Below are 144,179 nucleotides of genomic sequence, written 5' to 3'. Positions count from 1 at the left end.
ATTTTTATTTAATCATTTGCATGCATCTATGTGTTTGTCCATCTTTAATAACCTGATATTGTCTGAGCATATTCTGAAATTCTCTTTTTTTATCCAAAAATTTTCAGTGAGGTATAATAATAAAAAGCAGAACAGTAAATCTAGCAATTCTGTTCTTCAAATCCTAAAAGAGAAATTACAGGCAATTGAATGTCAGCAGATATTAAGATCCTTACCTATTTTCACAGGGGAACCCTGAAGTTCATGAAATAATATGAAGTAATAATGAACTTCAGCCAAGAAGCAGGTGATCTGGCATATGTATTTACTAAAGTGGGGTTTCAGAAATTCAAGGATAAAAACTCAAGTCTGAGGTGGTACAGGAGCAAAGTAGGAAAGAATCTGGGTTTCTAGAACAGGGTAAAATCCTCAAAAAGATAATTTCAGTGTCATCTCCCTCTACCAGAATACACTTCTATTTATTTGATTGGCTCTCTTGTATATCGTTTACAAACTTTCCTTAGAAGAGTCTTCCAGGACTCTACAAGCTAATTTGGGTCTCTCTCCCATGTTTTACTAGCTCTTTATTCACAACAGAATACTACAAACTAAGGATTTTAAATAAGAATCATTTGTTACACTCATAGTCTTGTGAGTTCCTATTTTATGTGAGGCTCAGCTGCGATTTTCTTATGTTTGTCTCCACAAGGATCCCTCTCATCTCATCTCTGCAATCAGTTATTATTCTTTTACCAGCTGGTGCTACGTTGTGATCCTGATTATTTCCGAACATTTACATATCTGAGAGTTGACTTTTGCAAGTTGAGTACTTTCAAGTCCCTTTCATAGTCTCCCATTCTTCAGGAAGTAATCTAGTGGTCTCCATGTTTTTTTCTGGGAGTTTCAATTTCATGGCAGCCTCATGTATAAATAATTTTAAACTTCTTGCATTGTATTTTTAAATATTTATTGACCAAAGGGCATATCATTTACCTAACTTACATCCCATCTATCAGTAAGATAATTTGCAGTATCATATTTCAAGATTATGAATAGAATCCGAGAAAATATTGTCTATATTTTTACAACATAGTAAGGATCTTCTAAACATCCTAGAATTTCTTTTCGTGACATGTAATATTTATATCATCTACTTGTTTCCTTAGCTTTAAACTCCATTATTTCCACATATAAGACCACAAATATTCTACAAATACAAACTTATTTATGGCTCTTGCCTTCCACTTTAGTTGCTAAGGTCAGTGTTTGCCTGACCTTATTTGCCCTTCATTATTAGTTATTGAGACACAAATGCATGAATCAGAATGAGAACATAAAATAAAAAGCCCAATAATACACATTATATGGCCCCTTTGAAACTATTGTTAAAGATGTGTGTGGAATACTTTGGCTTGTAATATGGATGCTGCAAGCTGAACACTAGCCCTCATGACTGTCTTGGAGTTCACTCTGTAGACCAGGCTGGCCTTAATCTCACTAACGTCTCTGCCTGCCAAGTGTAAGGATTGAAGGTATGTGATATCCAACTTGACTATATTTTTAATGTTCAGATATAAAACTTAAGTTACCAATGCCTTCTTCAGATATCTGTGGACTATAATACAGTCAACTTTTAACAGCCTTAAAAAAGGTATGCATTTAAAATATTTTCAGTAATTTTAATCTTGTCTTCTCCTTTTTAAGTTTACTTTAAAAAAATATTTCCTGCTTCTAGACTAACCTGTCCAACTTGCAAATTTTAATTATTTCATTCTTATATGTAAATATGATTTGTTTTTCCAACTGTGAAAGATATTTTTGGAAGGTAAAACAGAAATTTCAATCTCCCCAAAATGAAACAACCTGAAAATACAAATTATTTTCTTTATGATTTAGTTCATATGTATTCCACTAGATGATAGCACGTTTCAGATGCATAAGTTATTATTAAATACTGTTATTGCATTATTTTCAAAGAAAATTTAATACGTTTTATTGAACATGAACTATGATGATAAATGCTCAAAATATGTTTTTTCTTGGCTTTCAATTAACCAGACAATACGATTGTGTAGTATGGAAGGGATGCATGTTCAGCATTAAATCTTCATAAGTTTTAGTAATTCAAATCCAATAAAAGTCCAAAATCTCTGTGCTGGCCTTAAGGAAACAGTGCTCAATGTAGCTGTTTTTCAAGAGGACAAAAGCACTCTTCTAAATTCTCAATTCACGTTCCCTTCTTTCATATAAAATTGTGTCTTTATAAGTTGATGGCTATTAGATGGGACTTTTCCCCTCAAAGCATCTTTCCTATTATTCCAGTGTCAAGAGTCAAGTTTCTTTTTAATGCTATTGGTATTCATCAATAGTTCTGGTTGCTGGCATCTGTATTACAAAATTCAAGGTTGATCACATACCTTTCATCTGCTAAAATATTAATCCATTATATTTAAATTCAATATGACTAAAGTTCTCAGGATACAGGTAAAATGAAGACAGATTTTGGTTTTGGTCAAAATATCATATCAGTGCCTGTAGGTTAGTTCTTTAGAGGGCTCTTACACCCCTCTGGAAGGGAAGGGTCATACAATGCCCTCCACTCTCTACAGCTCCCTTGTCATCCCCGTCTTCTATGCTCCCACCTCAATGGCCCATTAAGTTCTGATTATATAATTCAAGGACTTTTTGAAGCGAAAAATTACAAGCACCACCACAACCCTTTGAACAATAATTTTAAAGGCCTAAAAACCAAAAGGTCAGGTTTGCGATTGAAATTGCCCTACATCTTAGTACCTTATTTGTCTTAGTTTTGTTTTGTCCTTGTTGTTCTGATAAAGAGCTCTGACAAAAGCAGCTTAAGGGAACAAAGGTTCGCTATGTCTCAGTTCCAGAGTACATTCCATCATGGTAAGGAAGCTAAAAACAGAAGCAACTTGGTCACATTTTCAATCAGGAATTTAAAAACCATAAATATTGGTTGCTGCTCAGCCCTCTTAGTTTAATTGTAAAGTAGGATTATAGCAAGGGAGTGACATCACTCATGTTGAATGAGGTTTCCCACATCAATTAATGTAATCAATATAATTCCTATAGGCAATTATGCCCAGGGTCCCATCTTTCCAGTGATTCTAGATTCTACCAAGCTGACAATTACCACTACCCATCATAAATGGATTTGAATAAAAGGAGAAGAGAAAAAATAATATGCCCAATTTGCCTGACAACAACAGGAACAAAAATTCTTTAAAAAAAAAAAAAGAATATGTCACTATTTTTTTTTTCTGAATGAACCAAGGGAGTATTAATCCTTTTGCATTCAGGAGGTAAGATTATGAAGAAATGCTGTCTTTTCTCATCAAGAGTGAGCCAAAGCAAGTGTGACAATTGTGTTCTTGGTATGTGTTCAATGATTAAGAACTAGAGGAAGCACAAGGGCTCAGGTTGAGTTTAGAGAGGAAATGAACATAAGATTTTGCTGGGCTTTTGGAATTTTTAGTTCTCTCATATATTATATGCTGAACATAGTTTCTCCTCCCTCTACTTTTCCTAGGCCTTCTCCTAACCACCTTCTCCCCCAGATCCACTTCTCCAATTTTTTAAAAAAGAAAAAAACAAAAAAAACAAAAAACCAGAAAACAAAAAACAGGCCTCCCAGGTATATCCACCGAACATGCTAACAAGTTGCAATAAGAATAGATACAAACCTTGATATCAAGGCTGAATGAGGAGACCCCGTAGGACAAAAAGATTTTAAAGCAAAGGCAAAAGAGTCAGAAATGCCCCAACTCCCACTGTTGGAAATTTCACAAGAACAGCAAGTTACACAACTATATAGTATATGCCGAGGACCTAACTCAGACTGTCACTTTAGCCCCTATGGGTACAGCTTAGGTGACTTTGTGGATTTGGATATCCTACAATCTTTCATTTCCCTATTTTTCATGGTTCCCCTAGTTCCACTTAGTGTTTGGCTGTGCGTCTCTAATCGAATCCTATCGGTTGCTAGATTACACTGTCTGATGATAACTGAGCTAGGCACTAACCTATAGGTGTAGAGTATAGCAGAATTTATTAGGAATCATTTTATTGACCCCTGCACCAAGTTTTATTATGTCCTGCATCTGGTCATCCAGGCAGTGTCAGGTGTGGGTTCCCTAGTGTGGTGTAGTTCTCAAGTTGGACCAGCCATTGGTTGGCCATTCCCTTAAGTTCTCTGCCACCATTACCCCATAACATTTTGCAAGCAGAAGAGACTGTGAGATCAAGGTTTGTCGAATGGACTGATGTTCCAGGCCAATTGCTAGGAACATTGCCTTGTTATAGAAGATGAACAGCTTTGGAGCCAAAAGTACATGTATTGAAAACAAATTGAGAGGAACATGACTAAATAAAGAACAAGATTTGACAAATACCAGTTACGATTCTACCTTAATAATCATTTTTGAAATTTTTTATTAATTAAATTTGTTTTTACACTCTATATTTTATCCTCACCATCCATCCACCTTCCAATGGTTCCACATCCCATACCTCCTTCCCACCTCCCTGTCTCCACATGATGTCCCCACACCACCCCTCACCCCACCTGATCTCTAAATTCCCTGGGGCCCCCATTCTCTTGAGGGTTAGGTGTATCATGTCTAAATGAAGACAAACCTGGCAGTATTCTACTTGATGTGTGTGGGGGCCTGATAGCAGCTGGTGTATGCTGAGGTTTTGATCTTAGCTGTTCTAATTGGTGTAAGATGGAATCTCAGGGTCATTTTGATTTGCATTTCTCTGATCACTAAGGATTTTGAACATTTCTTTAGGTGCTTCGCAGCCATTCAGGATTCCTCAGTTGTGAATTCTCTGTTTAGTTCTGTACTGCATTTTTGATTGGGTTGTTTAGTTTTTTTTTTGGTGATTAACTTCATGAGTTCTTTATATATTTTGGATATTAGCCCTTATAATCCCAGATGTGAGGTTAGTAAAGTTTTTTTTCCCAGTCTGTAGGTTGCTGATTTGTTTTGTTGACTATGTCCTTTGCCTTACAGAAGCTTTCCAGTTTCATGAGGTCCTATTTATCATTTCTTGATCTTAGAGCATGAGCCATTGGAGTTCTACTTAGGAAATTTTCCTCTGTGCAAATGAGTTCAAGGATATTTCCCATTTTCTCTCCTATTTGATTCAGTATATCTAGTTTAATGTGGACATTTTTGATCCACTTGGACTTGAGCTTTGTACAAGATGACAAATATGTGTCTATTTTCATTCTTTTCCATACAGTCAGTTAGACCAGCACCAGTTATTGAAGATGCTTTCTTTGTTCCATCGTATATTTCTGGTGTCTTTGTCAAAGATCAAGTGACCATAAGTGTGTCGTTTTAATTCTGAGTCTTCAATTCTATTCCATTGATCATCAATCAACATGTCTGTTTCTGTACCAATACCATGCAGTTTTTATCACTATTGCTCTATAGTAAAGCTTGAGGTCAGGGATGGTGATTCCTCCAGCATTTCTTTTATTGTTAAGAATTGTTTTTGCTATTCTGGGATCTTTGCCATTCCAGATGAATTTGAGAATTGCTCTTTCCATGTCCTTAAAGAATTGTCTTGAGATTTTGATGGGGATTTCATTGACTCTATAGATTGCCTTTGATAGGATGGCCATTTTTATTATGTTAATTCTTCCAATCCATGAGCCTGGAAGATCTCTCCATTTTCTGAGATCTTCGATTTCTTTCTTGAGAGACTTGTGTTTATTGTCATACAGGTCTTTCACTTGTTTGGTTAGAGTTACTCCAAGATATTTTATACTATTTGTGGCCATTGTGGAGTTGTTTCCCTAATTTCTTTCTCAGCAAGTTTTTAATTTATATAAAGGAAGGCTACTGATTTATTTGTGTTAACTTTATATCTGGCCACTTTGCTGAAGTTGTTTATCACCTGGAGAAGTTCTTGTTAGAATTTTTTTGGGTCACTTATGTATACTAACATATCATCTTCAAATAGTGATACTTTTATTTCTTCTTTACCAACTTGTATCCGCTTGATCTCTTTTTGTTGTCTTATTGATCTAGCTAACACTTTGAGTACTATATTGAATAAATATGGGACATTAGGCATCCTTGTCTTGTCTCTGATTTCCGTGGGATTAGTTCAAATGTGTCTCCATTTAATTTGATATTGCCTGTTAGTTTTCAGTAAATTGCATTTATTATGTTTACCTATGGGCCTTGAATTGCTGATCTCTCTAATACTTTTAACATGAAGGCATGTGTTATTTTGTCAAATGATTTTTCTGCATCTAAGGAGATGATCATGTAATTCTTCTCTTTGTGTTTGCTTATATAGTGGCTTATATTAATGGATCTTCATATGTTAAACCAACCTTGTATCCCTGGGATGAAGCTTACTTGATCATGATGGATGATTGTTTTGATGTGTTCTTGGATTCTGTTTGTGAGAATTTAATTATTTTTGCATCAATATTCATAAGGGATATTGGTCATAAGTTCTCTTTCTTTGCTGTGTCTTTATGTGGTTTAGGTATCAGAGTAATTGTGGCTTCATAGAATGAGTTAGGTAGTGTTACTTCTGTTTCTATTTTATGGAAGAGTTTGAAGAAAATTGATAACAGGTCTTTTTTGAAGGAGTGGTAGAATTCTGTAGGAAATCTAACTGGCCCTGGGCTTTGTTGTTGTTGTTGTTGGAAGGTTTTTAATGACTTCTATTTCCTTGTGTGATATGGCCTGTTTAGATAGTTTACCTGCTCTCAATTAACTTTGGTATGTGGTATCTGTCTAGAAAACCATCCATTTCATTTAGATTTTCCAATTTTGTTGAGTATAGGTTTTATAGTAGGATCTGATGATTTTTTGAATTTTCACCATTTCTGTTCTTATATCTCCCTTTTCATTTCTGATTTTGATAATTTGGATATTGTCTCTAGGCCCTTTAGTTAGTTTGTCTAGGGGCTTATCTATTTTCTTGATTCTCTCAAAAAACAGCTTCAGATTTTGTTGATTCTTCGTATTATTTTCTTTGTTTAGTTTTGGTTGATTTCTGCCCTGAGTTTGACAATTTCCTACCTTCTATTTCTCTTGGGTGTATTTGCTTCTTTTGGTTCTAGAGCTCTCAGGTGTGCTGTTAAGCTGTTGTGCAAGATCTCTCCAGTTTCTTTACCAGAACACTTAGTGCTTTGAACTTTTTTTCTTAGCACTGCTTTCATTGTGTACCATAAGTATGGGTATGATTTGTCAATATTTTCATTAAATTCCAGGAAGTCTTTATTTCTTTTATTTCTTCCCTGGCCAAGTTATCATTAAGTAAAGAGTTTTTTTTTTCTTTTTCTTTTTTCAGTTTCCCTTTGTACATGGGTTTTCTGTAGTTTTTGCTGTTATTGAAGAGCAGCCTTTGACCATGGCATTCTGATAGGATGCATGGTACTATTTCAATCTCCTTGTATTAGTTGAGAGTTGTTTTGTGACCAATTATATAGGTGATTTTGGAGAAGGTATCATGAGGTATTGAGAAGAAAGTGGTTTTGTTGTTGTTGTTGTTGTTGCTGTTTTTGTTTTAGGGTGAAATGTTCTGTAGATATCTGTTCAGTTCATTTGGTTTATAACCTCTTTTAGTTTCACTTGTCTCTGTTTAGTTTCTGTTTCAGTGATCTGTCCATTGGTGAGAGTAAGGTGTTGTAATCTCCCACTATTATTGTGTGGAATTCAATGTGTGCTTTGAGCTTTAGTTAAGTTTCTTTTGTGAACTTGTGTGCTCTTGCATTTGGGACATAGGTGTTCAGAATTGAGACTTTCTCTTGGTGGATTTTCCCCTTGATTAATATTAAGTGTCTTTCTTCATCACGCTTGATAACTTTTGGTTGAAAGTATATTTTATTGGATATCAAGATGGCAATGCCTGCTTGTTTTCTGGGACCATTTGATTAGAAGATCTTTTTTCCATTCTTTTACTTTGAGATAGTACATGTCTTTGTTGTTGAGGAGTGTTTCCTGTATGCAGAAAAATGCTGGATCTTGTTTGCATATCCAGTCTTATGTCTTTTTATAGATAGGTGAGCTGAGTCCATTAATATTGAGAGATGTTAAAGAGAGATGACTGTTGGTTCCTGATATATTTGTTTTTGTAGGTGGTTTTCTGTGTTTATGGCTCTCTGTTTTTGGCTTTGTTGTGAGATTGCTTAATATCTTGTCCTTCCTTTGGTGCAACCTTCCTTGTGTTGAAGTTTTCCTTCCAGGATCCTCTGTAAGGCTGGGTTGGTAGATACTGTTTGAATTCAGTTTTGTCATGGAATATTTTGGTTTCTCTATTTCTGTTGATTGTTTTGCTGGGTATAGTAGCCTGGGCTGGCATTTTTATTCTCTTAGAGTCTGCATGTCCTCTGACCAGGCTCTTCTGGCTTTCGCAGTCTCTGTTGAGAAGTCTGGTGTAATTCTGATAGGTCTACTTTTGTGTGTTACTTGGCCTTTTTCCCATTAATCTTTTAACATCCTTTCTTTGCTCTGTGCATTTAGTGTTTTGATAATTATGTGACAAGAAGATTTTCTTTTGTGGTCCCATTTGTCCAGTATTCTATAGGCTTCTTGTACCTTTATGGTTATTTCTTTCTTTATGTTGGGGAAGTTTTCTTCTATGATTTTGTTGAAGAAATTTTCAGATCCTTGAAGTTGGGAATCTTCGTTCTCCTCTACTTGGATTATTCTTAGATTTGATCTTTTCATTGTGTCCTGAAATTTCTGAATACTTTGTTTAAGAATTTTATGTTTTGAATTTTCTTTGATAGTTGTGTCAATCTCTTCTCCTGTATCTTCTACACCTGATATTCTCTCTTCTATTTCTTGTATTCTATTGATAATACTTACATCTGTATTTCCTGACCTCTTTCATAGATTTTCCATTTGCGTGTTTCCCTCTATTTTTGTTTTCTTTCTTGTTTCTACTTCCACTTTTAGGTCTTAGATTGCTTTATTAAATTCCTTCACCTTTTTACCTGTGTTTTCTTGTATTTCTTTCAATGAGTTATTTATATCCTCCTAAAAGGACTCTATTATCTTCATGAGATAGGATTTTAGGACAGATTCCTGATTTTCAGGTATGTTGGTGTATTTGGCATTTGTTGTGGTGGGACAACTGGTTTCTGATGATGCACACAAATTTTGGTTTCTGTTGCTTATGGTCTTGTACTTGCTTTTCACCATCTGGATATCCTTGGTGTTAGTTGGTCTGGGTGACTGTCTGGAGTCTGCCTCTTTTGTCCCTGGGTTGCTTCAGATCTCCCAGTAGGCTTGTGGCCCAGGCTTCATGAGACTACCTGTGAGGCCTTTCAATTTGGGGCTCTTCACAGGGGCAGAAAAGATGCTTATCTGTTGCACTGGCAGCAGTAGATCTCTGGGAGGTCTTCAGACTGTTGGGTCTTCAGTGGAGCAGTCAAGCTGTTGTCCAACTGCTCCAAGTGCAGCTTATTCTCAATTTCCCTGAGTGCAACAGATCCTCAACTGCTCTGAGTGCAGAGGGTCTTCAACTGCTCAACTGCTCTGAGTGCTGTGGGTCAAACTGCTCTGAGTATCTTGGGTCCTCTATGATGTATCAGAATATAGTATCTTTACAGGAGCAGAGTAACTAGGAGTCTGCTCCAGCAGCAAGGACCAGACAGAAGGAATGGAAGGGACTAAAGGGGAGTGATGCAGGGTTTATGGTGGGTGATGGGTCCCAAGTCCATCAGGCTCCCAGCAGCAGCTTCAGAACTGGGGTGGAATGGGGTGGGAGGGGATTCTTAACAACTGCTCTGACTGCAGCTGGTCCTCTAGGATAGATGAGGGTATGGGGTCTTCATGGGAGCACACCAACTAGGAGTCTGCCCCAGCAGCAAGGACTAGGCAGAAGCCTTAATAATAATCATTGAAATGTGTGTGACAAAATTTTATTTAATACAATTAGCAAGTCTTTTTTATTCTTAATACTATGAAGAATACCACATCTCTGCAAAGAGAAAGTGGTCAATAGAAAGAAAAGTGAAACCATCTATGTCATATAATAAGACGTATCAAAAATCCAAATGAATATCCTTGAGCAGAAAATTATCTATTGTTTACTATTATGATGGTTTTAATCAGACCATATTTTCTCAGTTTCTAATTCAGAAGGTACAAAAGGCAATTTCGTATAAAATTATATTTACCTATTATATAGCCACAGCCTAAGACTTCTGCATATATATCCCCCTTTCCTAGTAAAAAATAAAGAAAAATATGTTATTAACCTTTCAAATTTTGAAGTAGATGATTATTAAAGAAAATGTTTTGTGACTTTAAAATCATAGATACAAATCCAAATTTCTTTTTAAAATCTTTTTGGCTGTTGTAAATTGTTCAAGCCTACTAATTATGTGTTCATTCATTTATGAAATTGCCTATATGCCCAAGAGTAGTATAGCTGGATCTTGAGAAAAAATTGATTCCCATATTTTTGAGGAACCACCAGATTGATTTGATAGTAGCTTTACAAGTTCGTACTCACACTAGCAATGGAGGAGTCTTCTTCACCAACATGAACTGTCATTTGTGTTAGCAATTTTTCCAGGTATAAGATGGAATATCAAAGTAGTTTTAATTTTCACTCCCCTGATGGTTAAGGATGTTGAACATATCTTAGGTGTTTCTCAGCCACTTGAGTTTCCTATATTGAGAATTCTTTGTTTAGATCAGTATCCTATGCTTGATTGCATTTTTGATGTCTAGTTTCATGAGTTCATTTTATATTTTACATATTAGTTATTTATTAGTTGGAGAGTTGATAAAAATATTTTCAAATTCTATAGGCTGACAAATTGTCTGAATAATTGTGTCCTCTGTCTTGCATAAGCTTTTCAGTTTCATGCGATAACATTTATTAATGGTTGATCTTTGTGTTTGTGTTAACAGTGTTATGTTCAGAAAGCCTTTTCTCATGCTAGTGAGTTCAAGGTTATCTCCCACTTACTTTTTTTCCAGTTTCAATGTATCTTGCTTTCTATTGAGTCCCTTGATCCATTTGGTGTTGAGGGCAGAGTGATAAGTATGGATCTGTATTCCTCTGCTTGCAGACATGTAGATTGACCATCACCATTTGTTGAAGATGCTGTCCTTTTCAATGTGTGTTTCTGGATTCTTTATCAAAAAATAAAGTGTCCATAGGTGTGTGGATTTGTATTTCAGACATCAGTTCAATTCCATTGATCAGCTTATACCATGTTTTTTTTTTCACTTCATTTTTGTAGTACAGCTTGATGTCATGAACAATGATACCTACAGCAGTCCTTTCATTGCTTAGAATTCTTTTGAGTAGCAGGGATGTGTGTGTGTGTGTGTGTGTGTGTGTGTGTGTGTGTGTGTGTGTATCCTAAGGTTATTTCAATATCTATAAAGAATTGTGTTAGAATTTTGAGGGAGATTGTACTGAATCTGTAAATTGCTTTGGGTAATGAACATCTTTACTATGTTAATCAAACTGATCCATGAAACTGGGAGATTTTTCTATCATCTGATATCTTTTTCAATTACTTGATTCAAAGACATGTATTTTGTATCATATTAGTCTTTCACTTGTTTATCTAGGGTTACTCCAAGATATTTTATGTTATTAGGGGCTATTGTGAAAATTCTTGTTTCTTTGGCTTTTTTTCTCAGCCTCTGGGTTGTTTATAAATAGGAGTGCTACTACATTTTGCATTCAGCGACTTTGCTGCTAGTTTTTATCAGCTGTACAAGTTCCCAAGTAAAATTTTCAGGTCAATTATATATACTCTCTTATCATCTGCAAGTAAATATATTCTGACTTCTTCCATTACAATTTGTATCCACTTTATTTCCTTCAGTTGTCTCATTGCTCTAGCTAGAACTTCAAGTACTTTATTGATAATGAATGAAGAGAGTAGTGCAATTGCTTTTAGAGTTTCTTCAGTCAAGTTGGTTTTGGCCCTGGGCTTGCTCTAAACTTTTTTCATGGTGAACTATATCTTTAGTATCCTTAAAATCTCCAGGAATTTTATCATGAATGGGTATGATCATATCACTTTTGCCTTTTTGTTTGTTTTTATGGTAGATTACATTTATTGATTTCTGTATATTGTTTATCCTCTCAGGTAACGAAGTTCCTTGATCATGCATCATTTTGGTGCAGTTTTGGATTAAGTTTCCAAGTACTCTATGGAGTATTTTTTTCAACTATGTTCATTGGAAAAATTCTTCTGGAATATTTTTTTTCCTTACATCTTTATGTGGTTTTGGAACCAGGGTAACTATGGCCTCATAAAATGAAGTAGGTAGTATTTTTTTTTCTGTTTTTTCCTCAAATGTGATAATTTGAGGGGTGTTGATACTAACTGTTCTTTAAAGTCTGGTAGAATCCTGTGCTAAGCCATCTGTTCCTGTATTGTCATTGTTTGAGTGACTTTTGTTTTGTTTGTTTAACTTTTAATTGATTCTTCATGAGTTTCGCAGCCTGTACCACAGTTTTACTCATCTCCCTGTACTCTCATAGCTCTTTGCTCTTGCAACCTTTCCATAAAGTGAAAAACCACATAAACAACCAAAGCATGGGTAAACTTCTCATTGTGGAAGCTCTAATACATTACAGTATGTTTCACAGCATATCCCTCTGTCTATACATCTTCATTTGCAGATGCTCATTGCAATGAGTCATTTGTCTGGTTAAAGGTAGGGACCTGGGTTCTGTGATAACATCAATATGAGATTCTCACTGGGACTCCATGAGTTATTTTCTTGTTGCCCTGTGTTATGGAGATCGTGCAGCTTCAAATCAGCAAAATTGTCCCTTTCACATGTCCCCGACTCCTTTTGTGTGGGTTAACTCAGAGGCCTGGATCTGAGTCTGGGTGATAACTGAGCTGTCCTCCCCTTAGCACCACTAGGGTGAGCTCTCAAGAACTGGTCTGTCTAGATCACACAATGCTGCCAACTACAGGAGTCTTGTGTCTCCTACACTCTGGCCCTCAGCACCGAGGATGTTTAATGACTGCTTCTATCTTCTATTTTGTTAAGGGTTATGGGTCAGATTAAAGTGCTAATCTTATCTTAGTTTAATTTTGGTAAGTGGTATCTATCTAGAAAATTATCCACCCATTTTTCCAATGTGGTGAAGTACAGGTTTTAAAAGTATGTCCTTAAACCAGACAGTGGTGGTGCATGCCTTTAATCCCAGCACTTAGAGGTCAGAGGCAGGAGAATTTCTGAGTTCGAGGCCACCCTGGTCTGCAGAGTTGATTTCCAGGACAGCAAGAGCTATACAGAGAAATCCTATCTCGAAAAAACAAACAAACAAACAAAAAGAACCAAAACAAACAAACAAAACAAAAAACAACCAAACATCCAATTAAACAGAAAGTAGATCCTTGTGATTTTCTGTATTTCCTTGCTGCCTGTGGTTAGGCTGCACTTTTCATTTCTGACTTGGTTAATTTGGACATTCTCTTTTTAGTTAATGTATAAAAGGGCTTGTCAGTTATATTTATCTCCTCAAAGAACCAGCTTTGTTTCATTGATTCTTTGTACTGTTCTCTTCCTTTCTATCTTATTATTATTATATTATCTTATTTTCTATCTTATTCAGTCCGAATTTGATAATTTCTTGCCACCTACTCATTTTGCTGGTGACTTATTCTTTTGGTTGTAGGGATTTTAGGCGTGGACTTCAGTAGCTACTATGAAATATCTTGAGGATATATATATATATGTATATATATATACATATATATATAAGCTCTAAGTGCTATGAACTCATGTCTTAGAGCAACATTCTTTGTCATAAGGTTGTGTATTCTGTGTGTTCATTTTCATTCAGTTTTAGAAAGCATTTAATTTAGTTCTTTATTTCTTTTTTTAAAAATTAGGTATTTATTTCATTTACATTTCCAAAGCTATCCCAAAAGTCCCGCACATGCTTCCCCATCCACTCCCCCACCCACCCACTCCTACTTCTTGGCCCTGGTGTTCCCCTGTACTGAGGCATATAAAGTTTGCACAACCAATGGGCTTCTCTTTCCACTGATAGCTGACTAGGCCATCTTCTGATACATATGCAGCTAGAGACATGAGCTCCAGGGGGTACTGGTTAGTTCATATTGTTGTTCCACCTATAAGGTTGCAGATCCCTTTAGCTCCTTGGTTATTTTCTCTAGCTCCTCCATTGGGGGCCCTGAGATCCATCCAGTAGCTGACTGTGAGCATCCACTTCTCTGTTTTCTAGGCCCCAGCATAGCCTCACAAGAGACAGCTATATCTGGGTCCTTTCAGCAAAATCTTGCTAGTGTATGCAATGGTGTCAGGGTTTGGAGGCTGATTATGGGATGGATCCCCGGGTATGGCAGTCTCTAGATGGTCCATCCTTTCATCTCAGCTCCAAACATTGCCTCTGTAACTCCTTCCATGGGTGTTTTGTTCCCAATTCTAAGAAGGGGCAAAGTGTCCACACTTTGGTCTTCGTTCTTCTTGAGTTTCCTGTGTTTTCCATAGAACATCGACACAACAATCAAAGAAAATGCAAAATGCAAAAAGATCCTAACTCAAAACATCCAGGAAATCCAGGACACAATGAGAAGACACACTTCTTTATTTCTATGTTGACTCATTTCTTCAGTACATTGTTTTTCTGTTTTCATGAATTTTTAAACTTTCTATGGTTTCTCTTTTTGATATCCACTTTAAATCTATGGCAGTATTATAGAATGTAGGAAGTTCTCTTAAATTTCTTGTATCTGTTGCTAGTTGTATTTTATACAAACACATAGTCAATTTTAAAAAGAGTTCTATGAGGTATAAAGAACAAGGTATACTCTTTTGTGTTTGAGGGAAATACTCTTTAAATATATATTTCATTCATTTGGTTTATAAATTCAGTGATTAATCTGTATATTTTTTTCTAGATGACCTGCCTATTAGTGAGGGTGAGGTAGTGAAATTTCCCACTATCGATATGTAAAAGTTTATATGTGATTTAAGCCTTACTAATATTTATTTTACAAACTTGGGTATTTTGTGTTTGATGAATAAATATTAAGACTTAAAAGGTTAGCTATGTGAACTTTTCCTTTGATGAGTATGTAGTGTTCCCCCTTATCTCTTATTAGTTTTGGTCTGAAGTCTATTTTTTAATAGATACTAAAATGTCTAAACCAGCTTGGTTTTATGCCAGTTTATGTGAAATGTCTTTGTGTGTGTGTGTGTGTGTGTGTGTGTGTGTGTGATATAGTGTCTGTCCTTAATGTTGAGCTATATTTCCTGGACCTCAGAAAGATGGATCCCATTTTCCCCAACTATTTATTCTGTTAGTCTGTTTTGTTTTACTGGGAAATTGAGTCCATTGATTTTGAGAGCTATCAACAATCAATGATTGTTGTTTCCTGGTATTTTTGTATTGTTGGTGGTAATGGTGATGATGGTAGTGGTGGTAGAAGCATGTGTGTTCAGGTGTGTGTGTGTGTGTGTGTGTGTGTGTGTGTGTGTGTGTGTGTGCATATGTATATATGTATGAGTGTGTTTCAACTTTCTTAATTTTTCTAGTTGAAGATTACCTATTTCTTGTTTTTTATGTCTGTTGTTAACCTCTTTTGGTTGTAGTCTTCTTTCTAGAACCTTTTCAGGGGTCTATTTTTATATAAATATTGGTTACATTTGGATTTATTTTGGAATATCTTACTTTTGACAATCAATGAATATCGAAACTTTTGCTTGGAATGATACTCTGGGATGGCATATGTAGTTTCTTAGAGTCTGTTGATCATCTATCTATTCCCTTTTGGAGTGTCCACTGAGAATTGGGGTGTATTTCTTATAGGTCTACCTTTATAAGTTACTTGTCTTCCTTTGCTCTTTCAGCTCTTAGTAGTCTTTCTTTTTTCTGTATGCTTAGTGTTTTGATTATTATGTAACCAGGTATTTTGCCTTTTGGTACAATCTATTTGGTGTTCTGCATGTTTTTGCTCCTTTATAATTATATCCTTTAGGCTTAGAAATATTTCTTCTAAATACAGTTGAAAATGTTTTCTGAAAAATTCGACCATTTTTTTTTCTACTTCTTGTATTTTTGCTATTCTTAGTTTTGCTTTTCGTAGAAAATGTTGGGTTTTGTCTTAGAAACTGTATATTCAGATACTGAGTTCTATGCCCCAAGATCAGGTTACAATCTGTACACGGGCCATTATGCTGAAGAGAATGTTTTTCAAAAATGACAACTCCTCCATTGCACATGGGAATGCAAACTGGTACAACTACTCTGGAAATTAATCAGGTTTCCTCAGCAAATGGGAAATAGATCTACCTGAAGACCCAGCTATACCACTCTTTGGAATATACCCCAAAAATGCCCCACTATGCCACCGGAGCATGTGTTCTACTATGTTCACAGTGGCTTCATTTGTAATATTCAGAAGCTGAAAGCAACTCACATATCTCCCAATGTAAGAGATGGATACAGAAAATGTATTTCATTTACAGGGACCTGGGTGGGAGAGGGGACAGGGAGAGGAAAAGGGGAACATGGTCAGGTATTGTTTATGAGTGTGTGTCTTAGTCAGGGTTTCTATTTCTGCACAAACATCATGACCAAGAAGCAAGTTGGGGAGGAAAGGGGTTATTTGGCTTGTAATTCCATACTGCTGTTTATCACCAAGGAAGTCAGGACTGGAACTCAAACAGGTCAGGAAGCAGGAGCTGATGCAGAGGCCATGGAGGGATGTTCTTTACTGGCTTGCTTCCCCTGCCTTACTCAGCCTGCTCTCTCTCTCTCTCTCTTTTTATTTTTATTTTTTATTACATATTTTCCTCAATTACATTTCCAATGCTATCCCAAAAGTCCCCCATACCCTCCCCCCTACTTCCCTACCCACTCATTCCCATTTTTTTCAGCCTGCTCTCTTATAGAACCTAGATTACCAGCCCAGAGATGGTCCCACCCACAAGGGGTCTTTCCCCCTTGATCACTAATTGAGAAAATGCCTTACAGTTGGATCTCATGGAGGCATTTCCTCAACTGAAGCTCCTTTTTCTGTGATAACTCCAGCTGTGTCAAGTTGATACAAAACTAGCCAGTACAATTGCCCCCTTGTCAACTTGACACATAAACACATCACTAGCAAGCCTCAACCCTTAATTTCTTATTCATCCCCAAGATCTAAACAACTTTAAAATTCCCACAGTCTTTACATATTAAAAGTCAATTCCTTTAAAATGTCCAAAACTTTTAAAATCCAATGTCTTTTTACAATTAAAAGTCTCTTAACTGTGGGCTCCACTAAAATAGTTTCTTTCTTCCAGAGGGAAAATATCAGGGCACAGTCACAATCAAAAGCAAAAATCAGTCTCTAACCATCCAATGTCTGGAATCCAACTCATGATCTTCTGGGCTCCTCCAAGGGCTTGGGTCACTTCTCCAGCCATGCCCTTTGTAGCACACATGTCGTCCTCTAGGCTCCAGATGCCTGTACTCCACTGCTGCTGCTGCTCTTGGTGGTCACCTCATGGTACTGGCATCTCCAAAACACTGCATGACCCCTTCAGTCCTGGGCCGTCAACTGCAACTGAGACTGCACCTTCACCAATGGCCTTCCATGGCCTCTCACAGTGCCGAGACTCAGCTGCTCTGCATGACCCCTTAATGCCTTCAAAATCAGTACCAGCTGGGTGACCCTTACACATTGCCAAGTCCTGCTGCAGCAGAAGTACAACCTTGGCTATCTCTGGAGCACAGCCTCTTTGTGCTTTCAGAAAACACTTCCCAGAAGTCGCCTCAACAATGCTGGTCTCTTATTAATCACTGCTAATTTTCTTAGCTCCAGCTAACCAGCATCAATAGTCCCAGTAATGCAAAGTTTTTGCTTTAGTAGTTCTGGTATCTTGTTAATCACAGCTGATTTTTCAGCCCCAGCTAACCAGAACTACAGAATCTTCACAATCAAAACAGCAATGGCCCTGAAAAGAGTCTTTAATTTTCCCTCTGAAATTTCACAAGCCAGACCTCTACCTTCTGCACAGTCCTCCCCAAAATACATGGTCAGGTTGTCACAGGAATACCCCACTATCCTGGTACCAATTTGTCTTAGTCAGGGTTTCTATTCCTGCACAATAATCTCTGATTGGTTAATAAAAAGATAGTGCCTGTGACAGGGCAGAATCAACTAAGGGTTCTCAGGTTAGGACCAGAGGAGGGAGGAGGAGAACTGAGGGTAGGAGAATGAGATTAGAACCATGAGGATGAACCATGAGCATGTGGCCAAGAAAACCTTGTGCTGAGGATTCAAGCAGAACATAACAAAGCTCAGCCAGCAAGTGGTAGGACATTTCTCTGACTATTAATAGACTAGTCGGGTTAGAATCTCTTGGAACCTGCCTAGCATAGTGTCGGCAGCTTGTTAATGAAAAATCTCTTGTCTCTGTACTGGACAGAATTTCTTATTTTTTGTCTGTGTTAGGAATTTTTTTAGCGTTAAATTTTTTTTTTCCTTTTTAACTGATTTCCCAATGTTTTCTATTGTGCTTAGTGTTTGAGATTCCCATTTCCATGTCTTGTATTCTGTTGGTGAAAGGTGCCTCTGGGGTTCTAGTTAGTTTCTGTATCTTTCATTTCCAGAATTCAGTTTGTGTTTTCTTTATGGATTCTATTTTCATTTTCAGGTTTTGAGCTGTTTTATTCATTTCCTCCTGGTGTCTATTGTGCTTTCTTCAATTTCTTCCAATGATTTATTCATTTCCTCTTTACGAGACTTTATCATCATCATACAGACTGTTTTAAGATCATTTCCTTGTGCTTCAGGTATGTTGGCATATTTAGGGCCTGCTGTAGTAGGACTGCTGGATTTTTGTAGAGAGATATTGTCCTGGCAGTTATTAGGATTTTATGCTAGCATCTATGCATCTGTGTTTGGAGAGATTATAGTTCTAGTTGCTGATATCTAGTTTTGTCTTTTTTGGGGGGTTTTGTTCCATGTTTCTGTTTCTTTTTGGATTTTAGGAGAGTTTGGTGGCTTAGAGTTGTCTGGTAGAAATTTTCTCTGGACTTGATAGGTGTGTTCACTGGGATTTTCAGGTAAAATGTGTTGCTGGTATTAGGATCAAATATCTAGGGATAAGGATATTCTAAGAGTCTTGTGGCATTCATTGAAGGGAAGAAAGAAAATTCTTCCTCCAAAATCTATTTATTTATTTATTTATTTTTTAGGTATTTTCTTCATTTGCATTTTATTTATTGATTTTTTTTTTTTTTGATGTAACAACAAGAGGTATTTTAATGGCGGAGCTCCGGGTCGAAACATATCTCACACAACAGGAGACAGTGGATTCGACCACGAGGCTTGGAAGCTAGGGTTTTTTTTTTTCCATTTTTTATTAGGTATTTAGCTCATTTACATTTCCAATGCTATATCAAAAGTCCCCCATACCCACCCACCCCCACTCCCCTACCCACCCACTCCCCCTTTTTGGCCCTGGCGTTCCCCTGTACTGGGGCATATAAAGTTTGCATGTCCAATGGGCCTCTCTTTCCAGTGATGGCCGACTAGGCCATCTTTTGATATATATGCAGCTAGAGTCAAGAGCTCTGGGGTACTGGTTAGTTCATAATGTTGTTCCACCTATAGGGTTGCAGTTCCCTTTAGCTCCTTTGGTACTTTCAATAGCTCCTCCATTGGGAGCCCTGTGATCCATCCATTAGCTAACTGTGAGCATCCACTTCTGTATTTGCTAGGCCCCAGCAAAGTCTCACAAGAGACAGCTACATCTGGGACCTTTCGACAAAATCTTGCTAGTATATGCAATGGTGTCAGCGTTTGGATGCTGATTATGGTGTAGATTCCTGGATATGGCAGTCTCTACATGGTCCATCCTTTCATCTCAGCTCCAAACTTTGTCTCTGTAACTCCTTCCATGGGTGTTTTGTTCCCAATTCTAAGGAGGGGCATAGTGTCCACACTTCAGTCTTCATTCTTCTTGAGTTTCATGTGTTTAGGAAATTGTATCTAATATCTTGGGTATCCTAGGATTGGGGCTAATATCCACTTATCAGTGAGTACATATTGTGTGAGTTCCTTTGTGAATGTGTTACCTCACTCAGGATGATGCCCTCCAGGTCCATCCATTTGCCTAGGAATTTCATAAATTCATTCTTTTTAATAGCTGAGTAGTACTCCATTGTGTAGATGTACCACATTTTCTGTATCCATTCCTCTGTTGAGGGGCATCTGGGTTCTTTCCAGCTTCTGGCTATTATAAATAAGGCTGCTATGAACATAGTGGAGCATGTGTCCTTCTTACCCGTTGGGGCATCTTCTGGATATATGCCCAGGAGAGGTATTGCTGGATCCTCCTGTAGTACTATGTCCAATTTTCTGAGGAACCGCCAGACTGATTTCCAGAGTGGTTGTACAAGCCTGCAATCCCACCAACAATGGAGGAGTGTTCCTCTTTCTCCACATCCACGCCAGCATCTGCTGTCACCTGAATTTTTGATCTTAGCCATTTTGACTGGTGTGAGGTGGAATCTCAGGGTTGTTTTGATTTGCATTTCCCTGATGATTAAGGATGTTGAACATTTTTTCAGGTGCTTCTCTGGCATTCGGTATTCCTCAGGTGAGAATTCTTTGTTCAGTTCTGAGCCCCATTTTTTAATGGGGTTATTTGATTTTCTGAAGTCCACCTTCTTGAGTTCTTTATATATGTTGGATAACTAAAAAGGGAAGTAGACACAATAAAGAAAACCCAAAGCGAGGCAACGCTGGAGATAGAAACCCTAAGAAAGAGATCTGGAACCATAGATGCGAGCATCAGCAACAGAATACAAGAAATGGAAGAGAGAATCTCAGGTGCAGAAGATTCCATAGAGAACATAGACACAACAGTCAAAGAAAATACAAAATGCAAAAGGATCCTAACTCAAAATATCCAGGTAATCCAGGACACAATGAGAAGACCAAACCTACGGATAATAGGAATTGATGAGAATGAAGATTTTCAACTTAAAGGGCCAGCTAATATCTTCAACAAAATAATAGAAGAAAACTTCACAAACATAAAGAAAGAGATGCCCATGATCATACAAGAAGCCTACAGAACTCCAAATAGACTGGACCAGAAAAGAAATTCCTCCCGACACATAATAATCAGAACAACAAATGCACTAAGTAAAGAGAGAATATTAAAAGCAGTAAGGGAGAAAGGTCAAGTAACATATAAAGGAAGGCCTATCAGAATTACACCAGACTTTTCACCAGAGACTATGAAAGCCAGAAGAGCCTGGACAGATGTTATACAGACACTAAGAGAACACAAATGCCAGCCCAGGCTACTGTACCTGGCCAAACTCTCAATTACCATAGATGGAGAAACCAAAGTATTCCATGACAAAACCAAATTCACACAATATCTTTCCACAAATCCAGCCCTTCAAAGGATAATAACAGAAAAGAAGCAATACAAGGACAGAAATCACGCCCTAGAACAAGCAAGAAAGTAATCATTCAACAAACCAAAAGGAAGACCGCCACAAAAACAGAACGCCAACTCTAACAACAAAAATAAAAGGCAGCAACAATTACTTTTCCTTAATATCTCTTAATATCAATGGACTCAATTCCCCAATAAAAAGACATAGACTAACAGACTGGCTACACAAACAGGACCCAACATTCTGCTGCTTACAGGGAACCCATCTCAGGGAAAAAGACAGACACTACCTCAGAGTGAAAGGCTGGAAAACAATTTTCCAAGCAAATGGACTAAAGAAACAAGCTGGAGTAGCCATTTTAACATCGGATAAAATCGACTTCCAACCCAAAGTTATCAAAAAAGACAAGGAGGGACACTTCATACTCATCAAAGGTAAATTCCTCCAAGAGGAACTCTCAATTCTGAATATCTACGCACCAAATGCAAGGGCAGCCACATTTATTAAAGACACTTTAGTAAAGCTCAAAGCACACATTGCACCTCACACAATAATAGTGGGAGACTTCAACACACCACTTTCATCAATGGACAGATCGTGGAAACAGAAACTAAACAGGGACACAGTGAAACTAACAGAAGTTATGAAACAAATGGACCTGACAGATATCTACAGAACATTTTATCCTAAAACAAAAGGATATACCTTCTTCTCAGCACCTCACAGGACCTTCTCCAAAATTGACCATATAACTGGTCACAAAACAGGCCTCAACAGATACAAAAATATTGAAATTGTCCCATGTATCCTATCAGACCACCATGGCCTAAGACTGATCTTCAATAACAACATAAATAATGGAAAGCCAACATTCACGTGGAAACTGAACAACACTCTTCTCAATGATACTTTGGTCAAGGAAGGAATAAAGAAAGAAATTAAAGACTTTTTAGAGTTTAATGAAAATGAAGCCACAACGTACCCAAACCTATGGGACACAATGAAAGCATTTCTAAGAGGGAAACTCATAGCTCTGAGTGCCTCCAAGAAGCAACGGGAGAGAGCACATACTAGCAGCTTGACAACACATCTAAAAGCTCTAGAAAAAAAGGAAGCAAATTCACCCAAGAGGAGTAGACGGCAGGAAATAATCAAACTCTGGTGAAATCAACCAAGTGGAAACAAGAACTATTCAAAGAATTAACCAAATGAGGAGTTGGTTCTTTGAGAAAATCAACAAGATAGATAAACCCTTAGCTAAACTCACTAAAGGGCACAGGGACAAAATACTAATTAACAAAATCAGAAATGAAAAGGGAGAAATAACAACAGATCCTGAAGAAATCCAAAACACCATCAGATCCTTCTACAAAAGGCTATACTCAACAAAACTGGAAAACCTGGACGAAATGGACAAATTTCTGGACAGATACCAGGTACCAAAGTTGAATCAGGATCAAGTTGACCATCTAAACAGTCCCATATCCCCTAAAGAAATAGAAGCAGTTATTAATAGTCTCCAAGCCAAAAAAAGCCCAGGACCAGACGGGTTTAGTGCAGAGTTCTATCAGACCTTCAAAGAAGATCTAATTCCAGTTCTGCACAAACTATTTCACAAAATAGAAGTAGAAGGTACTCTACCCAACTCATTTTATGAAGCCACTTTTACTCTGATACCTAAACCACAGAAAGACCCAACAAAGATAGAGAACTTCAGACCAATTTCTCTTATGAATATCGATGCAAAAATCCTCAATAAAATTCTCGCTAACCGAATCCAAGAACACATTAAAGCAATCATCCATCCTGACCAAGTAGGTTTTATTCCAGGGATGCAGAGATGGTTTAATATACGAAAATCCATCAATGTAATCCATTATATAAACATACTCAAAGACAAAATCTATTTATTTATACTCCTTGGGATAGGGGCAGAGAGTGAAGACAGGTTACCCCAGGAGCTCTGCAATAGTGGCTATTAGCTTTAGTGGCTGGGATAAAGCAATGAGTTGGTGTACAGGGGTTTAGGTGGTGAAGAGCTATTGGTCCATAGTAGATGTGGGCAAGAGGGGAAAGAAGACTCTAGTAGATGTTCAGTTGCAGAACTAGGGACTTGGAGATTGGATTTGGAGGAGAGGAGAGAAAGGTGAGACTTTAGTTAGCTCACTTATTTCCCTTTCCTGGTTGGCTTGTAACAGTGAGTGTCTGGTAAAGTTTGATAATAGGATGAAGTAGGAAAAGGAAGGTTGGAGGAGATTTTTATGATTACTTGTGGATGGGGTCAGAGAGGAAAGGTACACTACACCAGGTGTTCTGTTACAGAGTTGGGGATGATACTGAGTGATTGGATCTGGAGGAGCAGAAGAGGAGATGAAGATCTTCCCATGCTTTTTTTAATTAATTAAATTTATTTTTGCATATGAATAATTTTAATGAAAATGTTATGCATATGAATAATCCAAAGGATTGAGCTCATCCCCCACTTTCTATTGCCTCTCCAACCACCAACATTTCTAGCTTGTTCTCTATAAATATTGCAATATTTCTATTTGTTTTTATTTTGTGACACACTAAGTATAAAGAAGGTCCGCTATTTGTCCATAGGTTCAAAGCTGTCTATTGGATCTCAGAATCCTCAGCAGTAGGTGGTACACAAAAACTCGTGATAATGATTCTCCTTTGCCCAGACACTGTCAATAGCTAATGGTTGAACAATAATATGCCTTCATCATACTTTTTAGACTTTTGAAAGTTACCCAACAGAGGGAAAGTTTCCATCAGAGTTCTTGCTTACTTTCTCCAGTCGTGTGATTGAATATATGATGGTTTTGGCAGTAGTTTTGGAGTACAATGAAGAAGACTGATAAAAACCTGTATTGTTTTGAGGGGAACTTATGAGGTTTCCTTGATGAATGACTGCTGCATACCTAGCATTGGAAATTTTGTTCAGTAACCCACTGGGTTCTATATTGGGTACATCAGAATTAGCCCTTCATATCCCTGTGGGATTCTTCTATACTTTTCTTTTACCTATGTTCTACTGTTCCCTTTCAGAACTCTAATTTCATTTGGTCCAAAATATCAATTCAAGTCTTACTTAACAAAAGTTATACCTTTTATAATAGTTGTAATGTAAAACTTTAAGTGGAATTGATTAATATTTTTAGGAAATGCTACCAAAATTAGTTAGTTTGGTTTGATGTGAAATTGTAATTTTTTATGTTCTGAAATCATTTTGGATTACACACAATAAGGAAGTGACCAAAGCATAATGTCATTCCTGGCAAGATCTGGCTCAGTCAGCAAACTTGAGTAATAATGCAAAGTTTTTTGGTTTGCAGCTTAATGATTTTGCAATTGCTACTAGCCCAGGATCTGGCACCCCATGGTGATTTACATTCAGTGAGAAAGCCAAGTTGAATTTATTTGTTCATGCTGGCTATTGAAGACTTAATTATCCAAAGGCTTCGGTTGGACTGGGAAGCTCTGGGCAGCAAAGTTTCTTTGGCTGAATAGCATCTGTGGACACTTCTGAAAAAGAGATCCACTCACCAACAGAACTAGTATCTCTCAATTCCAGACTGTAGGGGACTGACCTGAAGATGGACTCTTCCATTTTCATATCCTATACAACTCTAAGATGCTCACTCCTGTGTGCATAGTCTCATTTTCTTCTAATTAAAGAATAATTCGGTTTCTGGTGATCCATTGCTGCTTTCTTTTATTTTCCAGATAGCCTCCATTAATCCTGACCTACAAAGATGATGTACCCATTTTAAATATGTTCTGAAATATTCATTTTCACAGTGTGCTGGCTGTATTTCTTATTCATCTATTCACACAAATATTCCACTTGGTTGATTTTTAAAGATGATCTGTTTAATAAGGCAATATTTAGCCATTTCTTTTCCACTGTTAAGTATGGGAGGAAGTGTATTTCTTGTATATACAGGTACACTTTTTATTCTGTGACTGTTTGCTTCAATAAAAACAATTTCAGAAATTCAAGTATCTTGAATTTCTCAACTAAATTTAGTTCTGGAAAAGCTGTAAGATTTTGTTCCCTATTTTCGTTCAAAAGAACTCTATTTTCCTATCAATCATTTCACTGTAATCTATCTTATGGAGGTGAAATGTTCCCAGAATAAAAGCTTTTTAATAAACAGCACAGGAAGGCTCACTGGAACTCTGTGGCTAATGAGGCCATATCCAAACAGACTAACCTTAAAGGTGCCATTGGAGAACCACAATTTCAACCTCCTTTCATTATCTGCTCTTTTCATTGCTTGGACAAAATAACTAATAAGAATAATTTTAAAAAAATGAAAGTTTTAATTTGGACATCAGTTCCAGGAGACACCATCCATCAGTGGTCATGTGTAGTGTGATCATTTAGGGTAAGTCTTCACATCTTGATTAACTGAGTCTAGATAATTCCCTACATGCAAGGCAGAGGCTTGTCATATTGAGAATTCTAGATTGTAGGCATGAAGGGAACAATTTAAATAAAGAATCATCTCTGATACAAACATTTATACAATAGTTTTCACTTATACTGCAAAGCATACATCTCAATTACATGGCTAGAAATGTAGACAGCACTGGGCCCTTGATGTAAAGCCTTTTCTGTTTTAGCTAACTGCATTAAAAAATGGTGTGAGCATATCCTTAAGAACCACAGTGAAGCGATTATGAATAAAATTTTAATTGTTCCCATATATTGTGACAACTTCTGCATATGATTACTTTTACTTTTCTTATCAAGTATTTTAACCTTTTCATATAGTTAACATCTGACAGCATCTGATGGTGTATCTGGATTGTAGGTATCATGATTCTTGCATTTTTTTTCATTTTTTATTAGGTATTTAGCTCATTTACATTTCCAATGCTATATCAAAAGTCCCCCATACCCACCCACTCCCACTCCCCTACCCACCCACTCCCACTTCTTGGCCCTGGCGTTCCCCTGTACTGGGGCATATAAAGTTTGCATGTCCAATGGGCCTCTCTTTCCAGTGATGGCCGACTAGGCCATCTTTTGATACATATGCAGCTAGAGTCAAGAGCTCCGGGGTACTGGTTAGTTCATAATGTTGTTCCACCTATAGGGTTGCAGATCCCTTTAGCTCCTTAGGTACTTTCTCTAGCTCCTCCATTGGGAGCCCTGTGATCCATCCATTAGCTGACTGTGAGCATCCACTTCTGTGTTTGCTAGGCCCCAGCATAGTCTCACAAGAGAGAGCTACATCTGGGTCCTTTCGATAAAATCTTGCTAGTGTATGCAATGGTGTCAGCGTTTGGATGCTGATTATGGGGTGGATCCCTGGATTCTTGCATTGGAGGACAGCTTTTTTATAAAATAATGAGTAACTTGGACACATGCATTTGTTACGAGGAGTACATGGCTGATCTGATAAGAAAAGGACAGCTAAGAGATGAGTGGCTAGTGCATCTAGGAGAATATGCTGAAAGAATGGTTGATTCAGACTCATACAGAGTAGGTTAGCCCCAAGTTTCATTGCAGTATTCAAAGTGGTAAACAATTCAAAATTATTTTTTAAATTTTCATTAATATGTTTAGATCAGGGCAATCATTAAAGGATAGCTGGAAGGATGTTATATTTTCCTTTTAAAGTATTTAATCATGTTATTTTGTTTCAATACTTCTGGTTTCAAACATAAAATTATTTTCAGTGCATGCCCCCAAGGTTCTCAGTGATCAGATATCTTATAAACACTACCATTTTTATCTTTTAATAAGTTTTTCAGGGTTCCTCTGGTAGCCATATTTTTTTTATATTAAGTAGCAAGAATAATACACTTGTTATTCTTGATGTAGTTCAGGCTGATCAACATATCCTCTCTTTTGATCACAATGATTATACTTTGTATGAATGCCTGCTTAATCTCATTTATACTATGTCACAAATTTACCTCCAAAAGAGAAAAAATTGTACTTCAGAATTAGGCTGTTCAAGTCCATTTGGGGTACCCTCCTGGAATGCCAAATACTGTGTGACTCATACAATAGTCTAATTGATTGTGTCTTTGGAAACTAGGAAGTCTGAAATTATGGTGGTTATATATTTGCTCTTTGGGATACTCTACTGAGTCCTTCACATAGCTAGAAAGAGAAAAGATTCTCTGGTCCCTGTTCCATATGCGCATTGCTATAGTTTGAATGTGAAGTGAGCAGGACTACTTGTCCTCAAAAGATGGTGTGGTTTTGGGAGGTTGTAGAACGTTATTGCTGGAAGAAGTGGGTCATTGAGACGTGCCTTGAAAGTGATATCTACTTCTGGTCCTGGTCCAAACTCTGCTTCCTGCTCTATGGGATGTGAGGACACTCTACCACACAACTCTGCCATTATGGACACAATGGCACAGCTGCCATGTGTTGCACAAAATTAGAATGTACTTTTCCTTGAATGAGACAGAACAAGTCCTTCCTCTTTTAATTTCTCTCTATTTATTTTCCAAGAAAAAATATTTAGTTCTATTTACTTACTTTGGGTGTGCTGTGTACATTTAAGATAAGTTTTAAGTGTTTACACCACACACACACACACACACACACACACAAATCTATGTGAGGTAATGAATATGCTAATTCGCATGGAATAGTCACAAAATATCCACATATAAAAACATCATATTATACCTCATAAATATATATAATTATTTTGCTAGTAGATTTTTTTAAACATTTTTGTTGATTATTTGGGAATTTCACATAATATATCCCAATTACACTCACTTCCCAATCCTACCAGGTCAAACCTCCAACCTTGTGACATACTCCCCAAGAAAGAAGAAGAAAATATACACTAAGTCCAATTTGTGTTGCCTGTACACAGACTGGAACATCTGAAACATTGTCAAACACCTAATGATCACCCCCTTAAAGAAGAGTGAATGTTCCCAACTCCCCTGGATGCCAGAATCCATCAACAATGGAGAGCTGCACTTCAGTTTTCCTATCACAATTTTTAGGAGTTCTCTTCAATAGCTTCCTATCTAGAATATTTCTTTTGGGGTGGTGGTTGGGGGAAGGTTGAAACAAAAGATTTTCATCTCTCATTCTCAACTGTGAGTATATAGTCATATATAGCACTGAAAAAGAAGTGTCCTTGCCCTTTATGTTTAGGGACACTATGGATTATGGCCTTCCATGTGGTTTCTTGCAATGGGAAAGACCAAGGAGATCAACATGGCCTCCAGCATCATCAAGGACCATGGAATCTGTATTGTCTTTGGTGCAGTACAGACCATGGACATCAACATGTTCTTTGGCCACAGCAGGGTCCACACACACAATCATGGTCTCCAGTGACAACCTGGGCCATACACATCAAATGGCTTTAGGTGTCAGCAAAGACCATGGGCATCAACATGGCCTTTGGTGATAACCTAGGCCACATATATCAACATAGTCACCAGCCACAGTAGGAGCATGAATGCCAACATGATCTCAGGCAACAGCACAGTCCAAAAACATCAACGTGGTCTCCACTGATAACATGGTCTACAGATGTTAATATGGCTTGCTGTGGCAACACAACACAGACCACGCACATCAACATGGCTTCCAGTGGTCTCATAGACTACAAACATCTACCTGGCCTCCAGAGGCAGCACATGGACCTTGGGCATCAACATGGCATTGGGCAAATCTGGGGACACCAGGACATCCCAAGCATTGACCATGGATACCAATATGGCCTCCAGGGAAAGCATGAACCATAAAACTTTTTCAAAAGTCCAAATCCAGAAAATGAACCATTCTCAATCTAGTACATTCTGTCCTTTCTCAGAGCCAGGGTGCCATTGTCCAACTGGCCAGATGTTAGGAGACAGAACCTTTACAAACTCTAGGCTACTGCACACTACTGGCTCTACTCAGAATAACATGCCCCTCCCTCCAATCCCCGGCATTCAAACTCAGGCTTCTCCCACACCTTTCATCTCCATCCTGTCTCTAGTTCCACCTTTCCCTGCTATTCATCACTTGTATCTCATTCCACCACTATTCCCACCTCTCCACCACATATTTGTTTATTGAAGTGGCATTGCAAACTGCAGTTTGGGGGAAAACACAGTATATTTTCCCCCAAAACAACAAAAACTCATTGCAAGGAGTCACTGGTCCGTTTCAAGGCTTCTGGTTTATGACACATCATAAATCCTAGTCCATTGCTTAGATTCATCTTGGGTATCATGTTGTTGCCCAGAGTCAGGGTGGTTTTGTGGCTAGGCAGGGCATCTGGTGGCAGAATCCAAGAGATCTCTAGGCTGCTGCACACCTTGCTGTCCTCAGTGCCAACTGCCTTGCCTTGCAGCCTCCAAGACCTACTGTCTCTTCCTGACAGGGAGAGCTGCAGTGGCAGCTCCAGGATGCCTGCAGCTTGAGGGCTATTGCACGCCCCATTCCTTTTCAGTAATTCTGTGTTCTTTGTCTACTGAGAGTTCCATACAAATTCTACATGGAGCTCTTCTCCATCCTTACTGCCCCTCGTGCTTTCCTGACTGGCAGCCAGCATAGAAACCCTGTCTCAAAAAAACAAAACAAAACAAACAAACAAACAAACAAAAAAATCAGTACAATAAAATTAAAAAAAAAGAAATGCCTAGTTAAAATTCTTAATTTGAACAAAATATACAGTGTTGTATGATAAGCAGTAAATATGTAGTTATTTAAATATATAGATGTAAGTCAGTGTTAGGTAACTTTGCACTTTTTAAAAACTAAATTTATTGAGACCCACAAAGAGGTCAAACTGGCTTACAGAGCCAAGGAGCAGAAGTGCTTCAGTGTTAATGGAGATGTTAAAAATGACTTGGAGAAATATTTATATAAGAATAAAATGTATTTAGATATGTCCATCCTTTATGCCTCCACCCAACATCCTCTGAGAATTGCTACTAAAAATCCAACTTCCTTTCTTCCAGTTTTTTTTTTTTTCATAATCAAATGAATGCACGTTGCATCACTGTAGGTGCTTGAGAGTTGAATGCCATTCCCCAGGGCTTGGACAACATCAATGAAGAAAAATGACTCTCCTTCACCCAGCAGCCATTGACTTCCAATATTTTCTCAACTAGAAATGAAAGACTATGCTCTCTTGTTTTTCCATTCTGATATTTTGTCTGGTTTGATATTTTGCAGTTCTTATGGAAGTGATAGCTGCTGTGAGTTCATAAATGCAATGGTCCTGTCATGTGTAGAAGTATTATTTATCAGCATTATCCATCAACCTTTGGCTCTAATAATCTTTCTAGCACCTATTCTGCAATGTTCCTTGAGCCATTAGCTAGGGTAGTGTATATAATATAAATGACTCATTTAAGGCTGAGTATTTTCCAAGCACTTATTCTCTGCAACTTGACCAATTGCATCTGTATTAGTTATTATGTTCTGCAATGAAATTTCTCTGATGAGATGTAAGAGTTGAACTAGTGTATTAGTCAAAGAATGTGGAAAGCAGTTTCCTAGTGTCTTCTGAGTAAAATAATAGTAGGTGTCATGACTTCACCAGCCTTGGGTCTCCAGAATCAGGCATAGGTTGCCTTCTGCAGAATGAAACAGAGGCAGATGAAGGAGAAGGTGAGGGATAAATAGCACTAAGTGTGTTTGAAGAAACAATATGAAGAACTGCTATTTCATAACCATCCTCAACCTCATGGTAAGTAGAGAATACTCCCTTTTAAGTTATTCATCAAGGGAAACCCCAGTGACCCCTGCCCAAACAACATGGATTATTCATACTGTTTACCACGTAGACAAAGATAACATATAGTATGATCAAAGGACATAGATAAACAAAGAAATTATTACAACAAAATAACAAGTAGGTAAACATGGCCTGAAACTCTACCCTGTGAGTATTCATTAAACTCTTGTTTGCTGAGAAGACAAAAAGAGTTAAACAGGCTATAAAGATAACACAAATGAGGATGAAATTGAAAATCTTGATGTAGTCAGTGATAACCAGAGTTAGAGGAATTGGCACTCCATATGTAAAAAATACAGTTGGACTACTTTTTCACACCTCAAACAAAACATAATAAATTCCAGATGGACTACAGATCTCATCGACTAAAAGTACCTTTCAAACTTTAAAAAGAATAAACATTGGCAACAGTGGAATAGCAAAACACTTCTCCAATCCAGCTTTATCCTCTCCTCCTCTTCCTTCTATTCTTCCACCCCCCCTTTTTTGATACAGAGCCTGGATAATCCCAAACTGTCATAGAACTGCAATCCTGCTCCCTCAGCCTCTTGATGATGCTGAAATAACAATAAAATGCACATAAAATTTATAGAAAATATAAAAATTTCATCAACATTGATCAAAGATAAAATTTTATGTGCCAATTATTATAAGAATATTTACAATGAAGACATAAAATTTGCTTATAATATTTTAAAAGATGATAAATTTTGATCACAACAAACCTGACAAACAGTAAGAAGGGAAAATTTTTAGAGAAACAAGAAAAAAACATAAGATGACTATTAAATAAATGGAATAATTCAGTGAATTAGACTTGCATGAAACACTAGGAGAAATAAAAATTACAGCATCCATTTCATGTACAGAAGTAGTTGCAAATGTATATATATATGTATATATTTGTATATAATTGTGTATATATTAATCTATGTATGTAGTATATATGTATGCATGTGGTTATGTGTATAGAACATAACATTAAATGTTATGCAATAGTATGGATTACAAAGATAGATGTACTCATAGTAGTTTTCTTCTGGGTAGAAGAAAAATACAAAAGAAATTTCAACTTTATTTGTAATTTTATATTTTTCCATAATCAAGACATCCTTTAAGGTCAATTTAAACAAGATAAGCATATTTATTGTTTCAATGTATGACTTTCTAAAATTAATTTTACTTTTGTAACAAAAATTGTATGTGCTCTAAAACTGCAAAGCTAGCAGGAAGGTAAACAAGAATTCCAAACAATTGTTGTCTTCCTTTTTAGGCTAATTGTTATAATATAACATTCTGTCTCAGACTAGAACTTTCTGACATTTTACATATATGTATTGGGGCTTTATTAAATATGAAACAGACTTTCTCCCACAGATTCACTTGAAATATGTTTTAGAATATAAAATCAAATGAAGGATGGAATTTATTTTAATTTCAATATAGAAACTACAACCATCTTTATTGCTTCTAGGACAAATGATAAACCAAAGTCTACGTCATATAATAGTTTAGCCTGTTATATAGGGTAATATTTTAATAAGTTTAACAGACTTACAGAGAATAGGTGAGTTGGTTAGTGACAGGAATGTGGGTGACTCAAAAGCAACCACATAGGATGGTCTTTGCCCTGTATTGAGGATGGTGGCTCCCCGTAAACTCCTTCCTCTAGTCTTTCAAGGCCTATATACTCTTGTGCCTCCATGGGAGTTTTTAGGCTATGTGCCATTATGGCAGAGCTCCAAACATTTAGCAGAAAGGACAGGCTGAATACACAGGTGAGAATCCAGGGACCTTCAAATTCCTTTCTTCTAGTACAGAAGGCCATGGTCTGTAAGGCCCAGCTGTGGTGATTGATTGTATGTAGACCCAACTGGTGTTATGAAGATGGCCAATGTTCTTCTGGGAGGGTGGAGCTTTTACAGCTCTATTATTTTTTTCATCTTTTATTTCCTAGGAACAATGATTATGTCTCCTTTTCTAGAAATAGACAAACCCTGAGTATTACAAATAGTGAAGATTACCCTCTCTCCCCTGCATTTCTCAATTCTGAACAATTTCCATGGAAGAGCATTTCTTGCTTAGTTTAGTGACTATTCTTTTGAGTCTCTGTGTCAGCAGGCCAGGCTCATCCTGTAATTCAGTTGAAATAATCAATATCAATGCTTTTGGGTCACAGACGAGTAACTAATATTCAGCAGAAAAACTACACATGATCAATAGGAGACACGGAATGGAGTGTAGAGTGGGACTTCTTTCTCAAGTCTGGCTCTTTGCATTTCCCTCCTAGGCAGGGAAAATCAGACTAAAAAACTAAATTACCCATGCAAACAGTAACATCTTTGTGAATGCTGATGAAAACAGAGCACATAGAAACATTTTTCTAGAAACCAATTTACTGCCATGTCTGGTGAATTTCTTCTGAGATTCACTTGATGAGGGAATTATAAAATATGCTTCAATATCAGTTTTCATGCTGAGCCTAATGAAAGGACAACATATGTCATCCTAGAGTCAACTTATGTTTTGCACATTTTTATTGTATATTTTCTTTATATACATCTCAAATTACAAATGCTATCCCAAAAGTTCCCCATAGACTCCCCCCGCCCTGCTACCCTACCCACCCACTCCTGCTTCTTGGCCCTGGCATTCCCCTGTACTGGGGCATATAAAGTTTGCAATACCAAGGGGCTTCTCTCACTCATCTATTGGATGGATCACAGGGCCCCCAATGGAGAAGCTTGAGAAAGTACCCAAGGAGCTGAAGGGATCTGCAACCCTATAGGTGGAACAACATTCTGAACTAACCAGTACCCCCAGAGCTCCTGTCTCTAGCTGCATATGTAGCAGAAAATGACCTAGTTGGCCATCAGTGGGGATAGAGTTAACTTATTAAAATATAACATTTGATCTCAGGTTTCAGAGCCACATGCATGGAAAACACTGCTAGTATATTGGAAAAAAAATCAATTTTGTTTTCTCTGTTTTTTAAAGAGGACAATGTCAGTCATGAGGGCATTGAGAGAGTTCACTCAATAATATACCAAAAATAATGTCTTAAAACATTTTCACTCAGAGAAAGAAATATAATTCATGGTAGCAAGAAGATGTATTTTTTTCTACCAAGCCCTGATTCACCACCAAGGCAGAAATTCTTTGTCTGGAAAGCACTTCATCTATTGTTGAGTAGATTAAAACAAACTATGTGAAACATTACATTCTATTTTTCTTCCTGCAACAATTGGAGACACTTAGCCCCTAAGTACTTCAGCTGGAGCTGATGACAAGTTCTATTGCAGATGTGCTCAGAGAAAATCAAACTGCCAAGAAGGCTAGTGTGGCACAGGAACTTGAATGAGAAGATTTTTCTTGCTCTAGGAACTGGTATCAATGGACAGAATACAAAATAAACAAGAAAACAAACAATGTTTTAAAAATACAGTTAAGAATATAAACTGACGCTTCTGTTTGCCAGGAAATGCGCTTACAAAGTTACAGAGTATGAGTCAAGATAATCATAGCTCTAAGTCTCTTGTGAAAAATCACTTCTGTTAGACTGCCTAGTCGGCCATCATTGGGAAGAGAGGCCCCTTGGTCTTGCAAACTTTATATACCCCAGTACAGGGGAACACCAGGGCTAAGAAGCAGGAGTGGGTGGGTAGGGGAGAAGGGTAGAGGGAGGGTATAGGGAACTTTCGAGATAGCATTTGAAATGTATATAAAGAAAATATTGAATAAAAATAAATAAAAACAATCACTTCTGTTTATAAATCACATTTATGAAATTGAAGTTATTTGAGAGTATGGGAACTCTGTGTCAGAGAATGAATTCATTGTGTTGTGTGTTTTCGCACCTTTCAAAGGTGTTTTTATGAGATGTCTTTTTGATGTTAAGAAGATTTTGATGTTAGGAATTAGGCTAGCAACTCTGATTAATAGCTATACTGAAATATACCTGACATTAAACTGGACTTTTATGAAATGTGAGATATGATATTAATGTGTACATACCTAGAAATTTATCAATACCATCAACACAGTAAATATTTTGATTGAGGGAAATATCTACCCTTAACTCTCTAGTGAACACCTACCTCTTTTTTATATCTCTAGGAAAACTACTGATATGTTTGTACCTATTTTAATTATTTTATATATTCCCTAATTAGTAATTAATAGTAGCTATAATTTAAGTTTTCTATTTTGTACAAGGTTAAAACTACCATGGTTGAATGGTTTTTGTTTTAGACCTGTGTTTTGACTCAGTCTAGAGTAACAATTTTTTTTTTATTTTTGAGATTTAAAAAGCTACCAAAATATATCCCAACATAGTCACCTAATTTTAAATTCTCACCATTTTTAATGGGAAGTATGACAGTCACCTCATCACAATATTTGCTACAAGTAGTACTAACACTGGGGAAGAACGCTTTGCTTTTTGACTGATTGGTTTTGTTTATGTGCACGTGGACCTCTCTCTCTCTCTCTCTCTCTCTCTCTCTCTCTCTCTCTCTCTCTCTCTCTCTCTGTGTGTGTGTGTGTGTGAGTGTGTGTGAGTGTATGTGTGTGAGAGTATGTATGTGTGTGTGTGTGTGTGTGTGTGTGTGTGTGTTTGACTGTGTGTGTGAGAGTGTGTGTGTGAGTGTGTGTGTGAGTGTGTGTGTGTGAGTGTGTATGTGTGTGAGTGTGTGTGTGTGTGTATGTGTGTATGTGTGTGTGTGTGTGTGTGTGTGTGTGTGTGTGTGTGTGTGTGTGTGTGAGACTGTGTGTAATATCTGCTCTTGGCCCCTGTATTTGCTCTCATATGCTGCTGGAAGAAGCTTTTCTGATGATGACTAGTTAAGTCACTGATCTAAAAGTATAGCAGATTATCATTAGGAGTAAATATATTATTATATTTAATTTTAGGCCATTATTATTTAGTTGTACACAGGCCCCTGAGCTATCTATTCTTATCTTCTTGGCTCCCCAAGAAGTGTTACAAATGTGTGAACATCATGGAGTGGGCCTTAAATTACATCAGATATTTGTTGGTTACTCATAAAAGCTGTGTTCCACCATTGGCTTAGCATATTTTACATGAAGGATGACATTCTGGATAAAAAGGTTAGTGTTTATGATTCTTTCATAAAGAGTATCTTCCAGTAAAAAATACTCTAGAACATAGGAATGAAGGCTCAATGAAGGTACCATCTCAAATTCTCCATGGTAAGTTAGTTGTATAAGCATGGTTTTCAGCACATAATTGTCTACATAAACTAAATAAACTGTCCGTTTATGTAGAACAACCTATAGTCCAGCAAACTTCCTGAGTTATTTCATGTGGGTGTTGTGGGGAGGGGGAGGACTTCTCATGGGACATCTTTCTCTGAACACTCAATTAAGTATTATAACCCAATTCTGGTACTGGAGGCTTCATTTTGGGGACAAGAAATAGCAAGTGTGGCTGTGCTTCCCCCATTACTTATCTATTCTTTTTCGATCCCAATATCTTAGTAGATTTTTCCTTTGATGGGTGTATAGCGTCCTTCCCCATTTCTTCCCATTAATTTTTATTTGAATAGAATTTTGTCATGTTAAAATAGCTACATCACATTGTTTTTTCAGTCCGTTAGCTTGAATATGTATTTTCATCCTTTTACCCTAAGGCATTTGAGAACCTTCATGTTAACATAGGTTTCCTGAGTATGGTAGAAGGATGGAACTCATTTTGTACCCACTGTTCATCTGTATATTTTTATTGAGACTACTGATATTGAGAAATATTAAAGAGAATTGTTTGCTGACTGCTATTTTGTTGTCTTCGTGTGGATATGCATGCGGGAGCATATGTGTGTGTGTGTTCTGACTCTTTTGTCTGGCATTGGGATTATTGATTCCTTGTGTTTTCTTAGGGGCAGCTAACACCTTTAGTTTGAAGTTTTCCTAGTAGACCCCTTTGTCAGGCTGGATTTATAGCAGATGTTGCTAAAATGTGGTCTTATTATGGAATGCCTCATTTTCTCCATCTATTGAGATTGATTTTTGCTGTACACAATAACCTGAACTGGCATCTATGGTCTCTTAGAGGTTGAACACACTTCTTGCCATGTTGGTTTTTAGAGTCTCCACTAAGAAATCGGGTGTTACTTTAATATGTCTTCCTTTTATATATCACTTTGTCTTTCCCCTTTAAGCTTTTAATACTCTTTCTCTTTTGGACAGTCAGTGTTTAATTATGATATACAGAAAAGACTTTCTTTTCCAGTCCACTCTATTTGGTGTTCCGTGCTTCTTGTACCTTGATAGACATACTTTATTAGGTTAGGAAAATTTTCTTCTATAATTTTGTTGAGAATATTTTTTGTGTCTTTGATGTGGCTTTCTTCTTCTCCCTCTAATCCTATTACTTTTCAGTTTGTTTTTTTTTTTCATTGTGTCCCAGATGTCTTGGATAATTTGAGGCAGGAAATTTTTAGATTTAAAGTATTTTAATCAAGGTATGCATTTCCTCTATCACATCTTGACTACCTGAAATTCTCTCTTCTATCTCTTGTATTCTATTGGTAAGGTTTGCCTCTGAGTTTCCTGTTCAAATTTTTGATGTTTTCATTTCCATATTTCTCTCAGTTTATGTTTTACTATTTCTATTTTTACTTTCAGGGCTTGGACAGTTCTATTCATTTCCTGTTTGTGTTTGTTTTTTACAGATTTTTTAATTAATTAATTAATTAATTAATTTACACTCCATAATTTATTCCCCACCACCATTGTCCACCCTCTGACTGTTCCACATCCCATACCTCCTCATCAAGCCCTTGTCTCCACGTGGATGACACCACGTCCCTACCCCAAACCCCACGCACTTGGGTCTACAGTCTCTTGAGGGTTAGGTGCATCATCTCTGAATGAACATAGACCCAGCAGGCCTCTGTTGTAGGTGTTTTGGGGGCCATATATTAGCTGGTGTATGCTGCTTGTTTGGTGTCCAGTGTTTGAAAGATCTCAGGGGTCCAGATTATTTGAGACTGCTGGTCCTTCAACAGGGTCACCCTTTTCCTCAACTTCTTTTAGCTAGAACGAATGGAAATCTGTAGCTGCCAGAAATGGTTGAATGGGGGAAAGTTTTAGGAAATCCCAGAGATCCTGGATGAGGAGGCTCCTAGTAGTCAAGGCAGGTGATCTTAACAGAGATGCCTAAGAGTGTGGACATGGAAACTGAAGAGGCTTATAGACAGGCAGAAACCAATGGAGTGATAAGGATACAAACCCATCTGCAAAACTTTTGAACCAAAATTTGTCCTGTCTAAATGAAATGCAAGGACAAAGATAGAACAGAGACTAAAGGGATGGGTAGCCAATAAGTGGTCCAACTTGAGACCAATCCCATGCACAAGCACCAATCTTTGTCACTATTAATGATACTCTGTTATGCTTGCAGGCAAGAGCCTAACATAAATGTCCTCTGAGAGGCTCTACACAGCACCTGTCTGAAGGACATAGAGATACCCACAGACAAACAGTGAGAAGTGCTTGGGGACCTTATGGAAGAGTTGCAGGAAGAATTGAAGGCCCTGAAGGGATTAGGTATCCTACAGGACAATCAGCAGTGTCAAATAACCTGGTCATCTGGTAGCTCTCAGAGGCTAGAACACCAGCCAAAGAGCATACACCGTCTAGGGTAAGGCCCAAGGCATATATGAAGCAGACATCCAGTTCAGTCTCCATTGTCTAGCCTTAGTGGGAGAGTATGCACCTAATTCTGCAGAGACTTGATGTTCAAGAGTTGGCAGTATACCCAGTGGGAGACCCAGCCTCTCAGAGGAGAAGGAGAGGGGGCATGGTAGAAGGGACTCTCTGGGGGGGGGATGGGAAGGCAGCAGCATTCAAGATGCAAATTAATTAATTAATTAAAATATATTAAGTAAAATTGAAAAACAATATAACAACAAACAAAACCAGGATTTAGTTTTGGAGGAAGGGATGAAGAAGTAAAGGTCTGCAGCTAGCTTACTTGCTTCCCAGGCTAGGGTAGCCTGTGGGTTCCCTGCTTTAATGATTCTTGATCTGCCTGTTAATGTTGGCAAGGGGCATGCGGTTACAGTAACTGGATACCACTTGATGTTCTGCATCTTATTTATGTTTTAATTTGGCAACTTAGAAGTATACACTTGGGAGTGATTTTCAACCAGTATGGAGACAAGACACCCCCGTGTAAAGGGTAAGAAGATATGAAAATTTCATTTGTTGTTTGTTTGTTTCTTTGTTTGTTTCTTTTCTTTAGTGTGACAGGTTGAGAAAGGAGCTTTTCTTGGCACAATAAACCAGCATTCCAATTTCATATTTCAATTGCTTCTTTCTCTGGTCTTGAGTAATTACTTCACATATAGTCAGCTAATATAATGCAGTTGAATATATAAAGAAAATCCTCTGTAAATTCCCAGCATTGTAGGGTCCATTGATGTCAATCTAAGCTGAAAGAATAAAGTTTTTATTAGAATGTATGGCATGTGATGCTGAATGTCTTATGGTTTTTTCAGAAAATATCAGCATATTTTCATTTTTTTAGACAGGGTTTCATGTTACCTATGTTGGCCTTGTACTTGCTATGTATTAGTATTCTTTTGGCAACATATTTAAACTTTGAAAAAGTTTGTGTTGCATATTTCTTTTGTTCATTTAACCTTTATTCCATAACTTAATATAGCATAGATAAAGCAATGTAAATTAAATTACCCAATTACAGCAGACAGATTAGATTTGTTCAGTCTCCTTTAGTATAACTGCATTGTGACTATTAGCATCAATCATTACTTAACTGATAATATATTTAAATGCCTAACCAATTTTAGCTTAGTTTTTATTTAATAAAAATGTCTTTTTTTTTCCATGGTTTTCAAGAGAACCTCGTTGATACATAAAAGAAAAGCATTCATTTTGTTTGACCTTGCAACATATGTGAGGTCCACACTAAGTGCCAAAATACTTTCCCAAAGGTTTCTATAGAAACACAGCATTGGCTGTAATTTCTGTGAGATGACAGAAATGACTCTGTGCATTGAGCCTTATATTAGAATCTAACGTTGAGTCTCTCTCTACCTAGGAGGATGAAAAATTGGTTTCAATCTCATTAAAGGTGGACTCCTGTTAGACCAATCTTCAGTTCTGACCAGGAAAGTAGAAAATTCATATTGAATGATTTGTGAGTACCTTAGCATGTCTATGATAGAAATTATTCAATAAAACAACTGTACAGAGCATAAGAGAGTGTGCTTTGGGGGACTTTTCTTGAGTTAATGCTGCAATCCAATAATGCCTATGTCACTGAGCCACTCTTCCTAAAAGAAGTGATGACAGGCTGTGGAAAAACCACAGGCAAGTCTTCAGACATATATCTTTTTGGAAAGAAAGTTAAAAGGAACACTTAGCAAGTATCAAAAAAAGGATCAGGTCTTATGGAGCTGGAGGAAAAGTTGGACAAATTTGCATGTTTTGTGTCTCAACTGGATGTGATTCAACTCAAGGTCTATATGATTCGGTAAAATACTTTCCATTGAGAAGACTGAATAAAATGCATGGTAATGGGTTTTTTATTTTTTCTGTGACTGATAAGTTTAGCACTGCATAATTCATCAAGAGAGCCACTTTTATAATCCTCATAAATGAGTTTTATGACGATAGCAGATCAGAGGTATGTGAGAATTATTATAATCTAAGTCAAAATAGTTTTTACCATTAATGTCTGGTTTAGTTTACTGATAACTCAGATTTACTGTCCTGCAGACTCATAGAGATTGAGAGCATATGCTAGTCAATAAGCATGAGGAGTAGAGGGAAAGCTTCGGGATCAGTGGAGAACAGTTCTTCATGGGCTTTCTTAGGATGGCATTTGGGAAGGGAAGTAAATGAGTATAACAGAACGGCTCTGTCTTCTGCCTTTGGGAGATCCAACATAAGATAATTCATGATAGCAAGGTTACTGTTGCTTTGAAAGCTTCTCCTTTAGAATGGGCAGAAAACACTGGCTTTTAAGGGCAAAGGTGATGAGATGCAGCCCAAGAAGTCAGAAGACTGATGATAATAATTGGATTGCTCTCATTGGCTTCAAAATCTTATTAAAATGACAATAATCATTTGAATTGCATTTTGAGATATTTGTGCTAGAAGTTATATCAGAGTCAAAAGGATAGAAAAACCATGTGGTTGAAATTAATAAAGATAGATTAAGGGTCAATGGCTTGGTATTCCTGTCTGTTATAAATGCATTTTCATTTATGCCTTAGTATTGACGTTCATGCCAGAGATTTAACTGGGCATAACTGACACTCATATCAGTTTCTTGAATAGTAAATCAAAACAAAAACAGATTGATCACTGGCCTTGATTTCTCTATTAAATATTTCAATAATGATTATTAAGATTAGAAGCCAAAACAATGTTACTGCTAATTATCTGAACTCACATAACAGCCTTGCCAGCATATGTCTTGATTTGTCAATTTGTTAAATAAAGCAATTCAGTAATTACCATATTTTCTTAATTTATCCAGCCTTGTAAATGGGTTTAAATGAACAAATCTTACTTCTGAATACTTTTCTGAGTAGTTAACTCTGACTCCCCTTGACACTTTTTCTGTTAAGCATGAAAAACTTTTGAGGTTCTGCCCTCTGAACATCTAAATGTGTCATATACACCATTAGATTAACATCACAAATACAGCTATTTGTTCTAAAATTTCCACATAAACAGTTATCATTAGACATTATTACTTAAACAATAATTTTAAACCATAAACATTAAGGCATTACCCTCCAAGGAACCTAAAAAGTACTTATTTTTTATATTTGTGTACTGCTCATATTTCTCACTGATGGGTGAGATGAACAGATTCATGGCTCTATCTTTTCATACCAACAGATTCCCATCCATATTCTCACGTCATCAGTGACATGTAAGCTTAAAGGAGAGTTTTTAACAGGGCTTTATTTGGGACCTAGAGAAACATAGAATAAAATATTTCACAATAAATATGGCATAAAAATAACATTGGTAAGGGCTAAATGTAGAGCACAAAGTTCTTGCCTAGCACACATGGGATGGTGAATTCAATACCCAGAACCAAAAAAAACAAAAACAAAAACAAAAAAAACAAAAAAACAAAAACAAAAACAAAAAGTAAACTAACCAAACAAGGAGCCTATCACTAATGCAACATAAAATTAAATGTGTATAAGTTCCTGTGAAAGGTAAAGTGGAAATTTCTGGTTATTTTGGAGTCTCAGTTGTGTCATGTGATGTTTTTCTGGAGACCGGCTTATAAAGAGGATGTTTTTGCTGAAGCAGACATGTGGGAGGATGTTTTGCTGAGAACAGACATGTGGTGTTTTTCTGGAAGAAGCCTGGGAAAAGGGCATGTGAGGTTTTGCCATAGCAGATGCTTAAGAGAACATGAAGGTGCTTTGAAAGAGTAAAACTATAACCAAACAGACATTGAACAATGCTCTGTGGTATTGATTCACTTTGTCATGCTTTACTGGTGATCACTGCTGAAGCTCATTGCTAATGACACTGTGTGATATTGCTTTGTCCTGCTGCTCTTTGCTGGTCATCCTTTGTCAGGACTTGATAAAAAGTTTCACACCAAAGAAATTCTAAGGGTGTTCTGGCAGTGTCTTTTTGCTTCTGAAGGCTAAGGCTTATTAGCAGAGCCTTGCAATTTCTTCTGGATCAAACTACAGTTGCTGATCTGTGAATGGTGTTTGCAAGTGGATTGAGCTGCCGCTGCTGATTCATGCAAACTGGACTGCAGATATCCTGACAGTGCAGATTGGATTCACTTCAAAGGACTATTTCTAAACAGATCAACATCTTTCTTTCCCCTATTAACCTTTTCTTTCCACTATCTCTGGTAGATCCTGGACTAAAAAGAGGTTAAAGCATCTAAATACTTACTTAAGAAGATTTCAAAAATATAAGCCTATAGTAGATAAGTAAGTCTGAACAATTATTCCATTAATGAGAACTTTGCATATGGTTTAATTTCCTTAGGGTATGATTCTATCCTCAAATATCTGTAAGTTACTCACCCATTCTTCATGCCTTATGTGGCCCAATGACCGATAGACTTTTACCACTTTAGCAAAAGGAATATCATATACATTTCCTTGCCATGATTGATAAACTTCACAGATCCCATTATCCTAGAACCTAGACTATCACCTCACATTCTGCAGCCACACAAAACAAAACACCCAGTAGGGAATAAAAAAAGAAAGGAAAGGAAATATAAGTGATATATATGTAGGTGTACATAAACAAAGAGAAGATAACATCTAAACTATCAACATATTATCAATACATTTATATTTTTAACCATTGATATGTCCTACCAGTGACAGTAAATAAAATTAAAAAAAAATACAGTGAAGAAAAGGCTGTCTTGGTCACCTATTGTTCTGTGGAAATATGAATTATACTTAGTAAAAAAGATAGATATTATTCGTGATTTAACACAAACCTGTTTTTGTTTTTGTTTTTATTTTTTTCGAGACAGGGTTTCTCTGTATAGCCCTGGCTGTCCTGGAACTCACTTTGTAGACCAGGCTGGCCTCGAACTCAGATATCTGCCTGCCTCTGCCTCCTGAGTGCTGGGATTAAAGGCATGTGCCACCATGCCCGGCTCAACACAAGCCTTTTATATTGCAAGCAATTACTTATACAGATGGAAAATAACATTGCCCCTTATTGGGCAGTATATGTTAACTGCTAACTGCATTACTTATGTTCATAAACAGATGCTTTGGAAGATGTGAGTAACTTAACACTTATCTAAGATGATAGAACAAATACAAGGAAAACAGTTTCCTGACTAGGGCATACATCATGGGCCTCCATCATTTGAATGTCGGTGTTAAGTCCTTAATTAAACTATTCAGGATTATTCACATTTTTCTAGACAAAGGGAATTTAGCAAAAAACAAAACCAAAAAAATGTAGTATCTGTCTTCATGGGTCTTATATTTGACTTTTAGGATATATATTGGAAAAAGTAAATAATAAAACACAAAACATTTGATGATGATAAATGCTAAGGAAAAAATTAAGTTAGGAGAAAAAAATAAATTGTTCATGTAGTTATGAAAGTTATATATCACATAAGATGTTCTACTAAAAGATGAATATATGCAAAAATATAGACATAAAATTAGATATGTACCTGAAATATAGGTATAAGGGAAGAATAGTCCAGGAAGAATAAAGAAATAATAGTAGAACTCTAAAGTAATAGTTTTCCTGATATGTTTTGGAGCAGAAATAAGGCCACTGAGATTAAAGCCACATAAAATGTAGAACCAGCAGTGAAGGGCATACTTTGGTAAGAAGAAAGATATCAACAAGTCACAGTCTTACAGGTCACTGTGCACTTACACCTTCATTGTGAATCACGTGGGAGGCAGAGGTGGGTTTTAGCATGTTCTGCCTCTTTTTTTTTTTTTGAGACAGGGTTTCTCTGTGTAGTCTTGGCTGTCCTGGAACTTACTCTGTAGACCAGGCTGGCTGGCCTGGAACTCAGAAATTCACCTGCCTCTACCTCCCAAGTACTAGGATTAAAGGCGTGAGCCACCACGCCTGGCTGTACTGCCTCGTTTTTAACCAAGCTAACTGTACATGATTGAAGTCACCTTGAATGAAGAACAATAGACTGAGGGATGGCAGAAAGCTGCAGTCAAACTGTTAACAACAGATATTACAGTTTTGCTTATCATACAGCAGAGTAATGATTTGAAAATGACTGGATGTTATATGAACTTCAAAGATAGAGTGAACACAGTTGACTGACGGACTGAACATGGAAAGTATGTAAAATAAGTCAGTCATGAATGGCATAACATAACTGTCTTCTGAATACTGTCTATGTCCATAGGTCAGTTCTGCTCTCAGCACTCCACACTTTCTCAATACAAGGAACATCTCTATAACCCACCAAGACTCAGCAAATATCATAGAAGAGGAAGAAGAAAGGATCTCAGAGCCAGAAGACTGAAATCCATGATTCAAAAAGTTGTCTTCTTATTGTGACACAGCCATTATACTCATGAAAGCACTGAACAGGACTAGAGCAGTTGGTATTTTATCATAGATGTGGAAATGATTCATGAGGCCAGAATTCTCCATGAGAGGTGTTTATGGTTGTTGGTAAGGGATGCTATTTTCATTAGCAGTGTAGCAAATTGATGAATCATCTAAGCTCTAATAAATAATTATCCAACTATATTCATATAAATTTTCACACATATTACATGATATACTACATGATCTTGTTGGGAAGAAAGGTATCAGATATAAATTCTGAAAATAACTAAGACATATGCATTTATCAAGGAAAAATAAACAATGTTTGAGAGAAGACTCAGTAATTAAGAATGCTCCCAAGGACTCCAGTTCAATTTCTATCATCCCCACAAAACACCTCACATCCCCCTCTAACTCCAGCTGCAGGAGATCCAATACCTTCTGCACATTTCTACAGACATCTGCACATATAAGTATGTCCATGCACAAACACATGAACATATAAATTATATAAATATTTAAATGATAATAATGAATAATATAAAATGGAGTAGCCTGCATATCAAGGAACAAAGGGGGTTCTTTCCCACTATGATCAGAAATGCTTAGAACAGATAAGAGTCAACAAAAATGATTTTAAGTGTTGAATAAGTTCAGAAGAATAAATGAAACAGTAGAATACTTCCTCATAAAGAGGAGAAAAGTCTGAAACTGCATGTGCAGGCAGGAAAGAAGGAGTCATTGCTATGTTAATGTATATGAGAAGTAAATTTATTGCAGACATCAAGTGGGCCAGTAGAGAGTTACATGTGTTTCAGGTAATGAATGATAAAGTGCTACAGCTGAATGTCCTAGACAACTATGTCTCATCTGTGAGAATAAAATTGCCATGGTATGTATTCAATACAATAATTTTATATGTAATATTTTATAATTATATACTGCCAATATTAGGTACTTTACCATAATTATAGTCAAAATTTCAACAAAATCGTGAGTAATATTAATATTCATTGAATAGGTAAGTGAGAAAATAAAATTAACATTGAATGTGGAAGAAATAAAAAATTTCATACAACTAAGTCCCCTGATAGCTTTGAAAAAGCAATTGTAGATTAAATAATTTTGAAAGATGAATAAAATGTTGTTGGATTTTTTTCTACTTTCTGCATTGAAAAGCATAAGTATTTGGATATAAAATTCATACTTGGGCTTTCAGGAGACGTCTGTCAGGTCAAACTGCACTGTGACAGAGCGAAAATATGAAACATCAGCATTTTAGTCCAAGTCATTTTATATTCGAACTACACACATATCCACCATGAGCTGAGGTCACTGCCCACTTGAGTTGTTATAGAAAGAGGTCAGTGGAGGCCAATTCTTCAATGTGTCTCTACAGTCACTTTGAGGAGATGTAAATAATGTTTCATATTGGCAGATAAGAACCACCTTCTAAAAATCCCTAACAGCTAATTGGTTACATTGGGAGAAACAGCTCTGTCATGAACCTCAGTAAGACAAAAATAATACTGAATGTATCAGTCTTAGATTATTTCAAAAGTTGTTTAAATTCCCTGCTAAATAAGACAATTTAGGATTTGTAACATTTAACAATGAGTTTATTACAGGTTGGAGCATCTTCTGGGTATATGCCTAGGAGTGGTATTGCTGGATCTCCTGGTAGTACTATGCCCAATTTTCTGAGGAACTGCCAAAATGATTTCCAGAGTGGTTGGACCAGTTTGCAATTCCAGCAGTGGAGGACTGTTCCTCTTTCTCCACATCCTCTCCAGCATCTGCTGTCACCTAGTTTTTGATCTTAGCCATTCTGAATGGTATGAGGTAGAATCTCGGGGGTGTTTGATTTGCATTTCTCTGATGATTGAGAATGTTGAATTTTTGTTTTTTTGTTTTTTTTCTTTCTTTCTTTCTTTCTTTTTTTTTTTTTTTTTTTTTTTTGGTGCTGCTGAGCCATTCAGTATTCCTAGGTTGAGTATTCTTTGTTTAGCACTGTAGCCCATTTTTAAATAGGGTTATTTGGTTTTCTGTAGTCCAACTTCTTGAGTTCTTTATATATATTGGTAAATATATTTTCCCAATCTGCTGGTTGGACACATGCTCCGCTATGTTCATAGCAGCATTATTTATAATAGCCAGAAGCTGGAAAGGACCAAGATGCCCCTCAATGGAAGAATGGATACAGAAAATGTGGTACATTCACACAATGGAATACTACATAGCTATTAAAGAATGAATTTAGGAAATACTTGGACAAATGGATGGATCTGGAGGATATCATCCCAAGTGAGGTAACCCAATCACAAAAGAACACACATGATAGACACTCAATGATAAGTGAATATTAGCCCAGAAATTCAGAATACCCAAGATACAACTTGAAAAACACATAAAACTCAAGAAGAAGGAAGAACAAAGTGTGGATACTTCATTCCTTCTTAGAATGGGAAACAAAATGCCCATGGAAGGAGTTACAGAGACTAAGTTCAGATCAGAGACTGAAGGAATGACCATCCAGAAATTGCCCCACCTGGGGATCCATCCCATAAACAACCACCAAACCCAGAAACTATTGCAGATGCCAACAAGATTTTTCTGATAGGAGCCTGATATAGCTGTCTCCTGAGAGGCTCTGCCAGTGCCTGGCAAATACAGAAGTGGATGCTCACAGTCATTCATTGGATGGAGCACAGGGTCCTCAGTGAAGGAGCTAGAGAAAGTACTCAAGGAGCTGAAGGGGTTTGCAGCCTCATAGGAGGAACAACAATATGAACTAACCAGTATCCCCTGAGCTCCCTGGGACTAAACCACCAATCAAAGAAAACACATGGTGAGACTCATAGCTCTAGCTGCATATGTAGCAGAGGATGGCCTATTGGTCATCATTGGGAGGTGAAGCCCTTGGTCCTGTGAAGATTCTATGCCCCAGTATAAGGGAATTCCAGGGCCAGGAAGCAGGTGTGGCTGGGTTGGGGAGCAGGTGAAAGGGGGAGGAAATAGGAGATTTTCAGAGCAGAAACTTGGAAAAGGGATAACATTTGAAATGTAAATAAATAAAATATCTAATAAAAAAGAAAATGACAAAAACAAAACCAAACCAAACAAAAAAACCAAACAAAAAAACAAACAAAAAACAATGAATTTACTCTGTAATGTACAACAATGTCCATATTCATATCATATAAAAGAATGCACATAGATGGTGGGGAGATGGCCCAGTTCCAAAATTGATCAATGAAGAATGTGAGGGCAGAAAGACAGACACAGCACTCAAATGAAAAAAATTGTAGCATCTGTGTCTGTAACCCCAGTATTTATACAGTTAGATGAGTTGCAGGCAGCAAGAGGTAATAATAGTTTTATGGCGGAAAAATATTCAAGAGAAGTTTAAAAAGGGTCAGAGAATATCATGGATTTTCGAACACAGCAGAGTTGGGTCATTTCCATATATAATCTGACGCCTACATGATACATGTATGATTGAGTTGGTTCTTTATTGCTGTGTGAAAGTATAATGCAAAGATTAACTATTTAAAAGAAAAATTACTTACTACTTCATAATTTAGGTGGATCAAGATTATTGAATGGCCTCCCCAAATTGAGTTAGGGATTCGGATAAGACTAGAGTCAAGGTGTTGGTTGAAAGTATTCACTTCAACGAAGACCCTACTGCTACATTCCAACACACAGATTTTTGATTTGATTCAGTTCCACAAGGTTACTGGATTTGAAGTCTCAGTTCTTCTATCAACATGAGCCAAAAATCCCATATGATTCTTTAACATAAAGATTTCATCATATTATATTCTCAAAGAAAGCCATGGGATGAGAGAGAGGGAGTTAGGGCTGGGGCTGTGGAGCTCAGTACTATTTAGCAGATTGATTATTAAGAGCATAGTAGAATGTTCAGAACAGACATGATCTAAAAGGACATAGACACCTAAAGATAGGAGCTATGAAGATTCAATTTAGAAGGCTCCCTCTAACACCAGAGCGGCTCACTGGGAGAACTTATACCTCAGCTTCTAGTCCTCATCACGATAAAGAGAAATATATGATGCTGCACACCACAGTGCTAAAAAAATTATTCAAGAACATTGCTATTAAAATCCTTAACCAGTTCAAAAGATCCAAGAGAGCAAGAGAGTGTAATAAACTTACCCTAAACAATTGCAGGTAAAAAGCCAGAAAAAGGTGTTAACAAGTGATTTTTTTAAACATTATTAAGTATATAAATGATTGAGTTGTTTCAGCTATTTATTTGACATCAAAAATAATTGCATTTCTATAAATCAAATTGTATATTCTAAAAGATGGCTTTAGATCAATGTCTTGTAGTAAACGTAAGTGGATCTTTTCAACATATTCTCATGCTGTGGTGCAACATTATGGTCTGCAAATACACAGCCATCCCAAGAAGCAAAACTATTCTGTGCTTCTCAGTCACCATGGTGTCATTTCTAATGATAATATAGTGTGAAAGGTCACATGAGGCAATAATAGGTTCTAGTGATTAGGTGAGTAAGAAATGGTTCAGTATGGTGCTGAAATGTTTTTAAATAACTATTCTCAGGATAATTTGTATATTTATTTATTTAGGAAACATTTTAGAAACATTTATGGAGGAGCAAGTTTCTTGCTTTATAACTATAAAGATAGCAAAACCAGGCCTCAACTAGTCATATACTGGTTTTTGCTGTTTTGTTTTTTTTGGTTTTGCTTTTGTTTTTTTGTTTGTTTGTTTGTTTGTTTGTTTTAGTATAAAATACATAAACTAAGGCCTTGAGAGGTAGATTGTGGTTAAGAACACTCACTGCCCTTCTAGAGGACTAAAGGTTGTTTCGCTATACCCTCACTGGGTGACTCACAACCACCCATATCTAGAGCTCCAGGATATCCAATGCCCTCTTCATACTCCCATGGGTACCTTCACACAGATGGTATAAATATACACACAACCACACACACACATGTACACACACACACATGTACACACATACATGTACACACACACACACACAAACACACACTACTTTTTCTAAAAATACAAAAATAGAAATTTAAAATAATAATAAAATATAGAAACAATGTTGATAAATTTGGATTCACATACTGAAACCTGAAGCTTTACTTCAATTTCTCACTTAATGGCAGAGTTAATATAGCCTAACTGGGTGATCAGAGCTTGTAGAAGCTAGACTCTAGAGTGTGCAGGAAAGGACATTGCCCAACTCAGCAGAATCCTCTGATCTATAGTTGTTTTCCATGATGGCATTTAATAGCAAAATCAAGTATTAGTATTTTATTAATAAAAATATATTTTCTTGGATGCTGGTGCTAACATTGATTATATTGCATTATTTCTTTGGTTAATCCCTGATTATTTAATTGAAATTAGGCAGAAGTGTACATGGAATGGTTGGTATTTTTCAAGGTTGATTATACCAAAGTTAAGACTGGGGCGTAAGCAGCACTGGTCGCCATCTTGGTTCCGGGACTCAGCAGAACTTAGGAAATTAGTCTGAACAGGTGAGAGGGTGCGCCAGAGAACCAGACAGCTTCTGGGACAGGCAGAAGCACAGAGCCGCTGAGGCAGCACCGTTGGTGGGCCGCAGACAGCCGGCCACCGTCAGGACCAGAGGACAGGTGTCCGTCTGGCTTGGGAGGCGGCCTCAGCCTCAGGAACAGCAGTCGCCATCTTGGTTCCTGGACTCCCTGGAACTTAGGAATTTAGTCTGCACAGGTGAGAGTCTGCACCACAGAAGCTGACAGCTTCTGGGAACTGCCAAAGCAACACAGCTTCTGAGAAAGGCCCTGTTTGGGCCTCCTTCTTTGGCACACCTTCCCTGTAAGAGAGCTTGCCAGCAGAGAGTGCTCTGAACACTGAAACTCAGAGGAGAGAATCTGTCTCCCAGGTCTGCTGATAGACGGTAACAGAATCACCAGAAGAACAATCTCTAAACAGAGTCAACTATAACTACTAACTCCAGAGATTACCAGATGGCGAAAGGTAAACGTAGGAATCTTACTAACAGGAACCAAGATCACTCACCATCATCAGAACCCAGCACTCCCACTTCGTCCAGTCCAGGACACCCCAACACACCCGAAAACCTAGACCTAGATTTAAAAGCATATCTCATGATGATGGTAGAGGACATCAAGAAGGACTTTAATAACTCATTTAAAGAAATACAGGAGAACACTGCAAAAGAGTTACAAGTCCTTAAAGAAAAACAGGAAAACACAAACAAACAGGTAGAAGTCCTTATTGAAAAACAGGAAAACACATCCAAACAGGTGATGGAAATGAACAAAACCATACTAGACCTAAAAAGGGAAGTAGACACAATAAAGAAAACCCAAAGTGAGGCAACGCTGGAGATAGAAACCCTAGGAAAGAAATCTGGAACCATAGATGCCAGCATCAGCAACAGAATACAAGAGATGGAAGAGAGAAATTCAGGTACAGAAGATTCCATAGAGAACATCGGCACAACAATCAAAGAAAATGGAAAATGCAAAAAGATCCTAACTCAAAATATCCAGGAAATCCAGGACACAATGAGAAGACCAAACCTACGGATAATAGGAGTGGATGAGAATGAAGATTTTCAACTCAAAGGACCAGCAAACATCTTCAACAAAATTATGAAAGAAAACTTCCCAAATCTAAAGAAAGAGATGCCCATGAACATACAAGAAGCCTACAGAACTCCAAAAAGACTGGACCAGAAAAGAAATTCCTCCCGACACATAATAATCAGAACATCAAATGCACTAAATAAAGATAGAATACTAAAAGCAGTAAGGGGAAAAGGTCAAGTAACATATAAAGGCAAGCCTATCAGAATTACACCAGATTTTTCACCAGAGACTATGAAAGCCAGAAGGGCCTGGACAGATGTTATACAGACACTAAGAGAACACAAATTCCAGCCCAGGCTACTATACCCAGCCAAACTCTCAATTACCATAGATGGAGAAACCAAAGTATTCCACGACAAAACTAAATTCACCCATTATCTCTCCACGAATCCAGTCCTTCAAAGGATAATAACAGAAAAAAACCAATACAAGGACGGGAACCACGCCCTAGAAAAAACAAGAAGATAATCCCTCAACACAACTAAAAGAAGACAGCCACAAGAACAGAATGCCAACTCTAACAACAAAAATAACAGGAAGCAACAATTACTTTTCCTTAATATCTCTTAATATCAATGGTCTCAACTCCCCAATAAAAAGATATAGACTAACAAACTGGCTACACAAACAAGACCCAACATTTTGCTGCTTACAGGAAACTCATCTCAGAGAAAAAGATAGACACTACCTCAGAATTAAAGGCTGGAAAACAATTTTCCAAGCAAATGGTATGAAGAAACAAGCTGGAGTAGCCATCCTAATATCTGATAAGATTGACTTCCAACCCAAAGTCATCAAAAAAGACAAGAAGGGACACTTCATACTCATCAAAGGTAAAATTTTCCAAGAGGAACTCTCAATTCTGAATATCTATGCTCCAAATACAAGGGCAGCCACATTCATTAAAGAAACTTTAGTAAAGCTCAAAGCACACATTGCACCTCACACAATAATAGTGGGAGACTTCAACACACCACTTTCACCAATGGACAGATCATGGAAACAGAAACTAAACAGGGACACAGTGAAACTAACAGAAGTCATGAAACAAATGGACTTAACAGATATCTACAGAACATTTTATCCTAAAACAAAAGGATATACCTTCTTCTCAGCACCTCATGATACCTTCTCTAAAATTGACCACATAATTGGTCACAAAACAAACCTCAACATATACAAAAATATTGAAATTGTCCCATGTATCCTATCACACCACCATGGTCTAAGGCTGATCTTCAATAACAAAATAAATAATAGAAAGCCAACATTCACGTGGAAACTGAACAACACGCTTCTCAATGATACCTTGGTCAAGGAAGGAATAAAGAAAGAAAGTAAGGACTTTTTGGAGTTTAATGAAAATGAAGCCACAACATACCCAAACTTATGGGACACAATGAAAGCATTCCTAAGAGGAAAACTCATAGCTCTGAGTGCCTCCAAAAAGAAACTAGAGAGAGCACACATTAGCAGCTTGACAACACAACTAAAATGTCTAGAAGAAAAGGAAGCAAATTCACCCAAGAGGAGTAGAAGGCAGGAAATATTCAATCTCAGGGGTGAAATCAACCAAGTGGAAACAAGAAGAACTGTTCAAAGAATCAACCAATCAAGGAGCTGGTTCTTTGAGAAAATCAACAAGATAGATAAACCCTTAGCCAGACTCACTAGAGGGCACAGGGAAAGCATCCTAATTAACAAAATCAGAGATGAAAAGGGAGGCATAACAACAGATCCTGAGGAAATCCAAAACACCATCAGATCCTTCTACAAAAGGCTGTACTCAACAAAACTGGAAAACCTGGACGAAATGGACAAATTTCTGGACAGATACCAGGTACCAAAGTTGAATCAGGATCAAGTTGACCTTTTAAACAGTCCCATATCCCCTAAGGAAATAGAAGTGATTATAATAGTCTCCCAGTCAAAAAAAGCCCAGGACCAGACGGGTTTAGTGCAGAGTTCTATCAGACCTTCAAAGAAGATCTAATTCCAGTTCTTCACAAAATATTCCACAAGATAGAAGTAGAAGGTACTCTACCCAACTCATTTTATGAAGCCACTATTACTCTGATACCTAAACGACAAAAAGACCCAACAAAGATAGAGAATTTCAGACCAATTTCCCTTATGAATATCGACGCAAAAATCCTCAATAAAGTTCTTGCTAATCGAATCCAAGAAGACATCAAAACAATCATCCATCCTGACCAAGTAGGTTTCATCCCAGGGATGCAGGGATGGTTCAATATACGGAAATCCATCAATGTAATCCAGTATATAAACAAACTCAAAGACAAAAACCACATGATCGTCTCGTTAGATGCTGAGAAAGCATTTGACAAAATCCAACATCCATTCATGATAAAAGACTTGGAAAGATCAGGAATTCAAGGCCCATACCTAAACATGATAAAAGCAATCTACAGCAAACCAATAGCCAACATCAAAGTAAATGGAGAGAAGCTGGAAGCAATCCCACTAAAATCAGGGACTAAACAAGGCTGTCCACTTTCTCCCTACCTATTCAACATTGAACTTGAAGTCCTAGCCAGAGCAATTAGACAACAAAAGGAGATCAAGGGGATACAAATTGGAAAAGAAGAAGTCAAAATATCACTTTTTGCAGATGATATGATAGTATATATAAGTGACCCTAAAAATTCCACCAGAGAACTCCTAAGCCTGATAAACAGCTTCTGTGAAGTAGCTGGATATAAAATAAACTCAAACAAGTCAATGGCCTTTCTCTACACAAAGAATAAACAGGCTGAGAAAGAAATTAGGGAAACAACACCCTTCTCAATAGTCACAAATAATATAAAATACCTTGGCTTTACTCTAACTAAGGAAGTGAAAGATCTGTATGATAAGAACTTCAAGTCTCTAAAGAAAGAAATTAAAGAAGATCACAGAAGATGGAAAGATCTCCCATGCTCATGGATTGGCAGGATCAACATTGTAAAAATGGCCATCTTGCCAAAAGCAATCAACAGATTCAATGCAATCCCCATCAAAATTCCAACTCAATTCTTCATCGAATTAGAAAGGGCAATCGGCAGATTCATCTGGAATAACAAAAAACCGAGGATAGCAAAAACTCTTCTCAAGGATAAAAGAACCTCTGTTGGAATCACCATGCCGGACCTAAAACTGTACTACAGAGCAATTGTGATCAAAACTGCATGGTACTGGTATAGTGACAGACAAGTAGACCAATGGAACAGAATTGAGGACCCAGAGATGAATCCACACACCTATGGTCACTTGATCTTTGACAAGGGAGCTAAAACCATCCAGTGGAAAAAAGACAGCATTTTCAACAAATGGTGCTGGCACAACTGGCTGTTATCATGTAGAAGAATGCGAATTGATCCATTTCTATCTCCTTGCACTAAGGTCAAATCTAAGTGGATTAAGGAACACTACATAAAACCAGAGACACTGAAACTTATAGAGGAGAAAGTAGGGAAAAGCCTTGAAGATATGGGTACAGGGGAAAAGTTCCTGAATAGAAGAGCAATGGCTTGTGCTGTAAGATCAAGAATCGATAAATGGTACCTCATAAAATTGCAAAGCTTCTGCAAAGCAAAAGACACCGTCAATAAGACAAAACGGCCACCAACAGATTGGGAAAGGATCTTTACCTATCCCAAATCAGATAGGGGACTAATATCCAATATATATAAAGAACTCAAGAAGGTGGACTCCAGAAAATCAAATAACCCCATTAAAAAATGGGGCTCAGAGCTGAACAAAGAATTCTCACCTGAGGAATACCGAATGGCAGAGAAGCACCTGAAAAAATGTTCAACATCCTTAATCATCAGGGAAATACAAATCAAAACAACACTGAGATTCCACTTTACTCCAGTTAGAATGGCTAAGATCAAAAACTCAGGTGACAGCAGATGCTGGCGAGGATGTGGAGAAAGGGCAACACTCCTCCATTGTTGGTGGGATTGCAAGCTTGTACAACCACTCTGGAAATCAGTCTGGCTGTTCCTCAGAAAATTGGACATAGTACTATCGGAGGATCCCGCAATACCTCTCCTGGGCATATATCCAGAAAATGTCCCAACCGGTAAGAAGAACACATGCTCCACTATGTTCATAGCAGCCTTATTTATAATAGCCAGAAGCTGGAAAGAACCCAGATGCCCCTCAACAGAGGAATGGATACAGAAAATGTGGTACATTTACACAATGGAATACTACTCAGCTAATAAAAAATGAATTTATGAAATTTTTAGGCAAATGGATAGACCTGGAGGGTATCATCCTGAGTGAAGTAACCCAATCACAAAGGAACTAGCACAATATGTACTCACTGATAAGTGGATATTAGCCCAGAAATTTAGGATAACCAAGATATAAGATACAACTTGCCAAACGCATGAAATACAAGAAGAACAAAGACCAAAGTGTGGACACTTTTCCCTTTCTTAGAAATGGGAACAAAACACCCATGGAAGGAGTTACAGAGACAAAATTTGGAGCTGTGACGAAAGGATGGACCATCTAGTGATTGCCATATGCAGGGATCCATCCCATAATCAGCTTCTAAATGCTGACACCATTGCATATACTAGCAAGATTTTGCTGAAAGGACCCAGATATAGCTCTCTCTTGTGAGACTATGCCGGGGCCTAGCAAACACAGAAGTGGATGATCACAGTCAGCTATTGGATCAGACACACGGCCCCCAATGGAGGAGCTAGAGAAATTACCCAAGGAGCTAAAGGGAACTGCAACCCTATAGGTGGAACAACAATATGAACTAACCAGTACTCGGGAGCTCTTGTCTTTAGCTGCATATGTATCAAACGATGGCCTAGTCAGTCATCACTGCAATGAGAGGCCCATTGGACTTGCAAACTTTATATGCCCCAGTACAGGGGAACACCAGGGCCAAAAAGGGGCAGTGGGTGGGTAGGGGATTGGGGGGGTGGGTATGGGGGACCTTTGGGATAGCATTGAAAATGTAAATGTGGAAAATACCTAATAAAAAAATAAAAATAAATATCTGTCCATCACCTGTGTGTTTGGAACCTGTAGATGCTAGAAGAGCAAATCAGATCCTCTGAAACGGGATCAATTGCCAGTTTTAAGGTGTCATGTGTGCGCACAGAATAGACCTTACGTCCTCTGAAAGAGCAACAAGTGTACTTACTTGCTGTGCCATATATCCACTTTCTATATATTTACTTATTGAATAAAACCTCACATTGACAGATCTAAATTTTATGACTAAGTAGTTGCATTTCTTTAAATCTTCCCTAAGCTTAATGATACACATTTATTTTGTAGGTCTCCAGGTATTTTCTATGAGTTGTTTACACTGTTTACCCACAGCCAAAGAATAAGTATAGACTCTACATTGTAGAGGATTTTTGTTCCTTGACTTGAGATAAGTAATTTTCAATGCATTTAGCTTTCTCCTTTCCCTTACTCCCTTCATGCACGCACACACACACACACACACACACACACACACACACACACACATTATAGTACAAGGAAAAATGAAGAAGTGAAAGTTTTAAAGGATCTGCCAGTCTGCTTGAGTTTAGACCTCTTCTCTGCCTTCCTATGGATTCTGTGTGTAGAATTGAAAAGACCCATCTTCAGTGCATGGGGAAGACACATTAACATATGTAATGATCTGAACAATGTTCCTCAAAATGTGTGCTTGCCTCAAACCTTCTTTTGAAATAATTAGAAATACAACCATTATATAAGTCATAAGTTTAGATATGGCCAGAGTGAGCTAAATCAGCTATAGCAATATTTTTTTTTCTGCAGAAAGAGAGAAAAACAGAGAAAAATGGTCTTAAAAGATGGAGTATGACAGCAAGAATCTAGGTCAAGGCAAGTGAGGATTCTTCTCTGGAATCTGCACACTGTATGAATCTGCTAAAGACATGAACTCAGACAGAACTCAGAGAGCATAAATTCCTGTTGTTCTAAGCCATCACATGCATAATATTTTATTATGGCAAATCTACTAATCCAATGTGAAGAATTTTACAAGCTTTCTTGTTAATCCTTTTAATCTTTGGAAGCTGTTCTTTAAAACCCTCTAGTCTGGACAATATAAACTTACAGATTCTCTTAGCTCTTTAGGATGCTGTGGATGCTTCTAGTATTCATGTCCCACCTCAACAACAGGTTTAGCTATACAATTTTTTCTCTCAGCTTCTCAAGTTTGTTTGTTTGTTTGGATTCTCACTGTCTGTAATATACTGACATTCTTGTTCTCACAAATGTGAACAGGGCTTTCTCTAGACATTATTTCATATATTTCTGTAGCTCTCTCTCTCTTACCTACTTTTGATACTTTCAAATAACAGGCGTACTAGTTTGGAAATACAGCCATATTCAATACCAAAGAAATGTTCATTAACAATAGGCTACAGCTGTTGTGGATACAGCTCCTTCAGTGAAGTGCTTGCTGCACAAGCACTGGGTCCTTATTTGAATCACTAGCACTCACATTAAAATCTGGGTGTGGTGTCAGAAAACTGCAATCCCAGAACTGGGGAGATGGAGACAAAAAGATTCATGATGCCCATTGGCTGGCCCATTGATACTAATAGGAAATTTCTAGGTTGATTGAGGCACCCAGCCACAAAAATTAAAGTAGAAAGCAATTAAGAATTACACTTAACATAAACATGTGCCCTCCCCCACACACAAACAGGCAGACACACACAGAGCTATGGTTTTTTAAAGTCTACTCATGAGTTTTCTGCAAAGAAATCATGTAACAGCAATAATAACAACAAAAACTAAGTTTTTGTCTTCTATGCTTAGCTAACATAAAGACTATAACCTACACATTTCACAATTCAATAAAAATAAATGTTAATTTTAATCATATATTAACAAAGTACTAACATTATTTTATCTTACACTTAAATTCTATAATATTCACATCATATTTGGGAAAATAATTTGGCGAACAGTACAGATGTTGAAATACTATTATAAAAACCATGATTTTCTTTTTAATGATAAAGCATCATACCTCATGAGCACAAAGAGATGCATAGAAATAATCTGCCTTTTAAACGACTGAACTTATCCTCAGCCGTGGAGTGAATTCTTTTAACTCTATTTCACTGCAGTTTGAACTGAAGGGATATGATGGGATTCTTGTGCCACTACAATCTTTGGGTGTGTATTTCAGCAGCAACTTATAATTTTCAAGCCTAGGTGCAAAATGAATTTACATTTCAAAAATGACTGAACACTCTGGAAACAGAGATGCTGCTTCTTGGTATTGCTGAGCCCCTGTCAAGAAGTTACTGGGATTGCAAACAGCTCGTGCGAAATGAGCACGTCAAGAGAGATTGCATTTCCACATAGAGTTCAGCTAAATAAATGATCAAAACAGGAAGAGATCAGACTCTCAACTACCATGTAAATAGTCAAAAACAGAATTAATTTTAAAGAAAATGTTTATTGTTCATTTGCCTTTTCTGAGGATGTACACTGTCATTTCTACCACGTCACAGTGTGAAGCTTCATGATTAGCTCCAATGTAACTAACTGTTAAACAAGGAAATCACTTTGCTGATGTCAAGTTTAAAGAGTGTTGTGTTCTCGTTCATAAAAGATATACTACTCTTAAGGTCAAATCCAGACACTATTGCAAATGCCAGCAAAATTTCACTGAAAGGACCCTGATATAGCTGACTCGTGAGAGGTTATGCCAGTCCCTAGCAAACACAGAAGTGGATGCTCACAGTCATCTATAGGATGGAACACAAGGACCCCAATGAAGGAGCTAGAGAAAGTACCCAAGGAGCTAAAGGGATCTGCAACCCTATAGGTGGAACAACAATATGAACTAACCAGTACCCCCAGAGCTCATGTATCTAGCTTCATAGGTAGCAGCTAGAAGATGGCCTAGTCGGCCATCATTGGAAAGAGAGGCCCCTTGGTCTTGCATACTTTATATGCCCCAGTACAGGGGAACGCCAGGGCCAAGAAGTGGGAGTGGGTGGGTAGGGGAGCAGGGCCGGGGGAGGGTATAGGGAACTTTCGGGATAGCAATTGAAGTGTAAATAAAGAAAATATCTAATAACAATTTAAAAAGAAAAAAAAAGAAATAAAAAGAAATAAATATCCTTTCTTAGCCATGGCTTTAGCGATCACGATGTACTTTTTTGTCTATTCACTTTATATCCCAATATTAGCTCCCTCTGCCCTCCCAGTACCTTCTCACACAGAACCACCCTCCATTTATCCCTCCCCTTCTCCTTTGTGAAGGGGAAGCCCCTCTCGAGTTATGACTCCCTCTCGACCTCCTCACTCCTATGGCACATCAGGTTGCTGCAAGACTAGGCACAATCTCTCACATTGAGGCCCCACAAGGCTGTCATTTAGGGGAACAAGATCCACTGGCAAGAAGGCAAGCAGACAGGCAGCAGGTCAGGGAGAGCTCCTTTTGATGGGGACCAAACTGGCTATATGCTATATATGTACAGGTGGGGGGGGGGGCGGTTGGAGGGGTGGAGCTAGGTCAAGCCAATGCTCACTCTGGTGATTCAGTCTCTGGGAGTTTCAAGGATTCAGATTAGTTGACTCTGTCTTCCTGTGGAGTCCCTGTCCTCTTTGAGTCCCTCAATCCTTCTCAAAACTCTTTCATAAAGACTCCTCTAGCTCCATCTAATGTTTGGCTGTGAGTCAGTGCATTTCTTTCCATTAGCTGCTAGGTGGAGACTCTCAGAGGACACTTACTCTATGTTCCTGTCTGTAAGCATAACAGAGTATTATTAATAGTGTCAGGGATTGGATCTTGCACATGGGATGGATCTCAATTTGGTGCAGTCATTGGTTAGTCATTCCTTCTGTCTCTACTCTTTGTTCCTACACATATTGCAGGCAGAACACATTTTGGGTGGAAGGTTTTGTGGGTGGGATACTGCCTTTATCACTCCACTGGGAGTCCTGTCTGACTACAGAAGTAGTCACTAGAATACACTTCCAGATACATATCCACCACTGCTAGGAATCTCAGGTAGAATCCCCACTGTAGGCTCCCTGGGGCCTCCCTGCATTCCAGGTCGCAGGCATGTCCTAGAGAGTGACCATTTACCCACTCCCAATTTCCTTTCTTTCTCCCTGGCGTTCCCTCCATCTGATCCTCCCTTCCACATCTGTCCTGCTCAACTCCCCTCCAAACAAGTTTCCTCCTTTTTGCTTCCATTTCTGAGAAAGATTCAGCTGTCCTTCTTCAGCTCTCCTTGTTTTTTAGCTTCTTTGGGTTTGTTGATTATAGTGTGGCTGTCCAGTTTATGGCTATTATTCACCTAGTGAATAGATATCATGCATATCTTTTTGAGTCTCAGGATATTTTCTAGTTCTTCCCATTTGCTTGTGAAATCCATGATGAGCCAGTTTTTAGTGGCTGAGTAGTACTTCATTGTATAAATGAACAACATTTATCCATTTTTCAGAAGAGAGACATAGAGGTTGTTTCCAGGTTCTGGCTATTACAAATAAAACTGCTACGAACATAGTTCAGTGTCCTGGTGTTATGGTGGAGTATCTATTAGGTATATGCCCAGGAGTGGTATAGGTCTTGAGATAGAACTATTCCTAGTTTTCTGAGAAACTATCAAATTGATTTCCTGAGTGGTTGTACAAATTTGCACTCCCACTAGCATTGGAGGAGCATCACCCTTACTCTACCTCCATGCCAGCATGTGTTGTCCATGAGCTTTGGATCTTAGTCATTCTGATGGGTATAAGATGGAATCCAAGAGTCAACTTGATGGGAACTCCCGTGATGACTTTGAAAATTACTTGGAGATACCTCTGTTGAGAATTCTCTACTTAGCTCTATATTCCATTTTTAAAATTGGGGTATTTGGATTGTTGGTGTCTAACTTCTTGAGTTTTTTTAAAAAATATTTTGTATATAACCCTCTTTCAGGTATAAAGGTTGTTAAAGATCTTTTCCCAATCTGTAGGCTGTCTTTCTTCCCTATTGACTGTGTCCTTTGACTTACTGAAACAGTTTCATGAGGTCCCAATTATCAATTGTAGATCTTAGAGTCTGAGCCATTGGTGTTTTGTTCAGGAAAATTTATCCTGTGCCAATGATTTCAGGGATATTCTGCAACTTCTCTTCTATTATATTTAGAATATCTGGCTTTATGCTGAGGGCATTGATCCACTTGGACTTCTTTTGTTCAGAGTGATAAATATGGATCAATTTGCTTTCTTCTACATGCAGACATGTAGTTAGACTTACAACACTATTTGAAGAAGCTTTTGAATTTCCATTGTATGATTTGATTTTTTGTCAAAAATTGAGTGTCCCTAGGTGTGTGGGCTTATTTTGGTGTCATCAATTTAATTCCAATGACCAATCTATCAATTTCTATATCAATAGAATGCAGTTTTTATTAATATTGCTTTGTATACAACTTGAAGTCAGGAATGGTGATACTTACAAAAGATCTTTTGTTTTTAAGGATTGTTTTAGCTATCCTGGGTTTTTTGTTTTTCCATGTGTTGTTTAGAATTGTTCTTCCAGGTTCTGTAAATATTTGTATTGGAAGTTTGATAGGAATTACATTGAATCTGTAGATTGCTTTTTGTAAAATGGCCATTTTAACTAAGTTAATCCAACCAATCCATAAGCATGGGAGAAGTTTCCATTTTCTGATACCTTTCTCGATTGCTTTCTTGAGAGACTTGAAGTTCTTGTCATAGAGTTCTTACACTTGCTTGGTTACACCAAGGTATTTTATATTATGTGGCTTTTGTGAAAGGTATTGTCTCCATAACTTCTTTCTCAGTCCATTAATCACAATATGTAAAGCAGGGCTGGTGATTTCTTTGACTTAAGTTTGTACCCAGACACATTGCTGAAGGTGTTTATCAGCTGTAGGAATTCTCTGATAGAGTTTTTCTTGTCATTTATGTATACTAGCATAGCATCTGTGAATAGTTATCCTTGACTTCTTCCTTTCCAATTTTCATGTCCTTGATCTCCTTTATATGTCTTATTGTTCTAGCTAGAACTTCAAGTACTATATTGAAGAGATAGGAAGAGAGTGAACAGCCTGTCTTGTTCCCGATATTAGTGGAATTGCCTTAAATTTCTCTCTATTTAACTTGATGTTGACTGTTAAATTTCTGCTTATTGTTCTTTTTGCGTTTAGATATGCCCATTGAATCTCTGCTCTCTCCAAGACTTTTATCATGAATAGGTGATGTGTTTTGTCAAACCCTTTTTCTGCATCTAGTGAAATAATCATGCTGGTTATTTCACTTTGTTTATGTGGTGGATTACATTGGTGGATTTACATATATTGAACCACCCATCATCCCTAAGATGATACTTATTTGATTATGGTGGTTGATGTCTTTGATATCCTTGAATTCAGTTTGGGAGTATTTTATTGAGTGCTTTTGCTATATTAATAAGAGAAGTTGGTCTGAAATTCTCTTTCTTTGTTAAATCTTTGCATGTTTTAGGTATCACAGTGACTGTGGCTCCATAGAATGAATTTATCAATGTTCCTGATTGGGATTTAGCTTTGGTGTTGGAATCTATCTCAAAACCATTCATTTTATTTAGCTTTTCCAATTTTTGTGGCATACATGCTTTTGAAGTAAGACCTAATGATTCTTTGAATTTCCTCAGTGTCCATTGTTACATCCCCCTTTTTATTCCTGATGTTGTTAATTTGGATACTGTATCTCTGTCTAAGAGTTAGTTTGACTTTTGACTTTAATTAAAACAAACAAACAAAAAACAAAAACAAAAACAACAAGAAAAAAACAAAAAACAAAACAATCCAGCTCTTGCTTTCACAGATTCTTTGTATTATTCCTTTTGCTTTTAATTCATTGATTTCAGCCCTAAATTTGATCATTATTTCCTTCTGTATACTCATCCTGTGTGTGGTTGCATTTTTTTCTCTTCGAGCCTTCAGGAGTACATTTAATTACTCAGTGTGAGAACTCTCCAACTTCTTTATGAGGGCACTTGGTGCTATGAACTTTCCTCTTAGTCCTGCTTTCATATTTCCCCCATAAATTTGGGTCTATTGTGCCCTAATTTTCAGTGAATTTGAGAAAGTCTTTAATTTCTTTCTTTATATCTTTCCTGATAATTGAGAAGAGAATTGATCAATTTCCATGAGTATATAGGCTTTCTGTTGTTTCTGTCATTGTTGATGTCCAGCTTTAATCCATGGTAATCTGACAAAATGCACTGAATTATTTCAATCTTCTTGTATCTATTGAAGCTTGCAATTGTGATAAAAACTGCATGGTACTGGTATAGAGACAGACAAGTAGACCAATGGAATAGAATTGAAGACCCAGAAATGAACCCACACACCTATGGTCACTTGATCTTTGACAAGGGAGCAAAAACCATTCACTGGGAAAAAGACAGCATTTTCAACAAATGGCGCTGGCACAATTGGTGGTTATCATGTAGAAGAATGTGAATTGAACCATTTCTATCTCCTTGTACTAAGGTCAAATCTAAGTGGATTAAGGAACTCCACATAAAACCAGAGACACTGAAACTTATAGAGGAGAAAGTAGGGAAAAGCCTCAAAGATATGGGCACATGGGAAAAATTCCTAAATAGATCAGCAATGGCTTGTGCTGTTAGATCGAGAATTGACAAATGGTACCTCATAAAACTGCAAAGCTTCTGCAAGGCAAAAGACACCATCCATGAGACAAAAAGCCCACCAACAGATTGGGAAAGGATCTTTATCTATCCTAAATCAGATAGGAAACTAATACCCAATATATATAAAGAACTCAAGAAGGTGAACTCCAGAAAATCAAATAAGCCCATTAAAAATGGGGCTCAGAGCTAAACAAAGAATTCTCACCTGAGGAATACCGAATGGCTCAGAAGCACCTGAAAAAATGTTCAACATCCTTAATCATCAGGGAAGTGCAAATCAAAACAACCCTGAGATTCCACCTCACACCAGTCAGAATGGCTAAGATCAAAAATTCAGGTGACAGCAGATGCTGGTGAGGATGTGGAGAAAGAGGAACACTCCTCCATTGTTGGTGGGATTGCAAGCTTGTACAACCACTCTGGAAATCAGTCTGGCGGTTCCTCAGAAAATTGGACATAGTACTACCAGAGGATTCCACAATACCTCTCCTGGGCATATATCCAGAAGAAGCCCCAACTGGTAAGAAGGACACATGCTCCACTATGTTCATAGCAGCTTGATTTATAATAGCCAGAAAGTGGAAAGAACCCAGATGCCCCTCAACAGAGGAATGGATACAGAAAATGTGGTACATTTACACAATGGAGTACTACTCAGCTATTAAAAAGAATGAATTTTTGAAATTCCTAGGCAAATGGATGGACCTGGAGTGCCTCATCCTGACTGAGGTAACCCAATCACAAAGAACTCACACAATATGTACTCACTGATAAGTGGATACTAGCCCAGAAACTTAGAGTACCCAAGATATAAGATACAATTCGCTAAACACATGAAACTCAAGAAGAATGAAGTCCAAAGTGTGGACACTTTGCCCCTTCTTAGAATTGGTAACAAAACACCCATGGAAGGAGTTACAGAGACACAGTTTGGAGGTGAGACGAAAGATTGGACCATCTAGAGACTGCCATATCCGGGGATCCATTCTATAATTAGCCTCCAAACGCTGACACCATTGCATACACTAGCAAGATTTTGCTGAAAGGACCCAGATATAGCTGTCTCTTATGAGAGTATTCTGGGGTCTAGCAAACACAGAAGTGGATGCTCACAGTCAACTATTGGATGGTACACAGGGCCCCCAATGGAGAAGCTAGAGAAAGTACCCAAGGAGCTGGGGGGATCTGCAACCCTATAGGTGGAACAATATGAACTAACCAGTACCACCAGGAGCTCATGTCTCTAGCTGCATATGTATCAGAAGATGGCTTAGTTGGCCATCAGTGGAAAGACAGGCCCATTGGTAACGCAAACTTTATATGCCTCAGTACAGGGGAACGCCAGGGCCAAGAATTAGGAGTGGGAGGGTGGGGGAGTCGGTGGGGTATGTGTGGGGGACTTTTGGGATAGCATTGGAAATGTAAATGAAATAAATTGCTAATAAAACAAAAAGATGATAACAGAGACTTTAAAATCCCAAGATTGTTTTTGTTAGTTTGGAGAGGAGTATGCATGAATATGGTTTTATCCCAGGAGCTTTATAAAACTTACTTTTGAAGAGAGCATACAATAAGTCCTTTGTAAGAATTGTTGTTCAACATATGAGCTAAAGCTCTGGGACAAGGATAAACACTGTTATCAATGCTCGAGTAAAGCTGTCTAGAAGGATCAAAAGTTAACTCACCAAATTTGTTCCATCAAACTCCGTTGTACTGACACTTTACTAATGAAGTTAACTTGTGAAAAGCATCAAGTTTTGATGGTAACAGCTTAGGAAAGAGAATGACAGACTGACTGGCTGGCAAGGAGGGTGTCCTCGGTGGCAGAAAACAAAGTTATCCAATAACAAGAATAATAAAAGTTAAACATCTCCCAGATTCTTGTTCATCCTGCCTTTATTTTGTTCTATAATAAAACTGATTTTAAAGTAAAAAAAAAAAAAGAAATATGAAACTGTGGAGTACATGCATTTTCCTTTTAGACACAAAAAATTGGGTGAGATTAAAATTAAATTCACAGGTTTACCAAAGTCCATCTTTAACATCTGAAAGAGCTATAATGGAGGAGAAAATATGCATGACGGGAACACAATCCATGCCTTAATCCCAGCACTTGGGAGGCAGAGGCAGATGGATTTCTGAATTCGAGGCCAGCCTGCTCTACCGAGTGAGTTCCAGGACAGCTTGGGAACACAGAGAAACCTTGTCTCAAAAAACCAAACAACAACAACAACAAACAAACAAACAAACAAAAAACAAAACAAAACAAAACAAAACAAAAGAATATATACTGTTGTACCACTTGTGACAATTCAGTAACTTAAATACCCATCAAGTATAGAAGGAGTGAACAGGGATTTTTCCTACAATGTCATGTTGTACATCTGTGACCATAACGGAAAATGCTGAAACACATAAATCTGGCTGGATGTTATGAGCAGAACTGAGAGAGGCAGAAAGAATGTAGTATGATATATACAGAAAGTGAAAAAACCTCCACCACAGTCACCAGAGAGGAAAGAGATAGGCTGCAGAACAGGAAAGAAAGTCTTTCATGTGAAGAATGATAATATCTAGAATGTACATAGAACTTGGGAAACTGAACACCAGAATTAATAACCCACCGGATATTTTCCAAATAATGAACATTAAACACACTAAAAATAATTAACAGTATTAACAAATAAGAAATGTAAATCAAAACTTTGTTATCCTACTATTTAACCCCACTCACCCCTGCTATCGCCAAATACTCAATATTAACAATTGTTGTTTTCTATTTGAGGAAAGCAGATGCCTCTGACACTACTTCTGAGAATATTAAATGTTAGCACCATTATGTACAGAAATATGGAGGTTCTACCCCAGTGAAAATTGGTCCAGTTGTTACACACATAAGATTTTGGCTGAGATAGTAATTGTAAAGTACCAGAGTTATTCATGACACCCTGATTATGGATTAACCAAGGCATGCGTGCACGCGCGCACAAGCACATACACACACACACACACACACACACACACACAGAGAGAGAGAGAGAGAGAGAGAGAGAGAGAGAGAGAGAGACCAATGGGACAGGGAAAAAAACACCCCACGGGAGTTTCATTAATCAATACGGATAAATGAAACCATTCCGTTTGCAGGAAAACTCATAGTACTGGAAATCATCATGCAAACTAAAACATGTAAGTCCTAGAAAGACACATATTAATAATCCTCTCACATGTAGAAAGAAATGGACAAAAAAAAGGGAGAGGAAATGAAGGACTGCGGAGACTACTAGGTGATAGGAAGGAGATCAGCAAGAGGAGACACGGAGAGCAACAGGGGATAGACATAATCAAAGAGTTTGTATTATATAAAAATATTATAAAAAACCCACTATACGATATAGCTAGTATATAGTAAATGCAAAGGTAAATAAGAATTAAATAGTAATAATGAGATCTCTCAAAACGTAAATATGTCACCTACACAAGGCTACTGAGTTTAGCCTTAGGTCCCAAGTAAAGACAGTTTTACAGTACAGTGTGAAAACCCACACATATACTTATAATAAAATAGTAATAATAAACAAATAATAAAGGAAATATTTATTACAACAAAAGTAAGTATTGATGATGCTTCAAGGAGAATAATATGCACCGTATAAAATTACCATTTATTGTTGATGTTTTGACATGCTTGAGATCATTAAAGATTATATAATAAATTCACACAGGATTTTGAAATATAATCTACAGAATGATGTAAATAAAGAGACAGACTAACTATGTGTAGGGTCATATCCTCTTAATTTAGCAGGTTGGGGTATACTAATTCCAGAGCCTTTGGGTTTTTGTTTGTTTGTTTGTTTGTTTGTTTTGTTTAAATGCATGGCTTTAAACAAGGGAATATTTGAACATGAATGAAATAAGAAAAAAGTATATCCAAGTCAAGATTGGAGATGGTGAGAGATTTCTTGCTTCTTCAAACAAGGATGTTTGTTACAAATCCCAGACACAAAAGTATACAACGCAATTAACTGCAAAAGAAACAAATGTTGGGTCAGATTTTTTTGCTTTGTAGAGTATACAACATTTTTGATACATGCAAATCAATATTTGACATCAAATCCTGAAATTCTTATTATTTGATTACAATTAAGATGAAGTAAGAAATGTTGAGTCATAAGTATTTTCTGCATTTGGAAGCTGATTATGGGATGGACCCTCCAGGTCCATCCATTTGCCTAGGAATTTCATAAATTCATTTTTTTAATAGCTGAGTAGTATTCCATTGTGTAAATGTACCACATTTTCTGTATCCATTCTGTTGAGAGGCATCTGGGTCCTTCTTATCAGTTGGAACATCCTCTGGATATATGCCCAGGAGAGGTATTGCGGGATCCTCCAGTAGTACTATGTCCAATTTTCTGAGGAACCGCCAGACTGATTTCCAGAGTGGTTGTACAAGCTTGCAATCCCACCAACAATGGAGGAGTGTTCCCCTTTCTCCACATCCTCTCCAGAATCTGCTGTCACCTGAGTTTTTGATCTTAGCCATTCTGACTGGAGTGAAGTGGAATATCAGTGTTGTTTTGATTTGCATTTCCCTGATGATTAAGAATGTTGAACATTTTTTCAGGTGCTTCTCTGCCATTCGGTATTCCTCAGGTGAGAATTCTTTGTTCAGCTCTGAGCCCCATTTTTTAATGGGGTTATTTTATTTTCTGGAGTCCACCTTCTTGAGTTCTTTATATATATTGGATATTAGTCCCCTATCCGATTTGGGACAGGTAAAGATCCTTTCCCAATCTGTTGGTGGCCTTTTTGTCTTATTGACGGTGTCTTTTGCTTTGCAGAAGCTTTGCAATTTTATGAGGTCCCATTTATCGATTTTTGATCTTACAGCACAAGCCATTGCTGTTCTATTCAGGAATTTTTCCCCTGTACCCATATCTTCGAGGAATTTATTAGGAATTTTCCTCGTTTACATCTTCAATGCTATCCCAAAGGTCCCCCATACCCACCCCCCCAATCCCTTACCCACCCACTCCCCCTCTTTGGCCCTGGGGTTCCCCTGTACTGGGGCATATAAAGTTTGCAAGTCCAATGGGCCTCTCTTTGCAGTGATGGCCGACTAGGCCATCTTTTGATACATATGCAGCTAAAGACAAGAGCTCCCGGGTACTGGTTAGTTCATATTGTTGTTCCACCTATAGGGTTGCAGTTCCCTTTAGCTCCTTGGGTAATTTCTCTAGCTCCTCCATTGGGGGCCATGTGACCCATCCAATAGCTGACTGTGATCATCTACTTCTGTGTTTGCTAGGCCCCGGCATAGTCTCACAAGAGAGAGCTATATCTGGGTCCTTTCAGCAAAATCTTGCTAGTGTATGCAATGGTGTCAGCATTTGGAAGCTGATTATGGGATGGATGCCTGCATATGGCGATCACTAGATGGTCCATCCTTTCTTTCATCACAGCTCCAAATTTTGTCTCTGTAACTCCTTCCATGGGTGTTTTGTTCCCATTTCTAAGAAAGGGTAAAGTGTCCACACTTTGGTCTTCGTCCTTCTTGAATTTCATGCGTTTGGCAAGTTGTATCTTATATCTTGGGTATCCTAAGTTTCTGGGCTAATATCCACTTATCAGTGAGTACATATTGTGCGAGTTCCTTTGTGATTGGGTTACCTCAATCAGGATGAGGCCCTCCAGGTCCATCCATTTTACTAGGAATTTCATAAATTCATTTTTTAAATAGCTGAGTAGTATTCCATTGTGTAAATGTACCATTTACACCATTGCATACACTAGCAAGATTTTGCTGAAAGGACCCAGATATAGCTCTCTCTTGTGAGACTATGCTGGGGCCTAGCAAACACAGAAGTGGATGATCACAGTCAGCCATTGGATGGGTCACATGGCCCCCAATGGAGGAGCTAGAGAAATTACCCAAGGAGCTAAAGGGAGCTGCAACCCTATAGGTGGAACAACAATATGAACTAACCAGTACCCGGGAGCTCTTGTCTTTAGCTGCATATGTATCAAAAGATGGCCTAGTTGGCCATCACTGCAAAGAGACGCCCATTGGACTTGCAAACTTTATATGCCCCAGTACAGGGGAACGCCAGGGCCAAAAAGGGGGAGTGGGTGGTTAGGGGATTGGGGGGGTGGGTATGGGGGACCTTTGGGATAGCATTGAAAATGTAAATGAGGAAAATACCTAATTAAAAAAAAGTATTTTCTGATAAATGCACACTGTACTGGAAATTGGTATGTAATGTAAATTTACCTACAGCAAATCCATGTGTTTAACAAGAAGGTATACAAATCTGTTCAGAAGATGTCACTCACAGCCAGTGTTAGACCTGATCATATACAATAGTCACCATTAACTGACATCATCAACATTTTAAGAAAATATTTTAAAATGAAATTTAGCAAATCAAAGTTTGATTTTAATGAAAGAAAAAGAAAGATCCAAGTCTGCACTGCTTGTGTCAATAATGATAGTTCTGCTAATTCAGTATGAAAGCAGCTCTGGGTATGTATAAACAAGCAGATGATCTCTGCCTCAGAAAAACTTCAATCAGAGGAAACAAAGAAATGAAATACAGTTGGTTCCTAGGATATGGGTTTTGACTTCTGGCCATAGGGTCACAGAGTAGAAGTGTTCTGCTGTGGCCAGTCCATTTGGAAGAAAAAGAAAAGGCAAAAACTACCCACTATCCTAAGGACCTTTACAAAGAGCAGCACATTACAGTTCTGCTCACACTCTGTTGGAATCCAGTAAAAGTAAAAGCTATGAGATAAAATGTTCACTGACAGACGTGGAGCTGGAATAATTCTACAATGCTGAAGGAGAAAGGAATGAGTTTTGGTAAAAATAAACTACTATTCCCATGGAAAGGACACCATTATACCTAAGTTGGGAAAGTAGGTTGGCCCTGAATTTAATGAATATTTCACTCATTGATAAATTGATGATAACAACAAAACACAGCTTAGGATTGATTATATTTATTACATATCAAAAAATCATCTTCAACACTTTGAGATAATACTGTAAGGCTACTTTAGGATTAATATTAAGTTTCCTTTTACAGTTTGAGACAGTTCTCTGAATTTCTTGGGACTGGAAGTGTTACAATTTTGAATGTTTTCTGGGGTTGAGAATACTTGTATCTGTATAATATTATGGCTTATAGAGAAGATCCAATTACAAATGTGAACTTCATTATTTTATATTCATCTTATATATAGTCTGAAATTAATTTCTACATAATATTTTATTGCATTTGAATTTGAATCCAAACAGTTTTGTATTTGAACTTTCATATCAGAGTTACATAGCATGCAATAGATTCAGAATAAACGTTCAAAAAGGTGAGTGCTTTCCACAGGATCATAGAGTTAGCTGAAAAAAAAAGCATAAAAAGCTGGAATAGGCCACTCTTGAGGAGGATCCTGCATTCATATATGGGTACGTCCTACTTTCTGAGACTTCTTTGAGCAGCTCAAATCTATGATCCCTGGGATGTTCTACTTTCTTCTGAGTCTCTTTCTTTCTTTCTTTCTGTCTTTCTTTCTTTCTTTCTTTCTTTCTTTCTTTCTTTCTTTCTTTCTTTCTTTCTTTCTTTCTACTCTCTTGTGTAAGCCTGAACTAAAATATCTTTACTAAAGTGCATCTTTGCAACAATAAAGGGGAAAAATTACAAAAGAGGGACTGTTCTGATCAAATTGAGTTATGCATATGTGTGTCAATGTCACAGTGAAGTTCCTAATATCAAAAATTAGTATATTATAATGAAAATAGAAAGGAAAAGTATGTACCATTGATGCAGAGGTCCTAAGCATATACTGAAATAAGCAATAATTATATCAAAGCAACTACTAGAGAAGCAGAATAGAGAATTCCAAAGGATTTTCCAGAATTGTATATAGTGACAGGGTATTTGTTTATGGCTGTGGGTGGGACTAAACTCTGATTATGAACACAAACTGTTCTGACATGAAATTGTAGGTATTCAGGTAATACAATAGTTTAGCTTCCTATGATTCATCAAAACTCACAATAAAAGTAATTAAATGTACACACTGAAAGAAGATACATTTAAAACAAATCTAAATAGTAGGCTTTTCTTTATGAAGCTTATTATGTTATCTTGACGATAAAAATACATTTTCACAAAATTGTGCTGTTCTTAACTAAAATCCAGAGATTGCATAATAAGCGTATGCTCCTTATCTTAAGTCCAGATACATCCAAAGTGGAAACATGAAGTTAGTTGAAAATAAAAATGATTATTAGTGAGGGCATGCCATTTGAGCTTTGCCTCTGCAAACAGAAGTCTTTGTCCCCACAGTAAATCATCTATATACATGTTTGTCAGTGTAAGACTCACTGAATAAACCACCCCATATTTGAAGAAATATTATGCAATCATTTTTGGTGAGAACAAAAATCATACATCAGGGAGAACAACCTTTGGTTGTCATTTGAAGGAAAATGGATTTTGATATGAAAGAGTGTTGTTCTTTTGATACAGTACTAAAAGATTAGATCATTTTAATTAACTAAGCAGCACTTTTGAGTACATTTTAAATGAATTAACTGAGTTTCTAAATTGACTTTGTCATAAGCGTCACAAAACGCTAAAATGGAACAAAGACTATTATTTCCATATCTGTGTACCTAAGCAACCACAAGGCTTAGGAGGTAATATTGACAACCATAAAGAAAAAGCAAGTTTGTGGCTCAGGGCATCGTCAATGCTATTCAACAGTGCTACAAGTGCCTATGGGGATCTTCACATCTACAGTCTGGTAGAATGAATAAAGGGAATGTTGAATAGGTATGTCTCCCATAAATTCAAGCCTCAACAGATATGAGAAGATTGAAATAATCTTATCAGAAACTTATGACATTTGTCTCATCAGATCATGCTGGATTAAAGCTTGATTTCAAAAGCAATTGAAACAACAGAGAGCACCAAATTCATGGAAACTGAACAACTCTCTACTTAATGACCATTGGGTAAAAAAATAAGAACTAAAGAAAGGAATGAAAGACTTTCTGTAATTCAATTATAATGAAGGTGTAATGAAAGTACATTTCTGGGTCAAAACGATAGCAGTACTAAAAGGAAAGTTCATAGCACTAAGTTCCTTGATAAAGAAATTGGATAAGCCTCATACTAGCAACTTAACACTGCACCTGAAATCCTAAAAAGAAGCAAAAACTCTCAAGAGGAGTAGATGGCAATAAATAATTAAATTCAGGGCTGAAATTAATCATTTAGAAACAAAGAGAAAAAAATTAAAAAAAAATAGAAACAAGTAAGAGCTGGTTCTTTGAAAACAAAAACAAAACACAACAAAACAACAATATAGAGTAACCCTTAGCAAAAACAACTAAAGTCAGAGATACAACATAAAAATCAAGAAAATAAGAAATAAAAAAGGAGATACATCAACAGACTACAGACATTGATGAAATTTATCAAATCTTTAGGTCTAAAAAAAAAAAAAAGCCTGTACTCCACAAAATTGAAAAATCTGAATGAAATGGATAGTTTTCTAGATAAAACCCACTTGTCAAAGTTAAATCAAGATAAAAAAAATATTTTAAATACTCTTACAAGCCCAAACAAGATAGAAACAGTAATTAAAAGTCTCCCTTCCCCACCCCCACCAAAAACAACAAAAATCAAAAAACCCAGGGACAGATGGTTTTAGCACAGAATTCTACCAGACTTTCAAATAACTCCTCTGATACTCTTCAAACTATTCCACAAAACAGAAACAGAAGGAACAATCCCAAACTCATACTTTGAGGCCATAGACATCCTGATACCTACACCACAAAGATTCAACAAAGAAAGAATTCCATACCAATCTCCCTTATGAACATTGATGTAAAAATACTCATTAAACACTTAAAACCCGAATCAAAGAACATTTCAAAAATATCCAACATGATCAAGTAATCTTCATCCCAAGGATGGGAGGTGGTTCAAAATATGAAACTCCACCAATGTAATCTACCATATAAACAAATTCAAAATATGAATAGTGACATTATCATTTCCTTAGACACTGAAAATCTCTTTGACAAAATTCAGTACCCCTTCATGTTAAAAGTCTTGGAGAATTCAGGTATACAAGGCATGTACAAAAATACAATATGAACACTATCTAGCAAGCCAATACCCAACATCAAATTACATAGAGAGAAACTTAAATACATTCCACTGAAATTAGGAACAGTTCAAGACAGTCTACTCTCTCGGTATCTATTCAATATTGTACTTCAAATTCAAGATAGAACAATAATACAACTAAAGAAAGTCAAGGGGACACAGATTGGAAAGGAAAAATTCGAAGTATCTTTATTCACTTATTACACATAAGTGATCCCAAAACCTCTATCAGAGCACTCCCACAGCTGATAAACACCATCAGCAAAGTGGCTGGATACAAAATTAACTAAAAACCAAAAAAGCAAAAACCAAAAAACAAAAGCAAACAAAACAGCAGTCCTCTTTTATACAAACAACAAATATACTAAGAATTAAATTAGGAAAATAATACTTTTCACAGTAGCCATAAATAACATAAATATCTTGGTGTAACTCTAACTAAGCAAATGAAACTCCCGGGAGCTCTTGTCTTTAGCTGCATATGTATCAAAAGATGGCCTAGTCGGCCATCACTGCAAAGAGAGGCCCATTGGACTTGCAAACTTTACATGCCCCAGTACAGGGGAACGCCAGGGTCAAAAAGGGGGAGTGGGTGGGTAGGGGATTGGGGGGGTGGGTATGGGGGACCTTTGGGATAGCATTGAAAATGTAAATGAGGAAAATACCTAATTTAAAAAAAAGGAAAAAAAAAGAACTTCGGGTTTGAGTATATAAATTGAAGAAGATATCAGAAGATGGAAATATCTCCTATGCTTATGAATAGGTAAGAATAACACAGAAAAAAAGGCCATCTTAGCAAAGCAATTTATGGATTCAATGAAGTTCCCATCAAAATTCCAATACAATGCTTTACATAACTTGAAAGGACAATTTCAATTTCATATGGAAAACAAAACAAACAAACAAACAAACAAACAAACTAAACTGGGATAGCTTAAACAATCCTGTACAATTAAAGAACTTCCAGAGTTATCATGTTCCCTGATTTCAAGCAGTACTATAGAACAATATTAATAAAAAGTGCATGCATTGCTATAGAAACTGAAAGGTTGATTAATAGAATCAAATCAAAGATTCCAAAATAATTCCATGCACTTATGGACATTTGAGGTTTGCAAAGAATCCAAAACTATGCAATGAAAAAGAAGAAAGCATATTCAACAAATGGTATTGGTCTATCTAGATGACTACATGAAGAAGAATGCAAATAGATTCATCTGTATCACCATGCACAAAACTCAAATACAACTGGACCTTACCATAAAAGCTGATAGCCTAAAACTAATAGAAGAGAAAGTGGGGAATAGCCTTGAGCTTGCTAGTACAGGAGTAAAACTTCCTTCACAGAACACTAATGGATCAGGTGCTAAGGTCAACCATTGATAAAACTAGATAAAACTTGTTTCTCATGAAACTAGAAAGCTTCTGTAAGGCAAAGGATATTGTCTATAGTACAAAACAGCAGCCTTAAAATTGGGAAAATACCTTCATCATCCCTACCTCTGACAGGATGGCTAATATACAAAATTTATTTTTTTAAAAAGCTGAAAAAAATTCAACACCAACCACCCAAATATCCCAATTTAAAAATGGGGTACAGAGCAGAGAATTCTCAACACAGGAATATCTAATGTTAGAGAAGTGCTTAAAGAAATGTTCAACATCCTTAGTCATCTGGTAAATGCAAGCTAAGATTTTAAAAAACCAAAAAACAAACAAACAAACAAACAAACAACAACAACAACAAAACCTCAAGGGACAGCACATGCTGATTGAGTGTGTTGAACAAAGGGAAAACTCCCCCTTGTAGGTGGGGGTGCAAATGTGAACAACCACTCTGGAAATCAATCTTGCAATTTCTCAGAAAACTGGGAATAGTTCTATGTTAAGACCTATCTATACTTCTCCTAAACATATGCTCAAAAGGTACTCCTCCACACCACAAGTTCCTGTGCTCCACTGTGTTCATAGCAGCCTTATTAAGAATAGCCAGAAACTGGAAACAACATGATGTCCCTCAAAAGAAAAATGGATACAGAAAATGTGATTCATTTATACACTGTAATACTACTTATCTAGTAAAAATAAGCACATCATGAATTTCCAGATAGATGAAAGTAGAAGATAGCATATTTAAGGAAGTAACCCAGACTCCTAAGGACATGCATGGTATGTATTCACTTCTCAGTGGATATTAGCCATAAAGTACAGGATGCACACACTATACAATCCACAGACCCAAAGAAGCTAAAGAAGAAAGAATGTCAAAGGGAGGACACTAGAATCTCACTGAGAAGGAGGAATTGAATAGTTACAGGAAGCATAATGAGAAAGGGAACTCTGTAGGAAAGGGGATGTATGAGGGGAATGGAGGGTAGTGGTTCAGGGTCAGGTGTGGGGAGAGACCAGAAAGCAGGCTCAGAGAATAAATGGAAATTGGAGGCTGGTTGGGAGCATCTCTAGGACTTGCTGTTGACCTGGGCTGGGAGAGACTCCCAGCAGTCCATAGGGTTGCTTTACCTGAGACTTTTCACAGCGGAAATATTGAATCTGAAGTGGTCATTTCCTGTAGCCAGGCAGGACCCCCCAGTGAAGGAATAAGGACAACATACCCACAAAATTTTCAACCCCCCAACTTTTTTTTCTAAAAGTTATGTGGGACAAAAACGGAGCAGAGACTGAGCGAATGGCCAACCAATAACAGGACCAACTTGAGACCCATCCCATGGGTAAGCACCAATCTACAACACTATTAGTGTTACTCTGTTATGCTTACAGGCAGGAGCCTAGCCTATCTATCATCTTAGAGGCTCCACCCAGCAGCTGACTGATACACCATATGGGGCTCAGGGACTGTTATGGAAGTGATGAAGGAAGGATTAAGGGACAAAGTGAGGATAGGAACTCCACAGGAAGACCAACATGAACCACCAACTAATGACTGCTGGTCCTAGGCCTCCTGCACATATGCAGCAGATGTGCAGCTTTATCTTCATGTGGGTCCCCCAACAAATAGAACTGAGGCTGTCCCTAAATCTGTTACTTGCCTTTGGATGCTGTTGCCCTAGCTAGGCTGTCTTGTCTGTCCTGAGTGAGAGAATGTGCCTATCCATGTAGAAATTAAATGTGCCTTGGGGAGGGGTAGAATCCAATTTGGGAACCTCCACCCTCTCAGAGGAGAAGGGGAGAGCTTCGGGGAGCGACTGGGGGGAACCAGAGGAGGAGGACAGCCATCAAGATGTAAAGTGAATAAATACATTAATTAGTTAGTGGGAAATATAGACCTAAAAAAGTGAAGATTAAATGAGAAGAGGATGGAGAAACTGAACCAAGTATCCCAAAAGAAAATTGGCTTAGTAATCACACTGCCTCTCTATTTTAAGTAGGATAGTTCTGCCAAATACTTTGTAAGTGCAAACTCTAGACGCATGCTAAAGAAGGAATAAACACCATCCTGTCCTAATTTTTTAAGTATAAATTATCAGATAAAATTATTTGCTGATTAATTTTTTTGTGCAACTAGAAAATTTGGAATATGAATTTAAAACACTCTGGCTATCTTTAGAGACTATTTACTACTTCAGGTACCAGGGCTAGATTTTATGGCCTAAAATAACTGTTTTTCAACCTAAATGGCCTTTTACATTTTCTTCCTTCCTTCCTTTCTTTTCTTTCTTTCTTTCCTTCCGTCCTTCCTTCCTTCCTTCCTTCCTTCCTTCCTTTTCTTTCTTTCTTCCTTCCTTTCTTTCTTTTTCTTTCTTTCTTGTCTTCAACCAGGCTTTACTGCTAAACATATCTGCATGCAGGTACAGAGTTTACAACTTTCACAACAGTTTCTTTTTACATGGAGTCAAATTTCTTCACCACCCCCCTCCAAATTCATAGATTAAGAAGCTATGTGTTAATTCTGAGGAAAAGGGATAGAAGTTTCAATTAAAAATTGAGTAAAGATGAGGTCACTACTAGGTAATCAAGTCAGAACAGTCCAGGACTTTGGAGGCTTAGAGCACATGTACCCTAAAGTAGACTTTAGTTCTCTTTCCTTTGCAAACAATAGAGCAGAAAATTCAGAGAAATATAACTGCATTTTATTTTTAAATTAAAACAGGTTTATTGGAATGTAATACTTGGATTATTATTTAATGTTTAATGTTTATTTTACATATGTTCACAGAGTTATACAATGTCCATTGTGAACTGGCCAGGAAGAACGACGCTGCAACAGGATCCTTCTGCACAGGTTTATTCAGTCCTGTTTCTTCTTGTTTATATCTCCCTTGTTTATATCTCCCTTGTTTATATCTCCCTCGAACCCTGGGCCTCTCACTCTTTTATACTCTCAGTTCCCATCCACGCACAGCAGGCCACGTCACCTCACCAGGTACGCAGCTTCAGCTAATCAGGGCAGCAGGGGCATGTCTCCATCAAAATGGATTCACCAGTATCCTGGTACACCTGCGCAGCTCTCAAGATGTTTGTGGCTTATATGAGGAAGTCAGGTTCAAGTCATACAACTTAGCTGCAGTCCCTGGCGCCTTTGGGACTGCCGCCACACCTGCTCCTCACATCATAAGACATTTATTTTCCCTTCCCTTTGTCTAACTGAAAAGTGCTGCACTGACTGCTGATTTCAAAGCTATAATTGAAAGTATCCTAACAGTTGAGGTGCTGAAGAATTCAAAGTTATTGTATTTGAAATGAAAGCTTAGAACGAAATTCTATATGATACCAATTATGTATTCAAAGAGACCTAATACTTGGCATAAATATTTCTTAATGAGATTGCTTATGCTACTATCATACTCATGTATGCACATTCTTTCTTTCATATGAATCTACTGGATTTGGAATTTTAGATATTTATGTTGAAATTGGAGTACCCATCATGGTCAGAAAACTAGTGGAGAATGGTCTTTCAAGGGAAAGAAGGTATGATATAGGTAGGGAAAACAGATGAAGAAGACTGAATTGGATAGAATAAGGGAGATCCGAGTAGATGTGGATCAATGGGCAGATGTATCTATAACTAAAGACCTTTGAAAACAGCCTATCAAACTTATTGCAATAGAAGAAGCTAACTAACATGTATATGTGTATGCATAAAAATTATTTTTGAGGAATGTTTTCCTTTCATGGGGGCACAGTAGCTCTCCCAGATACCTATCAAATACAAAAGCCAATGACAGGTATACATCATCTCTATTTTATTTGTTGGTCAGTTATATCCTACCAATGCCTATTAACAATATAGACTACCATCATTGCTCCTGATATTCCTCTAGGAATTTATGGTAAAACCTATTACTAAAGACATTATGTGCTTGAACTGTTAAACATGGAGAAATGAAGTTGGTACTGACTCATGCTTATCAATCCCTGTGGCTGGATCTTATAATGCTATAAGGTTCTTTTTTTTTCATTATTTTTTTAGTTAGGTATTTTCTTCATTTACATTTCCAATGCTACCCCAAAAGTCCCCCAACCCCCACCCCCAAATGGCGGTTATCATGCAGTAGAATGTAAATTGATCCATTCCTATCTCCTTGTACTAAGGTCAAGTCTAAGTGGATCAAGGAACTCCACATAAAACCAGAGACAGTAAAACTTATAGAGGAGAAAGTGGGGAAAAGCCTCGAAGATATGGGCACAGGGCAAAAATTCCTGGATAGAACAGCAATGGCTAAAAAAAGTAATAAAGAAAAAGTGGTAGTCAATAGTCTTACTCACCTGTGAACTCTCTGGATTACAATAATACATTACATAAAAAGACATACCTACTTGTGCACCAATGGCATAAATTTTATGGGAATAAAAAAATACTAATTATATTTAAGTCCATTCACAAGACTACATTTTTATCTCATATTCATATTTTTCAGATATAGAAGAATATAATTCTTTGAAATAAACATATTTTTAAATTGTTCTAGAATTTTTTTTATCTTGACTCTAGTAGATTAATGTATCTATCAGCTCTCAGCAAGGAGTAATTTTTTTTTACAGGACATGGATACTGATATTAAGATAAACAACTTGTCAATATACATAGAGTAAGGGGATGCTAGAGCTCAACTCTAAGTGGGATATTTTTATTACATCCTGTTTTCCTAAGGCTCAAGGATCATTGGGAAGAGAGGGTGGGAAGATTATAAGAGCTACAAAAGAGAACGTCTGTAGAAAAACATTATCTACCATATAGGACAAAGTCATTGCCTATATGGATCTACAGTGTCTGTGGTAACATGTACAACCTGAAAAAGTTCAACCTAGCAAATATACTAGCATAGGCAGGAAAGGGTTCATGAAGTCTCACCAATAGATGAAAAGTTATTGGCAACTGATAGCAGCTACAGGAGAGAAAGCATGTTTTCTTCAGAGATGCAGTCCCTGAAAGGTTACCTGTCCTCCAATACCCATGTGCACAGAGACCATTAAGTGATTTCAGTGATTTGTTTTGTTTTGTTTTGTTTTGTTTTGTTTTAAGAGAGAGCATGAAACTGGAAGGGAAATATGGTGGATTTGCAGTGATGGATAAGGAGATTTTGGAGGGAAAGTACTTAGAAATTGTCTTGATCAAACTATATTATATACATTGTGAAATTCTCAAATAATAACAAAAAATATTCATTCCTAACACACTAGCTCATTTTGAGTCTATAAGTTCTGTTTCATAAATCTCTACTTCAGTCTTTATACCAGAACCTCCATGTCTTGATTAACGTTGTCTTTAGATTAAGTCTTGTGCAGATATGTGGGAGTGCTTAAACTTGTTTCTTTACAAAACTTTGTGAGTTTGAAGACTTTTGCAATTCAATGTCAATTTCATGATCAGTGGATAAAATTTGCTATATCAGCCTAATGATTTTGACAATCATTACAATAATATATTTTATATAAACATATATAGATATTCTTATGAACAATTTTTATTTTAACAGTATTAAATATTGAAATCTACAAACATGGAATATCGTTTAAAAGAGATCTTAGTTCACATCTTCTGTGTTTCCTGGGTTCGATGTTATCAGCTTTATGAATCGTTGTTACATTTGTTTCTAAGCAAACTATTTTTTTATGCTATTGCAAACAAAATTGCTTCCGTTGCAGGTTTTACATCATTCATAGTCCATCTACAGAAATATAATTGTTTTTCAAATTCACATTGTTCTGGTTAACTTTTGTATCAACTTGACATAAACCAGAGTCATATGGGAAAAAGGATTTTTTTCTTTCTTTTCTTGGGTATTTATTTCATTTACATTTTCAATACTATCCCAAAAGTCCCCCACATGCTCTCCCACCCACCCACTCCCACTTCCTGGTCCTGGCATTCCCCTGTACTGAGGCATATAAAGTTTGCATGACCAATGGGCCTCTCTTTCCACTGATGGCTGACTAGGCCATCTTCTGATTCATATGCAGCTAAAGACAGGAGCTCGGGAGACGGGGGGGGGGGGGGGGGATTGGTTAGTTCATATTGTTCCACCTATAGGACTGCAGATCTCTTCAGCTACTTGGGTACTTTCTCTAGCTCCTCCATTGGGGTTCCTGTGATCCATCCAATAGCTGACTGTGAGCATCCACTTCTGTGTTTGCCAGGCCCCGGCATAGTCTCACAAGAGACAGCCATAACTGGGTCCTTACAGCAAAATCTTGCTAGTGTATGCAATGGTGTCAGCGTTTGGAAGCTGATTATGGGGTGGATCCCTGGATATGGCAGTCTCTAGATGGTCCATCCTTTCGTCTCAGCTCCAAACTTCATCTCTGTAACTCCTTCCATGGGTGTTTTGTTCCCAATTCTAAGAAGGGGCAAAGTGTCCACACTTTGGTCTTCGTTCTTCTTGAGTTTCATGTGTTTAGCAAATTGTATCTTATATCTTGGGTATTCTAAGTTTCTGGGCTAATATCTACTTATCAGTGAGGGAAAAGGATTTTAATTGAGAATATGTTTCCTTCAGATTGGTCTCTAGGTAGGTCTGTTGTGCTTTTTCTTATTTATAATTGATTTGAAATGGCCCAGGTCACTATGGGCAAGGCAATTCCTGCACACATGGTCCTGTACTATACAGGGAAGCAAACCAGGGGAAACAAGCCAGTAACCAGAATTCCACTGTTGTTTATGCTCAGTGGTTTCTGCCTCCAGATTCCTGGCTTGAGTGTCTGCCCTGGCTTCCCCCAATAGACTGTGATTGAGATGTGTGAGCAAAACAAACCCTTTCCTTCTTAAGTTGATTTTTACCATGATGTTTTATAATAACAATAGATAGACACTGAAGATGCGTTTTACACAGATTCACTAGCAACTGTAACACCTTTTTAGTGACTTGCTTGAGATTTCCATGTCATACCATTCCATATGTTTAAAGGGTGTATTTTACTTTTAATTAATGTGGGTGGATCTATTAACATTCCCTGCTTGATTAGTGAAGGTAAAGCTCACAATCAGTGTTGACTGGAGTTGTAAGAACTAAACGTTGGGCCACAACACAGCTTTAGGTAGAAATACCTAATCTTTCACCATTAAATCACCATTCTATTTCATTGTTCTTCACATTCACACTATCAAGTGGAAAATGTTCTCTGCTGCTATTAGTTTATTTAGCAGCTCTTTATTTTGTCTTTTAATCATAAGGAGCACAGATATCTGTCTCAAACTCTTTTAATGCTGACATCTTTATAATGTCTGTTACATATGCTGTTATTATATATCATGTTATCATAATTACTGTCTCTTTCAAGGAGACAAAGCCTTTGGGTTCAAAAGACCTAAGAACACGTGACCCTAAAATGTACCATGGTAGTTGACTATTTTGAGTAAAGCACAAATAGGAGAACCAGATAGGTTTAGCTCAATCAGACACAATATATGGTATTTCTAACAGTGTGCTCTATATGACCAATTAACATTAACTTCATTTAATTAAACCTATATATTCTTATAACAAAGTTAAAAGAAAATGGCCAAATGATTTTACTGCTGATAAATGGATGAAAGTAATATGACCTGATCCTTGGATTCTCACTATTTATATAGTATGAGAATCCCTTAAGTTAAATCTGAGAATAAAATTATCAGCAAAATTTGAGTTAAAAATAAAAGTACTAGGTTATAGAAATGGCTCACTGGTTAAGAATCCCTACTGATTATAAAGATAACCTAAGTTCAGTTCCTAGAACCCACTGAAAAGGTTCACTTAACCTGTAAGTATAACTCCAAGCATTAGACTTTTGTCTAGACTCAGTGGGCACTGAACTCAAGGGTACAAAATCACACAGTCACATAGATAGTAATTAAAAATAGTAAAGACAAAGGATTTATTTAAACTATAATTTTAATATTTTTGATGAAAATATTTTTATTGTTTTATATTAATTTTATTTCTTTTATTAATATAGGCTCTTTACTCACATGGTATGTCCTAATTATTGTTTCTCTTCCCACTCCTTCTCCACATTCTTCCCCACATCCCCTGCTAACTGCATCAACTCCTTTCTGTCTCTCATTAGAAAAGAATAGGCTTCTAAGAGATAACAATCAAGTATGACAAAATAATATATAATACAATGAAGAAAATCTATCATATCAAAGTTGGACATGGCAGCCTAACAGGACAAAAAGAGTCCCAATTTAATCTCCACCTTCCTTATTTGATAGTGATGACCTTTCCTTCTGACTGCTATTGCAGCAGGTCATTGTCATTATCAGCATCAGGGCAAGTCCTGTTCACCAGAGCCTCATTCTCCTGACAGTTTCTTCACTATTGCCAGATAAGGCTTGAGACAGATAGGTGAGTAAACCAGAGTGCAAGTCTCATCATGACCTTATTGCTAAGTTGATAGCTTCATTTTACACTGTACTTTAACTCCCCCTTTACTCGGTTTTCTTAAGTGAATGTGCCATGATTGCAAAATTACAAGAAAAGTTAATGCTTGCAACTTTAAAGCTACTTTTATATGTGGATCTCAGAAATGAGAGATAGTATTGTCAGTCATTTAATACCTTCTGCCACATGCCTAAATACCTGTTTAGAATCTGGTTAAAACATATAATTTTTCTCTTTAGCTGTGAATCATTCTCTTACCGAATAAATAAATTGAAGACTGCAGTCAACATATACTTTAAAACTCCATAGAATTTAACCTTTTCTCACTGACAACTCCAATTTTATTGCTTTAAAATGCATTTTTAGTGTATCTGGACTACAAAATACTGAATAAAATTACCATAAAAGTAAGTACTGCCAGCATTAGATTGATGAAGCAATTGGATGATTACTGCGAACTTAAAATATCTTCTGATGAGCACAGAATTATGTTCATCACAGAAACAAATGTTAGAAAATAACTGAAAACTGAACCTCAAATTTAATTTAACAAAGAAAGGAAAGAGGAAGCAAGGAAGGAGTGAGGAAATGAGGAAGGAAGAGAAGGAAGGAAGGAAGGAAGGAAGGAAGGGAGGGAGGGAGGGAGGGAGGGAGGGAGGGAAGGAAGGAAGGAAGGAAGGAAGGAAGGAAGGAAGGAAGGAAGGAAGGAAGGGAGGAAACAAATGTAATAAATCCATTTGGCCTGCACCAGAATGGGACTGACACTTTTCCTTCTCCAAGGAAAACTTAAAAAGAACTTTTAACTAAATCTATCATGTTGTACAACATGTTATATTTTTATACTTTCTTTTTTAAAGACTCTTGAGAGTTGGATGAAGGACTTGTGAAATTCCTTAGGTATTGAATCAAATTATAAAATCGTATGGTTCCTTTTAAAGTTCATTCTAGAAAAGCACAGATCTTCAGATGTTTAGAGATTTTATAGCCCACTCAAAACACCACAAAAAGACACACAGGGTCAACTAACTTGGGACCATACTGACTCACAGATCCTTCTAACCAGAGAGTATACAGGAGCTGGACCTAGTTGCCCTACACATTTGTAGCAAATGTGCAGCTTGGTCTTCATGTGGATCCCCTAATAAATGGAGATGGGAGCTGTCTTTGTTTTTGTTCCCTGCCATTGGATCCATTGGATTCCTTTACCCCTACTTAGACTCCTTGGTTGGGCCTCACTGGGAGAGAATCTGCCTAGAACTGCTGGGACTAGATGCCCCATGGTGAGTGGTACCCAAGGGGGTCTCCCCTTCTCTGAGAAGAAGGACAGGGGATAATGGGCAGGTGCATTTGTAACGGTGGGACTAGCAAGAAAAAAGGCAAGAGCAATGGTCTGGGATGTAAAGTGAATTTAAAAATTATTATTTAAATAATAATACAGATTTGAAAAGTCAAATGTTATAGAAAATCTAAAGCTTCCTTTATATTTAATAAATTTATCATAATAAATTACACATTTCAAACTTATGTCATATAAAACTTAATAAAGAGGAAAGCCCAATGAAAGTGGGCATTTGATAGTCACTAAGTGGCAGAGGAAGAAAACAGAACCAAACTTAGGCACACTGTGATCAGACACACTGCAGGTGCTCCAAGAAGAACTAGAAACTTTTAGACACTTCAGTCAACTTTTCCAGGTTGTCTTAGTGCTCAGAGATGGGGACACCACACCATGTGGAAAATCTGAATATATGGCAGAGATATACAAAGGTCATCGTGAAAGAGGAATGAAAACTTGGATTTCGGCAAAGGGAACAGAAAAATAAAGTTCAAGGAACAAAATGTAGCCAAGAAGACTGTTCAACCTTTTTATTCTGTCCTTAGCATTGCACCCCCATCAGAGGAAAGCATCTCAGTTTGTGCACTGGTGACTTCACTTAGAAACAGGGAGATCTGTAAAACAGAACCACCACAGATGACAACCAGATGGGAAAGGGAATCCTGCTAAACTGAAGGAGAATACCTGAGAGTATGCAGGTGCCTTTGTAAAGCCCAACTAACTCGGTTTTTTAAGAAATTGCACTTTGTGTGACACCAGCACCTAAACTCCAATTCCCAGCAGAAAATCAGAGTCCTCCTGAGCAAGCAATCTATGGCAACCCAACCCACGTAGCAACAGTCAAGCAAGCTACAATACCTGGGTCAAGGTGCATATAGGTAACTGAAGACATCCTTCAGAGAAGAGATAACTTAGCTATCCTGTTTGTCACATGGTTTTCTGTTCCTGCAAATTACACCAGAAATGGTGGTTTTAAAATATTAACTTGCCTAATCAAATTTAAATTAGCCAAAGTTGCTGTAACTACAATAAATATTCTAAACTCCTAGACTCAGGGCTCTCATTCTGACCCACTGCAATTAGGAAGGTGGCAGACCTCACTCATGTGCTTTTAATAAAGACCACTACGTGTTTACATCAGAATTGTCTCCTTAGTAGTTTTTGTGGTTCCTACAACTTGAGCATAACATCTTGGTGCATGGGCTGGGAACCCCAAGACCCCCCAGGACTCCCAACTGAAGGGTTGAAAGATCACCTAGTAAGGAGATATCTTATTATTGGTCTTTGTGTCAGCACTTTGTCTGTTGGATTTGCATTTGTGTTCCTTGGCTGTTGGATTTCTGTTTCTGTGCACCTTATCTGTCAAATTTTTCTTGAGTATTGTGGCAAGAAAAAAATCTAAAGCAGATGTGGAACCTCAATGTAGTAAGCAGGCTAGAGAGTTATAGCCATGAGGGCTTGGAAGACATTCCAGTGACCCCAGGGCATGGAGTGCCCTAGTGCTAATTTCTGGGAAGCATGGAAAGGAAGAGGAGCCCAACTAATGGGCTCACAGCTGCCACTCTTCGTATTTACCTTAGTACAAGCAGAGGAACCTGCTTTTGTGTGTGATACTTTTCTATTCTGTGACTAATTCAGACAAAATGGGACAGATGGTTTACACCCCCAATCGATTTGGTCTTAGGACATTTTAAGAAGGTCAAGATTTCCAGACACAATTTGTCGGTGAAGGCTAAAAATAGAAAATAAAAAAAAAAATAGAGACCTTGTTCTTCCCTCTTCTTATCAACCCCTGCACCTTAGCAACACTGCTAGAAACTGTCTTTTTTACCCATCAATCCACTTGGGATAACTATTAAAGAGAAAAGAGAAAATCCAGACAGAGGCCAGGAAATTGGTTCAGGGCCACACTGCTGTCCCCATCACCATCCTGGTTTGAATTAATGAAGGTTTCTCCACCTCTTGTGCTAATTAGAATTATAGTACTGCTAAAGATAAGGGGAGACTCTTTGTTTATCAACATACTCTGTTTGGGGGATGGGCAGTTGCAAGGCTGTGGCTCAAAAGCCAACAAATATAGCCAAGGTATGTACCATTAGACAGGATCTAAAAGATCCCAGTCTTCCCTGAAAGATTATTGGAAACATTTAGACAATACATTCTTATGGGATGTGTCTCAGCAACCAAGGCGGTAGTGATTATGATTTTTATTACCCATTCTGCACCAGATAATCTCAGAAAACTTCAGAGAATTGAGAGAATGGGAGAAAAGAGTTGCCATGATTTAGTGGTCATGACATGAAAGATATTTAACAACAGGGAGAGTATGAGGAAAAACAGGCAAAGATTGAGAAGCCGCAGAATCAGAACCTGGGGACAATCACGTGAACAGTCGAGCAGGAGAATTGGAGGAGATGCCTCAAACAGCTGACTAAAGATAAAGGTAAGAGAGGACCTAGAAAGGGGGAAATCTTCCCTTGGCTAGACAAAAATAAATGTGCCTATTGAAAGGAAGAAGGCCGTTGGGACAAAGTACTTCCCAAGAAGAGAAGGTCTAGAGAAGCAGTGATAACATTGGCAATCAAGGAAGATGGTGACTAGGGAGAATGGGGCTCAGTTCCCCTCTCCATGCCCAGGATAACCCTTAAGGTAGAGGGGAAGCCCACGGAATTTTTGATGGACAAGGCAGCCCAGCACTCAGTTGTTGTAAAGTACCTAGACCCTTGTCCACCAAGACCTTTTAGATACAGGGAGCTACGGGGATGAAATAATATGCATAGATTACTTGAAGAAAAGTTGACCTTGGTTTGTGCCAAGTATTGTACTCTTTTCTAATAATACCTAACTGTCCAAACCCACTATTGGGGCATGACTTACTGACCAAGATGCGGGCTCAGATACATTTTACCCCTGAAGAAGCTAAAGTATTGAACGGGTCAGGGCATCCTATTTCTGTGATGACTGTAGTACTGACTGATAAATAAAAGTTGCTCGAGATGCCCAAAGATCCAAGCCATGGCATTGAGGTTTCGCTACACCAATTTTCATCTGGGTGGGCTGAAACAGGCAAGGTGGAAATAGCCAAAAACCAGCCTGTCTGTGTTTGTTACGCTCAAACTAAGGGCAGATCCAATGTGGTCCAATACTACCCCATGTGTAAGGAAGCCCGCAAAGGGATCATGCCTCACATTAGGCTTAAAATTTAGGATCCTTACTAGTTTGCCAGTCAGTCTGAAATACACCCGTGTTATAAGTCCCCAGGCCTAATTTCAGTGACTACCATCCATTACAAGATCTGAGAGAATTAACAAGTGGGTAATAGACATTCTCCCCACAGTCTTTAACCCATACACCTTGCTGAATTCTTGACCACCAGATGGGTCATGTTTGGTTTACAGTCCTGGACTTAAATGGTATATATTTTTTTGCCTCTCTTTAGGCCCCAGAACCAAAATTATTTTGTTTTCGAATGGTATGACCCTGACAAAGAAATTAATAGATAACCAACCTGGACCCGACTCTACCCAGGCTTCATAAACTCTATATTTTCCCTGAGGCCTTACACAAAAACTTGGATGAGTTTCGCTCCCTGCATCTACAAAAAAAACCCATTTACAATATGTAGATGATTTACTCATTTCAGCCATCACACAGGAACTATACCTAAAAAGGACTGACAACTTCTATACACCCTGGGGAAACTAGAGTATCATACATTGGACAAAAAGGCCTAGAGTTGCAAAAAGGAGATCCAATATTTGAGCTACATCCTCACGGGAGGTAAGAGATAGCTATCCCAAGCCAGAAAAGAAACAGTCCCGAAATCCCCACATCCAAAAATACCAGGAAGTGAGAGAATTCCTGGCGAAATGGAAATAGGGTCGGGGGGGGGGAGGGGTTGGGGAGGGAGGCTTCTGCCTCCTATGGATCTCTGGGTTTGCTGAATTGGTCAAGTCCCTATATGAAGCTACTAAGAAACAGGCAGGCTTCACATAGACTGATAGCCATCAAAAGGCTCTAGATGTACTGAAACAAGCCTTACTGTTAGCCCCTGCTGCCTTGGAGCTTCCATATGTAATTAATCCCTTCCTCCTAACATAGATAAAGATAAAGGAATAAGCAAAGGTGTCCTAATCCAACATCTGGGACTATGGTGCCACACAGGAGCTTATCTGTCCAAAAAGCTTGATCCAGTAGGACTGCAGAATGATCACCCTGCCTCCACATGGTGACTCTTAGTTTGGGATTCTGATAAACTGACTTTAGGGCAAAGCATGGTTATCACCTTTCCTTCGAGACTTTGAGCTTCCAAATTTGAGTTCCAAAATTGATTACATGACACATCATCAAGCTGTATTGCTGAATGATACAAGAATTTCTTTCCAGACTCCTGCTACTCTGAACACTGCTACGCTGCTGCCAGGTCCTGATTTGGACACACCACTTCATGACTGTGTGAAAACCCTGACACAAGTACAAGGAACTCAAGTGGACTTATAAGACACGTCTCACCAAGACACAGAGGTAGCCTGGTTCACTGATGACAGCAGGAATGCTGGACAGAGGTATGCAGGGGCAGCAGTGGTGTCAAAGAAAGAAGTCATCTGGGCTTCACCTCTTGGAACATCAGCTCTAAAGTCTGAGCCAGTTACACTAGCAAAGGTTCTGACTACAAAAAAGGACATAAAGCTAAATATCTACACTGCAGAAGGAAAGACTATTCAAAATAATAATAAAAATATCTTGCCCCTTTTAACAGCTCTTTGGCTCTGCAAAAGACTATCCATTATCTATCACTGAAATCATTGGAAAAGAGATGATCCAGTCACCAGAGGCAATAAGCTAGCAGATTAAGCAGCTAAAGATGTAGTCCTGAAAGCAGAGCCTGTGTTAACCATCATATTTTCAGACCTGGGAAGACCCCTGAATACCAGCTGATCCCAAATATACAGCAGAGGACCTCTGCTGGAACAAGCAGCTGTCCGTGATTCAATGCCTGAAGCAATGGTGGTGGTCAGCAGAAGGAAAGCTAATTCTGCCTGCTGATCTAGAGGATTGAGTCCTAACCAAGATGCACTAATTCCTTCACATAGGCACCTGCAAAATACAAGATCTGATTCACCGTGAAGAACTCAAGATTAAAAAAAAAAAATCGAGCTCCAAAATTAATAACAGCCTGGCCAGCTGTAAAGCCTGCCAGCTCACTAATACAATTAAGAATACCACAACGCTAGGGAGAGGCACCCAACCCGGTACTTTTTGATTATTCAATTTTACAGAGGTTAAGCAAGGAAAATACAGGTTCACATATCTCCCTGTGTTTGTAGACACGTTTTTCAAATTGGACTGAAGCATTTCCTACCAAAGATGCAGCTGTTCACCCTTCCGCTCCACTCGAGCCCCGAGGTACCTTGCCAGCGGAGTCGCCTGACACCCGCAAGGGCCCACACAGAATTCCCCTTGGGATCCTAAGACCTCTGGTGAGTGGAACACAGTGCCCGGCCCAATCCAATCGTGCGGAACCTGAGACTGCGGTACATAGGGAAGCAGACTACCGGGGCCTGACCTGGGGCACAAGCCCCTTCTGCTCCACTTGAGCCCCGGGCTACCTTGCCAGCAGAGTCGCCTGACACCTGCAAGGGCCCACACAGGATTCCACAGGGGATCCTAAGACCTCTAGTGAGTGGAACACAACTTCTGCCAGGAGTCCGGTTCGAACACCAGATATCTGGGTACCTTCCCTGCAACAAGAGAGCTTTCCTGCAGAGAATACTCTGCCCACTGAAACTAAGGAGAGTGCTACCCTCCCAGGTCTGCTTATAGAGGCTAACAGAGTCACCTGAAAGACAAGCTCTTAACAGAGACAACTATAACAGCTAGCTTCAGAGATTACCAGATGGCAAAAGGCAAACGTAAGAATCCTACTAACAGAAATCAAGACCACTCACCATCATCAGAACGCAGCAATCCCACCCCACCTAGTCCTGGGCACCCCAACACAACCAAAAATCTAGACCCAGATTTAAAAACATTTCTCATGATGATGATAGAGGACATCAAGAAGGACTTTCATAAGTCACTTAAAGAATTACAGGAGAGCACTGCTAAAGAGTTACAGGCCCTTAAAGAAAAGCAGGAAAACACAGCAAAACAGGTAGAAGTCCTTAAAGAAAAACAGGAAAACACATCCAAACAGGTAATGGAAATGAACAAAACCATACTAGAACTAAAAAGGGAAGTAGACACAGTAAAGAAAACCCAAAGCGAGGCAACGCTGGAGATAGAAACCCTAGGAAAGAGATCTGGAACCATAGATGCGAGCATCAGCAACAGAATATAAGAAATGGAAGAGAGAATCTCAGGTGCAGAAGATTCCATAGAGAACATAGACACAACAGTCAAAGAAAATAAAAATACAAAAGGATCCTAACTCAAAACATCCAGGAAATCCAGGACACAATGAGAAGACCAAACCTACGGATAATAGGAATTGATTAGAATGAAGATTTTCAATTTAAAGGGCCAGCTAATATCTTCAACAAAATAATAGAAGAAAACTTCCCAAACATAAAGAAAGAGATGCCCATGATCATACAAGAATCCTACAGAACTCCAAATAGACTGGACCAGAAAAGAAATTCCTCCCGACACATAATAATCAGAACAACAAATGCACTAAATGAAGATAGAATATTAAAAGCAGTAAGGGAGAAAGGTCAAGTAACATATAAAGGAAGGCCTATCAGAATTACACCAGACGTTTCACCAGAGACTATGAAAGCCAGAAGAGCCTGGACAGATGTTATACAGACACTAAGAGAATACAAATGCCAGCCCAGGCTAATATACCCAGCCAAACTCTCAATTAACATAGATGGAGAAACCAAAGTATTCCACAACAAATCCAAATTCACACAATATCTTTCCACGAATCCAGACCTTCAAAGGATAATAACAGAAAAGAAGCAATACAAGGACAGAAATCACGCCCTAGAACAAGCAAGAAAGTAATCCCTCAACAAAACAAAAAGAAGACAGCCACAAGAACAGAATGCCAACTCTAACAACAAAAATAAAAGGAAGCAACAATTACTTTTCCTTAATATCTCTTAATATCAATGGAATCAATTTCCCAATAAAAAGACATAGACTAACAGACTGGCTACAGAAACAGGACCCAACATTCTGCTGCTTACAGGAAACCCATCTCAGGGAAAAAGACAGACACTACCTCAGAGTGAAAGGCTGGAAAACAATTTTCCAAGCAAATGGTCTGAAGAAACAAGCTGGAGTAGCCATTCTAATATCGGATAAAATCGACTTCCAACCCAAAGTTATCAAAAAAGACAAGGAGGGACACTTCATACTCATCAAAGGTAAAATCCTCCAAGAGGAACTCTCAATTCTGAATATCTACGCTCCAAATGCAAGGGCAGCCACCTTCATTAAAGACACTTTAGTAAAGCTCAAAGCACACATTGCACCTCACACAATAATAGTGGGACTTTTACACTTCAACACACCTCTTTCATCAATGGACAGATCGTGGAAACAGAAACTAAACAGGGACACAGTGAAACTAACAGAAGTTATGAAACAAATGGACCTGACAGATATCTACAGAACATTTTATCCTAAAACAAAAGGATATACCTTCTTCTCAGCACCTCATGGGACCTTCTCCAAAAGTGACCATATAATTGGTCACAAAACAGGCCTCAACAGATACAAAAATATTGAAATTGTCCCATGTATCCTATCAGACCACCATGGCCTAAGACTGATCTTCAATAACAACATAAATAATGGAAAGCCAATATTCACGTGGAAACTGAACAACACTCTTCTCAATGATACCTTGGTCAAAAAAGGAATAAAGAAAGAAATTAAAGACTTTTTAGAGTTTAATGAAAATGAAGCCACAACGTACCCAAACCTTTGGGACACAATGAAAGCATTTCTAAGAGGGAAACTCATAGCTCAGAGTGCCTCCAAGAAGAAAGGGGAGAGAGCACATACTAGCAGCTTGACAATACATCTAAAAGCTCTAGAAAAAAAGGAAGCAAATTCACCCAAGAGGAGTAGACGGCAGGAAATAATCAAACTCATGGGTGAAATCAACCAAGTGGAAACAAGAAGAACTATTCAAAGAATTAACCAAATGAGGTGTTGGTTCTTTGAGAAAATCAACAAGATAGATAAACCCTTAGCTAGACTCACTAGAGGGCACAGGGACAAAATCCTAATTAACAAAATCAGAAATGAAAAGGGAGACATAACAACAGATCCTGAAGAAATCCAAAACACCATCAGATCCTTCTACAAAAGGCTATACTCAACAAAACTGGAAAACCTGGACGAAATGGACAAATTTCTGGACAGACACCAGGTATCAAAGTTGAATCAGGGTCAAGTTGACCATCTAAAGAGTCTCACATCACCTAAAGAAATAGAAGCAGTTATTAATAGTCTCCCAGCCAAAAAAAGCCCAGGACCAGACAGGTTTAGTGCAGAGATCTATCAGACCTTCAAAGAAGATCTAATTCCAGTTCTGCATAAACTATTTCACAAAATAGAAGTAGAAGGTACTCTACCCAACTCATTTTATGAAGACACTATTACTCTGATACCTAAACCACAAAAAGACCCAACAAAGATAGAGAACTTCAGACCAATTTCTCTTATGAATATCGATGCAAAAATCCTCAATAAAATTCTCGCTAACCGAATCCAAGAACACAATAAAGCAATCATCCATCCTGACCAAGTAGGTTTTATTCCAGGAATGCAGGGATGGTGTAATATACGAAAATCCATCAATGTAATCCATTATATAAACAAACTCAAAGACAAAAACCACATGATCATCTCGTTAGATGCAGAAAAAGCATTTGACAAGATTCAACACCCATTCGTGATAAATGTTTTGGAAAGATCAGGAATTCAAGGCCCATACCTAAACATGATAAAAGCAATCTACAGCAAACCAGTAGCCAACATCAAAGTAAATGGAGAGAAGCTGGAAGCAATCCCACTAAAATCAGGGACTAGACAAGGCTTTCTCCCTACCTTCTCAACATAGTACTTGAAGTATTAGCCATAGCAATTTGACAACAAAAGAAGATCAAGGGGATACAAATTGGAAAAGAGGAAGTCAAAATATCACTTTTTGCAGATGATATGATAGTATATATAAGTGACCCTAAACATTCCACCAGAGAACTCCTAAACCTGATAAACAGATTCGGGGAAGTAGCTGGATATAAAATAAACACAAACAAGTCAATGGCCTTTCTCTATACAAACAATAAACAGGCTGAGAAAGAAATTAGGGAAACAACACCCTTCTCAATAGTCACAAATAATATAAAATACCTTGGCTTGACTCTAACTAAGGAAGTGAAAGATCTGTATGATAAGAACTTCAAGTCTCTAAAGAAAGAAATTAAAGAAGATCTCAGAAGATGGAAAGATCTCCCATGCTCATGGATTGGCAGGATCAACATTGTAAAAATGGCTATCTTGCCAAAAGGAATCTACAGATTCAATGCAATCCCCATCAAAATTCCAACTCAATTCTTCAACGAATTAGAAGGAGCAATTTGCAAATTCATCTGGAATAACAAAAAACCTAGAATAGCAAAAAGTCTTCTCAAGGATAAAAGAACCTCTGGTGGAATCACCATGCCTGACCTAAAGCTTTACTACAGAGCAATTGTGATAAAAACTGCAAGGTACAGGTATAGAGACAGACAAGTAGACCAATGGAATAGAATTGAAGACCCAGAAATGAACCTACACACCTATGGTCATTTGATCTTCGACAAGGGGGCTAAAACCATCCAGTGGAAGAAAGGCAGCATTTTCAACAATTGGTGCTGGCACAACTGGTTGTTATCATGTAGAAGAATGTGAATTGATCCATACTTATCTCCTTGTACTAAGGTCAAATCTAAGTGGATCAAGGAACTTCACATAAAACCAGAGACACTGAAACTTATAGAGGAGAAAGTGGGGAAAAGCCTTGAAGATATGGGCATAGGGGGAAAATTCCTGAACAGAACAGCAATGGCTTGTGCTGTAAGATCCAGAATTGACAAATGGGACCTAATGAAACTCCAAAGTTTCTGCAAGGCAAAAGACACCGTCAATAAGACAAAAAGGTCACCAACAGATTGGGAAAGGATCTTTACCTATCCTAAATCAGACAGGGGACTAATATCCAACATATATAAAGAACTCAAGAAAGTGGACTTCAGAAAATCAAATAACCCCATTAAAAATGGGGCTCAGAACTGAACAAAGAATTCTCACCTGAGGAATACCGAATGACAGAGAAGCACCTGAAAAAAATGTTCAACATCCTTAATCATCAGGGAAATGCAAATCAAAACAACCCTGAGATTCCACGTCACACCAGTCAGAATGGCTAAGATCAAAAATACAGGTGACAGCAGATGCTGGCGAGGATGTGGAGAAAGAGGAACACTCCTCCATTGTTGGTGGGATTGCAGGCTTGTACAACCACTCTGGAAATCAGTCTGGTGGTTCCTCAGAAAATTGGACATAGTACTACCGGAGGATCCCGCAATACCTCTCCTGGGCATATATCCAGATGATGCCCCAACTGTTAAGAAGGACACATGCTCCACTATGTTCATAGCAGCCTTATTTATAATAGCCAGAAGCTGGAAAGAACCCAGATGCCCCTCAACAGAGGAATGGATACAGAAAATGTGGCACATCTACACAATGGAGTACTACTCAGCTATTAAAAAGAGTGAATTTATGAAATTCCTAGCCAAATGGATGGACCTGGAGGGCATCATCCTGAGTGAGGTAACACATTCACAAAGGAACTCACACAATATGTACTTACTGATAAGTGGATATTAGCCCAAAACCTAGGATACCCAAGATATAAGATACAATTTGCTAAACACATGAAACTCAAGAAGAATGAAGACTGAAGTGTGGACACTATGCCCCTCCTTAGAATTGGGAACAAAACACCCATGGAAGGAGTTACAGAGACAAAGCTTGGAGCTGAGATGAAAGGATGGTCCATGTAGGGGCTTCCATATCCAGGGATCCACCCCAATATCAGCATCCAAACGCTGACACCATTGCATACACTAGCAAGATTTTATCGAAAGGACCCAGATGTAGCTGTCTCTTGTGAGATTATGCCGGGGCCTAGCAAACACAGAAGTGGATGCTCACAGTCAGCTAATGGATGGATCACAGGGCTCCCAATGGAGGAGCTAGAGAAAGAACCTAAGGAGCTAAAGGGATCTGCAACCCTATAGGTGGAACAACATTATGAACTAACCAGTACCCCGGAGCTCTTGACTCTAGCTGCATATGTATCAAAAGATGGCCTAGTCGGCCATCACTGGAAAAAGAGGCCCATTGGACACGCAAACTTTATATGCCCCAGTACAGGGGAACGTCAGGCCCAAAAAGGGGGAGTGGGTGGGTAGGGGAGTGGGGGTGGGTGGGTATGGGGGACTTTTGGTATAGCATTGGAAATGTAAATGAGCTAAATACCTAAAAAAAATGGAAAAAAAATAAAATAAAAAAAAAAAACAATTCAAACTTAAAAAAAAAAAAAAAAAAAAAAGAACTAGCCATGTGGTAGGACCTGGACTGGAATAATCAGATAATTTTGATCAACTACCTAAGAATCTATAGGTCCAGCTATACGCTTAAGCTTTAATAGATATTAATAATTCTCTGTGTCATTATTTAACCACTGCCAGAAGGAAGGTTAAGCTTTAATAGATATTAATAATTCTCTGTGTCATTATTTAACCACTGCACACAAGGAAGTCCCACTATAGCTCTTCATGACCCTTTCATGCCTTCAAAACCGGTGCCTGCCAACACAAGGTATAACCTTGACCAAAAAAAAAAAAAAAAATGTAGCTGCTCAGAAAGTGGCAAAGAAATTACTCAAAAACATTCTACCCAGGTATGGCTTCTTACAGGAGATAGGGCCAGACAATAGGCCAGATTTTGTGACCATGGTAAGTCAAGAGTTTGCCCACAGGCCTGGGGATTGATTGGAAATTACATTATACATATAGATTCCAGAGTTCAGGACACAGAAAAAATAAATAAAATTCCAAAATAGACCTTAATTAAATTAGCTTAGAGACTGACGATAACTGAGTGACTATCGTCCCCTTTGCCCTCTATAGGGTATGGAATTCATCCTATCAGATGGGACCTACCCTGTTTGAAATCACAATTGGAATGGCAGCTCCCATCTCCCCTTAGTTGCAGGCAGAAATCACTGCAAAATTTGAGTTTGGGCACCTCTTGGAGGACATAAAAGCCATCCAATGGTTGCACAGGTCTTGTCTAAGCTACTTACTCTGTATGTAAAGGGACCCCCATCCCAAACATGCCCACTGAGTTGAAGACAGACGGGATTGTAGTTTGGATCGATCATAACCACACCAGAGCAGCAGACCTACCGGTGGAACAAGAAGACCCTCAAGGACCGGCTCAACCTAGACAACAGACATGGGGTGTTCCTAGGATTTCAAGAACCTTCTCAGGCTCCTGCTATAACGACAGGGCTAGCGAAACTGGTCTGGATTTCCATAATGCTGATGCTAGGAAGAATGAGCCCCCTCTCCATCCCTGCCCTCCTCCAGCCCTGGAGCAGCTAGTACCAAGAATCATCTACCATTCTGATGAGGAGATAACAAAGAGTACTGTTTGATAAGGACAAAGGGCTTATATCAGACTTTAAAAATGATGAGGCTATATCTGGCAGGAGAAGGGACTGACATATCTGTGCTAGCTCTACAGAGTTCCAGTTGTGCCAACTTAAAAACAGCTGTAGATAAAGAAAAGAAAAAATGCTGTTTTTATGTGAATCCTTCCTTGCTGATCAGGGACACACTGACCAGAGTAAGAAAAAGTGTAGATACATGACAGAAAGAGATATGCTGCCAAAGGATGGTTTGAAACATAGGGTTTAATAGATCCCCCTGGTTGACTGCCCTGATTTCTACCATGTTTATCACCTTATTCATACTACTGTTGCTATTAATGATTGGTCCCGGCATATTAAACAGAGTAATATGGTCCTGACATATTAAACAGAGTAATGTGGTTTATAAAGAAAGAATAGGGGCAATGCTCATGGAATTTAGATCTCAATTTATAGAATTAATACCTGGAGGTGAGAGGAACAGCTTGCAACGATCCTTCTGATTCCATCGGAAGCTCCATTATTAGGCCTCCTATGTAGCCTAAGGAAAGATGAAATGTGAAGCCCAACCAACACCATTTTTGAAAATAATACAAAAACAGAAAAACAAAAAACAAACAAACCTCCATTTTGTGCAAGACCAGGGGCTAAGCTCCAATTTCGTGAGGAAAATCACAAGAGTCTTCATGAGTAAGCATCCTATGGCAACACCCCTCCTCTAGCTAGACTACAGTCAATCAGGCTACAAAACCAGGGTCAAGGTACATGTAGATAACTGAAGACATCCTTCAGAGAACTGATAACTTAGCTATCCTGTTTGTCAGGTGGTTTTGTCTCCATGTTCAGCTCCTGCAGATTACACCAGAAATTCAGGTTTTAATATATTAACTTGCTGACCCATATGGAATTCCCCAAGCTTACTGCAACTACAATAAATATCCTGTGCTTCTAGACTCAGGGCTCTCACTCTGACCTGCTGCAATGAGGATGAAAAGAGACCTTGCTCTGGAGTGCCTAATAAAGACCCTATGTGTTTACATCATAATTGGCTCCTTGGTGGTTTTCGCGGTGCCTTGCAACTTGAGCATAACATGTTCACAGAGAAGGAAATCTCTGAGCAGTACAAAGGGTTGGTTTTTCAAGGCTGGATAAAACAAGAACAAAGGACCTCAAAAATGTGGGGTTGGCTATTTGGTGCTGTTATGATATGATTCAAAATGAAAAGTCCAGAATTTACATGCATTAGTTTGTCTTTTGTGTTTTTTATTTCTAACATTTTTATTCTTTAGCAGTTCCACGCATGTAAACCCTAAGTTTGGTAAACTTTTACCCTACTGGCCTCTTTCATTTCCCCTATGGCTGAAATTATTCTTCTCAGGAAACTGCTCTCTACTTTGATATGAAATTATTTTAGAAATGGCAGAATTTAATTATGATCTGCATGAGTGAGTATGTGCAGTTATTAGCTGGAACATGAGAAAATTTTTCCATGGTTATACTACTTAAGCAAAGGGAAAATAATTGCCCTCCAATGAATTATCCCTGGTTATGCCAACCCATAAAGCCAGGGTTCATGTTCAGGAGTAGTTGGCAAACCCAAAACAAATACCATGTTTGTTTGTCTATATTTGTTTTGGGCAGTGGGGAGAGTAGTTGCTTGGGCTTTATGTGTGTTATTGTTTATTTTTGTTTGTTTGATTTTTTGAGGAAGAAAAAGAGAGAAAAATGAAAATGAAGTTGGGTGGTGTCTTAGTCAGGGTTTCTATTCCTGCACAAACATCATGACCAAGAAGCAAATTGTCGAGGAAAGTGTTTATTCAGCTTACATTTCCACATTGCTGTTCATCACTAAAAGAAGTTGGGACTGGAACTCAAGCAGGTCAGGAAGCAGGAACTGATGCAGAGGCCATGGAGGGATGTTCCTTACTGGCTTGCTTGCCCTGGCTTGCTCAACCTGCTCTCTTATAGAACCCAAGACTGACAGCCCAGAGATGGCACCACCCACAAGGGCCCTTTTCCCCTTGATCACTAATTGAGAAAATGCCCCACAGCTGGATCTCATGGAGGCATTTCTCCAACTGAAGCTCCTTTCTCTGTAATAACTCCAGCTGTGTCAAGTTGACACACAAAACCAGCCAGTCCAGGTGGGTAGAGAAGTTTGGGAGGGGAAATGTAGTCTATAGTTTCAAAAATGATAAACAAATAATAGAGAATGACCATTCTCTATATCATCTGTTAATTGTCCATAGTCTCTTACCGAAGCTTCCAGTGTATGGTGAAGACGGTCATGCTCTCTTAAACATAACATTACTGTGAAATTATACTGTAAGCATATTGATGTCTCAGAGATCTCATGCAGCTATTGATGCAGATTGCACACACGTAGTATATATGCATCAACCATTAACTACATTTCTAAACTATGAGATAAGTGGAGATGAATTATCTTACAAAGGATTTTCTGACTAGCTTGGTTGCACTGTAACCCCCACACTTGAGAAGTTTAGGCAGAAGTTGATAAGGTTATCACTGGCTATGTGATAAGACTTTCAATATTAAACAAACAAACAAAGGAGATCAAGAAAGTCAGTCATTAGTAAAACTCCTTGAGTTAATATATGTGCTGTTTTGAGTGCGAAATTCAGCATCCAATCATCATCATCATCATATTTCCATCTTATAAGTTAGGACAAAACAAAAGATATTCACTATAATCTGGCATTGAAAATACATGTTCAGTGTATACCATACGTATGTGTATGCCATAGTGGTGTATATTAAGGAACTAGATAACATAAAATGTATAGTTGGAAGGTTTCCAATAGCCATTAAGGGAACAAACACATTTTAAACTATAAGAGTTCAAGACAAATTTTCCTTCTCTAACTGAATAGTTGGATGCAGTAGCTGTTGAAGGAGTCTGAAAATCAGTCATATTTTTTAAAACTCAAAAGCCCTTTAGACATAAGCTCATCATGTTCAAATGTATTAACACATACCATAAAATTATGCAATGAATGGAAAATAGTTTAGAAAAAATTAAGTTTGAATAACTTTTTCTTTTTTTAAAGTGTTTTCTTTTATTTTTAATTTATTTTTACACTCCATATTTCTCCATTCCCCCACAACCACCCTCTGACTGCTCCACATCCCACACTTCCTCTTCACCCCACCCCATCTCTACGTGGATGCTCCACCCTTACCCCACCAGACCTCTAAACTCCCTGGAGCCTCCAGTCTCTTGAGGGTTATTAGGTGCATCGTCTCTGAATGAACAAACCGGGAAGTCCTCTCCTGTATATGTGTTGGGGTCTCATATCAGCTGGTGTATGCTGCCTGTTTGGTGGTCCAGTGTTTGAGAGATCTCCAGGGTCCAGATTAATTGAGACTACTGGTCCTCATTCAGGATTGCCCTTCTTCTCAGCTTCTTTTGAATAGTTTTAATAACTTTTGTTATTTAACATGTATTATATTCAGATTTATAAAAATATTTTCAGTCATTTAACACATATTAACAAAACTTACTTAGGAAAAAGGAACTATTGTCTTAATTTTATGTCAATTTTAATTTTTCCTTTGTTCTTTAATCTTTACAACTTTACCTTTAAAATAAGTGTAGATCTGGAAATGTATATAATACCTTTCAGGCTCAACATTATTTAAGATGAAAAAAGAAAATAGTTAAGAAAAATATGGATGTTATTTTTTAATAGAATACCAGGCTTTGACCTACAAAAATGACATTTATATTTACATATACATGAAAATATATTAGGAGTGACAATACCTTCCTTTTTTTTTTTGATCTTATTTTTACTAGTAAAGAGTAACAAGATTTTACTAGCTGGAAGAGAAGGAAGGATAAGCATTTGAAACAACTCTTCAGTACAAGGGTGCTTACTACCACTGTTGCTGTAAAAGTTAATGAGGATGTCAAGTTACTTTGAGGTTTAACCCCCAAAGGACATCTTCAGTTCTGCCCAGAGCAAAAAGCTATGCATGATAATAAGCATCTCACAGGGAGATGTGCACTGATGATATATAAGATTCAGGCTCATCTGCATGTGATTACGTGCAGACAAGATTATGTATGCCTCCTGTACACCTTCCAAATTGCATAACAATGTACTGCAAATAGTGTAGAACACTTGTTAGGGCAGAGTGAGAAACAAAAATGGCTTGTTTCAGTTTTAACTTCAATGCTCTGAATTAGGAAAAAGAAAAAGTCACATCCAACATAAATTTATGCATAGTTTTTTCTTTCCATACTATTTTTCTCATCTGGACAAGCTGCTCTAGCTGAGGTGATTTTAATTAAGTCTGTGTATTATGATAACTTGTAAAAACAAATTAAACTGAGTTTAAAAAAGAAGCAATTCTTTTTCTTGACTTAACAATAGAATTCTGCATGTAAGGTACTATATTGAAATGCAGAAATAATGGGGATCATTTCCTTTCTTCTGAATAATAGACAGCTGTCTATATATGATATTGCTAACAATGGACCACCTTAGTCCCCTTTCTGGATGTCTTTCTGTTTCATTCTGTTTACTGGCAACAAGTCTTTTGAAACCAACAGCTTTTCCAATTGTCAAAATGTTTCTTAAGAGGGAAGAGGGATCGTGTGCTCATGTATTTCACAACTGGGAAAGAATAATGGACATGGGAGAACAGTAACAAAACAATAGACCATCATTGTGCACCTTATACAATGTTTAGGCCCAGTCTGGAAAGGATTCCAAAAGTAAGAAGAGAGAAGAAAAGAGAAGCAGATGGGAGCAACAAAAAGAAGAACGAACAGGAGGGAGAGGAATTAGAGTCTACTAAGAAGGCATGGTAAGCTAGGATATAGACACATGACCATCACATAAATGCTTTCAATTTAGAGACCAATATGAACCTTTGTAAGACTTAGACCCCCATACAAGAATATCTAGAAGACTAGAAACAATTACTGCTGAATTACAATCTAGTAAAGGATATTTCCTTGGTGGAAACATAGTCTAAGTAAAATTCAGAGTTTCTCATGTAATAATGAATTCCCTCTTTGATGTGTCTATTAGATATTCATTGATTAACAAGAGAAAGTTGTCTACTCTTAAACCTGAAAGTTGCTGAGAAAAAAAAGAACAAATCCAGAATTGTCTAATTAAAGTAAGCTGTACTTGGGGGCCATACTTAGGACTGGTTAGCCAGCTGTTACACCCTCAGTCAGGATTTTAGATCACATCCCCTACTGGTCTTTTGAAGTCCTTTTTATAGGAGAGCTATGTTGTTCTAGGAGCAAGATAGTTGACTGTTATATGTTGTTAGAGAAGTATAATGAAAGGAAAGGAAGAAGGGTAAATATATGTGTCATGTTTATGTGAACATAAGTTTAGTGTAGATGCAAAAAAAGTAGTTTATAGTTTACACAGGAACTTACACTTAATTGCAAATAGGAATCTTAACTTGCAGGTAGTTAACACAGGACAAACAGGAACTTAATCTTTAAATACAAACAGAATCTTTAGCCTACAAAGCACATTGTTCCTGTCTTGTTCTCACAACTACTTTTCTACAGAAAGCAAAACACAGAACACATCTGAGCTCAGACATACTGCTTAATGAACCATTACTTGTGTGGTGACCATGATTGACAGATATTCTAAAAATAAGACTATATATACTGTCTGAAGTATTTGTGGATCTATAAGAATTTAGTATTAGTTTAATTAGAATAGATACGATTAGTGGATACTGAATAGAAAACTCGTTGTGTCTGTTTTCTAGATAAAACAAAGAGAAAATATTAAGACTATATGGATACAAATAAGCATTCACTTGTTAAATTTATTACTTGTTTTTAACTCTCATGGGCAGCTATTTATTATAACTGAGTTCTCTTTAAGAAGCATGCATGGGATGGTCCTTGCTAAAGTCCCAGGGGGCACATGGGTAGAAGAAGACTGCCTTGTCTGGCTTCAGTGGAAGAGGAAGTGTTTAATCCTGTGGAAACAGGATGCCTCAGGGAAGAGGGCTGCTGGAGGAAGTGAGATGGAGGTGGATGGGCAGGTGGGGGAGCACCCTTATAGAGGTTGGGGTGGAGTAGAGGGATGAGATGATGAACTCAGAGAGGAGAGACCAGGTAGGGGAACAACTTGTGGAATGTAAATAAATAAAATAAAGTTTTAAAAATAAAATTTAGACAAATTTTAAAAATTCATGTTGGACTAGGTCTGCATTTTTCAAATAATAAACCAAACTTGAAATGCCTGTTTTCTTTTTTTTTAATTAGGTATTTATTTCATTTACATTCCCAATGCTATCCCAAAAGTCCCCCACACACTCCCCTACCCACTTCCACGCCCACCCACTCCCACTTCTTGGCCCTGGCATTCCCCTGTATTGAGGCAGATAAAGTTTGCACAACCGTTGGGCCTCTCTTTCCACTGATGGCCTAATAGGCCATCTTCTGATACATATGCAGCTAGAGACAGGAGCTCAGGGGGGTACTGGTTAGTTCATATTGTTGCTCCACCTATAGGGTTGCAGATCCCTTTAGCTCCTTGGGTGCTTTCTCTAGCTCCTCCATTGGGGTCCCTGTGATATATCCAATAGTTGGCTGTGAGCATCCACTTCAGTGTTTGCTAGGCCCCGGCCTAGTCTCACAAGAGACAGCTATATCTGGGTCCTTTCAGCAAAATCTTGCTAGTGTATGCAATGGTGTTAGCGTTTGGAAGCTGATTATGGGATGGATCCCCAGATATGGCAGTCTCTAGATGGTCCATCCTTTCGTCTCAGCTCCAAACTCTGTTTTCTTTAATCAAAATCAATATTCTGGCACAAATCCCATGTATGTTATAGTAGTGATAACTGGGAGCTATTACACTGATCAGAGAAGATTTTTCTTTAGGGGTTTATGATCTAAGAGAAGCACCAGACTTAGGATTTGTTTCATTTGTTATATTTATAGATTCCTTATACTTCAAAAATGGTGATTTCTACAGTTAGTTTTTCTAATCTCATAAACTATGATTTAGAACTTTCAGTTGAAGTACAGCACAATAAAATTGACAGAGGTTTTCTCTTAATTATTGTAACCCCAAATTAGTATAAAGTATAAACCCCAAATTGTTTAAAAAAATTTAAGTATAAAATGTAGACTTATTAGAAAAAACTCAGCATGTATTCTTTCATCTCTGAGAAAAGACCAAAATTCCTGCACATACTTCAGAGAGCCCTGAGTTAACATGGGAAAGAAAGCATGTCTTTAAAGAAATAATGAAGGCACAGCTTTTTAGCCTATATGGTGGTTATAATACACATTAAAGTGTGCTAGTACTGTACCATTTTAAATAGCAATCTGTTTTTACTTGAATTTCTTCAGTCAAAGTTCAAGAACCATTTATTTTGATAATGTATTTTTATAACTTTGTATTGTATAAATTCTTTTTCTAATAATTGGGAAGAAATGCAATGGAAGCAATGCAAGAAAGAGAGGAATAAAGCGACGATTGTTATACAGCACTGTTCTATTACATTAAATATCTTCAAGTAGAGACATGTTTTTGTTATTGTTATTCTATTTTATTTTTAAGATAAAGAACCTTATGCTTATACAGTAATAATAAGCTTCTTATACTGGCATCTTTTAAAAAGGAAACACCTAATGTCTAAATGGATCAGACTAGTCAAGTTCCTCAGGTGTCAATGTGACATTTCTCCTGAGATTACAGAGCTCACTCCACTAATGCCTGTGTGAAGATGTTGGAAATAGTTACATGGTCAGAAACTGTATAAGAGAAAATTCATAAATAATACATATGATCGCATTTTCTTATATAGTTGATAAACAATATACCTCTATACATTTCTGTTTTACGGACTCTACCATGTAAATGCAATATATTGTATAATACGAAATGATCCTAGATTAGATATTGACTATATTTTTTGTATTGTTAAAGAGTAATTTTGATTAGTAGTGATTTCTAGAGTCTGTAGAGTGGAAAGGAGGAGGGAATAGTGATGTTGGATCTCAGATACCAAAGCACATTGCCTGAAGGGGTGGGTATCAGTGGTGCACAGTAGGAGTACAAATCAAGTTATAAATTGTATTCTCTGAACAGTTTGGGCAGAGGCTGTGAAGAATTGAAAAAGGAAGCATAAGAAAATGGAATTGTTCCTTCTAATTTCATTAGGACACACAGCTTACATCTATTGAAATGCATCAGTGTGTTCCATAACCCTTATCTGTTGACAAAATTGCCTAAATCTAAAATTATATTTTAAGGACAAGTCCATCATTTCAAATTCCATACTATATTTTCTTTCAAAAGCATGAGGGCAACAAAAATAATATAACATTTCAACATTACTTTTTTTTGATTTATTGATTTTTTTAAAACATATTTTCCTCAATTACATTCCCAATGCTATCCCAAAAGTCCCCCACACACCACCCCCCCCCCACTCCCCTACCCACCCATTCCCATTTTTTGGCCCTGGCGTTCTCCTGTACTGGGGCATATAAACTTTGCCTGTCCAATGGGCCTCTCTTTCCAGTGATGGCCGACTAGGCCATCTTTTGATACATATGCAGCTAGAGTCAAGAGCTCAGGGGTACTGGTTAGTTCATAATGTTGTTCCACCTATAGGGTTGCAGATCCCTTTAGCTTTGGGTACTTTCTCTAGCTCCTCCATTGAGGGCCCTGTGATCCAACCAATAGCTGACTGTGAGCATCCACTTCTGTGTTTGCTAGGCCCCAGCATAGTCTCATAAGAGAGAGCTCTATCTGGGTCCTTTCAGCAAAATCTTGCTAGTGTATGCAATGGTGTCAGCGTTGGAAGCTGATTATGGGATGGATCCCCAGATATGGCAGTCTCTAGATGGTCCATCCTTTCGTCACAGCTCCAAACATTGTCTCTGTAACTCCTTCCAAGTGTGTTTTGTTCCCAATTCTAAGAAGGGGCAAAGTGTCCACACTTTGGTCTTCATTCTTCTTGAGTTTCATGCGTTTAGCAAATTGTACCTTATATCTCGATATACTAAGTTTCTGGGCTAATATCCACTTATCAGTGAGTACAAGTCAACAGTCCTTTTATAACATGTATTGTTAGTCAGTAGTCAACACTACTTTTATAAAATGTATTGTTATGCCTTTCTGTGTGTTTATGTGTACACATACAGCATAGACTATGTGTAGCAGTCAGGAGACAACTTGCAGTGTTGCCTCTCTCCAGATGCTATAAGTGTCCTTGGGAACAAACTCATGTTTCTAAGCTTTGGGTCAAGCACCTTCCCCACCGTGCCATCTCACTGCCTTCCTGAACACTAAAGTTGTTACAAGGGAATGAGAGCTCTCAGCATTACAACAAAAACACACATAAACCTCTTAGTCAGCTTTTACAGAACTTATCCAATAGTAGAATGCTTGATTTGGTTAGCCATTTCCTTGAGGAGCACATATGGAACTGAACATCAATTGTTCTTTGACTCTAAAGTTCTCTGAACATAAGACTCAAAAAACAATTCCCTTGAACACAAAGCATTTTTCTCTCACTGTCATGAACTCACTCTATTCTATTTTAATTCATTGAAAATACTGTAGTGTGTTAACAAACTCTTTCAGAACCTCCAATTTTAATTCAATGTTTTGACTTCCACTCGCACTTTGTTTCTCCACTTAACAAATGACTACACTGCACTCGCTGTGGTATTAGCAACAACATTCAATTAGCACTCACACTGTGAAATACACTTATGGTTCACCAACACCTCCCTTCTCCCTTCTGCTCTCTTGTTAAATGGCCGTTAATGCAACAGCTCACCTCTTCTTATTAACACTTTAAAATATTTACAAAACTATTTCCCATTAAAAATTGGAAATATTCCCATCTGTAGAATATGGGTAATATTTTGGGAGAGTTATAATTTAGAGATCAGACTGATATGCTAAATAAGTGGTACTTACTAACCGTTAGTAGTACCATTAGATTATATAAGTCTGGTCACTGAATCTATCCCTGGGAAACTCATAGAGTAACATTACAATTCTTACAAATACATTGAAATGTCAAAGGAAGGGATGCTTACGGGAATAAATGATTTGGAAATTAATGAATAATAAAAAGTAAAGCTTACATTTTTTAACTTTAGGTTCAAGGCCCATTTCAAGTTAGTATTCATATATCATGCATCTATGGTATTTCCGTACTAATCATTAATCCCCATTGATATGGTTATCAGCATTTTATGATTTTCACAAGCATTAGGGTTTTCCATTCTTTTGGAAATGTGACTGGATTTTTCAATCTGAGTATATTATTAGGAGTACCTAAAACAACATATTTCGACTTTTTTATCTTATGAATATTTAAAATTAAGATTAGAATATTATATAAGGCCTTTTTATTTATAGAGAAAATAACGTTTCCCTTAAGAATAGATTGTTTTTGCTCTTCCTTTTTAGAAGCCTCTTATTCTTTTTTCTTGTCTTATTACATGCTGAGATGTCAAACATGAGTTTTAACAGGACGGTTGAGAGGAAATCCTTACCTTATTCCTGATCTTGGCTATAAATCAATCATTTACTAAGCCTTCAATTTTGCATTTGTTGTATAATTTGTTTTTATTATAATTGGCAAGTTAAGTAGTTTATATTGTATCTGGTGGTGTTGGTCTTTTCCCAATTTTTGTGTTGAAGTTCATTGATTGCTTTTCAGACATTGATCCAACCTAGCTGTCGTGGTAAGAACTGCTACTGATGGTAACACATCATGTTTTCCCGTGCTTTACTAATGTTTTGTCATAGATTGTGTTTCCTCCTCTATGTTTACTACAATTTGTTATTTTTATTTTTTACCAGGCAAAATTTTCACCTGAATGTTGTTGTTAAAGTAACATTACCTTCATATATAAATTGAGAATATGCTTGTTCTACGATGTTTGTGCAGAAATGCCATCAAAATTTTCTGGAATTTTTGGAAGAAATAATAAATAAATAGACATCAGAAATAATGTTGATACAGAAGTTTTACTAGAAAATATGTTCTTGATTTGAATTTGATTTCTTTAATAAATGTAACTTTCTAACCATGTATTATAAAGGCATTTTCTTACTTTCCAAATTTCACAGAATGTTTTCAGTCATACAACTTGTTTCACTGGGACAGAGCATTTCATAGTTTTCTTGTTATTTCATACTTTTTAATATCTGGATAAATTTTAATGGTAATTTTATGAATTGCATGCTCCATCTTATTGTTCAATGTGGTGAAAGTTTTTATCAATCTTATTTCTCTTTCTGAAAACTAGGTTTTGCTTGGATTGTCTCTCTTATTTTTATTATACTTTGATTTGTGCTCACATTTTATATAACTTTTGTCTGTTAATTATATTTAGATTTAATTTGTGCTTGTTACTTAATACTGAAAGCTAATTTTTTCCCATTGGTACCTTTTTTTCTAATATGGGACTTTCATTAATATTATACACCTTTTATTTGAATAATTTGGAATCAATAAACTGTCAGTTTCAATCATAGTTGTCCTGAATTTTCCTCTTGGTTCATTTATTTATTGTAAAAATTGTATATGATAACAATATGCCTAGAAATTTTATGAGTACCTTTCTATTAAGAGAAGAAAATATAATTGTGATTTTTGTTCCCCATTCAGTTGTGCTTCACATATTCTATTTTAAAGCTCTGCCAATACTGCAATGCTGACATTTTCTCTCTCAGATAATTAGTGTCCTATCATAAAATACATATTTTTTTCTTGATTATTATGTTTTGCTTTGGCGTGGTCTTTTTCTGACTGATTAACAGATCTTTTCAGATGGATCTTGGCTACTTCTGGTACAGTTTGCTTTTTTATTTCAGTGCTTTGGTAATCATCTTAAGTTATAATATGTGTGGGTCACAGAAGCAACAGAGCTTCTTGGACAGGGTACCTTCGGGCCTTCATCTTCAGCCAGGAGGTGGATCTGAGCACCAGACCTCTGTGTACCTTCCCTGCAAGAGGAAAGCTTGCCTGCAGAGAGTGCTCTGACCACTGGGACTCAGAAGAGAGTTGGAGTTCCAGGAGTGCCAATAGAGGCTAACAGAATCACAGTAGCAATAAGCTCCAGCCAGAAACAGGAAGAACATCTAACACCAGAGATTACCAGATGGTGAAGGACAAATATATGTATCTTACTAACAGAAACCAAGACCACTAGGCATCATCAGAACCCAGTACTCCCAAAACAGAAAGTCCTGGATACCCCAACCCACCTGAAAAACAAGATTCAGACTTAAACTCATATGTCATGATGCTTGTACAGGATTTTAAAGGGGCATTAATAACTCACTTAAAGAAATTCAGGAGAACATTGCTAAACAGATAGAAGTCCTTAGAGAGGAAGCACAAAAATCCCTCAAAAAAAATGACAGGAAAACACTGCTAAACAGGTAGAAGTCCTTAAAGAAGAAACACACACACACACACATACACATACACACATACACACACACAAAGAACAACAACAACAACAAAAAAAAACCCTTAAAGAATTACAAGAAAACACAAACAAACAGGTAGTAGAATTGAATAAAACCATCCAAGACCTAAAAATGGAAGTAGAAACAATAATGAAAACCCAAAGAGAGACAACTCTGGAGATAGAAACCCCAGGAAAGGAATCAGGAACCATAGATGCAAGCATCAGCAACAGAAAACAAGAGATAGAAGAGAGAATCTCAGGTACAGGGGAATGCCAGGGCCAAGAAGTGGGAGTGGGTAGGTAGGGGAAGGGAGAGGGTATGGGGGACTTTTGGGATAGCATTGAAAATGTAAATGAAGAAAATACCTAATTAAAATAAAATTAAAAAAAAAAAAAGAATTCATGGACATAACAATCAAAGCAAATGCAAAATGCAAAATGCAAAAAGATCCTAACTCAAACACCAGGAAATCCAGGACACAATGAGACAACCAAACCTAGGCTTAATAGGTATAGATGAGAATAAACATTTTCAACTTAAAAGGCCAGTAAATATCTTCAACAACATTATAGAAGAAAACTTCCTTAACCTAAAGAAAGAGATGCCCAAGAACATACTAGAAACATACAGAACTCCAAATAGGCTGGACCAGAAAAAAAATCCACCCTGTACATAATAGTCAGAACAACAAATGCACTAAATAAAGGCAGAATGTTAAAAGCAGTGGGGGAAAAGGCTCAAATAACATATAAAGGCAGACCTATTCAAATTATATCAGACTTCTAACCAGAGACTATGAAAGCCAGAAGACCCTAGACAGAGGTTATCTAGACCCTAAGAGAACACAAATGCCAGCCCAGGCTACTATACCCATCCAAACTCTCAATTAACATTGATGGTAAAATCAAAGTAACCCATGACAAAACCAATTTCACACAATATCTTTCCATGAATACAGCCCTTCAAACGATAATAAAAAGAAAACTCCAACACAAGGATGGAAATTACGCCCTAGAAAAAGCAACAAAGTAATCCTTCAACAAACCTAAAGGAAGATAGCCACAAGAATAGAATGCCAACTCTAACAACAAAAATAACAGGAAGAAGCAATCATTTTTCCTTAATATCTCTTAATATCAATGGATTCAATTCCCCAATAAAAAGACATAAACTAACAGACTGGATACATAAACAGGACCCAACATTTTGCTGCAAACAGGAAACCCACCTCAGGGACAAAGACAGACACTACCTCAGAATAAAAGGCTGGAAAACAATTTTCTAAGCAAACAGTCTGAATAAACAAGCTGGAGTAGCCACTCTAATATTGAATAAAATCGACTTCCAACAAAAAATTATTTAAAAAGACAAGGAGGGGCACTTCATACTCATCAAAGGTAAAATGTTCCAAGATGAACTCTCAATTCTCATATATCTATACTCCAAATGCAAGGGCAGCCACATTCATTAAGGAAACTATAGAAAAGCTCAAATCACACATTGCACCTCACACAATAATAGTGGGAGACTTCAACTCCCCACTCTCATCAATGGATAGATTCTGGAAACAGAAACTAAACAGAGACACATTGAAACTAACAAAAGTTATGAAACAAATGGCTTTAACAGATATCTACAGAATATTTTATCCTAAAACAAAAGGATATAGCTTCTTTTCAGCACCTTATGGCACCTTCTCCAAAACTGACCATATAATTTGTCACAAAAGAGGCCTCAACAGATACAAAAGTATTGGCATTATCCCATGCATCCTATCAGATCACCATGGACTAAGGCTGATCTTCAATAACAACATAAAAAGAGAAAGCCAATACTCACGTGGAAGTTGAACAACATTCTACTCAATGATAATTTGGCCAAGAAAGAAATAAAGAAATAAAGACTTTTTAGAGTTTAGTGAAAATGAAGCCACAACATACACAAGGAAAGCAGTCCTAAGAGGAAAACACATAGCTCTGAGTTCCACTAAAAAGAAACTAGAGAGAGCACATCCTAGCAACTTGACAGCACACCTAAAAAACTCTAGAAAATAAGGAAGCAAATTCACCCAAGATGAGTAGACAGCAGGAAATAATCAAACTTAGGGCTTAAATCAACCAAGTGGAAACAAAAAGAACTATACAAAGAATCAGCCAAACCAAGATCTGTTGTTGTTGTTGTTGTTTGTTTTGTTTTGTTTTTGAGAAAAATCATCAAGTTAGATAAACCCATATCCAGACCAACTAGAGGGCACAGGGACAGTAGCCTAATTAACAAAATCAGAAATGAAAAGGGAGATATAACAACAGAACCTGAGGAAATCCAAAACATCATCAGATCCTATTACAAAAGCCTATACTCAACAAACTGGAAAACCTGAATGGAACTGACAATTTTTTAGACAGATACCATGTACCATGTTAAATCAGGATCAGATTAATGATCTAAACAGTCCCATACCCCTTAAAGAATTAGAAGCAGTCATTAGTACTCTTCCAACTCTTCTTGCACTATAGTGGAATGCATCTGACAGAAGGTAAGAGTAGTTTGAGTAAAGATGTTTAAGGTACATTGTATTAATGTATGAAATGCTGAGAATTAATAAAATATTAAATTAAAAATAAAAGTAAAAATTTTAAATTTGGTCTTAATTGGTCTTCCCTGGATTTCAGGCACTGACATTTTATATATCATCACATATTTAATGTGTAGTTTGTATTCGGTACTACTTCTAGTATATTTAAAGAATCTTTCTATAATAACCCATTTGCCTGAACTTTCAAAGATTCCTATAAGAACAACTTCCTGTTAATTTGCCCTCAGTGACTTATGAACCTGCCACTGGATCTCAGAACCATATTGTTCCAACACAAGTCATGGAACCAGGGAATTGAGTCTGAATATATGAGCCTCAAGGAATATACAACTGAATTTCAAAATATACCACCTAGGAAGACCATTGTTCTTGATAGTTCTGTGTATTATTGCAAGCATTACCCAGAGTGGACAGCTGCAGCATATTTCTGGCACAGCCCTAAAAGACATTGTTGGAGGGAAATCTTCACAGTGGGCAGAGCTTCAGGCAGTACACACAATCATATGTTTTATTTGAAAGAAGAAATGGTCAGCTGCAAGATTGTTCACTGATTTATGAGATATACACAATGGATTGTCTGTATGGTCAGGGATTTGGAAGACTTATGATTGGCAAATGTGTTGAAAGACATCTGGGGAATAAGCATGCACATAGATCTCTCCAAAAGAACGATCTATTCTGTGGCAAATTAGCCTCTTTCCTGCATTTATCCTTGTTTTTGTTTGTTGGTGTTGTTTTTTGCTTTTGCTTTTTGCTCATGGGTCATTGTACAAAGTGGCTTTGGTGGCAGATATGGAGGTTATAAATGGGCTCATTAACATGGATATCTACTCACCAAGGCTACAAAAACTACTTAGTGCCATATCTATCAACAGCAGAGATCAAAACTGAGCCCGAGATATGGCACCATTCTCTGGGTGACCAGTCCGTGACCTGCTGGCAGATTGAGTGTATTGGATCACCTCCTGTGTGCAACGAACAATGCGTGTCTTTACTGAATAGGTACTTCTTCTGGGTTGTGATATGCCCTTTCTGTATGTAACACTTCTAAAAACCTCCACTCAGGGACTTATAGAATGCCTTATGCATTGTAATGGTCTTCCATACAGTATTGCTTCTGACAAAGGAATTTACTACACAGCCAAAGCAGTGTGACAGTGGGCTCACCATCATGGAAGCCACATGTCTCACCATGTTACATCCCATCATGAAGCAACTAACCTGATATAAATGGAATCGGCAATGGCTTATGCTCTAAGATCAAGAATTGACAAATGGGACCTCATAAAACTGCAAAGCTTCTGTAAGGAAAAGGACACTGTCAATAGGACAAAACAGCAACCAACAAATTGGGAAAGATTCTTACCAATCCTCTGATAGAGGACTGATACCCAATATATACAAAGAACTCAGGAAGTTAGACTCCAAACAAATCAAACCAAATTTAATAACCCTATTAAAAATGGAGTACAGAGCTAAAAAAAGAATTCTCAACTGAGGAAACTTGAATGGTAGAGAAGCACCTAAAGACATGTTCAACATCCTTAGTCATCAGGGAAATGCAAATCAAAATATCCCTGAAATACCACCTCACACTAGTCAGAATGGCTTAAATAAAAAACTCAGGGGACAGCAGATTCGAGTGAGGATGTGGAGAAAGAGTAACACTCCTCCATTGTTGGTGGGATTGCAAGCTGATACAACTACTCTGGAAACAGCTTGGTGGTTCCTCAGAAAATTGGACATAGTATTAACTGTGGGCCCAGCTATATCACTCCTGGGCATATACCCAAAAGATGCTCCAAAAAGTAGTAAGGACACATACTCCACCATGTACATAGCAGCCTTATTTACAATAGCCAAAAGCTGGAAGGAAACCAGATGTCCTTCAACAGAGGAATGGATACAGAAAGTATGGTACATTTACACAATGAAGTACTACTCAGCTATTAAAAACAATGAATTCATAAAATTCTTAGGCAATTTGATGGAACTAGAAAGTATCATCCTGGGTGAGGTAACCCAGTCATGAAAGAACATACTCACTGATTAGTGAATATTAGTCCAAAAGCTGAGAATACCCAAGACACAATTCACAGACCCCATGAAACTCAAGAAGAAGGAAAACCAAAGTGTAGATGCTCTGGTCACAGTTTCAGAGTTAACTAGGTGGCATCCTGGAAATCTGAGGCATGATTCTCCAGAAGCTTGTCTATACTTTGAATCACCATCTAATATATGGTACAGTCTCTTCATAGTCAGGACATACATGCAGGAATCCAGGAATGGAAAATGAATAATACCACTCACTGTCAATCCTAAAAAGAAATAGTCACCCCATAAGAGCAAAATTTAGATCAGGCTTGACACAAATACATTCAATTTGAATGGTTTACACTGTTACTGGAATGTTCATGGTATTCTAGAGTAAATGAACCTATAGAATAGGTTTTTTTTCACATCATCACTTTCAGACACGGTTAAGATTTAAAAATAAATAAAAAAGCATCAAATGCTGATGAAGATGTGGGAATTCTGCAGGTGGGGATGCAAGTGGAGAGGCCACAGTGGAAGTCAGTGTGGTGATTCTGCAAGAATCCAGATCTAGCTCAACCATAAGACCTAAGTATTCTATTCAGAGCATATATATAAAGATTTTTGTTTGCTACCACAAAGCTATCTATGTATATGCTCACCCATGCTCATAGCTTGTCTGTTTGTTTCTAGGAAATGGTAGCAGGGTATGACCATGGAGTATGAAAGGTTGAAGACTATATGGCACTTATCTAAAATGAAATTTTAATATTACAGTAAAGAAAAATTAAATTTTCACATAAAAGCGTGCAACTGGAAAACATTACACTGAGCAAGGTAACCCAGAACTCACATACAAATGCCATATGATCTCACTCATATGTGGGTTTCAGCATTTGCTCTTTACATTTGTATAATCAATCTGAAGTTCCTGTAGCATCAAGGAAACTATAAAGTGATCATGAATAGGGAGAACACAGGTGATATGAAGGTAGAATGGGGATAGTGGAGAGGGAAGTACAAGTGAGTGTAAGATTTAAGAGAGAAAGATGAAAGGCTAGAGTAGAGAATATATGGAGAGAAACAAGTTACACTAAGGGTGTTTGAAAAGGCTATATGGAAATGTGCCATTTATAACTTCACATTTATAAAATGTATGTATGTATGCATATATGTATGTATGTATGTATGTATGTATGTATGTATGTATGCATGCATGTACATACCTGAATTTCACTGGAGTTACCCTATTCAGGGCATTGTTTTTTTCCCCAGGGGCTGTAGGTTACTAAGTAAGAAGCCCAGGACGAAGGATGGCATAATGCCCCCCAAGTTAGGTGTTGGTCACAGATTTCCCTGGTTGTCCCCAGAAATCCATGTAAATGTGAACTTGGCATTGATCACTTTATTTTCATATGTGTGTATCATTTTTCTCCAATGTTTATATTTTGATTTTAGTTTCCAAGTTCATGTGTATAAGAAGTCAGAATGAAGAACTATGGCAGGAGTTCAGGAGACTCACATGGTGTTATGAAGCATCAGATGGGCAGTCGCTTTTTTGTTTGTTTGTTTGTTTGTTTTTTGGGTTTTGTTTTTGTTTTTTGTTTTTTTTTCTTGGCAGAAGGATTACATCACATATTTAGAAGCATATAGCTTTTAAAGCTCTGTGATGTTAATGCCATGGTAAAAAATGTCATCATCACTTTCCATTCTTCTATCTAAGAAATAAAACAAACAAACAAAAACTAGTTAAACATTAACCCAGTTCAGACTCCTGAAGACACAAATGTCATGGTTACTTGAAATTCTTTGTCCACTTATTTCAGGCAACAACCTGGAGACAGGGGCTTGGCCTTGGTACATTCTATGGTAGATTCTATGGTAGATTCTATGGTAGATCTCATTCAAACACACACAACCTACACAGCCAGTCTGGAATAGGCTATTTTTCCTCTCTGGTAGTTTTTGCTTTGGCTGGTCTCATTTTCACTGTCTGGGCTTGAGGACAGTCTATTATTATTATTTGTTTTTCTTCTGTCAGCTCACATCTAAGACAATTAATGTACAGCTGAGCAAACATGCTGGCATACAAGTGCCTTTCCATTTCAAAACTCCCATTGTTCAAATGAAGCCCAGAGAATCAAGAGGAAAATTAATTACTATTGAAGAGTGTAAGCAACCTCATAGTCACACACCATTTACAAACCCTGACAAAGTAAAACACTGATCAGTAATTATTCATCATTGCTAGGGTTATTGCCCAGTATTCTCGACTGTTTTTTTTTTTTCTTATGAAAAATGTTCTGGCCTTTTGGGTCCATTTCTTCAAGCTAGTCCCTTTAGGTTCTGGGCTAGGTAAACCCTGGATTATTAAGGAGAATTGTAGACCAGCCAAACCACTGAACTAGCTGAAATATTCTAGTTCTATGTGTGTTTAATCATATTGATTTCCTCTGCTTCTGAACAGTTCTGTAGATAACTGTTCCAGGTGAGAAGTTTGGTAATGCCTTTGCCAATACAGGTAAAGAAATAGCATTCATTGAACCAAGAAAGAGCTTCCTAGTGATTGTTCCCGAGTTATTTGAATTCAGGTTCCCTGCGCTTGTGAAGCTGAGAAACTCTTGCTCTGCAGTGAATGAAACTGGGAAGCTCGGAAAATGTAGCTCTCTACACTGCACCCCAACTACAGGCTGGCTTCCTCATTTATTACAAGTATCTCTTAACTGTAGCTTTCAATACATCACCGCAAAGGGCGGGGACTCATGTCATCAGCACCAGCCACATCGGGAAAGTGAGTAGAAATGTGAATGGAAGGAGAGTGGTAAACAAGGGGATGAAAGAAATGTGTGGCTTATTCACTAAGGACTATCCCGATGATAGAATATTTCAGCTAATCCACTTTCAAACTAGATATACTTGTTTCTCCATGAAGAAGAATAGATGAGGTGACCCTGAATTTAACTCTGCTAAGTCATATTAGGCTTCTGATTTGGGAGGATATAATAGGGCTTTGCACATAGTAGTCAGTGTTGTACCTATGTTAGAATCATTAGTTACTTATAATATATTTTTTAAAAAACCTTATATTTGTTAAATACAGTCAGAAAATTGAACTCAATGCTATAAGACACATAATCATTCATTTATTTAAAAGCATCAAAACACACTAAATTAAATCTATTAGTATGTATTAAAGTATCCCACAATTTAGCTATAAAATGAAGATTTCTTGAAGAACTTATTTAATAAACAGAAAGAACCACATAGTTGGATTTTTTTTGGTATGGAAAAATGTGACATAGTGTAGCATCAGAGGTATGGGGAAGGCATATACACCTGCAACAGACAGCTTACAGCTCCCCAAGTAAAGAGTTCAGATTTCTTACTCAATGCAACAAGAAAGGTTGCATCAGCAAAGAAAAAGTTGGAAAAAAAAATGGTGAAAATACACAATCTTCAAATACTTGTGAGATCCTCTAAGAAAATGATGCATGAAGCCAATAACATAGCATAAGAATTAATGAGAATATTAAGTGAGTAAAAGAGAAATATTCTGTTATTTAGTGTATAGAAACATGGTGGGAAGGATGCATGCTGTGTTAGTCTTTGTGTACTAATTTTCCATACTAGGAAGAAAAACGGGAATGAGAGAAAGTGAGGAAGCGATTCCTTCAAGTTTATTTTGTTTCTATTTTCAAATTTTAGAAAGATTATAATAATATATATTATATTCATAGAGAAGGTTCAATGATAAAGAGAGATTTTATTGCTCTTCTAGAAAACCAAAGATCTATTTCCCACACCTGTGCTTGGTGGCTCACAACTTCCTGTCACTTCAGCTCAAGGGACCTGATACTGTCTTCTTGCCTCAGGAAGCACCCATATACATTTGTCATACAAACCCAGATAAATTCCCACATACACAAATAGAACATTTTTAAGAATTCTATGTTTCAGTTTAAAATAATTTACTTGACCTAGCACCTAAAAGTACAAAAAAATAACAGGCATTTCAATTAATTAAAAATAATTGCAAAGATAATTTTTTAAAACATAATGAAGTACTAAATGACTAAAAAATGTACTGGATACATTTTATATATCAGGGACTGTCCCAGATATCTCAGAATTCAGAAGTTGTGTTTTAAGCTCACAGTGACTCCCTACCAAAAGGCTCATGAAAGAGTCTGAACACATGGCTCACACTTGTAACCCTGGAATTCAGGAAATAGAGGCAGAAAGATTAGAAGTTTCAGCTAAAACTTGGCTACAGAGAAGGTTGAATTTAACCTGGGCAACAAGAGAGCCTGTCTCAGAAATAAATAAGTAAATAAGTAAAAATGAAAACAAAATAAAATAACAAAAACTCTCTAACTTACTAATTGAGTAAATACACACATGGAGTTTTAACTCTGAATAAATTATTTGGAGCTCACAGGTACCAAGAGTGTGAATCTATTGCCATTTTTTTTCTTTGATAAATTCCCTCTAGCCATAAATTGGTACAGCTTCCAAAGCTCATCAAAGAAGATTCTCTGCGCAGTGGATATTATTTACTGCAGAAACTAACAACTGGTTAAAGTCCAGATGTCAAGTGTTTGTGAAGGCCTAGGCCACAAGGTGGATATTTGTATCATGCCCTCGCTTCAAAGCTTGGGTACTACCTAAAAGGGGGCAGGGGCACGGAAAGACTAAACACCAGAGCCTGGGGAAATCAAGAGAAAATGATTACATGACAACTTGCACATAGGAACTCATAGCAGCTGAATTTGCCTTTTCAAGACCTGAACAAAATCAAGCCAGTCAATATTCTAGCACGGTTAGAAAAGGAGTCAGAACCCACAAGCCTAGTTGAAGAGCTATTGATAGTTAATGCCTTCGGGGGAGAAAGATTACAAGTTTTCAACTACACTCCAATGGAAGAACCCACTGTACAAGTTGAATTGGTTGATTTTTTTTCTACACATAAACATCTTAAAATTTATTTCTTATTAATGTGGTCAGAAAGTGTGAATGTTGAGGTAAGGGGAATACATTGTGAAATCAGTCTTCCGTAACTTACTGTGGGTTAGTTAACAGGATATAAGTCAGGTCATGAGGGTTGAAAAGCAAACATTTACTTGCCAAAGCATGTTTTGTTTTGTTTTGTTTTGTTTTGTTTTGTTTTGTTTTGTTTTGTTTTGTTTTGTTTGATTTCTGAGACAGGGTTTCTCTGTGTATCTCTGGCTGTCCTGGAACTCACTCTGTAGACCAGGCTGCCCTTGAACTCAGAAATCCACCTGCCTCTGCCTCCCAAGTGCTGGGATCAAAGGTGTACACCACCACTGCCTGGCCCAAAGCATGTTTTTATGCTCTTTCTACAGTCATCCCTAAACCAAGTTTAAATAAATAAAGAGTATTTAAGACAGCAGAAAAATACTACCTAGAAGATATAAATCACTATAATACATAAGGATAATTTGCAAATGCTGTATCCAAGTTTAATGACTTGTTAATTCAATGTGATATTTATATTCTGGATTTGTTTTATAAAGTAGCTTCTTACTGACTTAGTTCATCAAACAAACACATATTTTATTTGACAATATCTGTACTAAACAATTTCCAATGGTGATAATGCAGGTGCAGTAATTGCCTATAATTGATGTAATTACCTCATAGAAAGAAGCACACACTTTATACACAAATTCTTCATATGTGATCATAATTATATTAATGAAATTATTTAGAGAGCTTCTTTTCACAGTGTATTTATAGATATTTATTAATATTCTACCGCTCTGAAGGAAAATCAAAAGAGATGTATTATTTGTATTTTTTAATTTTCTAGAAAGCCATATTTTAATTGTTACAGCACAAATGATGGAAATAAATTTCAAAGATGCAATTATCATAAATTTACTCTTTATGTCTATTTCTAAATACTTGGTGAAACAAAGAATGTTCATACTTTATTTGAGGGGGAATCACTATTTCGTATAAATAGTATTATTTATGTATAGAGAAAATTTTCCAAAGGGAAACAATTTTCTTCAAGGCCAAGAACAATCTTTTTTATTGGTACATTGTATATAATTTTACTCTGATATTTTGACTTTCCATATCTTCTATAGATATCTCCATATGAAATTATGTTCTGTGACACATGCATAAATAATTTTCAGCTATTTTTAATTACTTTTATTTTTACAGTCCAGACATTGAACCCCTTCTGGTCCCCTTTCCACAGTTCCTCATTTCATTCCTCCTTCCCTTTGTTTCCAACAGGACGTTACCCCCATGCCAGACCTCCACACTCCCTGGGGACTCAAATCTCTTGAGAGTTAAGCTTGTTGTCTTCCACTGAGGCCAGACCAGTCAGTCCTCTGATATATGTGTGTGTGTGTGTGTGTGTGTGTGTGTGTGTGTGTGTGTGTGTGTGTGTGTGTGTCAGGGGCCTCAGCCCAGCTTGTGTATGCTGCCTGGTTGGTGGCCCAGTGTCTGAGATATCTCAGTGGTCCAGGTTAGCTGAGACTTCTGGTCTTCCTATGGTGTTGTCCTCCTTCTCAGCTTCTTCCAGCCTTTCCCTAATTCAACCATAGGGGTCATTGACTGTAAGTATCTTCATTTGTCTCAGCTGTTTGTTGGGCCTCCCAGAGGACAACCATGCTAGGCTTCTGTCTGTAAGCACACCATAGTATCAGGGTCAGGCCTTCTAACCTCCCCTTAAGATGGATCCCAAGTTGTGCCAATCGCTGGATTGCCTTTCTCTCAGTGTCTTCTCCACTTTGGTCCCTGCAGCTCTTTTAGACAGGAATAATACTGGGTCAGATTTCTTGACTGTGGGATGGCAGGTGCAGCACTCTTCTTGAGGCCCTGTCTTTCCACTGGAGGTAGACTCTATGAGTTCCTTTTCCCACTACTAGGCATTTCATACAAGGTCCCTTTGAGTACTGGGAGTCTCTTACCTCCCAAGTTTCTAGTATTTTCTAGATCATCTACCCAACTGCCAACTACCCCAGAGGGTGCATATTTCCATTCATTATGCTGACCTTCAAGGCATCCCTCCTGTCCACCTATACCTCATCATGTTCCCCTTTAGCCTTCCCCTCCCCTCCTTCTCAGGTTCCTCCCATGATTTTTTTTCTTCTCCCTCCCAAATGGGATTGAAGTATCTTCACTTGGGCCCTTTCTGCTTGTTAACCTTCTTGAGTTCTGTGGATTGTATCCTGGGTATACTGGTTAATTTCCAGTTCTTAGTGAGTACATACCATGCATGTCCTTTTGGGTCTGAGTTACCTCACTCAGGATGATATTTTCTAGTTCCATCCATATGCCTGAAAAATTCATTATGTCCTTGTTCTTAATAGCTGAACAGTATTCCATTGTGTAAATGAACCATGTTTTCTGTATTGAATCTTCCATTTGGAACATCTGGGTTGTTTCCATGTTCTGGAAACATTTAATCTATAGCTGAAATTAGAGTGATTTAATTGCTGTGTCAAAGTTTTAAAAAATCCAGAAGCTGGAAACAACCCTTTTACAAATAAGGCCGCTATGAACATAGTGGAGCACATGTCACTGTGGTATGGTGGGGCATCTTTTGGATAATGGCAAGTAATGATATTGCAGGATCTTTAGGTAGATATATTTTTAATTTTCTGAGGAACATACAGATTGATTTCCACAGTGGTTGTTTCAGTTTGCAATTCTACCAGCAATGGAAGAATGTTTGTCTTTTTCTACATCCCCACCAAAATGTGACATGGGAAGAGAAATTTTTAATTGTATATGGAAAAACAAAAACCTCAGGATATAGAAAACAATGTTCAGCTATTTTTACAGTTTCCTGTCCTACCTTAAACTTCTTTTGGGGCACTGTAATCTATAGTTGAAATTATAGTGATTTAATTGCTGTGTCAAATTAAAAAAGAAAAAAAAGTTTGATGATAGTCACAGAAACCAGCTATGGTCAAACATTCCTGGCATTTAAATCATGTAATAGTTCATTCAGTTAATAGTAATATTCACATCTGATGTCTGTAGTTCATTCAACTCTTTCCTGGTGTGTCCTCCCTTAAGTCATTGCCATCTCCATCACGTCTTCCTTGAAGTACTTTGACTTTTGTCCATTGTTCAATCCTAAGTGTCTCTGACTGTCCACCCTTTTATAGCTCAGAGTCTGTCCAATGCTGGAAAGAATGCATTTTCTCATTTTTGCTTTCATGTTATGTTTAAAAGGTCCCTATTGTTATTATACTAAAATGTGTATAAGATTAATCATTTGCCATTAAAAATCACTTATATTTATTAATGTTTTATTGGGGCATTGCTGAGATCAGAGCTAAACTCTCTGTAGTTGCCTCTCTCATGTCTGATCTGGAATTGAACTCTCGTTTTTAATCCTAGGTGCAATCACCACTACATGCTGAGCTATCTCAGCCACCCATTTCTCATTTTTCTTTCAATAGTATAGACAAAAGCTTACAAATCCTCAAGTAACTCTGTAAGGAAGTTCTCTGAATGATCAAAACGTGTCTTTCTTGTTCTTAATCATACTATTTGAATTATTTCTGAGTTTTCTAAAGTGATTATGGGCAAAATGATTTATGGAAACAAATGCCTAAGCAAGAAGTCTTAACTATTGACTCCAGCTCCTCAATCTAGTTTCTAAAAGAAAATTATCCCTTTTCTTTCAGTTTTCCTTAATTTTAAATACAATAAAAGTATTGTTCTGGAACCCATATTCCTAGAGACACAAAAATAGCATAACTAAGCATGTTACTGTATACTCAACAAAGGAAAATAAAAAAGAATCCATGCTAAGCTACAACAGAATTGCTCCTACCCTTGTATCCCTAGTGTCTGGTTCTCACTACCCTATTCTAAATTTTTATGAGACAAATAACTTAGATTCCATGATTGACAGAATTCTTGCAGTACTTTATTTTCTTGCCCGATTTCTCTAATTTTTGACATGATTTCCAGTTCCATTCATATCATTATAGTTACAGAGTTTTGTTCATTTTTATGGTTAAGTAATATTCCATTTGTGCACGTACACATATCACATTTTCTAATTTACTTTTCAGTTGGTAGACACTTGGGTTACTTCCATTTCTTGTCGTTGCGGGTAGTTCTGCACTGAGCATGGGAATACAGACGCTTCTTCAACATATTGATGTCATGATCGATGGATAAAAAAATGAAATTGCTGGATCCTGTGGAAAATATATTTTGAGTTTGGAATTGTCACAATGGGACACAATGGCTGTACTAATTTATATTCCTATAAAATGATGGTCTTTGCTCCTTCTTTTCTATGTTCATAACAGCCCTTTTAGGGTTTGTCTTCTCTAAGAAGAAATCATTGAGACTTGGATAAGTGGATGTCTCCTTGTGGTTCCCTGATGATTAGTGGTGCAGAAAAACTTGATGCACCTGATGACCATTCCTGTATCTTCCTATTTGAAATGTCTGGTATGAATATTGCCGATTTTAACTATGCTGTGGTTTGAGGTACTAATTTTGAGATAACTATTCCCTTTTACTCAAGTAGGAACTGTCCTTGCAAAGGGGAGAAAACAATTATTTCTGAAACTTGACAACTTTTTAGTCATTCTGACACTTCTCTCCTTTCAAATTTATTGTTTTATTCTTTCATAGTTTATAGGAATTAATTGAGTTACATAATGGCAATTTTTACAATGGTAGGTTTTGCATAGCTTTTCAGTCAAGTCAGCAAAATAGACATGAAGTTAAAAGAAATAAATTCATTTCTTTGCTAATAAAGAACTTGTTATTCAAAGACATGTAAACAACTCTTGATTAAAACTCTTTTGTTTGGATATAGTAGTGTATCTTTTTTGCTTCATGGCTCATTTCTAAGTATAGCTTTTGAAAATTTCCTGTCTCAATATTTTTCTAATCAACACACAGAAAGCTCATTCTGATAGAGCTCCCATAGCACCTTGATTATGAAGGTGAAACAAGGATCAGATTCCTTATCTGTAATTAATAATTAAATTACCACTCGTGGAAGAGGAAGTCAGAGAGATGATACAATCAGAATTACCAACCAGAACTTAATAAAACAAGGAAGGCTGGAAGGTTAGTATTTAGATTACACAAACAAAGCAAGCTAAAAATACATACAGCTCTCTCCAATTAAATGAACAAGCAAATAAGATGGTGGAATTAAAATCACCCTTTAAAATAACTAGGTACATCAGGAGGGGAACCTACAAAGTAAAGATACTCACTCAAGACAGAATACTAACCTCTAGTTATTGGTCCATCCAGTCTCTTTAGAGAAGTGAACTTGTCCAACAGATTTTCCTAAGTGCACCACATGGCAGTATTTTCCATAAGTTATTCTATTATTACTTGTTTCTAAAATATTGGGGCAAAGTCAATGTTACTTCCATAGCAGAGTTCAAATCTTCAAAGGCAGTTTTCTCATCACCTGGGACTGCTTCCAAAACTATGTACACAAACAAGCATTTCAGATGTCATTTAAAAGTCACGACCTGTATTGCTCAGCTACCACTGCAATGTCTAACCAGGCAGGGACCTTGTGGCAAGTGCCAATGAACATACATGCTGCAGCTGGCACCTCTTTCTTGTTAACATGGCCTCTCCTCTCCTCCTTTCTTGGGGCTCTCACCTCTCCACTTACATGATTGCACCTATACTTGATTTTTAAGAAGCTGAAATAGCATAAGAATCTTAGGTCTAACATTGCACAGGAGACCCAACTTAACAAGGAGAGAGATGAAAGAAAAATAAAATATACTGAAGTGAAATGCCAAGCGCAACACAGGAGCAGGCTGAGCTTCTGACACAGAAAATGAATGCAATTCACATGAACTTGAGAAAGAAAAATCTCAAACTTTAAAAAATAAATTTTCCTTTGAAATAAAAAGCTACAAGAAAGTTTGTCTGCTTCTTTTATCTAGTAGTTCTTCAGTGCGCCAAAAATATTCCCTCAAGAGTGAAGGAAAAGTGGTGCATGTTTTATACTATATTAGGAATAAAATAGAGACTTGAAATTCTTCATACACCCCCAACTGTGATGTAGCTGAGAGTGATACTCACCCAGCATCTCAGGAATAGTTGGGCTTGATTGTCTATGATTTAAGATTTTGTACACAAATTTAAACAGCAAAGCTGAAGAAATGTCAGCCACTTACATGACTTCAGAGCATTAAAATTAGGTGACTTGGTACTTTTTAAAAGATGAAGTTTGTGGAAACACACAAATTTAGTTTTGTGAAGACAAACTAATTGAGACATTTCAATAACCTCATGCACAAGGCTGTTCTTCATTTTCTGCTCTGTTTCTCAGTTTGTCTCTGTCTTCTTCTCTCTCTCTCTCTCTCTCTCTCTCTCTCTCTCTCTCTCTCTCATCTATCTATCTGTCTGTCTGTCTGTCTGTCTGTCTATCTATCTATCTATCTATCTATCTATCTATCTATCTATCTATCTATCTACCTACCTACCTACCTACCTATCTCCGCCCCCCCCACACACACACTCTCTGGTACATGCAGAGAAAGGTAAGATCGACCACACCCCTTGAGACAGTCTCTCACTGAACCTGCAGCTGAGCATTTTTCAGCTGGACTGGATGGTTAACACACCTCTGAAATCTTCCTTTTTCTCACTCCCACACCGCCAGAGTTGTAGACACATATGGCCACACATGTTATATAGGTTCCAGGGCTCCTGACTCAGGTCTTCATGGTTGAGCAGTAAATTTTCTTGCACACATATCTACTCCTTAGTCTCTATTTTATTATTTTCCCTTTGCTTTCCAACATAATCCTCTTTGCAATTGAGATCACATGGGCTTGGGCCCCTTGCTGTGAATTTGATGACTTCATATGTTCCATTTTAATTGTTTACATGTTATGGAGTTAATCTTGTATGATGTTTTGTGTTGGTCTTTATCTCACCTTGTTACAAACTAGAGTCACCTGGTAGGAGAGAATATTGCTTGGGTTTTGCCTAACTCAGATTGGTTTGAGGCTATCTTTGTGGGAGTATTTTCTTTGTTGATGGTTGATGTAGGAAGACTGTGGATGCATGAATAGGTAATTCTGCATTGTATAATAACAAACTGAACAAGCCAAGAGAAAAATCTAGTCAGAAGTATACCTATATGGCTTTTGCTTGAGTTGCTGCCTTGAATTCCCTCCATGATGGACTATAACCTATAAGATAGGTCTCTTCTTCCTAGATACATTGGATATGGTGTTTATGATTTATGATAGCTGCTTAAATACTAGCTCACTATACTTCAATGTTTCCATTTACCTCTTGTGACAAATCTTATGATATTATCCTTAAAGATAAGATTTTAAATATCTAGTTTTAAACATTCTTAAATTATTGAAAACTTATTACCATAAATTATGTATTTATATACCATAGTTTCTATATATGTATTCCATCTATGTGTGAGAAAATTAGAAAAATAATTTCACGAATTTAAGCTGTTACTAAGGTCATACACCCAGCAGTGTGAACCCTAGGTATTTCAAATTGCTCAGAGGAAATTATCAGATATTTTTAGAGCCCCTTAGGTGACCTTGACTCCTTTGCATTTCTTTTCAAAAGTAAGATTTCCAATTCATAGGAAGAATATCCTTCTGAAATGTTAAATAAGCAAAAAATGGATTTAACAAACTATACTTTTCCAAACATAATGTCTTCTGTGGTACAGGTCATACTGGAAAGTAACATAAATACAAATATCAACTAATCACCAGAATATTGAACATAGTATGTTAAGAACCCAGGGTAGACTTTGAAATAAATGCAGTTAAGAAGGTTGTACAACTAATAGCTACATCTTTTTAAGTAATATAAAGTACAGATTTGCTAAAATCATAATAATAATTTATATTAGATAATATACTATGGACATGCATACTATATTTGATATGATTCAAATTTCTTGAGTGTGGATGAGCTGGATGTAGCTAAACATGCCATAAAATACTGTTTATTGTTCATACTTTGTCACTGCTTCGGACTAACTACAGTCTAAATGCAGTAGTATAGGGGATTCATAATAAAGTCTGGCTCAAAATTTAGGAAATTCTGAAAATAATAATGTCACACCTCTTCTTCACTTTCTCTCCATGGATTCCAAATTATATGATTTCTAAAACACAACTATTACTCTAAAGAGTGTATGTTGTAGTTAGCATTCCTTGTCCAGCTCCTGGCTAACCTGGATCCTGGACCTACATGAGAAGCAATTCAAGGGCTATGCAGAAGGAACTGTTGGCTTAGTGCTAGTGTACTTAGCCATATATAAGTGCCTTTCTTATGCGGTTGGCAGGAAGAAGAATGTGTTCAGATGCTAAAGAGAAATGAGCCTTCCTTTAAAGGTCCTTACAAACTGATGACATGGAAAAGGAGGGTCTCCAATGACCCCTAGTGTAGAATCCAAATATTGTGAAAAGCACTCATATTAGTATCAACAAGAAGAAAGATAATTCTCCTACTTTAACAACATCTAGTATTAAGAACATAAGTGGTGGTTACAAAAAGAGTGGTTAATAGTATGTGTGGGCATGTGTTTGTGTGCTTGTATAAAACCCAATATCAAAGTTATTATCAACCATCATAAGTTCTTCTTTCTTCACTCTGGTCACTATGGAGGAAGCATTGGGCACGGGAGGCACAGTACGGGAGGAAGTACCTATTGGTAGAGAAAACTTGAAAACTGGCAACATAAATTGTGATGTAACCATGATCTTCTCAAAAAAGCCCGTTTAATGATTTATTACAGAAAAGACATAACAATTGAATGTTTCTGATTCATGTTCATTAAGTATTCATTAAGTATACATTTCATTGAGTATTACCTGTTTTAAAAGAAAGATGCCTATTTTTTCCTACTTGGTCAAAAGTCAAATGTATTAATACAAAGAAAGAAAAAGATATAAAATGAATAGAATAAGCTTGTTACTTCTAGCAATATCAGGGATAAATTTTGTGTAGCCCTGAAATATGTAGGTTATTTGTCAGATAATTAAAAGCTGCATATAAAAATGTCTTGCTTTTTATAATACATAATTTTGAGCTCTGACTTAAGATGAAGATTCAGAAAAATATGATAATATCAATTATTTTGTGCAAATTTTGTGAGATAGGATAAGCTGGCAGTTCATTCTATCATCATGGTTTATTCATTTTATGTAATTGAAATTTTTTCTTCAGGGTAACATGAATTTGATTTTTATTCAACCATAAGCTGAAGCCATTGGAAGTAGCAGCTGTCTTACTAAGTAGGGAGAAGTGTGATAGACTTTTAAAATATAATCTCACTTTGTCTGTCTCCATGCCTTTGCCTCTCTGTTTCTTTCTCTCTGTCTCTCCCTGTCCCTTTTTCTCTAAATTTAAGAAGTCTTAATCTCAGCATTTTGAAACCTTGTCTTCCATGAAAGGGTTGAAATGGAAAGAATCATAACAATATTTCAAAATTGTATAAATACAATTGTTTTAGTGTATCAAACACATTAATAAATAACTCCAGGTCCCCAATAATCTAGCTATGTTGCATTAAGGAAAGAAATAGCACCTCATCTTTGAGTCATTGAATCATGATCCAGTAGGGACTTGAATTCTTTACTCCATGTTTCCTGTGTCTTCCATCCTCTGACTATTGTATGAATCTGAATTTGGGCCTTCCTGAAGTCTGCCTTGTTAAGCTGTCACTGTGTCTGTGACTATGACTATCCATGTGTCTCTGCCATTAACAAAAGTCTTAGCATTGGCTTTATTAAACAGCATAGAATGCATCACCTGGAGAAGGAGTAAGGAATATTTTAGAAAAATATTTGACAGCATTTACAAGGCCAAGTCCTTGACTCTAACTGACCCAACTGCACAGACCACAAAGAGTACTACAAACATCATTATTTATCAACAAATACACAAGCGTGTTCAAAATTTAAGTTGAATACTTATTTAGAGGACTATTTTCAATCTCCATTTTTGCAGCTTTGAACAAATGATTATTCAGCTATGTTATTCTGTGTCAGAAACACAGAAAAGTATATAATTTAAGATTATGGAAGCAGAAGAGGAGGGTAACCCCCTAGGAAGACCAGCAGTTTCAACTAACCCAGAACTCTGGGAGCTCACAGACACGGAGCTACCAATTAGACAGCATACAGGAACTGGTCCAGGGCCCTCTAACACAGATAAAGCAGAGGACCACCTGGTCTGGCCTCAGTGAGAGAAGATGTGCCTGATCCTCCAAAGAATTGAAGCCCCTGGGAAGGTGGAGGACTAGTGGTGGGGGAGCATTCTCTTGGAGATGGGGGGATAAAAGAAATGGGATAAGGAACTGTAGGAGGGGGAGAAGGAGGCGGGAAATGACTGCATTGTTAATAAAATAAAATAGCTTTGTATTAACTTAGGTTGTAAAAGTTGTATGTAAAAGATAAGTGAAATGCCCAGTGTAAATAAGGTTGATTCTTACATTTTTTCTTTAAATGTAACAAAACAAAATGGTCTAAGCAAAAAGGCTGAGTGCACTGTGGGATAACAGCTTAAAGTCTTAATAGATCTCAAGGCGTATTATTGATTCTGGCTGTGAGGTTCAGCAAAAAGTTCCAGTCTCTTAGAATGCAACAAAGGTTTTCATATTGCATCAACACAGTCAAGAGTCTTTAGGCTTTGTCTAGACTAATTAAGAGTCATCCTTCATGCACTCAGCACTGATAACACGTTATTAAGTAGGAAGTTTCAGCATCAAAAGTGAAAGACTAATTTAATGGGAAGACACACTATAATTTTATAATATGTAAGTCATTGTGTGTTTTGTATTTCTAAGTAGTGGCATTACAGCTAGAAAACATGTCCTTTCTTGATGTTCTCTTGCCCTACACTCCTAGAAGTAATTCACCCATCAAAACCATTGTGAGTCTGTAATCACTTGGTCTTTTATAATTGGCCAGTTAACTCAGCTAGTGAGGCAGAGCTTTAGATGGAATGATACTTAGTGAGGAAGGCTGTTTTCTTTGCTAGTAATAGGCAGTATTTACTTCTATTCTTCTCTCCTGGAGTACCTTTCAGTCAAACTCTGCACTAATGTTTCTATCATTCTCTCCAGTGTATTCTCAGAACCACTCCCTTAGTTCAAATGCTGTTCTTCTCACTGATGCATTGTAAATGAAAGTCACTGCTATCAATATGGCTGCGTTACTATAAGAAATCAAAATATCTCTAACCTTTCCCAGGAAAGGGCATCATTTTGTTCTATTCCCAAAGCAGAAACTGCATGGTCTCATGACATTTCCAGAAACAAATAATCCCCAGTTTGACAAGTCAACCAACATAGTTATTTTCAGTTTCTGTAATCTCACTATTTTGTTAGAAATGAACCTCATCATATCTAGCATATTTCCTCCTACTGAAACTGACCTTATGGGATCACGTAGTTAAACATTCAGATTTTGTGAATATGGAATTTACTATGTAGTCCAAGCTGGCTTTGACTTTTTGTCTCACATTCCCAAGTTTTGGGGATCTATGTCTGAGGTACTATACCTGGCTAACTATAAATGTTAAGGCAACAGTTGAGGAGAATGCTTATTTTACTGAGTCAATCAGTTATCTCCAAGCACATGTATGTCTCTTTGATTATTATTGTTAGAGATACTGCTTACCTATAATTTCTTTGTAAAAACATATTATTATTAATTATTATTATTATTATTATTTATTTAATGTGTATGGGTGTGTTGTCTGCCTGGGCATATATATCTAAGAACCACATGGGTATAGTGCCTTGTACGGACAGAAGAGGACATCAGATATCCCAAAACTGGTGTTAGATCTTTGTGATCAGCTGAGTGGCTGATAGCAATCAAATCCAGGTCTTCTGGGTAAATAGCCAATACTGCTGAGCCATCTTTCCAGCCACCTCCTCCCTGTAGAGTTTCCATGCAGCAGTCTTCATTCATGAAAGCTTCATTATTGCTTGAAACTATCACTTATTTTTCTTTGAGTAACATGTAAGAATTCAACAGAGTCATTTGATACCTTGTCTAACCATATGCTTTAAAAAACATTCAAATTATATGCACAGTATTCTCACTTTTTTGCTTTCAATTCACCTAAATCCTATACTGTGGGTATGTAACATTTTCTTTGAATTATGTTATTATGTATAAAGAACAATGACAGACCAAAGAAAATATTACATTCAAGTAAAACTTGATAAAGAAATGCATTTATGAGACTACTTACAGAAGCATGACTAAGGGTTTGCCCTTAGGACCATAGGCAACTTATTTTCCATGAAATTGTTAGTTGATTATATCACTTGCAGTAAGGGAGGGGCCTCCTAAAACTTCCTTGTGTTTTCACTGGGTCATAGGCCTAATCTCCTAAGGATTTTTTGTATGTATGTATATATGTATGTATGTATGTATGCATGTATTTAGTGGTGACCATAGCTGTTCTAAGTAAATTTATTGATAATCTGTTGTATACTGGCTCTCAGCCTACTTCAACCAGGTACACCTGGGAGGCAGGCTGGGGCTGAAAAAGACTTGGATGGCGAGAGAGATAATGGAGCCAAGACAAATGTCCTGATCGAGACACACGATTTTACTCAGAAACTGTGCTTATAAAGGGGGAAGGCCCATCCCCCCCTCCTCCTCATTCGCCAGTCCATTCTTGGTGTCTGGAGCCAGTCTGCAGGTGACAAGCAGGATAGGATGTGCCTCCAGAAAATCTCAGGGGCCTCTTAGCAGGTAGCAGTGTCTTGGAGGGAACAGTGCCTGGTGACAGAACAATAGAGCCATCTGGGTCAGAAGGCTCCACCCTAGGTAATCTCCTTCTTAGTGGCAGCCAAGGTCAAAGTCTGGATCAGCCTACTTCAGGCTGGAGGAGCCTACAATAAACCATTGAACTCAGGAAAAAAAAAACAATAACAGAATTAAGTTTTTAAACTTAATGATACTTTCTAAAACTTTTATCCTATGTAACCAGCAACCTAAAAGAGAGATATCTAGTAATAAAATGAATGTTTACTTGAACATAAAAAAGATCATTGAAGAGAAAGAGGAAATGAAAACTAAATTGTTGATTGTTTTCTGCTACTTCTCAATATATTCTATTTGATTTTCTCTGACCTAATACAGTTACACTTTTAGATATAACACTATATGCAAATGTCTTCTTTCATGTGCCTAACAATAAAGCTATATAATATTTTATATCTGAATTATTTATTGGTATTTAAACATTACTGTTTTTAGTTGAAATGTTTCAGTATATTTTCTGCTTTAAATCACCTAAATTATATTATTCTGAGAAACTAGAAAAAAAAAGTCTAGGTTCTTAATGCAGTCATTTTAGTGACCCAATGAACAGCAAACCAATATAAGTGCCTCGTGTAGATGCAATGTTATGGAATGAAAATCACCCATAGTTTTAGGGACTGCTTTTTTTTAAAAAATATTTTTTATTACATATTTTCCTCAATTACATTTCCAATGCTATCCCAAAAGTCCTCCATACCCTCCCCCCACTTCCCTACCCACCCATTCCCATTTTTTTGGCCCTGGCGTTCCCCTGTACTGGGGCATATACAGTTTGCGTGTCCAATGGGCCTCTCTTTTCAGTGATGGCCGACTAGGCCATCTTTTGATACATATGCAGCTAGAGTCAAGAGCTCTGCTTTTTAATAAAAATGTTATATAACACATTGGCTAATTCAAAGTCAAGTTGGTACTAAGCAAGGAACTGATATTAGTGAATATTAGAGTCTACCAAATGAAAACTGAGCTGCAAACATGGCCATGTCTATGGATCAGGAAGTTGACTATAATTTAAATAATCCTTCTTAATCTCAACCCCATTTCAACAGACTAAACATTCATTAAGTTCAAGTACATCATATACCATGCCTTTATATGAATGTGTCTTGGTGAATGTAGCACTGATTTTGAGCACTCTCTCTCTCTCTCTCTCTCTCTCTCTCTCTCTCTCTCTCTCTCACACACACACACACACATACACACATACACACATATGTACAAACACATGCACAAATAGAGAGAGAGAGAGAGGGAGAGAGAGAGAGAGATTGTGTGTATCTGTGTGTCACAGACAGACGGACAGACAGAAATAGACATCAATTGTCTTTGGATTTGATTACAGTAAAAAGAAACCATGACCGTGAAAATTTTACGAGGAGATCATTTAATTGGGGATGGCTTACAATTCAGAGCTTTAGTCCATTATCATATTTGAAAGATTTACCCCTTGCAAGGGCATCTTGGCAGTAAGGAACCAAAGATACCACACAGTCACACCATGCAACAAACCTCACCCAAGGTATTTGTTGGAGAGGGATACAGAATGGTGACTGCCTCTGACTGGAAACAGGGACAGCAGGGGATTGGGCAGAGGGAATTTATAGTTTTTTTTGCTTTTGTTTTTTGTTTTTAAGCATACACAGTGATATAGTGGGAAAATACACTGCAGTTAGAAATACTGTTTTGTTGGGCTGTAAATGCTGAGACATGAGGTGGGTATTTGTAAGTTTCAGGAGTTCTGTGTCAAACCAGTGGAAGGTGTTTTTTCCTATGGCCCTTATCTCAAGCTCAGGGTAAGGTCAGGTAAAGTCAAGGCAGAGACTTGGGCTTGGGCTCTGGGTCATATCTTGGACATGGTATTCTCTCCTTTGCCCCTTCCTCTTAGAGACTTGGAAAGAATCATGGAGGTGCACAGGCAGAGATAGACAGTGCTGGAAAGGTAGCTTAAAATGTTATATCTGGATAGGCAGGCAGCAGGAAGAGAGAGGCACACTGGGCCTGGCTTGAGTATTTGAAACCTCAAAACCTACCCCTAGTAGCACACTTTTCTCATCAAGGCCACACTTCCTCTTCCTTTTAAATAAAGCCACTTTCTATGGGCCTACGAGGCATTTACATTTAAACCGTATCCTACTCCCTAGCCACCATAGGATTTTAGTCATGTCATGACACAAAATGCAGTGAAACCAACTTCAAAATCCCCATAGTCGATCTCAGTCTCAGTACTATTTAAACTCCACGGTTCAAGAGCTCTGATACTCATAGTAATCTCTTAACTATAATTATAACCCTTGTAAAATCAAAATGAAAATGCAAATCACATACTTCCAAAATATAATGACATAGGATATACACTACCAGTCTAAAAGGGATGTGGGGGGGGGTGAGCATAATGAGGAAATACTGGACTAAAGCAAAACCAGAAGCCAGCTGGGCAAACTCCTAACTCATCTCCATTCCTGATGTCAAAGCACTCTTCATATCTCCACCTCTTTTCAGCTTTGTTAATGGTAGCATTCTTCTCTCTCTTGGTCTGGTTCTACCCTATTAGCAGCCTTCAGTGACTCTTATCCCATGACTCTAGATTTCCCAGCATCTTCAAGATTCAAAGCACATATAGACTTGATTTTTACTGCTTCATGCAATAGCCTCTATATCTCCATGCAGGGACACCCTGACCTTGCTGAGGTCAGAACATGCCCCCCTCATTTAGTTACATCTGAATCAACTTTCTTTTTTGATAGTTTCCTTCACTGCCTAAGCTTGACTGCCTTGGAGCTTACTTTGTAGACCTGGCTGTCCTTGAACTCAGAGATCTGCCTACTTCTGCCTCCTAGATGCTAAGATTGAAGGTGTGAAAAAAAGAAAAAGAAAAGAAAAGAAAAAGATTGAAGGTGTGTACCACCATACCCAGCCTTAAGCTTTTTCTTTATTTCTTTTCAGAATTTTTTAGGTTGGAAGCTTCACTGGCTGGGGTTCTTCTTTGAGGTCAGGACTTCCTTTCCTCTAATTAGCCTGTTGAAAATAATTATTTCTTTTGGAGTTGTTGGTCAATGATTTAATGTTGATCCCCACATAGCAGAGGCTCTTGCTATTTCTAATGTTCTGTAACCCCGTAGAACTAGGCAGTAAGAATCTATTGTTGAAGACACCACGTAGAGTCAGAACAAAGAAATCAAGCTGATACTAACCTAGAACTGTCATCATTTACTAGGTAGCATTCATAATAAATGCTACTGGAGAAGAAAAACAATCATCAGTCTTACCCAATTGAGAACCCTAAAAGCTATAGTCAGCTAGACTGGAAGACATGCCCACAAGCCCAAGTTCTATGGGGTTACAGAGCATTAGAAATAGCAAATATTATAGGAGTAAATAACTGACTTTTGGTTGGAGTGTAGGCTCACTCCATGAAATGACTCATACACTCAACACCCTTATAAAGACCAAGTACCTGTCACTACATGAGCCATGATTAATAAGGGAGATACTACTATTGTTTTGTCAAAAGAGAACATAGTATTAAAACAATATTAAAATTCTTACCTTTGTACTCATAGATCAGTATATCTCTCAGCCCTCATTAGAGAAGTTTCTATATTTGGCAGTCAGTGATTTTCACATGAAGTTCTATAACTGTTTTAACTGATTAAAGTTCAGAGAGTAAGAGACTATCGAACTCCCATCCAGAAACACAGCATTTTTACCACCCAAAGCTCAGGGTTTATTGTGGAAGAGATATTAGAAAGATTATAAGACCCAGAAGTTGTAGATAAAAACAAAACAAACAAAAAAACAAAACAAAACAAAAAAACAAAAAAAAGCCAAAACACTGTCTTCTGGACATGGTAGGGCTGTTGCACATCTGAAGTCATAGTAGTTGTGACAGCATGCACAAGATATACGCAAGCTTGAACCATACAAAAATCCTAGCATGCACAGGGGATATGAACATGAATTATCTAGATGTGTTCTTCTTGACAATTCATTGATCTAGTAAAGGGAGCAGTTTTCTTTAAGAATGTGGCACCTGATAAGTCTACTACCCTCCAGTGGAAGGCCACTCATCTAATAGTATATGGGAAGCGCATATTGGAATTGGAAAGGTTTACATGAAAGAATAAAAATATAGACCCCCCTCCCCAAATTGGACGAGTAAGGAAAAGAAGGTAGGTCTGTAAGGAACATGGGTAGGAAATATGGTTGAAACACACTGTGAGAAATTCTTCAAAAACGAATAAGAAAATAAGACTAACATTTTTAAAAGGATATATTTTACTACATAATTTTAAACATCAATAGTAAAACACTCCTCATTAAAAAACTTTTCTTTTAGATTCGGTTTCTTTTTTAATTTTATTTATTTTTTTATTTAATCTATTTTTAAAGTCAAGACCTTATCCCCTTCTTGTTCCACATCCAATAACTCTCTAACGTGTTTGTGGTCATTGTTATTATTTTTTACCACAGTCATATAAACCTCAACTAATGCAGATCTTTGGTACAGTGTGTGCAGTGTTGTTGTGAAAGACCTGGCAATTTGGGAGCATTGTACTGCATTTGAAGCTTGTGCTTGGAAAGCCAGATGTGCTCACAACATAATGAGCTCTGAGAAGATAATGCTGAGAGCAATGCAGGGGGTAGAGACTGGGTTGTGAAGTTTTGAAGAGAAGACTTGAAAGTCTTTTAAAGACTCTATCAGGGCTGTTTGGTATTTTGGTATTTAAAAGTAAATCTGTGCTTATGGTCAGCTGGGGTTTTAGAATTGGGTATGATCAATAATCTAGATTCATTTGGAAAGATGAAACTTGACAGATGATTAATATAACGGGGTCCAGCTACATCTGCACAGTGCCACCACAGGGCTAGTGGTCCAAGGATCTATAAGTAAGCAGAATTAGTAAGGTGCAAGATAGTAAGCAGCATTCCATCATGGAATCTGTGTTTGTTCCTTTTTTCAGGTTCCTGGATTGGGTTCCTCTCTTAACTTCTCTAGGTATACATACATCATAGTATATATAGTATACATAGTATAATATATACATCATAGTATACACTATGCTGTAAGATGAAATAAGCCCTTTTCTTGCCAAGTTGCTTTTAGCCATAATGTTGTATTAAAGAAATAGATGTCACAATTTAGACAATTATTCAATTCTTTCTTTTTTATAATATTCACAAGTGAAAGAATATACTATTTTCATCATTGTTTATATGACTTAGGTTAATTACCAAAAAGCCCATTCAGTTTTATTCTCTACATAGCTGAATATCATTTTATTGCATGAGTATACATGAGTATGTTTTATATACCCACTCCTCTATCAATAAGAACACATATTTCTTCTGAGCTGTGATATTTATGAATAGTTTCTTATGCATAGAAACAAACATGGTTTCTTCTGTAATTTTCATTTTGGGAAATGAAACATGAAGATTAACTCTTTAATCTTGGCTGTGCCAAATATTTACCCTAGGAGACTTTTTGGTTCTCACTGGTCATCAATAATTAGTTTTTAAATTAAGAATTTGATGAAAATAGCATAGAATTGTAATAAAGACAAAAATTTCAAAGTGCAGTTGTACACACCTGTAAGCGTAGCACTAGGGAAAATGACAAAAAAGGGAGTTGTCATAGGTTCAAGGTCACATGATGGGTTCTAGGACAGCCTGGACTACAGTATAGAACACTGTTTTAAAAAGAAAAAAAATTATAAAAGGAAGTTGTCTAAACATAATAACATAAATAAACTAAGTATAATTTGGCATACTGAGATTTGAACTGCAACAGTTCACCAATGCCAGTATTAATCTCATGTATTTTGAGTAGGGTGGGCATGGCAACTGATATATTCCTTTTGCTGTTTTAAAATATTTATTTAAACAAATAATCCAACCAGAACGTTTGTACTAGAATTAAACTGACTGTTGTCTTCTATATCTCCTTTTCTTCAAAGTATAAAAAAAACAAAACAAAAAAAAAAAAAAACACAGTAAAATCAACACCTTTGGTGTTTTTTGTTTGTTTTGTTTTGTTTTGTTTTGTTTTGTTTTGTTTTGTTTTGGTTTGGTTTGGTTTGGTTTGGTTTGGTTTGGTTTGGTTTGGTTGTTTGATGTTAACCAAAGGAATTGTCAAGTTAGTTTCTAGTTCAAATGAGAATAATACTCCAATGTCAAATTGGGCTCCATTCAGAGGCTTTTTGTTGTTTCTTGTGGTGTTTGCCTTTTATAAAATATCACAAATTCACTGTGAACACAGAGACCTGAGAAGGATAGGACCTGAGACATTTTACTCTCTTTGCACTCAGTTACTAAAGCCATGAAATTGACAGCATTAAAGCTCAGTTTAGATTTTTACAAGCACTCTCACTCACTCGGGGGGGGGGGGGTGTGTAAAAGCCAAATTAGAGCAGTTCTCAGACTCACTCCAATGTTCCTCAAGCAAAAATAGAAATGGAGGTAGTAGAAGATGGCTTAGCCACTGAGATTCATGGAAACCAAATAGACAGAGTTGCCTGAAGGCCCAAGATACTGTTACCGGTCAATTCATTTACCTTAAGAATGGAATACATCAGGAAGACAGAGAATAAATACCTCGACAGTACCTCCTTCCAACTAGTGTTAGGTTAATTGATATTTAAAATAAGACTGGGTACCTATTAAAAAAATATAAGACAAATTATTCTTTCCTTCTTTTATTCTGTGCCTTTCTTTCTTCCTGTTTTAGACATGGCATGTATTGTGGTAGTGAAGAGACTAGAATTTCAAATATTCCTGGTGAAATGCTTGACTAAAACTTTAGAGTAGCAAGAATACCAGTGTTTAGGACTAGCTGCCTTCCTTTATATTACTATGCTATTCACCCTTGAGTGAAGATTAGCTTAAACCCTCAATATGAGCATTGATGATGTCATTCTTTTCTTCTAATGTCAATGAAAGACTTCTTTAAAAATATCTTTATTTACATTTCAAATGTTATCCCCTTTCCTCATTTCCCCTCCGAAAACCCCATATCCCATCGCCTTCCCCTTGCTCACCAACCTACCCACGTCAACAGAGGAATGGATACAGAAAATGTGGTACATTTACACAATGGACTACTGCTCAGCTATTACAAACTACAAATTCATGAAATTCTTAGGCAAATGGATAGAACTAGAAAATATCATCCTGAGTGAGGTAACCCAATCTCAAAAGAAAACACATGGTATACACTCATTGATAAGTGGATATCAGCTCAGAAGCTCGGAATACACAAGGCAAAACTCACAGACCACATGAAGCTCAAGATGAAGGAAGATCAAAGTGTGGATTTGGTCCTTCTTAGAAGAGGGATCAAAATACCCAGGGGAGGAGATACAGAGACAAAGCGTGGAACAGATACTGAAGGAAAGGCCACTAAGAGACTTTCCCACCTGGGGATCTAAGCCATATACAGTCACCAAACCCAGGCACTGTTGTGGATGCCAAGAAGTGCTTGCTGTCAGGAGACTGATATAGCTGTCTCCTGAGAGGCTTTGCCAGTGCCTGACAAATACAGAAGTGGATGCTCACAGCCATCCATTGGACTGAGCACAAGGTCTCCAATGGTCTAGAAGCAGGACCCAAGGAGCTGAAGGGATTTGTAGCTCCATAGGAAGAATAGCAACGTGAAACAACCAGTACCCCCAGAGCTCCCAGGGAATAAACCACCAACCAAAGAGTACACACTGAGGGACCTGTGGCTCCAGCTGCATATATAGCAGAGGATGGCATTGTTGGACATCAGGGAGAGGAGAGGCCCTTGATCCTTCGAAGTCTCAATGCCCCAGTGTAGGGGAATGAAAGACTTCTTAAACCTGGGGAAGTAAACAGCTATGGTTCAAATTCATTGGCTTTTTAGTTTTATATTATGTTGAATGTTTATTGTATCTATCATTTCAATACACTGCTAAAATTCATGCTTGTCCTTACAATTTACTAAAACATTTTCATCATACTACACTATTTGTATCAGCAGTCATTCTAAGAATTCTTGATTATTATTCCCAAGGTACTTAGTCTTTTGTAGATTTCTTAGTTATGTTACTAGTTGGAAATTCACTTTTCATTTTGTTGGTCTGATTTTTGAAACACATACTTCTTTTATGAAATATAATTATGTAAAGTACTCTACCAGAGTCTTAGTCAGCTCTTTTCTTCTGTATTCTAATGATTATATGTATTTATTCAAGTATGGTGTAAGCATCGTGTAATCATAAAATGGAAATGCTAGTGTTTAATATTATCAGAAAAGCCCATTAGGTAATTTCTTGTGCCTGAATTGCCTCTAACTTATTAAAGTAGCCTTCTGTTTATGTATATTCCTTGCCAGCTTAGGCACAATTGTTAGAAATGTAAATGATCATATGCTGAATATTCATTTAAAATGATTGTGCCTATCATGTGTCAAACATTAAAACACTCCACCTTTGGGGATGTCAATAATATTGAACCCATTTCAAAAGTATTTATTGAATGCAAGATATATTTCAAAGCACCTTTCCAGATGGTAGAGAGTAAAACACATAATGCCTAGTGCCCATTCTAAGACAAGACACAGAACAAAAGGACAAAACAAAACAAAACAAAACATTAAAATTAACTCAGATATAACATGGTCAGTATGGTTAGAATTTTTCTCAGGAAAAAAAATCTTTTGAGAACAAAAAGAAGAAATAATTTAGCTGACCTCAGAGAGAATTGCATGGTATGTGTTTTAATATATACAGTATGGGTGTTCTCTGTATTTGACTTTCAAAGGTACTTGGTTGCCTGCCAGGAAAAGGCAAAGAGGTAGGTCATCTCAAGTAGTAGGAGTGACAGGAATAAGAAAATGGATGTGATTCTATACATGCTGAGTTTTCTATAGATTATGAGGTCTATTCAACAGCAGGAGATGAAGACAGAAATACTGACACTAGACTCACAGGCCTGTGAATGCTGCAATACAGTGTTAAAAGTTATATGTCAATTGAATTGCTATATAACTATTGACAACTAGTTCAGCTGCTGAGAGCCGCATTTGTTCATTGTCCTACAAGTCAAAAATCTGGAGGTGTCTCAGCCAAATTCTCAAAAACATTGAAATCAAAAGGCCAGGTAGACTTAAGTCCACACCACTAGGTAGGAATCAGAAAGCATATCTTCCCCAATTAGGAAACTCTTGCTGACACTCAGTTTCTTTTTCTTTTTTTCTTTTCTTTTTTTTTTCACATATTTCAAAGAGAGAAAGACTAAGAAGAGTCTTCTAGCAAGAGTTCCTATGCAATACTGTAATAACAGGAATTATAGCTGGTCAATTTTTTCCATGTTCTTTTAGAAGCCAGGCTCAGGTCCTACTTAAAAGGATGAGATTATACAAAGGTATAAACATGAGGTTGACTTAAATTTTGTTCACAGTAGAAGAAGATTGTTTTTAAGTAGTGACATTTATCAATGGTGATTAAAATTTAATGTGGTAGGGTAACATGGATATGAAATTGGAGAGAAACAAAACACCGTGGATTTATCAGTTTTATGCATCTCTGATTTCATAAAGTAACTCCTTATAGTGCAGTATGTGGCTTTTTTTTTTCCAAAGAGAGAACAAAAAAAAATTACTATAAAGGTTTCTGGGACTCAAAGAAATCATTTTCTTCTTATAAAAGAAGAAAAGGGGAGTCTCTGGAATGGCTCAAGCTAGCACTCCCTAGAAAGAATAGGAGCAGGCTAGGGAACTATTATCCTGAGAAGTAAGATGAAATTAGATTTTTTTTAAATGTTCCCAGGGTTTAAAGTGTTTAAAATGGATTCCCTGGGGGGGAAGGCAGAAAGAGGATAGTAACAAGTCTTTTATGAAACAGGCACCAAAACTAATTCTGACCCAGTTGCCCTTCCACAGTCTACAACCTTGGAAGGTGAGAGTAACTCTAATGAAATGAAGACCCGCTGTAAAGAGGAATTATTTCAGGCTAAAGGAGAAGATGATGGAATCCCAAGAGCAAAAACTTGGTTTTGCCACTGTTGTTTAAGCATGATAACCAGGCCAGGTTCTGAATCTCTTACTGACTATAAAACTCAAAAAGTGTCCTAGCAAGAGATATCACTCCAGAAATAGCACACTGCTTAGAAGTGCTTGCATTGTCTTGGGCTCATGTGGTATTGAAATTATGAATCACCATCTTTGGCATTTGATATCATTAAAATTATCAGCCATGGGCTATCACTGGAAAAATTAAAGTGGATTTTGAGAATGTAAAACATAATTCTTATCCCAAAGATGAGCAAGAGAATTAACAGAGATGCTTTTCAGAGGTGAGAGATCTTAATCCTAGACGTAAGCCACATTACAGATGAATTTCCATAAAGAGTTACTTGGCAAGATAGATGACCCAAGAGAAAGAAAAGAGGGTACTTTAGAAGTTTCAGAACCAAAAAGCAACCATCACCACCACAACAAAATGGTTTGGACTACAGAGGCTTGAGGGGATGACTTTGAGAAATAAATCTGAAGTGAAAATGAGTCTAGGCTCCTCACACACTGCCTTCCACTGCATCTGTTTGCATTTATTCTTGTAGCGCCTGTCTATATCTTGTCTAGAATTCATCTGATACACTTCTTTTTCTTACCTGCAT

The 144,179-nt window shown here is 37.3% G+C and overlaps 1 long non-coding RNA gene across 1 annotated transcript; it reads right to left on the bottom strand.

The window, feature by feature from the left end:
- Positions 1-39,251: 39,251 nt before the first annotated feature.
- On the bottom strand, positions 39,252-99,570 carry 4930412E21Rik. The gene is made up of 3 exons (XR_389622.2): positions 99,237-99,570; positions 99,079-99,154; positions 39,252-39,598 (listed from the first exon to the last, which is right to left on the bottom strand). It is a non-coding gene; the product is annotated as an RIKEN cDNA 4930412E21 gene (long non-coding RNA).
- Between the last annotated feature and the right edge of the window lie 44,609 nt (positions 99,571-144,179).

The sequence above is a fragment of the Mus musculus genome, chromosome 3 (genome assembly GCF_000001635.26).
Source record: "Mus musculus strain C57BL/6J chromosome 3, GRCm38.p6 C57BL/6J".
In the NCBI taxonomy this organism is placed as follows: Eukaryota; Metazoa; Chordata; class Mammalia; order Rodentia; family Muridae; genus Mus; species Mus musculus.
This window is presented reverse-complemented; position numbering and strand designations above follow the sequence as displayed.